Here is a 142,976-nt window from a genome sequence, read left to right as displayed (position 1 = left end):
ATTATTTGCCTTTTATTCCAAAGGCCTGAAGATCTTTGATCAACTGATAGAGTTAAATTCTTTTTAGAAAGAACTTTATATTCATCATCTTCATCTTCCATTGAAAAATTACTTCAAATTTTCTCTATAAAAAGCTGTAATAGAAATTTTAGATTGTAATAAACAACACAATTCTCTACCCATAAATGATTCTGCTCAAAAGAATAACAATTTAATAATTTAGAAATATACATCCAACAAAATTAAAAAAAAAAAAAGACAACCTAATCATGCCATTTAATTGATTTGGTACAGTTAATACTCATTTACAATATAACTTAACAACAAATGGTGCAAATATTTAATTAACTTGAGTTTAATTGCAATTAAAAGATTAAGAATATCCTAACTGAAAGGTTAGTATATTTTCACTTCTTTCTCACTTTTCAATAGGATAACAGCATAATTATTGTTTATACCAATAAATCATTTCATTTTTTTAAATGTAACTAAAAACTGCAAATTTTATTATCTAACTTGAATTCTGCTTATGTTAATTTAGAGCATTAAATATAATTATTTAAATAATCATTATTTTGGCGTAGATTTAAAATGGGAAAAAAAATTTCAGACAAAAAGAAAGAATGCTGCTTGGGCTCTAGAAAATTATGTGAAGTATATGGTGAAGATGTCTTAAGAGTATGGCAGTGTCAAAACAGGTTTTCAACATTTTTATCTGATGATTTTGATATATCAAATGTTACATGACCCAGTCAAACCACTTTGAAAAACAATTTTTCTATTTAGGATATTTCCAATAAATACCATCAGATGATGTCAACAAACAGAAGTGACCAGAACTAATCTATTGCAAAGAGCTTGTTTTTCACCATGATAATGCATGATCACATATAAACTTTATTACTAATCCACCAGATCATTCATCAGATCTGGCATCATTGAGTGGTAAAACTTTATACCATTAAAATGATGTAAAACTGAAAAAGATTTTACCAAAAAAGATAAATACTTAAACAAGTGAGGAGTCATGAAGTTGCCTGAAAGAGGGCAAAAAAAAGTGAATAAAACCAACAAAACCTTATTTTACAAAGTTGTTGTTTTAAACATAAAATTTTTTAACTTTTTTTGCCTTAACTTACATATAATAAAATAGAAAATAAAAAAATGCAAAGATTTGACCAACCGATATTTCGTAAAATCATTTTTTTAAGGAACTTAAATATGAAAATAATTGAATAAGCTATATGCATACAAAAACATTTGTAAAACTAGATATTTCATAAAATAAAACAAAAAAATTAACTAAATTTTCAAAAAATCAAGTAATTATTTTGTCCTTAAAAATATACTTTAATATAATAAATAGCTTAAATTCTTTTACAACTATGATGCAATAAGCCCAATTCAATTTTTACTTCAGGAAAAGTTATACAAAAAAACAGACATACAAAAAATGAGCCAATGAGTTAATTTAAGTTCTAAACAACACATTATAACAGCATTAAAAATATTAAGATCAATTTAAAAGTTTATAAAAAAATACAATAACTTTATTTTTTACAAAAATTAGGAATCTTAACTTCATTGTTTGCACAAACATCATAGCAATTGATTAAACTTTTTTTTTCCCAAGCGCAAGAAGCAGGTAGAAAAAAAAATTACGTAAACAAATTTTTATAAGAGCTTTTTTTTTATGAAATCTGCACTAGAACACAAAGCTATCTGTACACTTGAAATTCACTGGGATCTGTGTTATTGTTTAATATTCTTAGTAACTTAGCAACTAAGTTACTTAGAACACCAAAGAATATAACTCACATAATGAACTAAAAAGAGTTCCTAACTAGCATATATGTAATGTTTTTACTTCACTGAATAATAGATAATCAGTCCAATAATGACAGCAAGTATAATCAATATCAATACCAAGCAGCACAGTCTTTTTCTTGCACTTCTCTAAAAATAAATTTAAAAAAATACTAAAAGCAAAAATTTTGAGGCAGGTTCCAAATGTTTTTAAAAACATTAAAGATGGTTTATCTACCATACATTATAACTTCAATTAAGTAATTTAATGAAAAATTGGCTAAGCAAAGCAATTTTAACAGCTTTATAGCAGAAATTATATATATATAATTTCTGGTATAAAATTATATATATGTAATTTGTCAGTTTAAATGCCACAAAATGTCATTAAGCACTATAGTATAACTTCTTAAAATTGCTTAGGATAACATTTCTAGCTAACTTGCATATTATGAAAACAAACTCTTTGGTTTGATTAAGTAATTAATTTTTGCAAAAACAACCATTTTCAAAGAAAATAGAAAGACATGAAATAGTTCTGGTAATGAAAACCTGCAACTTTTAAATTAACACTTCCAATAATGTCAACACTCATACTTATTTTTTTCTGTGTAAATAAAAAGTTTTTCATGAGAAACAAAAACTTTGTTAAAGAATTTATTGTTCATTTTGTTTAATTACTTTTTACCATTTTTCAGGCATCTTCCTACTTTTATGTTCATCTTTTTAAACCAAAAATACTTTTAAGAACAATTTCATATCATAACTGGGTCATTTATTTACATCAAAAAATAATCTAAATGAAGACATTTTTTCTTTATTTTAAAAAATCTATTGCTGGTTTCCATATATTACTTCCCTTAAAATTATTTTTTTGCTGGCAAAAAGAGGTACCATCAAAATTGGAATTGGAAATGCATTGAAATGCAGCTGGTGACTGACATTTGTATAAATTGAGAAATCTCTCTAATTTAATACAATTTTCTGTCTAAAAAATGTCATCTATATAAATATTACCTCATACTACTAATTCTAAATTCAAACCGGTTAAGTAGAACTATTTCAGAGAACTATTTCAAGTCAGTAGTAGGAAAAGAATTTCAAGTAAAGAAAAAGTATGTTCCTGATTCTGGAAGGTAAAGCTGAACATATTTTGAGATTGGCAGCTACCTGAAGAAAACCAATTTTTTTAGTATCAAAAGGAGTACCAGAGTTGTATTTTTTTCAAAAATTTCAAAGGCTTTAATAGTGAAAGTGAAAGTAAAAAAAGTTTTTATGAAATTTTGTTGATTCTTTTGTTATTTAACTCAAGAAAACAATTGTATTTATACTTAAATGTATTTATACTTAAATGTATTTATACTTAAATGTATTTATACTTAAAATGTATTTATACTTAAAATGTTTCATGACATAATAATCATAGGGATGCAAGAACTCAAAAGTAGAAATCACAACTGAAGTTTAAAGGCATTTTTCATCACAAAAACCACGTAATACTTTAGGAGTTTGTGCAGCATTTTTTCAAATTTTATTTTGAAAAATTCATTAGATATCAACTAGTAGTGCATACTTGCTTTTTAAAAAAATACCTTTTTTAAAATAGCAAGTATGCACTACCAGTTGATATCTAATTAACTTGGTTTCTAAAATTAAGTTGGTCATAACTTATATGTTTACATATTAGAAAAACAACCATCTTTAAAGTTATTATACCTGATAAGCTTTAGCTCTGATTAGTTCAGCATTTCCTTGCTCAACATGGATAGCAGCATGTTCAATATTACTTTCAATTGAATCTATGAGTAAAAAACGTATTACTATTAAAGAAAAACGTATTATCATTCAAAGAAGGTATAAAAGATTAAAAACTGTTCAACTAATTCTCAAAAGTTTTGTAAAATAATAAGAAAGAAAGTTTAACTCGATTTTCGGAAAATCACATATAGGTACAAAGAATGTAGAATATATTACATTAAATAATCACTATTCTTGTTGTACATGCATTAACATATTGTTGTATTATATAGTTATATTCTTTTCAGAGTTAAAGTTATGATTAAAACTTTCAATAATTTTTCAGACTCAGACTTTTTTCTTAATCCTGTAATAACATTTTTTTCCAGAGCACCATTAGTTTGGTAAGAATGAATCTCAATCACTCAATTTAAAGAAATAATTCTATAAAAATAATAGCAACTGATTTACACACTTAAAAAGATTCAAAATCTCTGATGACAACTTACCTATAGCATTCCCTTGTTCATGTACTAGCAATGCTAAGTCGCGAAATATCTCATTAACATTAAGTATGTCCTCCTTTTTTTAAAGAGAAACAAATAAATAAAACATAACGGATAACATTAGCATATTACCAGTGAATACACATAAATTTCATACTGAAATAATAATCATCAGACTTCAAGTTTTGGGAAACAAACAAAACTTTTTTAATCAAATTATATACTATAACTAGATATAGGCTGGATGTAGACTAAATATAGGCTAGATATAGCCAGATATAAGCTAGGCATTAGGCCTGCAATTATAATTAAAATTTTTTAGATAAAAAAATATATTAGAAAAAAGTAATGTAAACTGTTAAAATTTTTGATGTTTGCATACATTTCGAATTGGACATCGAAGGTTAGAGTTCAACAATTGAGCAAGAAAAATGACAAATTAACTTTTTTTTTTTTATAAATATAAAGTAAAGTACACATATGAATCTAAAAACTTTAGTTAAAACATTAGGCATTAATTATCAAAATAAGATAAAATTAGTATAACTCCCAATTTATATAATAAAAATAAATCAATTAATACAGAGCTTAACATTTATAAAAAATATTTGTATGCTAGTTAGAGTAAACTTATTTATCAGAGAAAATATGTTAAGTTTTTATAGGATATTATCAGCCACTCATTATTATTTGTCCCTTATTTTAAAACATTTCTGATAGAAAATGTTTAAACTTTCACAAAATAATTTATCAATTAAAAAAATCTTTTTTATTAACAGCAAATTCAATGTAAAACATAATATATGAAAAATTCATTATTTGATAAACTTCATTTTGATCATTTGAAAACTATTTACCTTGCTTTAACTTATTTAAGGAGTAGTGATTATGCCTATCTCCCTTAATGAGGATATAATTGTACTCAAATCTGAAAAAGGTTTTATCTTGTTTTATAGTTCTTTTACCTGGTCCTTCTCTCCTAGGGCTGTGGCCATTTTTATGACAATTACATTTTTACTATGTACTCTTTCAGCCAAGCAGATAAATTTTTTTTTAAATCAACTACTAAATTTAAGAATTCATTCCTAACAGTACAAAAAGTTGCTTAAATTTTGGGAAAGAGAATAAACACAAAATAGAAAATCCATATTCTTTTTAAAACTTGTTAACTGAGGCTGGGGTAAATTTACTAAGGAACCTTGTGAAATTTTTCATGCAAATCTTAAACAAACCTGAGCAATCTTTAAGAGACTTAAGAAAAGGAACTTGTTCTTCGTTTTTACCTATACCTATATACCTATCTGTAAAACATCTATTTTAAACAGGCCTTTTTTTTTTTTTTTTTTTTCATTTAGAGGGATAAACTTATGATATAAATAAAATTTCATTTGAGTGACACAACTCTAAATCAGGCAGTTACTTTGAACATTTGGCAGTAATGCATTAATGTTACTTACTTCAATCTGGTTTAATCGACTTTCTTTTTCTTTTAGTTCCTCTAGATCTTGTTTTTGAATTAATAACTGTTGAGTCCTATGAGTTTCAAAATTTTATAAATCAAAAACATTTTTGAAACAAAAAACAAAAATTAAATCTTAAACAGTATTAAAGTTGATAAATCCATTTTTGAGAAGTCAGAATAAGTTCAAAATAAGAGTGACAAAACAAAGTAAGTTGAAGAGCATAATACTTGTCTCATTTATCTGCTTAATTTTACAATTTCACATCCTAATTAATAGTAACCAACAAAATTTTACATCCTATTTAACAGTAACTAACACAATCTTTCATATTCTAATACATCTTAATATGCATTCTGATAAGTCATACCAAATTAGAAATGTAATCAATTAAGTCAACAAATACAACAAATTCCAAATTCCAAAAATAAATGACAATAACCTGAAATACACACAATCAACAGTTCACTTTTTTTTTTAATGACAATAAAAAAGACAACATACTCAAAAACATTAAAATATTTAACATACTTCAACAAATCATGTATTTTTATATATAAAAAAAAAAAAAAAAACAAGAAAGAAAAATAAAATGTATACTCAGCTTTATTAAACCTATCAAAATTTTCAAAATAATGGTCAATATAGAAATTTTAATACCAAATCAAACAATTTTATAATTCTGACAGGCATATTCTTTCTAGTGACATCTTGTTTGTAGTTATTAACTCTTGCACATAAGGTTTCCCATGCTTATCATAAGTTAGTAGAACAAGCAGCCAAGTTGTAAATAAATCATAAATTTTAATTTCCTGAACACTTAACAAAATAAATGGGAAGTTTTTGTTGCTTTATCTGTACCAAATAATAAAGTTATCATTTTTAAGAATTTATTTACAATAACGCATCAGTCTCAAAAAATTATTAAAGTTGTTTCATTGATATTTGCATTCAAGAAAAATATAAAGGATTTTAACTCTTTTTCTATCTTTAAAGTCGATCCTGATACATGTAAAAATTGGTTTCATATTTAAGAAGCTTTACCTCCTTGTTTCATCATTTAGAAGTTTTTCCTTATCACTGTCATATAATTGACTAGGCTTTTCCTATAAACAAAAAACATGAAGACAAATAAAGAAAAAAAAAAAAAAATATATGTTTTTATAATGTTAATTAATGTTACAACTGAAATTAATGTTAGCACCATTTTTTTTTAAACTGAATAAATTAAAAAAAAAAAGAAAGAAATTCATTACAAAAAGCAGTAAAAACAATTCACTTTTACCTCATGATAAAATGTTTCCGATTTGGAAACTTCTTTTTGTATGTGAGCTTTCATTTTTAATGCTATGACCTAAAAAGATTACAATATATATAAAAGGTAAAAAATTTTAGAAGATGTTATTCCTTAAACCTGCTATGGAACCATGCATTTTCAAATAACACATTTCCACTTATATTGATGATATTTTTCAACTTTGTTTCAAAGTTATTTTCAATCTTCTGTGTTTGAGACTCCTAATCCCATAGTACATTTACTGACATTTGTTGAATATTTTTTGTATACTCATAAGTTTTGTAATATAATTCTCAAGAAACTATGACTAGAAGAACTGGGATGACTCATGATGAAACATTAGCATATTTGGATGTATCTAGTGATGTCAATGTGATAATGAAGGTAATTTGGAAGATAATTTGAAGTGACTCAAAAGTGATGCAGATCTTGATGTCACATCAGATTTAGACAGCAAATAAAGTGCTATTCAGTCTGACACTTGTGTGTCAACAGAATTGTGTTGAGAGTTATCAAAGACGAAGAAACTAAAAAGGAAGAAACAAATGCCTTCAACTATTGCCAAAATTGAGGTGTCGATAGTTATAATCAAATGTGCAACTTGTACAGCACTGCTAGAAAAATAAATCAGTGGCCAATGAGCATCTTTTATGGAATGATTAACAGCACTGCGGTGAATCTATGTGTTAATTTTATGAAAATGAGGTGAATTACACATCTAAGATGTTGGACAAATGCAGTAATTTTTTGAAGGAACTTGCAGTTGCACTGATCACTTGATGTTTGATTAGTGCAAATGCAAGATTGGATGTGCATCAATTAACGAAAGGTGTCAAGAAAATTATGCGGAAAAAAAAACACATGAATCATGGTTGAAAGTTTCTCACTATTAAAGTAAGTTTCTCTAAATTGACATTTTCAAATTTTTAATCTGTATTAATCAACTAAACATTTTCAGATTGTTTTCAGATTAGTGCATTAAAAAAGAGGAAAAAAAATCTAAAGTGTAATGAGTAAACCATTTTAAAATTTTAGTCAAACAAGTGAATGAACAAAATGCCAAAAAACTGAGGAAATGCATTCCATATTCAGCTCATCTAAGTTAAAAATTTTTTCTTTTAGGAGAGATACCTTATTGTTAGAGTTAAACACTCATACTTTTGTTCCATATTTAAAAAAACCACACCAAAAAAAAAAAATAATAATAACAATAATATATTCTTACATTTTGTATAGCATGATATCGTGATAGAGAATTTTCAAATTCCTTTCTGAGCTTATTTTGATGGTTTATATATTGACTCTAAAAAAAAACATGATTAAGGAACAGTTCAGTATGCTTATATACATATATATAAAATATATCAAAACATTTAATTTAACTTACAACTTGATTATTCTGCTGGGTTTGACTAACTATAGCCAACTCTGATATCTTTTTAAATAAATGCTTGATATCATTTGCTAGTTGATTTGTTTCTTGTGATATAGTATGTCTTGGAAATAAATTTTAAAAACTATATTAGAGAAAAGATAACCAATTACAAACAAAAATTTTTATGTATAGTTAAAAACAATTTTGCTCTTATATTGACTCAACTCTTTAAAATAGAGAAACCCTCCTGATATTTAACCCTCATTTTCTATCATTATGGAGAATCTCACATTTTTTGCTCGATAGTCCCACCATTAGATTCTTCTATTTTCTTTGAGATGGATTCAAGAGAAGACACTTTAGTAAGTAAAAGATAAAGTTAATACTTAGTAAAGTTAACTCTGTAATAACAACTTACATGTAAAATATATGTTTATTAGAGCTGCATATGGGAAAGGAAATGTGAAATCAAAAGGGAATGGGGACCGAATGATTAGGGGGGGGGGGGGCTTGATTACTGATATGAGAAAAAGAAATAAATGTTTTATCGGTTTCCAATCAAATGATTTAGTTTTTGTTTCTTTACCACTATTTTTTTTTTAATGTAAATTTAAAATTACCTTTATCCTTGATAAATTGTTGGTATTACAACTTTATACAGTACTTAAAAAAAAAATCATATTGATATTAATCATTTAGGCACACTAATAAAGTTGAAGCAAATATAAGTTAGTTCAACTAGATGAAATAAACACAGATTATGTTGCATGCAGTGTAATCCATCAATTATTTGTAAGAAAAAAAATATAATGCATGCATATTCTTGCAGAAATAAAAAAGTTAAGGTCATTAACTTCAAGTATGCAGCTAAGGTTGATTTGTTTCACAATAAAATCTATTTTATTTCCTATTAAGTTCATGAACACAGAACTAAACTATTTTCATGATAATAATCTATAGAACTCATGAAATACAAAACATGTATTCAATAGAATTGTGATAAATGTAGTTGTAATATTTTTATTTCTACAGACATATCAGTGTGCTTAACCATAGAAAAAAGACTAAATGCAATTGACAACAAAGTTCTCTTCCTGTTGTTGGTTTTCTTTACTTTTTAACCATTAGAACTGGCCTATTTAGAAAATCAGCAACACTGCATCTCTTCATTGGCTTGTATTAAGGTTTGTTAGCAACGGTCTGTGTAAAAAATAATGATGTCATTAAAGAATAAAACAAAAAACTGTTGTCATTAAAAGGCATTACATGAATTTGATGCACCATGTTGCTTCATATCCCAACAATTGCATGAAGAGATTAAGTTTTCTTCTTACCGTGCACAAATAAGGTAGTTAGAAATGATGCAACAACTAATTGCAGAGGACCAAGCGCTACATGCACAAACTCAAAGTAATATCCATATAAGTAGTAACAAACGGTTTTACAAGTGTTCAAAGACTAGTGTCGATGAAAAAACAATAACAACTTGACTTTTCAGATCTTTAGCTGTAAGTCATAATTTAAAATCATCTATTTCAAACCTTGTGATATTTTTCTAACAAAACAACAAAAAGTATAAACTTCTTTATGTATTACAAAAAAATTTGAAAAAAATGAATTTGTTGTAAAATAGTATTTAAAATTTAAATTATATTTGCCTAGCTAATAACTTTTGTTGGATAAATAGAAATTATAGTACAGGAGTGAATGAGATTTTTTTACAACTTTTATCGGAATGCAATTAGGACAAAATGTGCCATTCCTATGCAGCTCTAATTTATATGATGATATAATATTTGTAAAATCATACATAAAGGTTATAATGTACTCACCATTTTTGTTAATGAGAAATATTTTTCCACTTACGCTGTCACTCAGTTCATTAAATTTTTCTAAAAATCAAAAAACTCAGCTGTGAGTGTAGAAACATATTTACTGATCTCAAATCTTTTTCTCAAGGTTAAACTGCACCAATTTAACCTTAGGTGAGCAAATAAACTATAGATTTTTTAGATCTTAAATTTTTTCTCAAATAAAAAATTGAAAAGAAGATTCAAAATAGACATATCTAAATAATGTCTATCCCTTAATTTTTTGTTGTTGTTGTTATTGCTATTATATTAAAAATATCTGAAAGCAAAATCTTTAGGATTAAAGTTAATGTATAAGAAATTCCTATTAAAATAAATCAACACATTGTTGAGAAGTTACTTAAACTTTATGATGAATGGGTGGTGAAACTGTATGATGAAGAGGTACAGACAAAGAAAAAGAAAAAAAACCTTTGTAAACAATATGGTCTGTTTGAAATTGCTCATTTGGAACATATGAAAAATCAAGAGGATAAGAATTTCTTAATTCTTCAGCACCAAAAAAAAAAGATCAAGCCCTATGCTTGGTGTAGATCAGACACTAAAGCATAAGAAAGAAAAAGCACTGAAGTACACTGCAATTGAAACTGCCAGGAGAAAAAGGACTTATAAAGAAATAGAACAACACTTTGGTACTCATGGATTTTCTACATCTAAAACTGATAATTAGCATCAAGCAGTGAAGACAATGATAGTGGTGATAACAATAAAAGTTCACCTGCCATTATTCAGCAAGTATTAACAGTAGCAGCAAAGGTTCCAACAACATCAGGTAGATTGCCAAGTCACTGATGGGTTTAACTTCTTCTCCATATATAGCGCTTTTCAAAAGATATAGTGAATCATAAACAAAACTCAACAAGAGTACTTATACAACTGATAGAAATTAGTGTCTGATGATGGCCACTCTACCATTCTTGGATTTGTTGAACACTTCCTTTCTACACAAAAACAGCAGAGAAATAATTACCAAGAATTGCTGGAGTTAACAATGACCTTCTTAACAACATTCTGAAGAACAGAATATCATTTCATATAACAAGAGCTGTAAGTCATGCTAAAAGGATGATTAACACACTTTATGCATTCAAGATAAACCTGTTTCAAATTTACATTCAGTTATTGAATATAGAAAAAAACTGTTTAGGAAAATAATGCATATTCCTTACTTAGAGTATACATAAAAGCCTGGTTTCTGTCACTGCATGCAATTACAACATCAAATCATGATTTTCTAATCATGTGCTAACTGATTAACTATCAAGACATTGATTCACAAATAAGTAAAACTGCTGCAAAGAAATTTCCAACCAACTCTGGTACTTACTTACCAAAATTATTGCTCTTGTCTTATTTTATGAAAATGTTCCAGCATCAGTTAAGAAAAATATGGCTCAAATTTTGGTCAACAAAGACGAAGCAGAGAGTTTCCATCTATGTTAACTCCAGGTACAAAAATGCTCTTCAACAGATTTTCTATCAGTACAAATTTTCTTAACAAAGACCCATCAGTGTGGAAGGATGATCCTGGTTACAAAAGTGAAATTGGAAAACTTAAGACAAATTTATTGTGAGTGATGCTGAGGAAAGAAAAGTGAAACTCATTTAGAATTACAATAATATTGTCACCAAAGATAAAAATCAGAAACAATTAGTTTTACGGGTCATTGCACATTATAAAAAGTATTCAATGCTACTAAACTCTGGGTTATGAAACAGTAATGTTCAAGGGTCATTAGTTCAAATTATGCTTTGATTCTATGGACGTTGTTGTTGTACATTAAAACAACTTTGTCTCATAGCTTTTTGGTGTATTTAATAAGAACATGGTCAATATAGTTAAAAATATGTAGCTTTTGAGCAGAATTAATCATTATGCATACAGTGTTCCAACTTAAAGACATTTGAGGTTTGCCTATTCAGGCATTAATTGAGCTAATATTTTGCACAGCTCTTACTTAATTGATTAGAGCAGGATTAGGAATTGGGAGGTGCAACATTTTCAGTTTTAAAAATTTTAATACAGGTGAGGGCCACTATATTGAGGACTCATCTGAAGCTGAACTAATCTCAAACTTTTATGAACTGTTGATCATTTAGATAAGGTACATGAGGAAAGCTATTAACCACAGCTTAACCAATCAGATCAAGTTGCCTCATAATTATTACTTTTGATGATCCAATTAAAATGAAACTGAAGGAAACGAATTGCTTTTATTGTTTTTGAAATGTTTAATAACTCAGTCAAAAGTTATATTGTTTCATGATATGAATTTATTTCAGAATTGTCTGTCCTGGGGTCAAAAATCATCATATTTATTCTGTAAACAAGCATGAAGAAACCTTATATTATTCTAAAAAGTTTAAATCTTATTCCACATAATGAAATGAAATTTATACATATGATAGTCAATATCTAATTTGAAATTTCTGCAGGTAGTAATCAATATCTGTGGTGAATTAATGGTATGAAACTAAAGAAAAAGTTGATTGAGAAAAATTCAGTTTGCTAAATGAACTAAAATAATTTATATTTTTTTTCTTTAAGTCTGTATTGTTTTTACTTTTAAAAAAAATTTATTGCATATACATATATATTTTTGAATAGTTTTTGTATAACGGTTAGGTGTCTTTTTGTGGAATACAAACCATGATAACTTACAAAAAAAACTTGTTCTAATTTAACATTCTTTACAAATCATACTTTATCACTTCTAATTACTAAAATTCTATGGAACTATCATACTAGATATCTTTAAAAAAATTATTATGATGTCCATAAAAAAAACTTAAAGCTACAAAAAATGTTAGGGTATTTTAAATATTGCAAAATAGAGATAGAAAGAATTATATATCTGTTAACTTGATTTAAATGTTCTCCTTTTGATTCAGAAATCAACTTTTGAATTAAATAATAGAAGGGAAAACAAATTTAATTATAAATAACCCAAAGAATGCTAGCTTTATATTTGTATGTAGGTGTATGTATACATAAGTGAAAAGTACCATTTTGCCGAAATGGCTGTGATCGGTAAAAAGATGCACTTGTTGACCCATATGTTACTACAGGAGTACCAAAGTCCCCACGACTCATCTTTGTTATTAAGCTAATAATATAAAAATAAATGCACAATGTAGTCTATATGCAATATTCTAACAACCAGGACTTAAATATTCAAAAGGTTTATTTCTATAAGAGCTATGTAAAATTCATTAGATAACAACAGCAGAAACAATAGAAAAGTAATCAAAAGCAAGAAATTAGCAAAAAAAGAATAAAACAATATTCAGTTTATTTAATTATTAACACTGTGCTAAGTTTATTTTAAAAGCATAAAATGTATCGAGCAGTAATTTATTTGTAATTATGATTTAACAATAGACTAGTACATTTCGCAGTAAGTTTAGGATTTTTTTACAATGGAAAAAATTGTAAGGAAGATATGAGATAGAGACATGCATATAGCTTTAAAGATTTTTATTTTCCTTTTAATTGCAAAATGTGAAATCCATTTTGATATCGTGCATATTGCAATATTATCAAAATAAACAAGAGCTCACAAAAGGCTGGATGTCATTTTTAATCTGGACGAGAATTGTTACAGCATAAATGAATTATCGCCAAAAACTATCGCTCGATATCAATTTTAGTAATTATCATCTTATCTTCTCAAGTAAAATTGCAACTGTTATTTTTGAAGAAGAAGAGCAAAAATTAAAATGAGTTGTTTGAATAGTTGATTTAGAAAAAAAAAAAAAACACCGCTTTATGAACTTCTATTTATAATATGAATGGCATGGCAACAAATCATTTTATACTTCTGCGATTCAATTCATGTCATAATAATATAAAAAGATTTTGAACCAGCTCTTTTAAATTCATCATCTATAAATTATATATTAAAAACGTCTAAAAATATACGCCTTTTTCTAGGTTATTATTATTATTAACTTTTATCTTTTAACACAAAATTTATTGGACAATCTAGATCTGGAAACAGTCAAATAAAACTGCAAAAGATGTTAAAATTTATGTAGCAAGAGTTTTTTAATTTTTTATTTCTTTTTAACAACGACCCTAAAAAAATATTTTTTTAAAAAACCTTGTTATTTATATGAATTTGTTATCATACCTTTATTTTCTACTCTTAAAACCCATTAACTATTAAGCATCAGATAGCTAGGAAATTTAAGATGGTATTACTGGATGTAGGGTAAAAGATTTGTTATCTGCGATGTTTCCATTCTTAGAAACTTTGATCACTTATAACTTTTGAGTCATATGCTCTTTTTAAATGAAACATGTACTAATATGTACGGTAAAGCAGTGGCGGATTAATACTTTTCGGGGCCCGGGGCTATTTAAAAGTAGGAGGCCCCGTTCCACTAACAACGACAAAAATGAGTAAAACTAAGACTTTTTTGAAAACGCTATCACGGATATTTATTTATATACAAATTTTATATTTATTTTATTGAACTAAGTTGAGTGATTTTTTTCTGCTTTTCTTTCCCGCAAAATCTGCAATCACATCGCTGAAATCCAAAGTTTCTGATAATTTTGACTCAATAGTTAATCTTGCTATATTACTTAAACGACTATGGACCATTGTTGATCGGTGCATGTTCTTAACTCTTTTAAGAGTAGAGAATGATCTCTCAGCCTCGCAATTTGTTATGGGAATAGTTAGAAACAAGCGATATGCTATATAAACATTTGGAAATACATCAATAATATCGGTTTCAACAATCCAATTTAAAACATGCAGAGAAATCAATGTGTTTTCAGTCTCAGATTTATCTTTTTTATGCGAAAAAAAACCCCGGAGGCTGCAACTTTAATAATGTTACAAATTGTTCTATTTCAAATATGAAACTATCTTCTAAATCATTTGAGTGCACGTCTACAATTTTTTTCGCGCTAACTTGCAATTCCATGGTACTAATAGTTAACAGCTTCAATAGAAATCCAAATAACTTATTTACGTGGTTGTAACCATCACATCTTATGGTTAGTTGTGTCACAGGTTTGTCAATAATGACAAAAAATTTTTGTTGACAGTTATTTTATTTCTGTGCTTTTGTTTTCAGACAATTTAGTAAATTTAACTTTGGCTCTTTTAAGTTAATAAAAGATTTAATTTTCAGAGTTAATAAAAAATTATTTACTTTGAATCGGGGCCCCTAAAATTGTGGGGCCCGGGGCTATAGCCCCCCTAGCCCCCCTTGATCCGCCACTGCGGTAAAGAAAATACTATGCACATTACCATCCCATTTTAATTGAATCTTATTGATCTTATTTAAAAACGAAACAAACTAAATCCACTTTTTGTAACATGAAATCTGTTTTTTGCGGTAAAAAATAACCTGTTTTTTGCGTTATTTGAAAAAATGACCATAAAATTCTTCTGAGAAAAAACGCGATAAGTTTAAGAAACATCAAAATTAAATTGCTTTTATTGCATTTTAGCTTATAAAAATGAAAGAAATTCTAATTTTGTTTCTCAAAACATTACTACTTACTCGTTCGCTCTGGCATAGCATATTTTTTGGAGGTATCATAAACAGGATAAGGTTCCTTCAGAGACTTTTTGTAAAGCAACCTTTAGAGAAAGAATTTCATACTTTTTATATTTTCGAGATAAAAAGGCGGTTGTTAAATTCCTCTACCTCAAAACCGTCACGATTTTTCATGATTACAGTATAAATCACTCAAACTGCTTGAACTAATCAAAAAAGGTCTTCAAAAAGCCTTTTATGCAAAATTTAAACTTGGCCGTTAAAAATGCCGTAAAAAACAAATTTTTTTTTTTTTTTTTTTTTTTTTTTTTTACCGCAAAAAACGGATTCAATATTTACATAACTTTAAAGTTGTTTATTACCAATATATTTCCATTGAGGAATCAAAAAAAGTAAATAAAGAATAAAAAAAAGTAAAAGATAAGTTTGTTTTCTCAAATATTAATCGTCATCTTATAAGATAATATATCTATAAAGAGCAGAAAAAAATCTTGAACCATCGCAAATTTCGTTTTATCGAAGGAATGCTTCAAACAACAAAATTTAATTACAGTTAAATGACAAACGTTAAATTTTTGTTCAGAATAGTTTTATATACATATTTACACATTTTGCGAGCTAGTGAGAACTGGGTCAAGTACTCTAAAGCATTTTTCTCATAAAAAAGTGAATATGGAAAAAAATATTACCGGAAAAAAGAAATTTTTTACCCTAACAGTAAATGCTCTGCGAATGAAAGAATATGTTTCAAAACATTTTCCACATTCTCGAAAAACACTTTATCTAATTGCAAACGCTATCAAAATTGGTCTTCCGTGTAACTACAAACTAGAAAAGGTTGGAAAAGTTAAATAAGAAAAGAAAAATTTTTTGTCAAACTCCGTGTTCGCATCGGCCAAAAGCTGTCAGCATTGAACTATAATGTCTAAGACTTGCGTCTAAAAAAAGTTTGAAGAAACTGGAATTAGAATATTACAAGCTATAAACGTGCGCCAAATTACAACTTTTAATAGTTCCAACAAATACCAAGTAAATACCGAAGGTTTCATCTCAGACTTATAAACTTATGACGAAAAATATTTTACTTATTTAGACGTTGATATGCCGGGAAATACTGGACTTTATTTTTCTGTCAAATAAATCCATGAAATGTAAAGCGCAAATCGAAACAAAAAATTAATTATTGGTCAGCATTATCTGATTTTCAGTTCATTATAGGGATTTCCGCAGCATTCATTGGAAAAATGAAAACGTTAGTAGTTGCCAATGTTTATTATTGGAAAATGTTTACCGAAGTTGATTCGATCTGTAAATAAACATGATATTGATGGTAAATCTTTTGGATAAAGCTCGTCTAATGCAAAAATTTTTGTAGAATATTGGTCAGCGAGTATGTAATGGATATTGGTCAGCGAGTATGTAATGGATATTGGTCAGCGAGTATGTAATGGATATTGGGTATTAATCAAGAACAAATGATAAATAGAAACAAAAGAAAGTTTGTAAAAGTAGATTTGGTAATTAACAAAATTATACATTTCAATGAACTGATATAATTTTCAATAAGTTCATAAAAATTTCAAATCGCTTTTCTAGAATGAAATAATAAGAACTTATCTTGACTTTCGAGGGTCAACCTCAAAAAGAAAAACTTGTCTAATTCTAGTAAAATATTTTTAACAAAAGTATAAATCATTCTAAAATTTTAGTTTTTCCTAATAGCTAAAATTTCAATTTAACTCGAGATATTTAGGCAAGAATATAAGCTCTAATTTGAAAATAAATTTTAATCGAAACGTTTAACTCAAAACTCAAATTTAAAAATGTGGCAGTTTATGAAGTATTCAAACATTGAACCGCCCCTCGATCTCTGCGAGGAGTGCAGGTGGTTTATTGAGCACTTGGGTCTAAATATTAACCATACAGAATGTTTAATTTAGGTTGGTTTTTACGATGAATTCGAACATTTGTAAAAATTTTTGAAATTGTAAAATAGTTTTAAATCTTAATACCAACCCGTATTTGGAAATATTCTTGTGTAAAATGTTTAAAGCATGCAACCTTTTACGGGGCGGAAAGCATATCTTGATGCTTTTTATACCTGGTTTTATTTACAGTAACGTTTTTTTTCAATATCTGTGCTTCTATTTATTGTGTACTGAGACAATAAATTTATATATTTTATATTGCGATATTAAAAGATTTTTTTTTTTATCTTTTCAACATACTATTATACATCTTAAGACTTTTTTTAGTAATGATCTAAATAAAAATTAACATTAATTGTAATATTTAACATTAAGATAGCAAAAGCTACAAACCTGTATTTTTAGTAAAAAAAATAAAAAATTGTAATTCACAATATGCAGGCAATGACTACTCAAATAAGCTCATGCTTTCAAATTAAAGCTATGATTTGAACTGATTTTTATTGTTAGAAATGATTTTTATTTTATTTCACAAATCTATACCTTGATAATAAAGGTATAATAATTTGCTTTTACTACAACTGTAAAAATATTAACTACATTCAAGAAATGAAGCTATCTTCTTATAATAGTTACATTAAAAAAGTAAAGAACTTTAAAAGAATTTGCAAGTGTATACATTTGTGTATATGTATATATTAAGAACTCTATTAACTATAAAGATAAATTTTTAATTAGTTATAAATTTTTAAATAATACTCATGTTATAAGGATTTTGTGCTTTCAAAAACAAATAAATAAAAATGTAAGTTTGACTTAACATCTTAAATAATTTATTAATTATATTAGTTTGTCTTCTTTAACTTAAATTTTAACGTAAAAGTCATTTTAATGTTGAACACATAAACTTGTTTCAAGTTAGTAACAAGTTTAAATTTTAAATTTACAGCTTCATTTTAAATAATTTTTAGATTGATTTAAAATGGATTACACAGTTGAAACAGATACTCTCATAAGCAGTCAAAATCCAAATATATTCACTCGTGCACTTTCATTCACAAAGGAATTGGGGACTAATCTTGTTTTTAAAAGTGATCCAAATGTGTTTAAAAATGCTCATGTTACTTCAATGGAACAATATGATACCATGTATAAAGAATCCATCGAAAATCCTGAAAAATTCTGGACAAGTATTGCAGATAGTTTTTTCTGGCAAAGTAAATGGACTGGGAAATTTATGGAATACAACTTTGATTTGTCTAAAGGAAATATTTTTGTAAAATTTATGGAAGGAGGAAAAACAAATATTTGTTACAATGTCCTTGATAGAAATATCATTGAAAAGAAACTGGGTGACAAAGTTGCATTTTACTGGTAACTTGTATGTCTTGATAGAAACATTTACTATGTTTATTTATTGCATTATAGAGATCAGATTTTTATAAAATTTGTTTTAGTTTCAAATAAATTTGGAATTGTTTACTTTTTTTTTTTTTTTTTTAATTAAAAAATGAATAAAAAATTATTTATCAAGGGAAGGTAACGATGTCAAAGAATCTAAAAGTTTTACATATTCAGAATTGCTAAAAGAAGTTTGCAAGTTTGCAAACGTTTTAAGGGAAAAAGGTATAATAATATTTTGTAAAGCTCTTCTTTCCCTATTATTAAAATCAATAGGTTGTTTTAGCTCTTTAAACAATCTGATCTAATTTTTGCACAGGTATCAAAAAAGGAGATTGTGTGGCCTTGTATATGCCTATGATAATTGAGTTGGTTGTTGCAATGCTGGCATGTGCAAGAATTGGTGCTATCCATTCAATTGTGGTGAGTATAACTACTGAAAGACATTATCTAAGCTGATAACAATTAAAATATGTTTTTATGGATATTGAAGAAAAAATTTTTAAACTCCATAGAATTCTTACAAATAAGAGATTTGTTTTATTCCTGATATACACTATAAATTTGCTCTCAGCTTGGGTAAAACCCATTTGAAAATGTAAAATATATAGCATATAAATTTTTAGGCATTACAAAATAAGTTGTAATGTGATGCTTAATAAAATCTTTGAATGATTAAAAAGATTTCTAAGGCTATGAATTGCATGCCATCAATACTTCCTAATTGACATTTTATTTGTCAAGTAAGCCATAGACTTTTTGAGATTTTACTAAAGAAAATTTTCTTTTTTAAATTATATCTTTTTAGTTTGCTGGTTTTTCTGCTGACTCACTTGCTGATCGAATGATTGATGGTCAATGTTCTATACTAATAACAGCAGGTAAAATAAACTTGCGTACTTATTACAAAATAAAAAAAATTATAGCTTGTATGCATACTGATAAGTATGTAATTTTAGTAAATAGAATATGTAAAATTTAAAATCTAGGGAAAATGACTGAAATTTCAAGTTCACAAAAGGTATTGTCAAATTAAAAAGTTCCTTTGTTCTATTACAACAATACTGCACCTGTCTTTTTTTTTGTTGCTTACAATCATCTATTTTTTTTTTATTTTTTGATTACAATTATCTATTGTTGCATTTTCAACATTTTCAACATCAGTCACTAACAAAATAAAAATAAAAAATAAAGTAAATATCATGAAAACATGTTTCAAGAAAGAAAAAAAAAAAAAAAAAAAAAGAATTTAGCTCAGATAAATTGTGGCTTCTTGCTTAATCAAAGAGTTGGTGACACTTTATATTAAATCTTTTAAAAAACAAACTTTACTATGATCATTTTAGCAATAAGTGTGATAAAGTTGTCATAGTAGATTTGCCTATGCAAATCAATGTAATGGAACTTCAAAAGGTTTTCAAAAGAAGAATGAAGTTGTTAAGAAAATCCCATTAGATTTAAAAATTGATCACAACAAAAAAGTATCTGTAATTGTATGAAATTAGAATGAGTTTACTTTAATTAGTTGTGTTGATTTTTAAAAATCTTTAAATGCTTTTATATTATTTCTTGAATAAAAATAAGGTAGTTAGAAACTACAAACAAATGTATGAGTTATCAAATATTTTATAGGAAAGCATTTCTTTGAAACACAGGTAATCTTCTAAAGTACCAGTAATAATTATGGTGCAAATGTTTTAAATGCAAATGCTTTAAAAATTAACCTTTATAATTTAATACTGATTTGAAGGTTAATTCAAGTTTTGCATTAACAATCATATTATTGCAATCCCTTTGTTAAATGTCAGCACAAAAACCACCCAAAATTAGAAACATTCAGCGCAATTTCTGAAAATTTTGTTGAATCAACAAATATTTTTAACTTCAAATGTGTAATTTTGCTTACATGCACTTAGTTTTGTTTTAAGTGATTTTGCAGCTTTAAATTATTGTTTTTTAAATAAATCTTTCATCAAATATTTTGAGAAATGTACATGTTGATATAACATTTTTTTGAGAGGTTGATGAAATATATATATTTATTATATAAATGCTTCTACACACAAATCCACTTTAATTTTTTTCAAATAAAAGATGCTAGTTTGTAGAGAATAAGGAAATCTAAAAGTTGCTTTTTTACTAAACTTCAAAAAGAAATAAAATACATAAAAGTTGGCTGGCAATAGCTGAGTGGTAATTTTGAAAAGATAATTTTATCCCATTAATGATTAAATATGATTTTGGAAACATGGATGTTGCAGTTTAAAGAAAATGCAATTTTATACAGGCCAATTATATCACTTAGCAGAATGAATGATAGTTTACATTATTAAATGAATTAAATTACTAAATTTGATTATTATGTTGTTTTACAACCTAAAAATTAACCACTTCTTGATTGTAAGCATTTTGAGATTTAATTTCTCTATATTTTTTAATTACAACATCTTTAGTCTATGTATCTTTAAAATAGTTGAGGACAAAACAAAGTTGCTCATCAATCTTCACACATTTAACATTTCAATCAGCTCATACAGATTTTTCCAAACTAAAAAAAAAAATATAAAGACTACATAATTAAGGAGAGCCAAAGTTTAAACAACACATTCAAGTAAAATTTAAATAAAATTCAAGTAGAATTTAAATAAAATTCAAGTAAAATTTAAATAAAATTCAAGTAAATTTTAAATAAAATTCAAGTAAAATTTAAATAAAGAATTTTAAAAAGAAAGTTTCTCTCTTCTTTTTATTATGAGATTTTTTTGGTCAAAATTTGATATTGATATTCATCTGATTTAAAAGATCTGATTGCTAACACATTTGTATTTATAATGCATAAAGTATTTTGGCAAATGCTTTTTTTTTTTTTTTACACTTTCTGTTAATTTATCAACTTGGAATATTTGATACCTTCTTTAACAGTATTTAAAGTAAAATAATTTTACATACTCAGATGGTGGTTACCGAGGAACAAAAGAACTTGACCTAAAATCAGTTGCTGACACTGCTATTGCAGAATGTGCTGAAGCTGGACTTTTCATTTCAACATGTATTGTTGTTAACAATCTTCAGGAAAAAAACCTTAATGATGAATGCTCTGCAACAAAGAAATCCAAGGCAGGTTCTGTAAGTTCAATTTTTTAAAAACTAAGTTTAATTAAAACTCATTTTAACAGACTTTAGCATTTTAACTTTTAAATGCATCGCTTACTTTTAACTAAATTCTTTTTTATTTTTAATACTTTCTAAGTTTTAAAAATGCCACTTTAAAATATAATTTTTGGCTAAATGTAAAAAATTTTAATAACCAAATATAACCTAAGATTGTTTAATTTTAAACTTTTTTTTAGAAAAAGCAGGCATGAGTACTAACAAGTTCTTTCTAAATAAGTTTTAATACCATATATATGAACACACAAGACATTAACTGATGCAATTACAACTATCATATTATTTGCATTTCTTGATCAATTAGTTTGCCTTGAAAAGTTAAACATTTGGTGTAAACTATGATTTAGTTTAGCATATGATTGTTGTTTTTTTTTTACGTTTTCATCAAAATATTGCTTATATACTACTCTAGTTAAGTTGGAATCCAAAGATTGATGTTTGGTGGCATGACTTAATGAAAACTGTGAGCACCGAGTGTGCTTGTGAATGGATGGATGCTGAAGATCCTCTGTTTATATTATATACAAGTGGTTCAACGGGTAAACCAAAAGGAGTAGTGCATACTGTTGGAGGATATATGATTTATGCAGCTACTACATTTAAGTAAAAAGTTCCCCCTTTTTTTCTCCTAATTTTTACATCAGAATTTCATTCACTTTTTTCAAATAGTCTAATTTAATTTAGCAGTCAAACTTAAAAAGTCAGAAAATTTATTTTTTTCTATAAAAATAAATTGTTCAAACAATTTTTTCAAATTTAACAAACCGCATTCTCAATATTTTTATATTAAATTGTAAAATACGGAATCAATTCAAATAAAAATAGTGCTTGTAATGTCTTGTAATTTTTAAGGTACACATTTGATTACCATGATGAAGATATTTACTGGTGTACTGCAGACATAGGATGGATCACTGGGCATTCTTACATTGTTTATGGACCAATGGCTAATGGTGCAACAAGTGTTTTAGTATGTTTAACTGCTTATTGTTTTTTTTTTTCTCTACTTATTATTTTTTTATCAAACTAGTCCTTACTTACATAGATTTATATCTGTCTTTTATTTGTTTTGTTTTAAATTTTTATTTTAGTTTGAAGGACTCCCTATTTATCCAGATGCTGGTCGAGTGTGGGCTATTTGTGAGAAATATAAAGTCTCTAAGTTCTACACAGCACCAACTGCTATTCGAATGTTAATGAAATATGGAAGGCAGTTTGTGTACAAGTAATATCGCTTTTGTTTGTATGTGCTCCTTTTTTTTTTTTTGCAATACTTGAGATTTGTTATTGTATTTGTAACAAGTGAATTTTTTTCATAAATCATTTTGTTGAACTTTTATTAGATATGATCGATCAAGTTTAACTGTACTTGGTACAGTGGGTGAACCCATTAATCCAGAAGCATGGCTGTGGTATTATAAAGTGGTAGGTGAAGAAAGGTGTTGTATTGTGGATACATTCTGGCAAACAGAAACTGTAAGCTGCAGTTTGTTTATGATTTAAATTTAGCTGTAGTTTGTTTGTGATTTAAGTTTACAAATATTTTTGAACATTATTTTAAAAATCAAAAAAGATTAAAAAGTTGTTATATTTTGATATTAACTTATACTGTTGTCTGTTTTACTATATTGTTATCTGTTTTATTTATTATATCTATGTTTTTTTATTTTTATTATTTTAGTTTTAATTTTTATTGCTTGAGAGATTAAATTAGTAATTTACAGTGTGTATGTTTTTAGGGTGGTCATATGATTACAGGATTACCTGGAGTAACCCCTATGAAACCAGGATCTGCAGTAAGATTTCTATTTCATAGCTTAATTATCAATTGAAATTAGCTTTCCAATTCAGTATAATATTTTAAATACAAGTATCAATATTCCTCAATATTTGTAGGTAACTTTTTTAAAATGGTTACTGGAAAGAAAAAAAAGATTTTAAACAACTCACCAATTTACTTCTTATAACAGTGGTGCATAACATTATTATTATATAATATTATATTATTCAACCTAATCAAAATAAATGCAAAGAAACCATTTCTGTCTCAACTGGTACACTCTAACACTTTTTAAAGCCATCAATAACACAACTGGTACAGTCTAACGTTTTTTAAAGCCATCAATAACACAACTGGTACAGGTTGCAGGAGTAGTTTTGAAAGGGATACCTGTAAAGCAATAGAAGGAATACAATTTTTTACAGCATTTTAATTTTTAATTTATCATAAGAACATAATAAAAGTTTTGTTTTAATCTGTTCATTTTTTGTTTACTAGCTGATTAACTTTTATTTCGGCAATATTTTCAGCTTAGAAAAAAAAAAGAATTTGTGTAAAAAATAGATATTCATACAAAATTGGTAGAGAATTTCTGTGGCTTTTGAATAGTTAAAACTTCAGATTTTTTTCTCTAAGCTTTTATTTTCAAGTCCTTCCAAAGTAGAAAAATGTTTGTTTACATTGAGCATGTTCGGTTTAATTCACCAGATTTTTCCTAGATATGATTTTATGTTTCAAGATTTTTAACAAAGCATAATTGCAAATAATTATGCTAAAAAAACTTGCTTTTAAAGTCAAAAGCTTTAGCATTTATAAACCGATTTTGGTAATTACCGAGTTGGTAAATTAATAAAGAGAGCTTCAAAAGTTATAAAATTCACTTTTATGTTTAATATTGTCAATAAACTTCAACGTTTTGTACGTAGAGTTTACCGTTCTTTGGTGTTGTACCAGCCATTTTAGATGAGGATGGCAAGGAATTCGAAAAAACTGTTGTTGAACATGGCTTTTTAGTAAGATGAGTTTTATTGTTTTTTCTCTATTCAAAATTTTTCCCACGTTTAGGATGTATCCTTCCTAAACTGGATATGTATTCTCCCTAAACTGAATTTATATTCTCATTATCTCTCATATTTTAAAATATTTGCATCAATACTTTGAAGATTATATTTCAATAAAAAAAACGAAAAAAAAAAAACCAAAGTTATTGATTTCTCTGTTTAATCTTTTATTGAAGGTTTTTAAGCAACCCTGGCCTGGTATGATGCGCACATTATACAACGATCATGCTAGGTTCGAAAGTGCTTACTTTGAGCGTTTTAAAGGCTATTACTGTGCAGGAGATGGTAAGCTAATGCTATACTTTACTTTTTCTTACAGATTTTCAAAGGAATACTTCATAGTTGAGTAAGCTCTCAGATTGAGTTTTAAATAAAGTTTTAAAGAAATTGTAAAAAAAAAAGAAAATGTGATTGTTAGTTAAACTATTTTATATAATTACAAAAGATAAGATAAAAAATGAAAAAAAACTGGTCAAAATTTTAACTTTTAGGATGCAATAGAGATGAAGATGGTTACTATTGGATTACAGGTCGCATTGATGATTTAATGAATGTATCTGGTCATTTGTTAAGCACAGCTCAAATTGAGAGTGCATTGATTGAGCATTCTTCAGTTGCTGAGGCTGCAGTTGTTGGGTTTGCGCACAGTATTAAAGGGACAGGAATTTATTGCTTTGTAACCCCTAAAAATGTAATTTTGTAAATTTTTTGCTTCCGTAATTTATTTTTTAATTTATTTTATTTGAAATTTTCATTTTTTATAGTTTTTTAATTTAAAAACGCTTCAAATATTTACAACTTTTTTAAAAGGGAATTCGGTTTTGTGCCGCACTTGTCTCAGAGTTAAACGAGAAAGGTATGACTTTAACGAAAGAAACAATTGCATCATTAAACAATATTTTTATGCGTCAAAATCAATAAACTCTAGCAACCGCTGAGCACTAAGTTTTGTTATATTTACTTTAATTTAGTTCGCGCTCGCATTGGACCAATCGCCACTCCTGATGTTATCCAATGTGCTCCAGGTTTACCCAAGACACGTTCGGGGAAAATTATGCGACGTATATTGCGTAAGATTGCAGACGGCGTCCGGGACGTTGGAGATACAACAACCCTTGCTGATCCAAACGTAATTGAGGAACTTTTTAAAAATAAACCTAATTTATGAAGTTTTTCTTCAAAAGCTTTCCCCCTCTTAACATGTTTTGAATAGTTTTGAATAGGAAGGTTCAATTTTTAAAAAAGAAATTTGAACGAGAAATATCTCTTAAATTGTTTGTATTTTTCTATAGGTTTTCACATAACTCTTTTTAGGATTTTTTTTTTTAAACCATTTTTGGATTTATCAGTTTATTGACGTTGTAAATTATTTTTTTGAAGATTTCACCCCTGATATTTTGTTATCAGCCTCAGATATTTTGTTAAATTTTACATCATTAAAATGACGATGAATCCTAAAAGACGAGCACCTTTTTATTTTATAGGATGTTTTCAATTGTAATTGATAAAAATATTTATCGATTTTTTTACTAGTCGTTATTCATTTGTGCGACTTCCTTTGATTGCGTAAAGAGGCTAACGCTTGTCATGTCAAATTTTCCCTGATTATTTTAAATGTTACAATTGACGTCATATGTTCATTTCAATAGTCAATTAAAAAGTATGTTTACAAAACTTATCAAAAGATCTCAAAGTGACTACGTATACAGATACATTCTTTAAATCTCATAATCAATCTAACTTTTCTCTATCAAATGGTTTACGATATTGATATGGACGTTTTTTTTTCCCTAATGAATGGTGAACTACATTTTTACCCAAGAACTTGGGCTAAAAGATAGTTGACCACCTTTCATAAGAAAGATATACATTTAGCCGATGCGAATTAACGTTACAGTCTGGAATGAAACGTTATGAATTAGTAGAGATTTTTTAAATCAGGTTTTTGATGAAATTGATCACACTAATAGAGACAGCACAAAACATCACCTACCCGTCCGAAGCATTTTTTTGTTTTTGAATAAAAAGCTGGCGAGTGAGAACTTGCTTTCTATTTGTTTATACTTCTTTTGTCTAAGTCATATGTTTATACAACAAATATTGCGATCAAGTTACTTTATGATAAACTTTAGACTTTAGACTTTGGAAGTACAACTTGGGAGTCAAACCCACTTCGAAACCAATATTTTTATTATTACAATACACTATCCACGCACGTAAGCTAACCACAACAAGTAAATCAATCGAACAGAAAGCTGGTAACTAAGTTGAAAATCTTTAAATATAAGAAAAACCTTAACGCGAAAAAGTTTCATTAAATCTTTACAAAGCATTTCTACAGTTATTATCAAAAACATGAAGCTTCTAATCGTACTCGCAATTGTCGGAGCTATTTCTGCCAGAACAGGTATAGATTTCAAACTTTTATCTCTACTCACAATTTAAAAAGCAGCCTTAAAAAATTTCTTAAATATAGTTTTGAGCAAAATTAAATATAAATTTGAGCAAAATACTTGAAGCAAAATACTTTTAAAACTATGGGATTATAAGCAACAATTTGACAAAATTAACATTTTAGAAACACAAAAGTAAAAAGCATAATGAAAATTCTATAATATTCATAAATCTTGTTTAACAATAACAAACTTATCTTTCAGTTACAAGCAAAAATGAAGGAGCCCCAGGAGTTGTGGTATGTGAAACTGGAGAGTTTAACTCTCTTCGATGTTATTTTTAAAAAGTTTTTGAATATTACTGTTGCTTAGCGATGACAATATTTGTTATTTATAAATTGTTTATCTTTTAAAAAAAATGTTTCTCATGAACGAAATGGAACGAACCTTTAAACAGAACTATATTTATCTCTAGTGCATGAATACATTTTACGATTGTATAACATCAAACAATAAAGGTTGGACCGAAAAAGGTTCTTGCTTCATCAACTTAAAAGACTGCATATACAATCTTTGCCCAGCTGAATCAGTATGTAGAAGTTTATCATATACGCCATTAATCATATTTTTAATTAAAGATCTGCTCTAAATAAGATGAATTAAATGAATGAGAAGAACGAATGAGCATTGCTTTTGTGATTAAAAGCTTTAATTTAAAAAATTTTGAATATATTTTTAGTGCTTCAATAGTTCGAAGACGTGCTTGTGGAAAGTTCGCTCGTACAATGATTTAATGGGATGTTATGAGTCAACTAAGTCATGCTTGCCACAAAGTTGTAAAACTCTTTTTTAAGACATTTAATGGTGTAAACACTCCTGAAAAAGATAAATTTTAAATACATGGAGTTCTATTTTTTGTTATTGTATTTGTTACTCTAATTTCAGTCGGCTGCCAATAAGTAAAGAGGAAGAAATTGTTTGTTTTAAAATTTTTGATTTTGTGTGCAAAATATTTCTTTTGAGTTTCCTTTTATTCTATATGAGGAGTAAAATTTTTGGTCATCATAAAAAACTTTTAAAATTTACCAATTTAGCGAAAATACCAGATTGTAAATATTTAGATATTTCGCGAGGTTACAAAACCCCTACTAGGATTGTACCAAGAACTTTCTCCGATAAAGTAATTTAAAACCCAGCAAAGTTATTGATCGTAATTTATATTGATTGTAAAAATTCTGACAATTTATTTTGTCTTCATTGTCTTCAATATTTGGTTTAATTTTTCTTTTGTCCACATCCTGTTTATAACAAATAAAAAAGGGTCTTAAAAACCAAATTATTTCGATTAACTTTTCGCGAGGTTAGAATTATTTTGTTCTATCTCCAATTTTAAAAGTTGGGAGAAAATGAGTTATTAATTTTAGTTAGTAATAATAACTTTTAAAATACGCACTATTTTATAATTTTTTTTTCTAAATAATTTGCCTAAACATAAGTTATTAAAAGCATAAGTTATTATTTCTTTAAAAATAAAAGCTAAAACTTTAAACAATTTTTACTGTTTGAAAAAATCAAAAATTTTCTCCCAACATTTAAACTTGGAGATAGAACAAAATAATTCTAACCTCGCGTTTTTCAAAATAAGATTCATGAGATTTATGAGGTGCATTTTCTTGGGAGAGAGAATAAGAACGAAGGTGATTAAACATACTTATAAGTTTTTAAAGCAACGGACGTATAGTCAAAAAATTTTGTATGTTCATGCTCGAACAATTTGAAGTAACTGTTTCATGCAAATTTACAACCGTTTTAAAAATCTTTTATAAAGACTTCATTTGTGGATATACGGAGGTACTTACAGTGACTTACGAATGTAAACATGTCAGGCCTGAAAAAACTATGGTATGACATGTTTACATTCATACTGAACTTCGGTTTCTTGAAATAAAAAGTCTTGAAATGCATTTTTTAACAAGAATTAACAAGACTCTATCTTGTATTTTTCTTTATTCATCTTGAGATAATCTTGACATTTTCAAAAAAATCTTAAAACAGTGAAGATGCAAATAAAGTTGTTTTGATATTTCTTGAAAAAATTAAGGCAAGAAAAAAAAGGTCTTAAAAGCGTTTTTTTGCAAACACCGATGCTTTATTTAGACGAACTTAACGAATAATTAAAAATTATTTCATATACAAAAGATAATGAAATTACTTTATTTGAAAAAAAAAATTTATCACGAAGAAAACTTATCAATTAATTGATAAAAAGAAGAAAACTTATCAATTAATTGATAAGTTTTCTTCTTTTTCTTCGTTTTCTTTATTAATTATAACCTTCAAATAAGGTTATAGATAATAAGTTTTTGTCGTGATAAAATAAATTTGTTTCACCTTTAAAAGAAAATTAATTTTATAAAAAAACCTGCCATTTGATATTTTGAAAAGGTTAGACACACTAGGTTTTTTTAAGAACATTCTCAATTTTTAAAGTTTTTTTCTAAAAATCTTTAATTTTTAGTACCCCAATGTTCTTATTTACTCAAATTATTTATAAAATATTACTAAAGCGACCTTTTAATTATTTATTGTTACCGTCATTTTAAAAGAAAGTTCTAAAAAAAAATGGGGGAAAAGCTTTTTTTAAAGAGACAAGAAGAGATTATTAATTTCCTAAAAAAAAAAAAAGAATCTAAAAGTAATAGAGAAGTTTCAGAATTTAGTTAGAGTTTCAGAAAAATGTTTATGAAAAAACGTTAATTCCATCATGTGAATATTTTAAAATTAGATAAGATTCTGGAATTTTTCCAAGACGATGGAAAAACTGCTCATACTTCAAAGTACACCAAATTGAGCTTTGCAGAAAAGTATATTAAAACAATTATTTAGTCACTGTATTTATCTGATCTCAACCCAACAGAAAATATTTAGAGTAGATTTGATAAAGAATTACCAAAACAATTTCTAAGTAATATTGACAAAAAAAAAACGCGTATTGAGAGAGCTATAGTAAGAAGTTTCGGAAACAAATTCTAACAACTTGGTCATTTTTATGTCAAAAGGACATCGTGCTTGTTTTCTAGACAAAATACAAAATACTTAAAAGCTTATTATTTCAAAGACACAAACTTGATGCATCTAAAACTTGATGCATCTAAAATTTGAAAATATCCATTCTTTATAATCGATTACAGTTTCTTTCTTTTTCTTCTCTACGAAAAAGTGAATTTAATTTTGTAATTACTAAATAAACAAATTTAATAAATAAGATTAAAAAGTGAAATAAAAGAAATAAAATTTGATAAAAAATTAGTTTTCGATGTCCAAAAAATAAAATGGGTTTGAATAGGTCCAGGGCTTTTGGTGTTCAAGATTGGTAACTTCAGAGATAGTTCAAACTCTAATTTTTTCGTCCAGTGTAATAGTGTAGTATAATAGTGTAATAGTTTTTAATGCTATTTGCCTACACAAACACATTTAAAAAACTGTTAAAAATCTCACAATGCTAAAAAAGACTCAATCTGTTTAGTTTGTATTTCAAAAGGATCAGGAATGGCAGAAATTAAAGAAGGAGCTTTGACATTGAAAAAAATATGTAAGTTCTTATTTAAATTACTTGATCTAAGCAATAAACATTTTCCTAATAACAAGTTGTGGAAAAGCTTTAGAAAGACTTGAAAGTAAACCGTATGATTTCTCAAAAGTTAGCCTTCTTACCAAAAACAAACCAATCTTTGTTTGTATCATCTGTGAAAAGGCTTGAACTAAAATTGCTCCAGGATCAACATTTGAAAATAGAGGAAAAATCTGTGAAGAGTAAATCTCCCATAACCAAGGGGACGGACAACCAAGAAGGAAATGTTACTTTTAAAACTAAATAAAAAATATGTATTATAGCCATACATTTAATTTACTTTTTTGGTTACAATGTTTGGACAAAAAATAGTCATGTTAAAATTAAAATTAAAAAAAAACTTGTATCTTCCTCATATGAAAGAACTTTTTGATTTGTACAAGATTTGAGTGATTATTCGTTTTGCCCACATATGGCGGGTAAACGTGAATAGGGCAAAACGAATAATGATATTTAATCAAAGCAATCTTCTCAAAAATATGATCCTCGGTCGGAATATGAAGAACAAGTTTTATGGGTCCACTTTCTGCAAATACCACACTGAATCCAATCCTTGATAGGAGGGTCTTTAAACTCTTCGTTGCAGACAGTGCAAAAGAATTCTTGTTTTTCTTTATCTTTGTTTGTAGATGGGCACTTGTTTTTCTAATTCTTATATTTGGTGGATCCAGAGAGTCAAACAATACTTTCTTTTTACTTGTTGTTTTTTACTTTCTTTCTGCGCCATCTTTATTGGTGTGCTAGTTAAAATTTCTGCTTTTTGCTGTTTATTTGAGGACCGAATTTTTTTTTTCTTTATCTGAACCGGGACTGGACTGGTTTCTTCTAAAATTCTTGAATCTGGTTTGCAGTCCCCTTGATTTTCTTTATTAGCGTTATTTGTAAGACAAGAGTAGGCGACAGAGTTCGATGGTAGGCCTTTAAAAGAAACTGTATCCGGGGGCAAACAGCAATTGGCTGATATCGATATATTTGGCTCAACCACTGTTTGATTTTACTCTTCTTTTCTAGTGCTACTGAAGTTTGTTTCTGGTACCATGTTTGCAGTACTTCCTTGATAAACCTCAGATGGTGCAAAATGTTCATTCCCAATAATGTGACTATTGAATATGCCGTTTGCACAGAATCCGCTGATTGGGTTTGCTGGTGTGGTTCCTTTTAGATACGCTCCCGTAAAAAGTTTTGCAATGTCATACTGATTGATAATTCTGCCTGGATGTCATTTTTGCCCGTAAACTGCAACATCTAACGGTTGCAATTTCTATTACGTGTGTTTCTATTATGTGCATTGACAACAATATGAAATTGTTTTTCGTTACAAAATCAAGTGCTTCGTAACTTTTGTGTGATTCATGATTGTCTAGTATTAACAGTGCTTTATGTTCTTTAGTAGGGTGCACTTTTTGCACAAACATTTGCAGCCAATCTAAAAACTTGGTAGAGTTACTCCAACCACTGACGGTGGTCGTAGCTTCTGCACCAGGAGGACCACCGTCTAAGAGCCTTGGATTAAGTCTCTTTCTCTTAAAAATGAAAAACGGTGGGATAAATATTCCCGAGGTACAACATAAACAAACTACAGTCGTCAGGATTCCTTTCTCATTAATTGTTTTTTTTTAGACTGACAATACTTTAATTGGTTTTGTTGATGAAGTCCTTAATCCAGTTTCATCCATATTAAAGATCATATCTGCTGAAATATTGCGTTTTTCTATAACTTCTTCCAATAAACTATAAAATGTAGTAACAGTTTCTCGATTGAATCCTTTGACACGAGCTATGAATTTGATGTTAGGAAATCTCAATGGCGTAGCTTGAAATTCTTAAACCACCCTTTGCCAGCTATATTGACGTTTTGAAATAACCTCAAATTTAAATAAGTATAGCTTGTAAAACACAGGGTATATTATACTTGTTGCACGTCTGATAACATCTAATTTTACTAACAATATTAAAAGACGAATAGAAATTAATACAATAAAACTAACACATGTTACTTACGATGGTTTTATGACTAATTTCGAAGCAAAATCACTTGCGAGCACTTGTACACTTGAATATCAATTGGCACCGTCGTTTATGCACTGTCCGGCCACCCTTTGAGTGTAGCGCACCTTGCAAAACTACATTTGTAATTTTCAACCAATTCTGTGGTGAACTAGACCAAACATTCTTCATGCCCGACCTATCCTTTTTTCCCGTCCGTCCTCTATATTAATAAGAGAAGTAGGGATGGCAATCCCGGGATCCCGGGATCCCGAAATCCCGGGATTCCGTATAAATTGTTGATCCCGTAATCCCAGGATTTTTCACAAAAATTTCCCGGGATTTCGGGAATGTAATAAAAAAAGTAAAGATAAATAGGGATTAAGCTATTAAATTATTCGTACATCATAAAGTGTCTAGTAAATGCAGTCTTTGGTAAAATACTTGTTACATAGCTGTTTATTCTCTTTGCAATATTTTAATCAGTTTAATTTCGAATTTTCGGCTTCATTTTAATTACAAATCGTCGCACGAGAATTAGAGGGTTCTATCTGCTTTTTTTTTACATTATAAGAATTTATTGATAAAAGCTGTAATTAACAATTAGTAATAAAAACAAGTTTAAAATTATAGAAATAATATTATCAGTTTAATTATGAAACATAAATTACAAAAAAGATGTATAGTTTTAATTATAAAAAATGACAGGACTACAACATTTTAACTGAGAAAAATTGAAAGTTAAATTTTCACAACAACAACAAAAATTAGAACCCAATACTTCTTATGCGACGAAATGTATGAGTGATTCTAAAAAATTCTTCAACTATTCAAAGTGTTTTTTTTTCAATTTTACAGTAACAGATTCAGTTTGAATTATAGATCTGATAAAGAAACGTAAATTGAAATAGTTTAAGAACTTTAGAAATTTAAAAAAAATTAGAACTTAAGTAAATATTTTTAACCTATAACCTATAAGGGTAGAACGTGTAACTGGGTTTTTATGCTTAAAAAATCGAACGCGATTAAACGACGAAAAGATTGACGCTTTCAGTTTTTTAAAGTGGTACTTTCAAAAATAAATAAAATTCTTGTATATTCATTTATATTCATATTATTTTTAATTATTGTTTTTATTATATTGTGCTATCTTTTTAATGAATTGTTTTATAATTTCAATAACTTAGGTTCATTAGTAAATGAACTATTTTAGTTAACTAAAAAATGAAAAATGAATAATTTATTGTTAATATAATTATATTATCAATAAATCAATCATTTTTCAGCGTTTGATGATTACTTTGTTCTTCACATGCTTCACCGCAAATGATTGTTTCTGTTTTTTATCAAATCCCGGGATTTCCCGGGGATAAATTACTCAACCCCGAAATCCCGGGATTTAGAATGTCCGGGATTTTGCCATCCCTAAAGAGAAGTGTAAAAGTCACAGAGTCTTTATCGGACCAGGATTACCCCACCCTTGCAATCTCACAAAGGAAGGGAAAATTAAACAGAGAAACTGGAAAAAGTACCGAAATATTAAATCAAGAAAAGAAAATAAATATTAAATCAGCAGTAAAAGAGCGAACCTTTTTTTTTTTTATTTCAAACCTAAAATTCAGAAATTTATATAAAAAATCCGAAATAAAAAAAACTGCTAGGATGTAAATTTCTTTTCAAATTTAGATAAACGAGGTGCAGAACTTCAATGCTCAAAAGTAATGAAAAGAAATTTTCGAAGGAGGGAAGTCAACCAAGATTTCAGCTCAAGGGTAATGAGCGAATGCTATTGAAAAATATAAAAGCTTTACTAAATCTTTTTTTTCCAGTTAAAATAAATCCTCGTTTAGGAGATAGAAAAATTTAGTAAACAGTGAGTCAAAGTTTTTGGTGTATTTAGAAGCTGGAAAAGAAGAGACTTATTTAAAAGTTATTTAAGAGGCAAATTGGATGAAGAAGATGGTTTTTTAAATGATTATTTTGACGTAACGGAAACGAACTTTGAAAAGGATTCTAAACAATTAGTTTACTGTAAAAATGTTAAAGGATTTATTTAGACAGTGATAAAGGAAAGGAAATTATTAAAGGATTCTAAAAGTGGGGATTGATATTGAATTTATTTAAACATAAAAGTATATTAAATTATCGTAGAAGAAACGACTGAGTATAAACTCAATAAGAAATAAATAAAAAAACAAAAAAAACAAATAAGGAATAGGCAATCAAAAATACAAAAACGGAGGCAAAAGCAAGTTTTTTATTATTCGCTTAACTGAAAATGTGGCTCAATCTGATTGTTTTGAAGCGAAATGATTTACAAAGGTTTGTGCTTTTGATATGAAGTTGAAAGTGCACCATTAGCACATCCTTGCGCACTAGTGTAACATTTCGCGAGGTTTTCGTAACTATTTAAAAATATTCGTGTTGGAAGATTTCTAAAATCATCGAAACTTGAAAAAGATGAACATATCAATTCTATTGCTAATTTCCTTAAATGTTTGAAACCTGTTAAAGTTGGACGTATTGGATTGGTTACCTGGATATAAATCAACTATTAACGAGTACAAAAAGACCTTGCTCAAAGTTGGTTTAAAAGTATTCCCTAAAGTGCATACTCTTTTCAAGCGTAAATGTGATTTTTTGTCAAATTTCTATCAAACTATAGGATTAGTTTTTTGGTCGAAGCAGGTATTTAAATCTAAAAACTTTAAGATTTTAAACAGTTTTCCAAGAGTAGATACAAAGTTTCTAGTAGCTTTAAAGATTTTCCACAAAGCCTGTTTAAAGCCATGGTTACATAAAACTTCCGACATAACTGATTCAAAACATTAACGCTTTAAAATAAAATAAAAATATTTAACAACATTTATGTTATCTTTTAGAAACTATAACCGATTGCAAATGTCCGTATATACATTCACGTATATACATACACGTAAATGTCCGTATATATATACACGTCCGTATATACTCATATCGTCCGTATATATTCATATCGTCCGTATATATTCGAATGACAGATTTTTTTTTAAAAAAAGAGCTTAAATCTTACATTTCTTTTATTTTTTATTTTTGTAATAAAATCGTAAATATTTTTTATTTTTGTAATATGGGTAAATCGTGGTGATAAAAACGTGAATAGATAGTTAAATTTAAAAGTGCCGAAAAAAGTGGGTTTTTACGGTTTCTTTCCCTAAATATTCAACTTTAAATAAACCACGCACAGAACCTCCACAGCTATCGAGACAAATGTTAACATGTTAAGGTTATTGGCGCTAAAAAACATAGAAATTTAGCAATTATTTGCTATTTCGTTTCAAAACGTTTTGTTAGTTTTGCTAGAGTAAAGTTCGACAATAATTTTGATTTTGTTATTTTTATTATATTTAATCACTTTAAATAAAAAATGGCTTGAAAAACATGAATTATTAGTAAAAACATGATTTAATTATAATCATATTGTATCAAAAAAAAAAAAAGTGAGACAAGTTGAATAAAAATTTAAAGTCTCTATATCAACGGTATGAAAACGGTATATTTTAAAAAAGAAGAAATTGGAAATGTGGTCGACTTGAAACGATCAGATCGACAGCGAATTACCTCTGCTCCTGAAGATAGAAGAAATGCCGCCACTAGTAAAAGAAATAGAATATTAACTAACCCAGAAATTAAAAATACATACTAATTGTTCCCAAGAAGATTCAATATCTGTGACAACAGTAAAAGGGTAATCGATGGAAGCAGAGCTTGGTGGAAGAGTAGCGGCAAGGAAACTACTTCTTCGGCTCTAAAACATTTTGGTTCGAAGAGAAGAATTTTATATTTGAAGAAAAATATAATTTTTTTTCTTCTAATTGCATTTAGGATAAGGGGGACCCGATTTTTCTGATTAACTCTGTTCCAGGTTTCGTTTGTCGTAATTTTTTTGTAAATCTTACTAGACACCAATATAAATTTTAAAAAACTTTAAGTTTGCACTTAAAACTTTAAAGTTAAAACTTTAAGTCTTCTGTTAGTTACCAATATTTGAATATCGAAAATCCTGGATCTACCTGTTTAATTATACTTTGTGTATTTGAACGTCGACAAAATATTTTCAAAACCAAGGTTATAATTGCTCATGCTTTAAAAAATGCAAACTGTTTCTAGTGGACAATTTTTTTCAAATAAATTATTTGCACTACAATGTGTACATAATATCACTGCAAACATTCGACGTCAATTGTTAAACAACAAACCGTTAACAGCACACTGAAGACAGTTCTGTAAAGTATTCGCCCCTCAACAATGTCGAAACTATTTCTCTCCAGTTCAGTTTGAAGTTTTTTGCTAAATAGTTATTTAGTAAATCTTTAGTAACCTGCAAAATTGATGTTTGTATTATCTGCACACGAAGCAGCGATTTTGTTAAATTTTTGCAACACTTTGGCTTTTTTTCAACATAGCACACTGACTAAGGTTTCACAAGATAAGAAAATAAAGCTAATAACTTTGTTTTTTAAAACTGCACCATCATTCGGTAAAAGGTACGAAAAAAAAAAAAAAAAGCTACGTCACTCGAATTTTTTGAAATCAGGTTGTTTCTGAAACCAACAAAAATACCTCATTGTCTATCCCGTCTACAATCCGTTGAGCGTTGAGTTAAACAACTGAAGCTTCAAGCATACACTCAGATTAACTGAGACGGTTTAACAAAAACTAAAGTGCTTTACAGGAAATTAATGTCTAGAAGTAATAGTAAACAAGGTCTTAAAAGTTATGACGGCAATCATTTATAAGAGAAAATAGATTTACTCATAACATTTAAAAGTTTTTCCTAAATTACACCTCTTTTTGAAGTTTCTACATTATTTGAAGATTAGTTTCGAAAGTCTGGTGCGAGTGTTTCACGACTGATAATCGTAAAATCAATCAGCATTACTGAAATTTATTCAACAAAATTACTGATTGCTTGGCCATTCATTAATAAGTTCATCCGGGTGTTTAATATCTTTTACTCGATACCCTGCAACTACCAAACGTCCACACAGCAATTGCATTACAGAAATGTGTGATAATCTCGTGATAATAGACCAGTTGGTTTTTCTTCAAACGTAAAAAATTTATCCATCTCTTTTAGTTGTTTCAAAAATAATTGCAAGCTATTCATCTTGCAAAGGTCGGTTTTTTTTTTAAAAAAAAAAGTTTTTATATATCTATATATATCTATATCTATCTATCTATCTATCTATCTATCTATCTATCTATCTATCTATCTATCTATCTATCTATCTATCTATCTATCTATCTATCTATCTATATGTATATATATATATATATATATATATATATATATATATATATATATATATATATATATATATATATATATATATATATATATATATACATATAGATAGATAGATAGATAGATAGATGGTTATCTTTTAAACTAAAAACTTAACTAAGATATTGAAAGTCTTTTTTAAGGAAACATAGTTAGACGTTCTATTTGTTTGTTTATCAATCCTAATGTTTTCAGTGAAAATAAACTCACTAAAGGTATGGTAATAATTTAGTCGAGTGGGCTGTTGTGATTTTGAAATGTTTAGTTAAAGGACGTGAGGCTATACATTAAATATTTGGTTTTGTATTGTTGACAGTTGTAATCACCAGAATTGATGATGTAAATATTCTTCTTTACTTCAGAAGAGCCTTGGTTATTTGTGAAACCAATTTTTTTTGAATAGCTAATAAATAAAAAAATCCCAAACGTAAAGCTTTGCATCTTTCGATCTTGTTTTCTCTTTCTATTATTGCTGCCGTTTCTAGGCAGCAAACGTTTGAAATTTATGGCATTGAGACATTAATAGACGAAAGATGAAGCGCTCATTAAAAATAAAGAAATAATTTTCTGATATCAATATTTCTTTAAAGAAACGTGAACTCTAAACTAAATGAATTCGTCAACAAGTGTTTCCAATTTTTGGAGTTGGTGAAAGAATTTGTTCAAAGTTATTTTTTATAACTTCTTTAAAAATATCTTCAACTTTCAGAGGTAAATTTTTTTTAATCTTAAATTTTTTCTGAAATTTTCTATATTTATATGATAACTAAAATGGATGTCTTTTTAATTATTAAAGAATGTATATAATGTATTATTTAAAATATTGACTCTTAATTTACAGTTAATTACTCACATTTCATTTCTCTTTGATTTGTTTTATGAAATCTTTTGAACTTCTATCTTAACAAAATGTTTGAAGATTTATTTATATACTTAAATACATATTTATAGGTAGAAGATTATGCTTTAACTTAAATGAGGTGGATTTTTTTATGACTATGGTTTAATTAATTTTTTTTTTTTATTCGCTTTTAAACTATTTTTTTATTTTGTAGAGAAACAAGACTTTGTATTTTAAAAAAACAGTTTGTGTGAACTTTTTTTCCAAATTTTTACGTTGCATAAATGCTTAAACCTAATGCATTTTAGACTCGCCTAATTCTCACAAAATTTAAAAGAAAAAACTTCATCACGAAAAAGGTGAAAGAAGAAGTCATTGAGTAAAGCGCACGAAGTTTTAGTACGAAAAGAAAAAGAGGTTTTTGTAGAATTTTAAATAGAATGCTAAAATCGTCGAAAAAAAATTTTTTTAATGAAAATAAACTTGATGGTAAAAATAAAGAAAAAACTGAAAATTTTTTACCAAGCGTGTTAGTTCATAAAGAAAACTCAAAAAAACCTCATGATACAGGAGAAATTTATCATTTTTTGAGCTTAGATAGTTCAATGCGAAAATTGAAAGAAAAAAAAAGTAACGATGTTTCTTGTTTACCTATGATAAGTAAATGGTCTTCGTCATTGATTTGTTCTTCACATATCGACAATGGCATAACGAAGAAAACACACGATACGCTAAAACTGCCATCTATTGAAGATATTAACAGTTCGAGTGGAAATCCCAGAAAATCTCGTTTGCAAAAGAATTTGTAAAAGAAAATATATTTATACATGTAAAATATATACGGATGCATACATACGTACATACATACATACATGCATACATACATACATACATACATACATACATACATACATACATACATACATACATACATACATACATACATACATACATACATACATACATACATACATACATACATACATACATACATACATACATACATACATACATACATACATACATACATACATACATACATACATACATACATACATACATACATACATACATACATACATACATACATACATACATACATACATACATACATACATACATACATACATACATACATACATACATACATACATACATACATACATACATACATACATACATACATACATACATACATACATACATACATACATACATACATACATACATACATACATACATACATACATACATACAAAATTTTACTTGTCAATTGAAATTATGTTAATATGTTAATTTGTACCTTGTACAAATTTATTAAAGTAGAAATTTGCAATAGAAGTTATAAATATATAATCAATTGCTTTCGACAGAGATTTATCAGGTCCTTAGTTAAACTCTAAGACGTTTTTGGGTTTTCTTGTCGCAAATCAGCAGCATTGATAGGTACATAAAGAAAGATCCATTATGGATTTTGAATCAGAAGCTTTAGCCAAAGTGGTTATGACGCTATTGATAAAAAATCAGTTGGTTGCAATGCAATGTTATTATTGCTAATTGGTATCTTGGGACGAGCTTAAAAAAATGTCTGACTGATGATAAATATGGAATACCTAAGCTCCCGTTTGACCGAAATACGTATTATTTCTTTCATAATTAAATTTCACGTTGAGTAAGTGGTTTAATAGAAATACAAGAGATCTAACTGTCTAGACATACGCGATGTTTATTTGACTGAGAATAAACAGCTCTACGTATTTATTAAAATGAGTGCAATCAAATAAGAGCATGAAGTTTAATAAGTGAGTTCCTTAATTCTTTGAAAAAATTCATTAAAAATTATTTACTTTTTAATAACTTAAAATGAAAAGAAAAAGAGTTTATAATAAAAACTTCAAAAACGTAAACATCAATAAAGTAACTAAGGAACTTGTGCGCAAAGTAACAGAATATCGATCACAGAATATAAAGGCTGCAGGGGAAGATCTACAGTTGTTTACTTTTTTAACTTTAGAGAAAAATCGAATTTTTTGTTAGAAGACTTCATATTTGTTAGAAGACTTCATTAGTCTTTAACATTAAACATTTCAAAACACCCTATAGTGCCCTGATAACGAGGATTTTTTGCTTGTATATTGTCAGAAGTAAAGGGTAAATGCAAAAATTGTGACATTTGCGGTTTTTTGCCTGCACAGTTGTTGTCTTTTGAACTTAATGATAAGTGCAAGTTATCCTCACATTTTTTTTTGCAAGTTATCTTTCACATTTTTTTTTGCAAGTAAGTTATATAAATCATTATTCAAGTTGACAGATTTGTTTTCGCTCTTTAAAGAAAAAGCAAAATTACTTTTACTTTTTCTTTAAAGAGCACAAACAAATCAATTGCAAATCTATTAAAAGCTTGACAAAAAAAAATATCGTTGCAAGTTAACAAAAAGTTACATAAATTTCACCACACAAAAGTATTTAACATATGTAATCAACCAATAAGCACAGTTCAGTGTTTTCAAAAAAAAATTGTGCGCAGGATCGAGATAATAGTGATGCATTGTCTCAATTTTTCAAATACATCAGCAAGAAGTCTTTATTTTTGTGCAACATTAAACAGACTAATATTAAGAAAAACAGACTGATATTGAGCAAATTGTTCAATACACACAAAAGTTCTTGAATCTCAGTTTGTAGTAGAGGATATTATTCGAGCAAGGTATAACTCAATAAAAAGTGATAAAATTGCAACAAACATGTGTTAAAATCATATATTGTGTTTCTTTATCTGTTAGCAAATAGGTCTGCCATTAGTATCTGCTTTGAGCTATTGAAATCTGTTTAATCAATCGCTGAAATAACATACTCGAATCATACTTGTCAATATGATAATTTTGATCGACATACACTAGCTCCATGTTATGCATATACTGCATGATTATGTATACTTTCCTCCTCAGCATTAAATAAATGCGGTTTCTGCTCATTGAATGTTGCTGCCGATAAAAAAAAAAAAAGATTACAAACAGTCAATTTTTTTTTTGTAAGATGGGGTCCAGGCTTGTCTTGCAAAAAAAATGTGACAACTTGCAGACGCAGAAGGTGAGCGAACGCAGAGACATTATTGATCAAAGTACCAATATCCGATTACACCACCAGAAGTGGGACTGCTAGCGACAACATATATTCGAGTACATTTTGGTCCTTGTTTGGTGTATGATAATTAGTAACCCGTAGTGCATTTCTTAAAAAACTTAACAATATTTCATCTGGTTGGCTTCTTTTTGTTGTCCTGTTCTGACCAGTCGTGCATTAAGTTTATTAATAGCAAAGACACGCTTTCGATTATACTCAGCCTGAGCTTTTTGTAACTGTTCGAGTGCATCATTATGTCCTTTCACTTATCCAAAAGAACATCCATCGATGCAGTCACAGCCTATAAATGACAACTCAGTGTTCACGGCCATATCTACCTTTTTCGTAATCAGATTGATACAGTTAACACCTTCCCACTCAAAGGCAAAACTTCCTTTGATCTTATCATCAAAGAGAAATAATTAAAAAAAAAAAAAAATAGCTGTTCGCTAAACATGAATACTATCGAAAGAATTAGAAAGCACCTCAATATCGAAAGAATTAGAAAGCACCTCAATATCGAAAGAATTAGAAAGCACCTCATTAAGAAACCATGAGCAGCATTCGTTATATACCCAGGCCAGAAAAACGTGTTACTGGTATAGATGCTGCTCAAACTGCTGTTCAATTTGTACTTTCACCGCGATTTATTAGAGGCGTTGTTTAATAAAGTATATATAGAAAAAAATGCTCGGTGAATTTACTTTGAGAGATTTACTAGAAAGGAAGTTTATGCCTGCTGTCATCTTGGGAGGGAACGCTAAAAGTCTTCTTGGAAGTGCTTTAAAACATAATGAAATTTCATGTATGACTCCTGATAAAGTCATTACATTGTACTCTACATTTTGGATTTATTGCTCGAATGGGTTGATTTATAGGAAAGAAATCTAACAGATAGCAACTCAAACATATGCAGGTCTAGTCAAAAAAGTATTTCCGGTGAGAGACCACATCGCATTTCAGGGTGATCTAAACAACAATCCAGTGTTGCAAAAATTATTGTCTATCATTGCGGGAGAGACTAAACACAAATTCAAATGAGCTATTGGATCATTGAGAGTGGTGATGAGCAATCTTCAGCATATTGATGTAACACGTCCGGTTAGGGAACAAACACTTTTATGCAAACAAAGAAGCTGACTCAATTGAAAGCGTTCACAGGATAACGTGATTGAAACTTAGTCGATAAAGATATTCAAAAACTAAAAGACTTAACATCGGCACGTGCACAGCGAGTTAAGGATGCGCAGGCTGTTTAAAGCTGGAAAGGTTTCGCCTGCTATTTGAAAAACTCGGCAGGAGGCTCTCATTGGCGAACGGGACCGACAAAAGAAATTAATCTTAGCCTAGCTTTTAGTCTAGAAATTAATCTTAGTTTAGAGCAACCAACGAAACCTTAAGGCTAGTAATCAGTGGAACCACAGGTGCACAAGTAAGTATAGGCAGCTGTTGAAACCATAGTGCGCGAGAAAGTTCGTTGAGACAAAGCCGAGTTCGAAAGACACGGCAAGTCGTGCTGACTCGCCAGGAACTCGTCAGTACTATGCCCAATTGTCAACGCACACTGAGATACAAGCGCAACCTTTAGTATTTTTTCCAAGCATAAAATGTAGCGTGGCATTTCAAGATGATTGAACCATTTAAGTTCGTCTCCTAGTGAGATTCTTTTAATTATCATCGATTGGCGCTTTTTGCACTTCCGAATCAACAAGGAATAAGAATTCATGGTAAATGTGTTTTAATGATTTAAACTTGTCCGCTGGAATTAGGGGTGGAAATAGTAATTGCCCCCATGGCACCAGGAAATCATAAATTGCTACTTCGATTATCTTTTAAAATCTCAAAATTTCAATACACCCAACATTTGATCATATTTATATCTAAAACCATGACACTCATTTAATTCACACACAAAAAAAGGGAAACTTTTGATAACTAAATGATTCTCGTCTGTATGTTCATCAAGAATACAAGATTTAGTTTTAGGGAGCACAATTGAGGTAGGATTTGAGTTAGGGTTAGGGTTAGGGTTAGGGTTAGGGCAGCCTATACAGAGATCTATAAAACAAAAAACAACAGCGATTTTTAGGAACCAACCTAATAAAGCATTTCAAAGATTTACGAAACCTTGAGTTCGCAATTCTAACTTTCTTTTTTACAGTTTTTTTTACAAGCTTCCATTTTTGAAAGTAATACAGAAGTTGTTACTCATTTTTGCACTTTTAAGAGCGAAAAATTTTGGACTTAAATATATTTTTCTTAAATTTACTGCAATTCGTGTTTAAACACGAATTGCAGTAAATTTAAATCAAAAACGTTTTTGAACAACTGAGATCAATTGCAATCTCAATTAACTTGTCAAATTTAACAATGTCAAATTTGCTAAAAAAAATTTTGGGCTCATAAACTTTGTGGTGTTTTAAACTCTTTAGTATACTTTTTTTTTTGAGAACATAAATATGTATATAACGTTTTTGACAAAATCACCAAAAATGTTTTTAATGTCGCGCTTTGTGACTATTGTTCCAGTGGTTCTTTGTATGAGTATTTACGAACTCTATGCCTACACATTCAGCGGTTGTTTTGAAGTTGAATACAAAAGAACGGTGCTGTGAAAAAACAACTTATGGTTAAAAAAAATAATATCCGGTTGCGACTATAATTGCAACTATTATATGTTTGATGATTATCTGAACAAAAGGAAGCTTAAGCGGCTGGGCTTATACGCGTCAACACTTTTTATAAAGTCAGCAATTTCAAGAGGAGTTAATTTCTTTGAGAACTTAACAGTTTTAGTCTCTTCTTAGAAGTAACTCTTAACTCTTTTCCTCGTACAACTCCATCACGACTGGTGACTAACTTTTTAATTTTTTCAATTCTTTATTAAGCACGTTTTGTTTTCATTTTTATTCAACACAATGCCGCCTTTTACCAATCGATTGCGTTTGCTTGGATATTGTATAAATTACGTTGTCTCAGTTCGTTTAAATAGCTATAGTAAAATCTGTTCCAAGCACTTTCAAATAGCTTTTTAATAGCTGTTTTCGAGAAATTTCAGTGACCAAAGATTTAATGGAATGGTGTTAATGACTCACACAAATCATCATCAATAATATAAACTAACCGTCGTTGATTGATTTCACACTCAATATCATTAATACTATTGCTAACTCATTATATATAATTAGGGCATAGTATATGGTATATGGATCAAATTGTTTAATTGTTAAAATAATTAAAATAAAAAAACCCAGTCAAGAGCAAATTTCGCTTTCATTACTTTAACAACGATACTAAAATTGAAAAATATTTATAGTTGCTGACGTAATAAGCTCAATGTAACAACCAAACTTCTGTATACAAGCTCATTCAATCTAGTTTATGTTATAGTATTCAAATCTAATTTATATACATAGAATGTGCATTAATTATACAAACGTACAATGAAAGATATACTTTACCTAAGGTAGATTGAATTAGTTTATTGGACTTTATTTCGTTATAATTTATTTTCAAACAGTTATGGAACTTATTAAATAAATTTCGCCCTAAATTCTATCAGGCGCAATAACAAGAAGAAACTTTAATAAAATACGGGTTAATTAGGAGGAATGAGATATAGCACTGTGAAGCAGACATCGCAAAACTCTGAATATTAAGCCCTTATATATTTAGAATTACAACTTCATTATATATCATACGGAAAGGGAGCTTTCATGCATTTCATCGGCAGACTCTGTACCTTATTAGAATATTTTTGTTTTCCTGTACACTGTACGCACCTTGTCCAACCACTTGACGTCGGATTTTTGGTCCATTAAAAATATATTATGATCAAGAGATTCAGACATAGCTAAGACAACATCCAGTAGAGTTTTGACACTTTTTCAAGTAGCTGGTCTTTTTAACAATGTATATTTAAAAAATACTACGTCAACCAATACAGTGCATGCTTCTGCCAAAACTGCAATACATCAATCCAAATATTTTTGAAGATTGGTTGTTTGCGCCATCGTTAATAACAGAAAAAGGTGATCAGACTAAGAACGAAGATGAAATACAAGAGTAACCAACACATTTGGAAATAAGTCCTCTCTCATCAGAAGCTTCCATCTGCATTGGACTAAGAGTTGCAAAAGTTTTCTCCTATACCCTTAGCAACCCTAAAACTAAATTGAAAAGGGCACGAAAACGTGGAGCTGGACCTCTGAATACCAAACCGGATATCTAAGAATTAAAAGATAAGGCAAAAAAAAAAAAATTGCAAGAGAAGAGGAAAAGTTTGTTAGAAAAAAAAAAAAGAAAGATGACTGTTGAAGAAAAATATTGCAGTAAGGAGATTAAACAAGTAATAATGAAGTTGATTTTGAGTCTGATGCAGCATGTTTGTATTGTGATAAACTTTATTCGCTATCTTGCTCTAAAGAACCATGGGTTTGATGTCAAAAATGCAGGTCCTCGTGTCATTTTTTATGTCCAGGTATAGATAGAAGAAGAAAAAAAATTCTATGTGAACTATGCTTATACACCAAATTTGTATTTTAAATTTTGTTTTTCTGATAAGTTGTATTTGTATTAATAAAAAACAAGCATAATTCTTGTTTGTCTAATTTATTTAAATTATGCCATCATAGGAGCATTTAGTTGCCTATGATGGGATGCTTTTATTATTATTATTTTTTAATGGTGTAAACTTAAAAAAAAATAAAATAGTAAAGATTTTTAGGTTCAATATTATTCTGCATGTTGGAGGGAATATAACCATGTCAAAAATTACTTTTTAAGTTTTCAGGTAATGACTAAGTGAAACGTTTCCCTACATTTTTGACCCTAAGTTTGAAATGAAAATGACGTTTTATGTTAGTGGATTTTCAAAAAATAAATTTTGTATTAAATGCGCTGGTATACTACAAAGGTCTGGGAACTACAAATTTTTGGTTGCTACATTAAGCCAATATCAGAATGGTAAAATTTCAGAAGAGAAAAATTTCAGAAGGGAAGAAAACAAAATTTAAATTAAATTCAAGTGAAAACAGTTTCTGTTTATAAAAATTTCTGTTTTAACTCAACTTTAACAAGATCTACAAAAAAATCTGTTTCAGTTTAAAAATTTCACAACCTCCATTTTTAAGAAAGTTTTACGCTATAAGCAGTTAAACGTAAACATTTGACTTTATTTTATGAAATTTTATTGATAACATAAAAAGATAAATACTTTAGTTATTATTAATGTACTAACCTAGAAGCATATTCACATTTGTTTTACTTGCCAAAGAAACCTTACCTACCAAACAAGGCATCAAAACAATTGTGACAAACTCTCATTTTAAGCCATTTTTCTATAAGGTTTTTCACACCACTTTAGGTGTTATGAATGATATTAGCAACAAAATTTCTTTAAACAAAAATAAAAAACGATTTAATAAAATTACAGTTAAATTTAATAATTTTAATAACTAAATCAAGTTAATGTTTATCTTTACAGATAAACATAATTTTCAGGTGTGTCTTTACAGATACATATGAAATCAGTAACCTTACGTAGTGTTGATATGATAGATGTTATCCAATATACAACAAGATCGAAAGTTTATCGCATCATTAATTTGTTATTTTAGCTAAAAATATTAAAAAAAAACTATATAGTGAGTTGAAAAAAAAAGAATATTTTTTAAAAAATTTTAAGCTTATTTATTCATTTTAACCTTACTTATTTAACATAAACAAGTAACATAAGAAAATAAAGATGGTAATGTAAACCGTATTAAAAAATAGAAAACAAGAATTGGAAAACCTCCTTAAGTTTCAGTTTTTAGAAGTTTTAGTATTTAATCGACCATCCATACCTTTTATGATTTCTTATAAAATCTCAGAAGCATACTATTTAAAAACCTTGTTAACAAATCAACTGGAAACACATTCAAACTTTTGAGAAGATTTTTAAACACTGAATCTCATTTTTTGGTTTGTGATTTTCAGTTTTCTGTCCAATATTAGACAAAGGTTTTCGATTAAGTTTAAATCAGGAGACTGTACTGGTTAAGGCATATCAATCGGACAAAAAGCATCATGAGTCCAAATTGAAGATATCTCTTCAGTTTTGACTCTAAATGATTTTTGTTCAACCATGTAGTATACTTGGATTTTAGATTTACGGATAACAAACATTGGTAGTCTTGCCAGTAAATCTGAGTTTACTATCCCCCCCCCCCCCCCAGAACATTTCTCCATGATAGATGGTACGTTTTGTCTGGAAGACACTGGTAAAATAGCCCAAACTTATCAGCATCGAAAATGGTTTCAATTTTGTGATTCGTGAGCAATGTTGGGAGTGTAGTTTTATTATATAGAACGGTCATATCATTCGTCACGGAGGTAGTTTTAAAGCTGATGCCATTCCTAAAAAAAAAGAACTTAAAAATCGAATTTTGCTCAAGCCAGTGCGTAATACTCAGGGGACCGAGACTAATGTTCGAGATATCAAGTTTTCGAGATTTCGAGATTTCGAGAGTCCTAAACCGAAACCGAAAAAGTCCTAAACCGAAACCACTGATCTCTATAACAAGTTATCTTAAGCTTGGTTTCCAATAGTTGTAGAAATGTTGTACAAAAATCGTGCAACGTTCGTTTGGTTTGTTGTGCGTTAAATTGTTGTGCAACGCAATGTTTTCATTACTTTGAATAAGCGCAAAAAACTTTCAAAAAAAACAGTGTAAACAAACAAAAAATGGCCGTCATAAAAAAAAATCTCACTCTAAATTATCTTCTTTTTGTTACACTTTTAATTTTAAGACGCCGAAAAAGCGTAAAGAAAAGAAAGCATATGTTTTGGGTCAGAGAACTATTTAAAAATCGCGTTAAGCAAGGTGCGTTTAGTTCTTTGGTGCAAGAAATGATGCTATTTGATAGGGAATTTTTTTATCGATACTTAAGAATGTCTCCTGACAGACTTGAACACCTTTTGTCATTAATTGGATCTTCATTAACGAAAAAGTATTGTCCCAGTAGAGAGTCTATATGTCCATCGCAAAGATTAATTATTACAACTCGATACCTGGCTACAGGAGAATCACAACAAACTCAGTCCTTTTATTTTCGAGTTGGCAGAGCTACAGTTTGTAATATAATCGAAGAAACTTGTTGTGCTATATGGGAAGTTCTCAAAAGAATATTTCTAAGAGCCCCAAATGACATAAAAGAATGGCAAAACATCATTAAAGAGTTTAATCAGAATTGGAATTTTCCACAATGTATAGGAGCTATTGATGGAAAGCATGTACGCATTGAGGCTCCAACAAAATTGGGTTCTTCTTTTTACAACTACAAAGGATTTTACAGCATGATTTTATTGGCCATTTGTGATGCTAAATATTGTTTTACAATGGTTGACATTGGGGCTTATGGAAGGGATAATGATGCTGCCATTTTAAATGCAAGCACATTTGGTAGAGCATTTAATGAGGGAAATTTTCATTTACCAGAAATTTCTGAAACTGATCCTAAAGTTCCACCAGTCCTTGTTGGAGATGATATATTTGCACTTAAACCATGGTTAATAAAACCATACCCAGGTAAAAACCTTACTATTCAGCAAAGAGTTTTTAATTATCGCTTATCAAGAGCACGGAGAACAATTGAAAATAGTTTTGGAATTTTAGCTGCTAGATGGAGAATTTACAAATCTCTAATTAAAGCAAAACCATCAAAAGTGGAAAATATAATAAAGGCTACTGTCTGTCTTCACAACTATTTGCGTTTAACAGATGGAGCACATTATATCCCTACTGGTTTTGTTGATAGTGAAAGTACTTCAGGAATTGTTATTCAAGGAGATTGGAGAAAAGAATTACAAGCTCAAGGATGTTTGCTTAATTTCTCAAAATCAAAAAGTAATAGATCTGTTTTTGATGCAATTGCAATAAGAAACACTTTTAAAGATTATTTTAATTCATGTAAAGGAAGCCTTTCGTGGCAATTGGACTATGTTCAATCATGTGGCCACAATCCAGTTAATAACTAGAGTATATGTAATATACTTTAATAAACTTTCTTTTGAATGACAATTTGATATATTTAACAAAGCAATACTTTTTTATTTTTATAAATTTTAGATATGCCCCAATAGTTACTTAAAAGTTAATAAAAGACTTATGTTATACCTCGGTTAGTTGGTTAAACAAAATAGTAAGCTAGACTCTAATATTTACATTTTTTATTCACATTAATAGGTTAAACAGAGATGCTAGATTGTTTCATCTTTATCTGGAAACTCTAATTTGAGAAGAAGTGCTTGTATTTGAACTTTAGCCAAGGCTTTGGAATAGTTGTTTAATCGCTTTAGCTGTGGAATTAATGATTTCATAAATAAATAATCTTCATCCTTCTCTTCTTCAGTCGGATTTTCAATACTAGAGTTGATCTTTTCTAATGTTTTCACTAAAGTTTTGTCAAGTAAATCATCAGAATCTAATTTTTTTCTTTTTCTTTTAGTTTTGTTATTAGTATGAATTGTCGATTCACTTGACTCTACTTGCACACAAGAATTTATATAATCGTTTTTTTCAGTCACATCTTCAGATAAATGCTCCTTGTTCAATGGATGATGAATATTTTCAACTTGCTCACAAGCCACCTCAACGTTTTCCTCCAAATTCGTTGTTTCTAATCTGGAATCAGAGGTTGAACAAATATTCGATGTTGTTTCACGATGTTCTATAAAAGTATTTAGCCAATCGAGCTGAAGAAACTGAGGTGGAACTGAATTCCTTCCAGAACCTGATGGGATATTTCTATTTGATTTCAGCCACCTTCCATAACTACTTCGAATGCTTTTATATTTTTCTTCCGCTTGATTAGCAGATAAGTTATACAGACGACCAATTTCTTCCCATGCATTTTTCTTTTTCCATTTGTCTTTAAATTCCTTATCAAACTTGTCATACAAAATTGGAAACTTTTGAACTTCGTTCATAAAATCTGCATTAGAGATTTTTTCTAACACACAAGATGGAGCCGTCGCCATGCTTTGTAAATTATGGTGTTGTGAATAACGTCTTCAAGATGCAATTAGCGTGTGTGTAGGTGTTAATGTATGTAGGTGCTAATGTGTGTAGGTGTTAATGTATGTAGTTGTTAATGCATGTAGTTGTTAATGCATGTATGGTTTTAATGTATTCAATGTGTTAATATAAGGCGGTTGTACTACAGAGTAAAAGGGGAGTGGAGTTTGTAAATTGTATGATTCGCAGCCAGATGGGAAAAATATCGTCAAGTTCATAAAGAAAGCAATGAGTCATTAGTGTCTTAGGGAAGGTTAAAATAATTCCTCACAATGGCGATATTTTGTAAACTTTATTGTTGTACAACAGTTATTGCGTGATTTCCATTAAAAAAATAAGCTGCGCGTTTTGCACAAAAAACAAAATACTGTTGCAGAATTAGATTTTTTTCAAAACTCACAACTGCAGTTGTACAACATAAAATTTGTTGTACAACCGACGTTAAGTTGTGCAACTAACACTAGAAAATGTTTCCATTATAAAACAAAGTTGTTGTACAACTGTTGTACGACATTCCTACAACTATTGGAAACCAAGCTATCCCCTTCGTACACGGGCACATGGAATGTGTTTAAAAAAATTTTTTTTTAAATAAAAATAATGTAGTAGGCCTCCTTATGGGGTATGTAAAGTTTTGTTAAAATATTTCATCAATTATTCAAAATAGGGCATGTGTACATTTGTACACAGCGTGTATCAATCTTGCTGTAAAGGTTTTTGTAGACAATATTATATCAAAAGAAATCCTTACAAAAAAACTCAAAAAGCTGAAACAAATCAATAGTTCATTTTTTAACCTTTCTTTTAAAGATATAAAAATATTTATGTCATGTCACAACATTACCAAATCAATACAAAAAAAGAACAAAATGTTTTTCAGTTTTTTACCAACGAATTATTTCATGTGAAATAATTGAAAACAGTTTTTATCACCAGTGCAACAAAGAAATAGATTACACTTGATGCATTTGACTCTGCTGCGACCATTGCATCCTTCAAATTTGCAGCGCTGACCCTGTTCCTTGATGCAGACAGGGAAATGGTCAAACCGGTCATAGCGGATCTCCACGGCTGGTCTTTCTGCCGGTCTTGCCCGCTTTGGAGGAGGTGTAACCACAGAAGATGTTGATGTTGACAAATCACCTGAATCTGTGATTGGTGCTGTTGCAGTAATTCTTGGCCTTCCAACTGGTCGGCAAGCAATTGGTGTTGTCAAGTGGGCTTTCACTAGTGTGGCAGCAATCTCATTTCTGAAATTGAGGAGATCCAAACTTTGACTTTTTGGAGTACCATTTTGTATTTCAATGTCTTGATACTCAAGCCATGAATTGACAAGGGCAAAATCCACGAAGTGAAAAATCATGCGTACAGGCCACTTCTTAGTTTTCGCCTTTATCCTATACAAAGCAATGAGGAAGTCCATTTTGTCCACTCCCCCCATGTTTTCATTGTAGACTTTTACACATTTGGGTCTGTCCACTTGAATATATTCCTTTTTGCTTTCACTCCACCTTCTTACTGTGCCCATTTCTTCGATTCCAACAAAGCTGGAGGCAAGAGTGACAGCTCCATTGTCCATCCACCTGACCACACATATGTCACCTTCTGCTGAGACTTTGCAGTCGGTTAATCCACGTCCACCCTTCTTCATTTCTTTTTCAGATTTTAACGGACACCCCATTAATCTGTTGGATTTAACAACACCTAGGGACTGAATCCCTAACATTTTCAGCTGTCTAATTAGGATCATGCCAGTAAAGTAATTATCAAAACAGAGCTTGTAGTTTTTATGTTTTGGAATAGTTTCTGACAATCTTAGGACAATAGAAGCACCAAGTCCCAGGTGTTTGTACTCTTCTGATATGCCTGTACCTGCACCCTGATATAGTTCAAAATCAACTGCCCTACCAGAGGTGCCACAGACAACAAAGTTTTTTACCCCTACTGGATTCGGCTTTCCTTTGATGTACTGTTTAGCAGGTACTCTACCTGTGAAAGGGATCATCTGCTCATCCACAGAGTTGTACTCTTCTCTTGGTAACTTGAGACAGCGAGAACGTACTGTGTTTATCAGAGGCTGAACTTTCCAGAATTTATTTGTTCCTTGTTCTGGATTAGGATCGGCATTGATATGAATGCTGTTTCGCAGCTTTAAATAGCGGTTTATAGGCATTACATCTGCGACTGCATTTACTCTAGTTGCTCTTTGCCAGTACATCCTTATTCTGGGAAAACCTAAATTTGCCATTACTATTGTGATACCAAAAAATTTCTGAATTTCAGCTGTTGTAGTATTTAGAGTTTTACCAGTTTGGCGTAGATGATAAATGTTTGTTTGTTCAGCAAATGTTTCAAATATTTCTGGTTTAAAGTAATTAAAAAAATATGAGGATGGTGAAAGTAAGCCATCTCCCAAGTTCAAATTGTCCAGCCATTCTGAGCTGCTTTCAAATGCTCCTTGAAGAGACTGCCACTTAATCTGAGTCTTTTTTTCTCTTTTGTTCCCACTGTTCACAGATGTGGCGGGCTGATCATCTTCATCTGGTCTTTCAATTTGATCCTCAATTTTATCAGTCAGCATATCAGCAGCAGAAGGGTTAAAGGTCTCATCCCCAGAGTCATCAGAATCTGATAATTCAAGTTCTGAGTCATCAAGATGCTGCAACATATCTTCAACTGTAAACCGCCTTCGTGGATTATCTGAAAATATATTTAACATATTATACCTATTTATCTTTGATTATAAAATCAATTTGATAAAACTTAGTAACAAAATAAATATGACAGGCTTAAAACAAATGTTTGATTATACAAACACAAGGCAGGGCCATTAGCTTCAGTAGGTAGACTTAAATAAAATATTTCATTTTTAATGATTCTAATACAACCTTTTGATATTAAATAAACAGCTAAACTATTAAACAAAACACATTTTGTATCTGAGATTTAAAGAAATATATATACACACATGCAATTATTAACTCACGATAATCACACAAAAAGAAATTCAATGTTGAGTTTCACCTTACTAGTTTTACTATTCTCTCTTCTCGTTGCAATTAACACACAGTGTGTACAAATGTACACAGTATTATACAAAAAATTTTTCAGCAAAGAATAGTCACCTGTTATATTTTAAACTTATGTGTATGCAATTAAAAACATATTATTAAATACATCTGATACAAAATTTGACTTGAGATAATTTATAATTCTCAAACTATAATAAAGAAAAAACTTACCACGAAGTATTTTTTTGCCGTCAACGTCATGTTGAAATATCTAGATACAGAAATCTTACTTAAAGAAGACAAGCTACACGAAGGTAGGACTGGTGTGCACTATTGTATGCATCGTGTTTCAATTATTATTTTGCTTAAGCTTCATAGTAAAAAATAAACATGACGAAGTGTGTACGTTTGTACACATTGTGTACGAAGGGGCTATAGAGATTAGTGACCGAAACCGAAACTGCCTTTTTAAAAAAACAGAAATAAGATAGTGTTCCAAATAGGTCCGCTTCAGACCTATTTGGGAGCACTATCTTACTACTGTTTCAGTTGATAAATAAATGCAGCTAAGGTTTAATACACCAGAGTTGTTCTCCAAAGGTTTACCCGAATTGCGAATCGGTTAAACCATATTTATTGCAATATACAAATCGGAAACAATTTCCAAATGTTATTAATTTCCAAATGCTAATTAGAAATGCTTAAATTAATTTGATAACGAGTCATATACTTATTTCAAGTTATGCGGTAATTCAACTAACAAGACTTTTTCATTTTGAAAAAATGAATAAGTGTTACTTCGGTCATACAAACTGTCTTTTGCTTAGCAGACATTTGAGATTGTTAGCTGACAAAACAGTACGTGACTGGAGAAGAGTCTTAGGTGAGCTTGGTGTCTCTGATGAAAAGATAGCTTTAAATGATCAAGATTGTGAAACTCGAAATATTACAGATTCCCGTGAAATTGCATATCAAGGCTACCTTTTATGGCAGAGAGAAATTTCTAAAGAGGCATCATTTTGTAAGCTATTTCAAGCATTAGAAAGAGCAGGAAGAAAGGATTTAGTTGATGAGTTTTCTCTAGAAAATGGTAAATATAAACATGGTTTTTCCCCTCTACTTTAAATGATATATGTGTAAATTTATAAGCACATGCAGTAGCATGTGCTTATAAATTTAAAATGAACAATAAATTATAAAATGAACAATAAATTGTGAACAATGAATTAAAATGAACAATAAATTATGCAATTTAAAATGAACAATAAATTATAATTGCATAAACTTAAAACATATCTTTTAAAGTTGTTGCAGTCCTTGTGGCTGTTCACATTTTTTTATATTTTGAATGCCACAATTTTTTCTTAACCTTTGTGTTTTAAAATGCTAGTATTTTGTTTATGTTATTGATACTTTATTTTCAAACTTAGGTTTTTCAATTTTTTCTTAGTTATTCAATGGTTAGTGCGAGTCTAAAGGATATATTATATCTTTTTGTTTTATGTAACAGTTCTTTGCCTTTCCTGTAAAATCAGGATTTGTGGACTTGTTGCCTTTCTGCAGTAATTCATATATATATATATATATATATATATATATATATATATATATATATATATATATATATATATATATATATATATATATATATATATATATATATATGTTTATGTATATGTATATATTGTTACAAGCTAAAAATCAAAGAGCATTTCATATAAATCTGCAATATTATTCAAACAGGTAAAAATCTTTTAAAAGTCATAACCTGATGTAAATAATCTTAACATTGAGAATATTGTTTAAGAATGTAATGGAGCAGCCACTGTGAATGGAAAATTTAATGGTTTGCTGGCTATAATTCTAAAACAAAATAAAAACATGCTTTCATATTTATTATAATGTATATCACCATGTATAACACAAACTTTAAAATCAAGCAAATATTTTCTTTCCTTTTTAACATAATTCATAAGATCTACACATTCATTCCTTACCAAAGTGAAAATACTTACAGTTGGCTTATCCAAATTATTGGTTACCAAAAAAGTTGTTAGATAACAAATGTATCTTGTAAGTTAGCTCTAATTTTTTTTTTTTAGCTGTTTTTCTAACCTTTTCTGATCTTTTGTTAAACCTCTTAACTTTTGATTAGTTTTATGCAGCATTGTTTTGATTATATGATCCAAAAACAACATTTTAATCAGCTTACTTGATGAATTTATACATTTTGAACACTTTTTTTATTTAACAAATTGATTTCAATATTAACAAAAAGATTTCAATAATGCTATATCTTTAACTTTAAACATGTTAAATTTCTGAGGCAATAAAGCTGCATTTAACAAAACTCAGTTTTATAGTAACATTTAGTAATATATAGTAATAGTTTTATAATATAGTTATAATCTTGCTAACCTTCTAACCTGCATACGTGTGGAGCTCCCTATTCAAATGGGAGTGGGAAATGTAACTTATCATCTAGGAATCTATATTCGCAAATTAATTAAAATCTGGACATATAAGCATTTTTATACAAGCATTCTGTTAATCTGAATTGTATTCTAATTCTTTTTCCACTTTTTTCACTTTGTTTTATGAATAAAGAGGTTGTCTAAGATATAAGCTATTTTACAAGCTTTTATGGTGGTGCAAATGACCCTTTTTTGGATATCCTTATTCATAAAACTGTTGTATACTGGGACATGAGACACATGAGTTATTCCATATAAAATCATAAAGAAAAACATATTTGTTAGCCTTATGTCACAGAATTGGTTTATTTTTACTTTATTTGTGGTCTATAGTAAATATGATTTACATATTTAAATCTGAATCAGATATACTTTGTGACCTAATATTGTTATTGGTGGAGAAAATGGCATATAACTTTGGAATTAAAATAAATTCAGATTCATTCATTTGGAATTAAAATAAGTTCAGATTCATTCATTTGGAGCTAAAATCTCTAGTAATCCTACCCACCAAAATCTATCATAAAAACATGTAATATATTTCCATTTTTTAAATGATTAACAAAATCTCTATTACTTTTGTTTTTTGGGATAATATTGAATACTTGAGTAATTGTATCAATGATTATTATTTTATAATTTATTGTTTTTAAACTAATAGGAATAAAATATATACATCCTTGTGCCAGGAACTATTCTACCATTTAAATATCTTTTTTCTAACTGTGCTTGAGTTTGATAGATTTTCTCTATTGAAATTTACTTAAAACAACTTCCATTTATCTTTTATCGCATTTATCATAAGTTGATCAAGTTTTTAAAAGTTTTATATTCTGCTACACAGCAATCAGAAATGTACTTCATGCATCATAGGTCAGGTAGATTTTTGTTTATGATTTTTTAAATATTTTCTCAAGTATCTAGTTTGTGTTTTTGCAATATAAGATAAGTTGTAAGATTGTCAATGCTGTTGCATAACAAATCAAATAGCTCATTGAGTGGCAATGTTTGAACACAAGTGTTGTACAGTCAGTACTCTGCCATTATTTGAATACTATATCTTCTAGCTTATTGTCTATAAACTCTTGCATTTTGCATCGGTGCAGCATACATTCAGCATTTTCAAGGTAACAAACAGCTAAAGCCATAAAATCCTTATAACTTTTATTGCACCTGATTGGTTCAATCAGAAATTTTTCATTTTGGTAATGTACTAAAAAACTGTAAGAACCTGATCCATTAGTTGTAATGCACCACTTATGTTTAAGATTGGAAAACTTTGACATTATGATATTTTTTTTTTAAATACAAAATGTAATTCATGAAAGCTTGAAATTTGAACTAAAGATTTTTTTATTTGTGTTTTTAAAACATATTTCAGAAATGTTTTAATAAAAATCCAAGGAGGTAGCTGGCTAGCAAAGTGATCCCTTGACAGCTCCCTGTTCCCATGAAACTTTTCACTAAGTAATTGAAAAAGTTTTGTTTTTACAAAATGTCTTTAAAGCAGAGGATCCAAAATCGAGAAAAAACAGAGTCAAGAAAAATTGAGAAAAAATCAGAGTTTTGATAAAACTTTGTTACAAATTAAAAAATTAAACTATCTAGTTGATAATTAAATTACATTGTTTTATTTACTTTTTTTAATTTTGTATATTTAGATTCATAATTCATAATAAATTTTTAAAAAATTTATATTTTTATATTTCTTAATACTTAAATATTTTTCTTATCACAATCTTTTAACAAACAAGTTTTATCTAATAAATGGCTTTCTAACCGGCATCGGTTAGGAAGAAGGCGTGAACTTTCAGTTAAATGCCCTTCCGCTGTGCTCTGTAATAAAGACTTCTTGGGGTACCTATAGTAAGATCTTTATAAATAATATTTTAAAAAGATGAAAACATGGATGGCTAGTTCAAATTTCAAAACTGCTTCTGATTTCACACCAGTTACTTTGTATTCTTTTAACTGATCGATGAAGGTCTTAACTTTTTTTTGGCTTTTTAGCTGTTGATTGATGTTGATTGAATTTCGACCAAGAAAGATGTCGATTGTGATGGTTTTTCTAGTTTGCTTTTAGCGCGATCATCTGATTTTGTTTGGAGACTATTTTCTTTTGTTGCAAATAGTTGATCAAATAATTTTGCAGCATAAACTTGAATATCTTTTTTGGAAGCGTAAAAAAAAGTGTGGTTTTTTTTTTAAAAAAATTGGGATTGTGCAAATAACAACTCAATGATACCATATAATGTTTTTACGATTTTTGTATCTGGAGATTAATGCCTCTGCAAAATTAGAACTGATGTCAGTTTCTACAACCTTCAATTTCCTTACTAACGTTTCCATAATGATGTCACACTCCAAAATTGTTGTACTTGGTTTTTCCAAGCAAACTACAGCGTCAGCAATGACTTCCAATAAGTCAGACAGCGATTTTAAGAAATCCAAGTCAATTTCATCTAACATGTTTAAGCAGTTTAGTTCTTCAAGTGTTTTTTTTTTACAGCTTCTAAGCAATCCAAAAATCTTTTGATCATCTGAAAAACACTGTACCATCTAGTATGGTTGTTGAGCAACAGTCCTTTGTCATGCAAAGATCTGTAAATTTTGTGTATTATTCTTTTAAGAACTTCATATCTATGAATATTTTAAAAACTTAATTAGTATTCGAAGTTTCTGTAGACTTTTTTCGATATTTTCTTCATACTCAATCTCATTCTCCGAAAAGTCAAACAGAAGCTCTCCTTCAGTCTCTCCATCAGTTTCCGTTTCTCTTTCAATATCCGACTCAGTTTCTTTATTCAGAATTTTGCGACAATCTTTTTTAGCGTATATCAAGTCACAAACACTCAAATGAATTGAATGATTCTGGCAGATTTGATGTGGAAACTTAAATATGATACTCAATTTCACCATCCAGCTACAGCCATCCGTAGTTTTTTCCAGCTACAGCCACCTGTAACATCTTCATCATCTATACTGAATTCTTTTAATTTTTGCATTATCAAAAAGTTAAATGTTTTGGCAGAACTAGAAGACGGCAACTTCACCATTTCTAAACAATATGTTCGGTCATGATGAACATTTAAATTGTAGTATCTTCTACCTCAATTGTTACACCATTCGTCACCTGTTAGTCAAAATGTTTCTTCTTTTGCTTTTAAGTATGTTTTATTATATGGTTTTGAATAGAACAAGCTTTTTTTTTGAGGTTTTTTCCACCACCACTACCTGTCCCACTGTGCATTACTAATTACTTTGTGATGTAAATTAGTGTTGATATTGAACAAAGAGAACACTTATATTTTGAAAACAACATGAACTATTGTAAAAGCAGCGTAGAAATGAAATAAGACTTTAATTATTTTATGAGTAAAAATTGATATTTTCTAAAAACCTTGTCGAAGTTCCGTCGAGGTTTCTCGATTTCTCTCGAACTCCGAAAAACCGAGAAAAATCCGACAAGATGGAGTTCCGAATGGATCCATTGCTTTAAAGACATTGAAATGTCTTAAAAGCCCAAAATGCTCAAAAAAATTTTAAATGCTGAAAACATTTCTAAGGCCATACTTTGATCAAGTAGTAGAGACAAAGCATAAATTATTTAAAGAGTTAATATGACTTTTTTTCTACTGAAAAGCAGTCAAATTTATTCTTTAAACAATTTATAAGTCAATATTTTTGAATAAAATAAGATAAAGAAGGCATTTCTTGAGACTATCAAGTCCTGAAGTACTATTTTTAAGTTACTTGTGAAAATCTATTGGGGTTCTAAATTTTTAAAAAGTACTTCAAGCCACTATCAATATATTTAATGTAAAATTTGCTTTGTTGGCTCTTCACACTATCAGCTGAATCAGTATTTTGTATTTTTAGTTCAAATTTTTGCAATTGTTATTTATTTATTATGGAGTGCAAATGAGGCAGAAATGAACCAATTCTGTAACATAAGGATGAAATGGTCTGGAAGATTTTTTATGGAATGACCCACATAGTTTCACCCTATTGATGTTGTTGATAATTTTTTCCCATAATGCCTCAAATGCATCAGTGGAGCCCTGCCCTTACCTCAGCTGAACTTGTACATGTTCTTGAATATATATATATATTTATGTGTGTGTGTGTATATATATATATGTGTGTGTGTGTGTGTGTGTGTGTGTGTGTGTGTGTGTGTGTGTGTGTGTGTGTGTGTGTGTGTGTGTGTGTGTGTGTGTGTGTGTATATATGTGTATGTATGTATGTATGTATGTATGTATGTATGTATGTATGTATGTATGTATGTATGTATGTATGTATGTATGTATGTATGTATGTATGTATGTACTTTTTTTTAGATGTTTTTTTTTCTCTTTTATAGATGCTAATGACTTGAATCCAATTTTCCTACAATCAACTGCTAAGCTTTTTGGACGAGCAGTAGATCTAAAAAGATTGGTTAATTTTTGTGTTTGTTCCTCAAGTAAATTATTAGTGATAAATGGTCTACCAGGTGTAGGTAAATCTGTTTTGCTCAGGAATGGAATTAAAGAAGCTCATGAAAAGCAATCCGACATTTTTTTTGTTGTGCCTATGTTTCCATCTAGCTGTGCTGAGACAACATGGGGACTTGAAGATATTGCAGTTGCTACTTTAGAAGAAATTAATCCAGGGAAGTGTGTTATTAAACATCGTGTTGCAACTTTGCATAAAAAACTTAATGTAATTACTCAACCAACCATTTTAGTACTAGAAATAGCTCAGTTGAATTTCAAGCCTGAGGGAGAATTACAGTTCTGGTCTTTTATTTATGAGGTTTTGAGTGCAGACAATAACTTTTTAAAAATTATTGTTACCACATGTAAAAGTCCAGATCTTAGCCAAATGAATCATGTAAAAGTTGATCATATTTCATTAAAGGGCTTAAAAAAATTTGAAGCTATTAAACTTCTTCAAGATATTAGTCCTACTTTATCAAATAATCAGTGTAATAAAATTGTCAAAAAATGCAGTGGAAATCCATTTATTTTATTGAAATTTGCTGCACATATTAAAAATTTTCAGGATCATGAAAAAGAACTGTCAGAGTTTCTTAATACACTTTGCAGTGATGATGTTAATTATTCTTTAAAGCTCTTTATGAGAAGGACAAATTTGCAAAGAGATATGCGTCTGATATTTGATGACCTTGAAGATGATGAAAAAATCACCCTTGTTAAGTTATGCTGTTTCAGCGAAAAAATAAAAATACATTCTGTCACTCGTTTATTTGGTGAGGTTGTTGCAGAAACTGTCAGGCATTTATATTCTAACCATTGTCTACTAGAAAGAAGTAAGTGTGGGAGATATTATCGTCTGTGTGAAATAACAAGGTCATTTATACAAGAATATACTCAAAACTCAGAAGTTTTGAAAAATACTTTTCTTGAAGCGAAATCTGTTTACATAGTTGATAAGTTAAAGCTACTACTTCAGTATGATGAGTTTTTCTTCTCTCCATTTCAATCGACAAATATGGAAAGTAATTTAGTTAAAAGTTATCAGAATCGATGTAAAATCTGTGTCACAAGTAAATGCAGGTGCATCCTGCCTAATATCCTTCAAGGTTCTTTTCAAAGAAAGAAGCGTTTGATTATTCGTGCTATAAAACTTGGCTTAAATCATATTGATGAAGTATTCTCAAAGACACTTCTTGTATGTTTTCAAACACTGCATTTTTTGAGAAACTATTTAGCAAATGAGGAGTTGTGCATGATTTATGATTTAGTTTTAAAAAAGGTAAATGAACGAGGTGACAAATTTCAATGTGCTGCAGCTATGGCAAGTACAGTTCTTGTTAAAGTCTATCATAGTATGTGTCATGAGAACGTGCAGAATATTTCTATTTTGACTGAATCAATTATAGTTTTAGAGAAATTTAAGTTAAAACTTCCAACTCATTATCTAGAGTTACTTGCAATCTATTATTTAAATCGAGGTTATTTGCAGGGCTATTACAATGATCGGTTTAAAGCAGGTTTAAAAGATATAGATAAAGGAAGAATAATCCTTACAGGTTTACCTTCCACACCAAAAATTGCTATTGAAGAGTTATCTGTTTTTGGCTTTGAAGCTGGTGAGGTTATTATAGTTAAGAGTTATTAAAATTATCCTAAAGTTTGTTTTATATGTATTTGACATGTCTAAATTTTGTTTATTTTTTTGTTTTGTTTTATTTTTTATTATTTCTATTGTATTGTATTTTAAATAGCAATTTATTATCGTAACAATATGTTCCAAAAGTCTTACAATCAGCGAGAGATACAAGTTGATGGCTACAGGAAGTATTTAGGGATCCATCCTTTTACTGCTAAAACTTTACAATATCATGGACAATGTCTTTTAAAATTAAAACATTATGACCACGCAATTACTTGTTGCCTTATTTCTTATCAAATGTATTTAAAAGTTGATGGAAAAGGATTTACTACAATGAGGGTTCTTTCTATATATGGAAAAGTAATGCTAAGTAAAGGGGCTGTACAAGAAGGTATTAAAAAACTTAAATTAGCTATTCAACACGGAGAAGAACTTTTTGGAGAACATGATTGTGTTGCTTCCTGTTATGAGGAACTTGCAGAAGCAAAAGAGTCTATTGATCCTAAGGATAGTGAAATTTCTTCCTTAAAGGCTAAAGCATCAGAGATTCGTACGCAGTTTAACAGAAAAATTAGTAATAGTAAGCACAAATTTAGTAGGTTAGATTCTTTTAATGAAGAAAAAAATGGTTTGAAAAAACCTTTCAAATGTTTTAAAAAGCTGGACTACTCTTTCTGTTATATAGCTATCTTGATGGTTATTGCAGTAGTTTTTCGGTTTATGCTTGAATCAATCAGTGTTTCTTGTAATAGTGAACTTTAAGTGAACAAACTTTTACTTATCCTAAAATTTGATATAAGAATGTTTAACATTTAAGCAAAAGTATATATTAATTGCTTTTAATATATACCTTTGCATAAGTCTTTACTTTGAAACAAATTTTATGGAATAAATTTTTAATTTAAGAGAAAATAAGTAAACTTCATTGAGTAAGTAACAAAGGTTAAATGATTAATTTTAGTGTATAATTAACATCTATTTAGGGTGAGTATTTTTTAATTCACTTAATAAAGGTGAATGGTTTGTTTTAGTAAACAAAGTTAACCAGTTTTTAACTGGTTCCAAACATTATAATTATGATAATAAATGATTTTCGATGAACCATTCTTGACAAGAATCTTTGTCTTGCTGGTCAACATTTTTTGAAACATGCTATTGTGATATCAGAGATTTGGTAACGCAACATTTTATGCTTACAAAAGATTTTATAGAATATTTACATTTAAGTAAAACTTACACTTAGCTTATCATCTTAGTTAGAATTTTTTTTAGACAGTGATATTAATATTTTTTTAAATCACTCTAAAATTTGTAATGTTTATGATTTAAGTTAAATTTTCAATTTTTATGGTTTTAATTTATTATTGAATTAGTTTTTATATGATTTTGATATTATTGTATGTTAAATTATTTATAAAAGTGACTAAAATGTTATTTTTAGAATGTCCTTATTTTTAGAATTTGATTTATATTAAGTTCTCTTAACTGGATTCTTTTTATTAACTTTAAGCAGTTTGCTTTTTATTAACATCTCTTTGAGCAGTTTGCTTTTTATTAACATATCTTTAAGCAGTTTGCTTTTTGATAAATAAAAAAAATATAAATCAGTTAAAAGTTTTCAGTTCAAAAACATTTTAATCTTCAAAATTAATTTCTTTTTTTTTTTCAAACCATAACAAGTACTTTAAAAGTTTTTAACTCAACAACAGTACACCACTATTTGAAATGGCAGATTGAGATTGGTTGTTATCACTTTTGTCTTTTATAGTAAATGATAGTGTACCATTTTATAGTAAATGATAGTGCACCATTTTAAACAACTACTTGGTAATTCAGCAAATCAGGCAAATCCTAATACAATAAAGTTTTTACCAACTGTAATTAAATTTCAAATATTTCTGTTTTAGAAAAACTTGTATCTTTTCAGGAAAATTTTAGTGATGAGAATCAAAAGCAATATTAAGTGAAAAGACTGCAGTATAGCAGTGTAGAAAAAATCCATTTAAAAGATTCAAGTTTATTATATGTCTTTGAAAAACTAGAGCAATTAAATATCATACATCATCAAGATGGATGCAAACAATAAAGAGTTTCAAATATCTTCTGAGGTAAAAATTACTTAACAAAAGGGAAAGTAATAAATTTTTTTTTTCTTTTTTTTAAGTTTAATTTATCTTTTATTTCATACATTTTACATGTTATTTAGACATTTTACATGTTGTTTAGACATTTTGGCACTTAGTTCTACTAAAATTGCTATTGTACTATCATATATTATATTGTTAATTGTAATTATATTTAAACAAAAAAATTAATATATGTAAATATTTTCTTACACTGATAAATCAATAATAGCTTTTTTAAAAAATTCCTATTGCTATTTTATTGTTTTATCTTGTGAATTCAGTTCAATACTTTTTAAAAATCTCATTAAAAATTGATATTTCTTAAAACATTAAGGAAATGGAGAAGATAAAAGTAGCAATGAAAGACAAGGCATTTCGTGATTTGCTAATTGAGTATGCTAATGAAATTTCTGATCCAGCCAATAAAAAGGTAAGAGTTTTTTTATTCTTAAATATTTTAACTTGATTGTGAACTTTTTCTTTTGATTTGAGATAAATTCCCTGGTCAACATTTTCTAGAAATACGAAGAAGAAATTATTGCAATGGAACGACAAAGAGGCGAAGAAGTAAAACTATTAAAACCACAGGTGACATGTTCTATTCTTTTTATGTTAGAATTACATTCTATACTATTATGTTAGAAGACAACAAGATTGTCTTAACAACTTCTGCTTTTATGATTTATGTTAGTGACAAAAACTTCTAAAAAAACTTCACAGTTACCATGCTCAAATTATGTTTGTTAAAAAAGTCGTTCTTACAAAATTAATCTAAAGTCCAAGCCACAATTCAAATGATGGAATTACATTAGTTATACAATTGCTAAAAAGATGATTCATAATTCCAATATTTTATTTACATTAAAAATAATTTAGAAAAAAAAAGATTATTTCTCCAAATTTTTGGCTGCCTTATCTGACAAAGTTTTAATATCATACATTTCAAGTGCAAAATTGAAAGCACAATGTAATTGATTTTAGATTTATAATATTTGTTGTTTTAGTGTGAAAAGACTTTGAAATACAGAACAAGTTATATTGCATGTTAATAAGGTGTGCTATTAGGATATGCAATCAATAACAGTGTCAAAAAAATATAATTACTTTCTAATCAAAACTCTGTTTTCACATAATATGCATGATTCTTCAGCTCCTTTGTTGTTAAGGATAATTGATTTGAAACTGCTCTTGACTCTTTTTGTGGCACGCTAATGACAAGTATACTGTCATATTATTCATAACATATGCGTTGTCTGAGGCAACAAGGAATGTAATTGCTTAAAGATTTATCTTAGGTACCTCAATTTATTACAAGCACAATAATTGTTAATTTAATTTATTGTAAATTTAAAAGTACTTGATGAAATAATTTATGTTAATTGATTGTTTATAGTCTGGGTTTGTTGTGAAAACTACTCGTCTAAAAGATAAGGTAAAGACTTTCATAAACATTTGTACTAGCCCAGAAGTTGGTGAGTACTCTACAGAAAAAGGAATTCAAAATGGTTTATCTGGTTTACATGTGAAACTGCCACACAGCCTTGTACCATGTCGAGAGGATTGCGATAAAGGTTTAAACTTATTAGAATAGTTGTGCTTTGTTAATAGGTTGAAAAAAGTTTATGATCACAATGATAACAAGTAGAAAGAGTTTTTGAAAAAAGTTTATGATCTAGATAAAAAGGAGAATTCTTTCAAGTTAAGCACAGCTCACGTGTTTAAAATATGATAAAGTTTTTTTGTTGAGTTTCTATTTCATACCAACAGCATGGTAATTAGACAAAAAAGTGGTAAAAAGACAAGACAGAGAAATCAAAAAATGCCAATGTGAAGCTTCTAGTTGCAAGTCTTGGGTTTGTCAATCATTTTTTATCCAAAAAATAAAAAAATTGATGAAAAGTTTTTTTTTTTGTATGAAAAAATGCAGTGGACCTGCTTCTGACCATGAAAAAACTAATTTAATTAACTAATAGTTTTTTTTTTGTATATTTAATTTCTGATAAGAATAGCTTTCATTTTATTTTTAATTAATTTAGCATGATTTTCTAAATATTTTAATTGTTATCAAAGTTTAGTTTTTTTTCTCCCAACTACAGGAAAAGTAAACAGTTTTGTGATTCATAAAAATCAATTTTTTTTTTTATTTTCAAATTATTTTTTTTGACATTTTTTTTTCATTTCTATATTTGAAAATATTTCTCCATAAAATAAAAATAAAAAAGACCAAAAAATATTTTTTCTTTTTAGAAATAACTGAATTTGAAGCTGAACTGTTATTTCTTACCTCAGTTTACTTTACAACATTTTCTTGTATAGTTATTTTCTTTAATATTTTCTTTGACTCATATTTTTAAATTAAATTTTGTAGTAACTCATATTAAAAAAAAATTAAAAGCTTTTCTGCTGATAAAAGTTTCTCAGAAAAAAGATGTTTCTTCAGTTACTCTAAGTGACGATACTTTCATCTAAAGTAGAAATTTACTCAAAAATGACTGTAAAGTTAAATTTTGTTCTGAATTTATATTCAGTCAGGCTTCATCATGTATCCATGCTTTTAATGCTTTAACAAAATTATGAAAGGCGAATATTAGGATTTGATAGAACCTTAAAATGATCACATTGTTGAATATTTCACTATTTTTAAATTTTTTTTTTTCTAGTTTAAAAATGTAACCTTAGATAAAAGTATTCTGTTTTTTATTTACGCTTAAATTGTTCAGAGAAATGTATCGTAAGCTAAGGCCGAGTGAAATAAAAATTCCTTTAAATCTTTAGAGTTTGGATGCTTTTGGATATTTTGGATGTGTCTGCATCTTTACATTTTTTAGTAAAAATGTACTGTTTTTTAAAAAAAAATCTTCAGCTAGTAAAGAAGTTATCCAGCAAAAGTTTTAGTTTTATTGACAACTTGAAAAAAAAATTGTTTTTTAACCTGTGTAATTTTTTAAACATTAGTTTAAGAGAATTTATTTTCTTTTTACTTATTATCTTGTTAGCTGGAAAACTATGCATTGTCTATGATGTGTGTTTCAATCCAAAATCTTATGAAAGAGCACTTCAGGTAAATTTTTCATAATGTTTTTTATTAATACTATTAGAAAGATTATAAATCAACATATTTGCATTACATTTTTAAATTGTAAGTTGTTTTTTTTTTTCATATCTGATTCTTCTTCATTAAGCTAAAATCGAGTGTTGTTGTTTTTGAATTCATTGCTTTAAAAAAATTTTATTGGGTTAAAGACATTAAAATAAAAATGGAGTTAGTACTTTTAAATAATTTACAAACCACATTTTTGTAGAAATCATTTTTATTTCTGGGTTCAATGTATAGTACAGTGTGACAATACAAAACAGTTTTTTTTTGTCAACAAGTCAAGTTACTGAAAATGTTTATTGAAACCCAAACTAGTTCATCACTCCAGTGGAACTACTAGATATAAGCTTAATACTGCTATTCAATGTTTTTATTACAAAATATCAGTAAAAAGAAAAAGTATTGTTTTACAGTGTAACTGGTAATTGTTTTTTCTTCATTATTAGTTTGATTTTGAGAAATCTCTTCCACTTAACACTTACAGGGATAAAAAATATAAACAGGCATAAAAAATTAAGAACAATACTTTTTCTCATTCTCATAAACAATGTTGTTTGTTTGTAGGACAACTCGTTTCGCTCTATGTTAATTGACACTTCTTTTGATGCTATAGAGAAACATGCTGGAGTTAGTTTTGATAGAAAGAGTGAGTGTTTTATTTTGATAATAATCTTTTTATACTGTCCTTTTTAGGTTTTCTTTACATGAATTTTTCCATGGTGGACCAACTAGGACTGACTAATTTAAAATGCATATAACTTTTGTATTTTTAAAAGTTTATATATATATATATATATATATATATATATATATATATATATATATATATATATATATATATATATATATATATATTTGTGTAGATTATAAAGGTTATAAAACTTTATACTCAATTCAAGAATGTGTCAAAATTGATAAATTTTTTTTTTAATCTAAACAATCTATTTTTACAACACAAAAAAAAACCGTCAAAATTTTAATATTGTCACAGCTCCCACTGCTCCCAAGAAATAGCCTGGTTTGAGGAGAGTGCAGTATGTGATGTGTTGCAAATAAATGTTAATTAATCTGGTTGTAATGAATAAGTTTTGAAGGCTGTAAGTGTCAATGATTATCCATTTGTATCTACTCATTGATGTATTAATGTTCTAGGGATACTCAATTGAGCATCTCTAGAATATTGCTGCAAGGCATTTCCTACAGTAAGATTTTTAAAAATGAAATAAATTGTACTTTCATTTAAAAAAAACAATACAAAAGTTGGCCCACCCTGTATAACCTGTATATGTTGTGTATACACACACACAATCACACACACGAGCGCACACTACTACTTAAATTCAGCTGTTATTACAGCATACAATAATTTTGAATCAATTCTATTTTTCTTTTTGCAGATTTGCTTTGAGCTATTAACAGATTAATACATGCTATAAAAATTGTTTAACAAATATGCATATTTTTGTAAAACAATTTTTTATGCTAATTTCTTTTGGTTTTTGTGTTTGAAAATTAAAAAAATAATTGGATTGATTTACCCTGCAATCTGCTAAGATTTTCAATACATTTTTCAATGTCTTTTATTTTAATTTAAATTAGCTCTTTTTAAATACACCCGTAGATTTATAATTATTGGTAACAAAGCTGCTATCCACACTTTGTTAATTTTGTTAATTAGTATTGTTATTTATTAAGCAATAAATATCCCCAGTTGAAGTAATGATAATAATAATTGTAATCTGTAAAATATATACTTTTTTTGTAAAGTTTGTAGTTTTTTAAAAACTTTTTAAAAATGTTTTTTAATTTGTTTGCAGATAAAAGATTTCCAAAAATGAAGTACAAAGGCACTCCTCAACCTTCTATTCTTCGCTCTGCCACTTTCAAACAGGTAAATATATTTTTCTTTTTTAATTATTGAAATAGATAAAAGAATTATATGTTCGATAATTTTATTTTTAGGATGAAAATAAACCAAATGATGAAAATAAACCAAACGATGAAAATATGTCAAACATAGATCCAACATGCATTATGGATAAGAACCATTCAGAAAATGTTACAAAAGGTTCTGAAGCAAAGTTAAATGGAATTAATCATTCTGCTAAGAGTAATGCTGAATTACCTATTACTCCAAAGTATAATATAATCCACCGAGGCTACTTTGATATACAAGATTTCACTAATACAACGCAAGTTGATTTACTTTTTGTGGTCTTAAAAAGTATAACATTTGATCTCAAAAGTTAAAATAATCTTTTTTTTTTTTTAATGTTATAAAAATTTTTTTAGTTATATTTTTTTAGCATACATAAAACTGGGTACCCAAAAGAACTGGTTGTGGAAATATATCTCCCTCTAGCTGTAAAATTTTACATTCCCAATAATAAATATATAATTATTCTGTGACTGATTTATATTTTCTCAGTAAAAAATTAATTGATTATTTTTAATTTTTTAATATATATATATACTTTTGAATCTTTAATGCCATTTTTATTTACAGGAAACAGCATCTGGCATTGATTTAGATATTTTTGAGAAACAACTTGTGTTAAATTCCATCAATCCGTTGTACCATTTGGATGTATCTTTCATATCAGATTTCTGAAATCTTTTTTTGAATTATTATTATTATTAAATACTATAATTTTTACATTTTCTTTTATATCGTGTAAAAAAAACAATCACCTGCTAGGTGTAATCAAAGTTTTTAAATCAGTAAAGAATAATCTTGCATTCTGTTTCTCAAACACTATCTGATTTTGTTAATCTTTTTAAAATGATACTGGAATTTTTGTCACCATCTGGCTGGTCATCAAATTTGTCCTTCAAAAAATTGTGACTCACTGACCACAGGATGTTCTTATATTAGAAAAATATGTAATTTACATAATAAATAGCAATTTATTATTGAATTGTTTAAACTCTAAAATAAATTTCAATCTTTAAATTTCATCCTTAACATTTAGATTACTCTTCCTTACAAAATAGATGAAAATATAGGTCATGCACAATTTGATAAAGCCAAGCGCAATCTTGTTGTGACTTTGTCTGTAATCCCTGAGCCAAATTCTCTTATAGATTTAAATGCCAATAGATCATTTGTTACTGAAATTACTGAAGAAAATCAAACTAATCTGAATGATGAAACGAAATTAAATGAATGTTTTTTGAATTCCCAAGAAGCAAAGAAGGATGATGCTAATAGTGGTGAAGAAGTACTTCAAACTGCACACCTCAAAATTATGAATGAGGATTCAGAAGATCTTAAATTTGATTTATCTACAATAGACAGTAAGAATTTAAAAAAATTTTAGCTAATAAATAGTTATGCTTCTTACAAAAGTATTGACTTCAAAGTATAAACTTGTTTTTACCTAAAATTTAAACCCTTAACATACATCTCCGATTTTTTTATTTTTTTATCTCAATATGTAAGTTGTCACTTTTTTTTTTGGATTAATTGTAATCTTATATTGTTTCTAACAGAAATGATTTTCTACAAAATTTTGTGTTTTTAGTAAAGTGAAAAAGTATCTTTCAGATAAGAAAATGTTAAGCTATTTTTTCATGGATTTTTTTTATCGTTTAGATTTACAAGAATGTTCTCTTTTGCCTCCACATTGTTACTATCAGACATTAGAAACAGTTGTGATAGCCATCAGTTTGGAAGACATCAAAGTAGAAAATCTATCTATAGGTTTCACTGAACATAAGGTATGAGTTTTTATATTGAGAATATCTTAGTAAAGTTTTTTATTTCTATAATTTAACTTTAAATGTAATTTTTAAAGACATTATAATAAATTATCTTTTGTAAAATATTTGTTTTATTGACATCTTTCTGTATTCTTCCTTTCTTGCTATTTTTTTAATTTTTTGGGGGGGTTTATTTCAATACTTTTATTTTGCAGGCTTGTGTAAGCTTTCCTCAAAATCCAGATGAGGGCAATTCATTAGATTGGAGTATGGTTATTCAGTCTGAAGATAAAGATTTATTTGACAAGGATGAATGTGGCTTTGATATTTCTCCAGCAGGATTACAATTGTGTTTACGTAAAGCAGTTAAATCGATTGGTTTGTGGGACAGAATTTTCATAGGACCATCAGAAAACAAGCTAAAAGTAATAATTTGTATTTTCAAATGCTAAAAATAAAAAACTACAACCCAAGTAGTAAAAAATATTTACCTTAGTAGAAAAATTTATTGAAAGCATAGCAAATATGTTGGGTTGAAAGTATGTTGAGTTGAAAATAAGATGGGTTGAAAATAAGATGGGTTGAAAATAAGATGGGTTGAAAATAAAATGGGTTGAAAATATGTTGGGTTGGAAATATGTTGAGTTGAAAAGATGTTGGATTAAAGTTGTTGATTCTATGTAAGAAACAGGCACCAAAATTATAACATCATTTTGGGTCCTTTTATTCATTGTCATTGTTGTTGCTGTTGTTGCTGTTGTTAATTATTATTACTGCTGTTGTTTTTATTACTATTGAAGTGCATTCCCCTTTTTAACAATCAATTCTCAATATGTTAATTTATGAAGAATAGGTTTTATAATGTAATAAAAAAAATTTTTTTTTATAATGTGGAGAAAATAATTAAAATTTTTTTTATAATGTGGAGAAAATAATTAAATTTTTTTTGTATGTTAAGTGTAAAAATAAAAAGTTGAATTTTGTTGGTTTAGATGGAAGTTTTTTTGTCTGAAAATATTGCTGGTACACTCACTAACTTAAATAAACCAGTAAGTCATTGTGTTTATAGAATAATGTGCAGCATTAAAATTAGGAGTTTCAGATTATGGCTCAATAATGATTTTTTGATATTTCTCTTGATATTTAAAAAGTACAAATCAAGCTTTTTGATATTCATCCATCTTTCAAATTTCTGTAATATTTTTTTGTATATTAACCATAGCCATCATTTCTTTTAGCATTTACAATGGTCTTGTGTTAAAGCTTTCTTTTAGATGCAATAAAAGTTTATCCAGAAAAAAAAGTGAAAGAAAATAGGTTTCAAGTTTAAAATCAGATCTTTCCATTAACTCTGGTCTAATGAGACTGTAACAAAAAAAAAAAAGCTGTAACAAAAATTCTGTAATTGAAATCAAGTAAAAACTTACAAAGTAATGGAAGAAAATTTTGTGAACAAATTTATTTCAATAAAGTTTATTTCCTAAAATAAAAAAAAAACCTGGAAATTCTGTTAAACAAAGGAAACAACATTTGGCAAAAAATGTTCTTATGAACAGAAATGTTTTCCATTTTATAATATTGAAGCATATTTGAGTTTAATGATTTTTTACCATTAAAGATTTCAACTGGTCTAAGAAAAAGTATATTTTATTGTCTTGAAAATGAAAAAAATAAATGCAACAATGACTTAACATTTAGAGCGATATTTGCAGAATGGTTCTGTATTCCATAATCTCTACGCGATAATCTATATGTGATAATCTGTATGTGATATTCCATATCTCTCTGAATTTTAGATCTACATAGAACAATCTTTCACTAGCATGAGTATTTCACGCAACCTTATTTTAAAGGTTTAACATTTCATGCTATATTAGATCAATTAGCTCATTTGTCATCCTCCTACCTAACTTTAAATGATAAATATATGTGGCCTAATTCACTTTTTTATATTTCTTTATTGAAGTTGATTAAATGTTGATTTATAATAGTGATGAATTTTTAGAGCATTTTTATTTTTATTTAGCCTTATTCTATTTAGTCTAATTTATTTCAACTTTATTGCTTTTAAAATAATTGAAAAATATCCCTATAGTAAATATCTTATATTGCATCATAAATGTTAAATTTATTTTTAAGAATGCTTTAAACTCAAATAAATTCAATGGAAAGAGTTGTTTTCAGCAATTAGAAAAGAGTTCACTGGAACAGTTAGAAAACCGTTTGGAATTATTGCTATTAGGCCAGGACATAGTTCCTGATGATGTTGATCTTTTTGATGATGATATCGATGATAATGAAATGGCTCCAGTTGTTAATGGTAAAGAGATGGCTTCAGATGATAATGATACTGAGAAGGCCCTAGATGAGGTAAAAAAATCTACTTTTATCTTTTTAAATTATCTTACAGAATTTATAAGGAATGTCAATGGTTACTAAATAAATGTTAATAAATATTAAGTCACCTGTTCAACACATATTGCAAGATTTGCAAAATCAACAACATGATTTGACCAGTTACTGGCTATTTTCAAGATAAACTTGCAAAGTAAAACTACTGCTACATACACATATAATGGTAAATAACAGTAAATAATGAGTTGCATTAATTGTGATAGTAAAGACAAGATAACATTGTGTGAGTAAGAAAGTATTAATTTGTGAGTGAGAGATAGTATTAGTGGGTGAGAGGTTGTATTTTTAAGTGAGAGACAAAAGTTAGTAAACTTAAAGAGAGACCATTTAATAATTGAAAATATTTTATTTAAATATTGTTTTTCCCACCCCAATATGAAGATCTTCTTTGGTTTTAAGTACGTATGTACGTATAAATTCTGCCGAATTTTAAGTACGTGTGTACGTATGTACGTATAAATTCTGCCGAATTTATATTAGGGAGAGAGTCCTCGGTAACAGTTTAAACGCTTAAACTTTTTATGAAGCTATTGATAAATATGTGAACCTTTTTATGATATAAGATGTTCCTCTGTTTTTTTTTTTATTAAATATCTTGTAGATTGAACAATCCAGATAACTTTGCGATTAGCCCAAATGAATTCTGAAATCCCAATTGAGTTGAGTTCATGAAGTATTTCTTTCTTTGGAGAAATAATTTTAAATTTTAAAGAAATTTAAAACAGTTTTTTGATGCTTAAAGCTTTAAAATTTGTTTACGAATTTTTGTCAGAATTTCTTCTTTAAGAAATCTCTCGAAAAATCTTCAACTCCAGATTTACAGTTGTAATCATTGATATTTTTAAGTAAAATTTAAACAAGTTTTTAGTAAGTTAAACTAATTCTTAAGACTATTTTTTTAAGGTATTTGTCAACTCTGATAGCCTATCTATACCAGTAAAGACAACAAAGAAAGACTTCAAATCTCGTTCAGGTTAGCCATAGTTCAGTTTAGTTTTAGTTTTAAACGACTTCGCCTAAAAACAAAAGCGTAAAGTGTTACAATGCGAGCAGTGGCGTAGCTAGCATAACTGGCTCCCACCCGCCCCCCGCTACGAGATGCATGTAATGATGTATGCTTTTATAAAAAAAGGAGAACTTTATTGTAAATTTCAAGCGACATGTTCATAATATATTTTTAGAAATTTTTCGGAAAATCTTGTTTGTCTTAAGGACCGTTCCGCGCCCCTTGCGAGTGGCACCTGGGTCATGAGAAACCCGTTGTCCCATCCCCTTCGCTACGCCACTGAATGTGAGTTTTTTACATCTTACATTTTCAATTTATTCCCCTTTTAGCATCAGATTATTCTGAGACTGGTGACAGTGACGATCTCACCATCAACCTCATGGATCTTCAAGATGATGTTATAGACTCACCAAGTTCTTCCCCGTGTTCCCCTTATCAGCTTTGTACGAAGAATTCTCACAAACGTCAATTGGACGATTATTCAGCAGACGAAGAAGCTCTTCAAAGAAAAGCTTTGTTGAAATCGATATTGAAGCGCTCTAAAAGCGATGATACTGAATATGACTCTGTAAAGTTATCAAACAATCGGACGCGAGCGATTACAATGTCAGACGACCTCTTGCTAAGCTCTCAAGACGATGTCTTCAAAAGGCGAAGGTATAAATCAGTAACGTTCTCAGAAGAACCGATCGTGTTCGAGTTTGATAAGTTGTCAAAACGTCAGTGGAAAAAAAAACTTAAACTCGATAAGCAGCGCGACACAAATCAAACAAAACCCAACGATTTAGTTACCAGTGCAACTGTGTCTTTTCCAGCAAACGAAAACAAAAAACAAAGCAAAAAATCTAAGAAAGCAGAGAAGTCGCGCGCACGCAATAGCTCCGAGAGTCGATCGGAAGATGAAGCTGAAGCTGACGGAATTCACAAAAAAAGTAAAAAGAAAAAGAAGAGCAGAATAAAAAATTTGCACATTGAAAATATAAGGCCCAACCCTAAAACCGATAAGAAAGAGATTTCTTTAGACAATCAACTTATATTCGACTTGGAGTGATGTTGTATAAAGTAGTTTTGATGGTTTACTTTCAGTTTTGTTTGAAAGTATTAATGAATTTTTAAATGATTTTTCGCAATGTTTCCCATTTCTACTGTGATATTCTTATGTTTGTGAAAATTCTGGTTAGTGGATGCAATCTTGAATTTACGTTTTTTTTTTATTAAAACTCGGCAATTGGCAAATTGAGTTAAATGAAAGAATAGTAAAATTGAAATAACAGCACAAAAGTTGAAATAATGTATTTACGCAAGGTCTAAAGATCTACGCAAAAAAAAAGTCATTAGGAATATTCATATAACTTAAAATGCGAAAATTTTAAAGGTTTGAAAACACAAAAATTCTTTTCTGCTCCGTGTCACTTCTATTTTGAACTTCCATCCTATCCTGGGTCCATTTTCATTTAGTCTGCTATATATTGTTAAAAAAAAAAAAAAAAAAAGCACCAACAATTATTGTGAAATGTAAATAGAAAACACTCCGAATTTTTTAACAATTAAATCTCAGCTTAAAAACAGATAATATTTCTTGGCTTGGTTTCGTCTTTTTTTTTAAAGAAAAAAAGGGAGCATACCTTTTCGATTTTAAAAGCTTACAATGAAAGGAATGTTCTCCGAGTCAAAGAAATAAACATGTTGTTTAAAAATTCTTACAAGAACTTGGATTACTTCTCCTTTCCTTTTTATTTTTTTCTATTTTTGTCTCGTTTTTCTGCTGAGTTAAAACCAAATTTTAGATGGATCATGTAAACGTATAGTTACAGCAAACACGTTTTAACTGAAATTACAGTGTGGTACTTTAAGATTAAGCGAATAATACCTTTTTGGACTTTAATCAAAAAGATTTTAAATTACAAAGTTGAAAGTCTAAAAACTTCTTAAAACTACGGATTAATCTTGATGAAAAACTAAAAAACGTTTTCTGAAAACTTTAAAAATAATTTTCATTGAAAATGATAAATCGCTTGGGAGAAATTTAAGTGTAAATGCTTTTCATTCTCTTAAATTTTCGTATGAATATAAATAAACAACAGGTTATTTGAACTATTGGTTGCAATTTTTGTTCAAGTAAAAAGCGGTTTAGAACAGAGGTATGGTCAAGCATTCATATAAACGACCGGCACAACTTCATTTTGATCTGTTCGAGCTATTAACGTTTTTGTTGCTCAATCATGCGTTGAGAAGGTGAGTTGAACATGGCGGAGGTTCAACATTTACGGTGAAAAGACAATTAAGCAAGACGTTTTTCGATTTCATAAAAATGCAAAAAAATGAACAGAGAAATTGATGATAGGATTTAGAGATAAAATTTTAAAAAGTAAAAAAAAAAAAAAATGAATTCCATTTGTTTTTTGCTGTGCATAACAGGTATGTAAAATGTGATTTGAGATGTAAAATTTTAAAATATTTCCCCTTGTGCTGAATAAATATATATAATATTTATACAAAATTGTTTGCAGCCTTAAATGTTTGAAGATTCTGGTTAATATAGCTAATTTTAGCGAAGCTGACGCAGTTGACGCCGTTGACGATGTTAATCTAGTTGTTTTACAGAGTGTTTCACGTCCATTTTTAATTTTTTTTTTTTCAACTTAGTTGTCCTTCTGGAATGTTTTTCACACGTCAAAGGAAATGGTGCTATAAAAGCAAGAAAAATGAAATCTTTTGATCTTCATAAATTCAAAAGTTTTAAAAAGCTTTCAATAAAACCTTTCCCAGTGTTACAAACACGTTCTGCCAGTGGTTCACATAGCAATCAACATTTACAAGACCATCTAAATTCTCATAAACAAACAAGTGTCGGGCGGATCGCTCAAAGCCATACGACTCTGGATAAAACTGTATTAAAAAAAACCGCTGGAGAGAAAACTAAACAAAATTTTAATGTAAGTAAATACAAAGATGATATTGAGAGTGGTCTAGGAGATTCCGTTGAAGAAAGTGGAGATAATGAAGATGATGCGGAAAACGCTGATCAAAAAGCTCCTCAAAGTAATCTTCTGGATCATTATTCAGATGCAACCAAAAATGAGTTCTTAACTAAATTTAATAACGCGGTTGAAACTTCAAAAGTTTTTGGAAATAAAGACATCACGAGCCATTTAATTGAAAATAAGGCTGCACAACGAAGAGGTTTACTCTCAAATGTCCCTTACAACACAAACCTCACAATAGAAAATTCTGTGCATAGTTACGCAATTCTCAAATCCAAAACAAATTATCCACAAAAAAATTTAATTCAACAACGTGGCATATTGAGTGATGCATTTCGCAATGCCAATTTTTCGATACAAAACTCTGTGCACACTTACACAGTTAAGAAATCGAAAACAAAACCCAAAAAGGAAAAACTTGTTCGTCTTGATCCTGTCGATGTTGTCGGCGTAAAAAGAGATAACGATCCAATTGAAAGACACAGGAATTTTTTATTAAAAGGAAAAAGTGCCAGTGATGTGGCAGGTACGTACATTTTGTAAAATTAAAAAAAAACAAACCCTGGTTCATGCAATGCACCTCCTAAACCCTTAATAAAGTTTTTGGTATTTTTTCAACCAAAAGCAAGGAATGTATTTTTGTTTTTTCAAATAGCTGAAATTGAGATGAATGATAAAGCTCTTATCCCTTTATTGTCAAATGCTTCACCCAAAGAATTACGAATGGATGCTGAAACTGCAATTGATGAAACACAAAGCCATTCATCAAGAGCAAAGTTTGGATTGCCTTTTGAAGGAAGACTTGAAACAAATTCTGGCAAGCGAGGTCTATAATTTGAATGAATTTTTCCAACAATTTCTTACTTGAATTACTTAAACGCATTTTTATTACCACGAGAAAAATGTATATTAATAAACTTTTTTGAGGATTAAATTTTATATTTCAGATGACTACGGGCATCATGATGACAATTACCATGATGACCATGAACGTGCTGATGATAATGGTCGAGAAAATACCCATTATAACAGCAGAGAAGGTCGCTACTACCCAGATAGCGATGAAGAATACCACAGAAAGGACGATAGAGAAAACTTTCATGATGAACCTTACGCAAGAGATAGAGGTGATGACCATGAAGACGACAAGCATCCCAAGGAATATGTTTCTAAAGATCATGAATACCATGAGCCTAGAAGTGCAAACAAATATAAATACGATGACAACCAAGAAGAAGAAGAAGAACATTTTCATAGCGATCCCTCATACCATCATGACGACAACGATCGCGATTATCATGATGATGATCGAGATCACTCAAAAAATTATGACGACGATAATTATGATGAAAGAAGACGAGATCGTGATGAACACAACCGTGATTACAAAGAAAAAGAATATCACGATGCTTCTGATAAATTGTACCACGAAGATAAGCCAAAAAGTGCTTACCACGACGATAAGTGTACCGACAGAGAAAAACGACACGCGATATGTAAAAACAGTGGTAGGTAGAGTGCTCGTATTAATGCTAACTTGTTAGAAATAGCTCAGAACTTCAACTGACATCATGGCATTTCTAAAGGAGCTTACCTCAATGGCTTTGAATAAAATTTTTTTCCCTTTTGAACAGTAAACATGCGCTGACGAGATGCAGTGCTTGTTTTTTGAAATATTGCTTTTTTAAAACGGAATTCTTTTTCGTTTCAAATTCACACAAATTTGATAAAAGTTTAAATTTAAAAAGAAAATTTGTGTGTCCAATAACTTTTTAGATCTACAAGATATTCGTTCTTTTTATGCACAAAAATCTTCAGGCAACGAAGCAGCTTTATTAACTTACTTTTCTCATGCTTTTACTAACAATCGTCAAAAACTTTTGTTAATCAGCTGGATATTGTAAAACGGTTTTTTTTGTTTGTTTATTTGTTAGTTTGTTTTTTGTTTGTTTGTTTTTTCTACAAAAAAACTTTCCTCTTAGAATTTAGAGTTGTATTTTATAGGCAGCGACTCTTTAGACGTAACAACGACGTCACCAGACGAACCAGTATTACAGTTCCAACGTGACTCATCATACTCGATGAGCCCTGATATTATTCCACAAAACCCTGCACCAATAACATTACCGCATAACGTTGTTCAAATAGGTGTTGATTCAAGCTTAAGTTCAGTCATGAATACTGACGGAGTTCATGATAGGTTAAGAGATGACGGCTTGACTGGAAAACGACGTCAAAAAGACGATGACATTCTATCACCAGTTACGTCTCCTTTAATAAGCCAAAGCAGTGATGTTAATCTTATTGATTTCAATACCCATAGTCCTACAGGACCAGTAAATTCGCTTATTGGTGTTTCAGAAACGATAAATCCATCTTTTGATAGGTACACTTCATTTTTCGATTCGTTGTTAATATATGTGATAATTTAATTGGTTCATAAAGTGTAAGCTGATTGTAGTTTGGTACTATTTGAAATTTTATAGAAAATTAAATTCTTTTCATGAAGACGAAGGACAAAAAGGTGCTTTTAGTAACGATCCCTATCAGGAAAGAGACTCAGCATTCACTGACACCAAGAGTAAAGATAATTTGTTAGAAAATCTTTCTAACACAGGTAAATGTGTATTTAATTTTATTTGAAACTCGTTGTTTATTTAAAAGGTGGAGATTACTTTATAAAATTATGTACTAATAAAAGTTGACTAACAAAAAAGTGACCCGACAAACTTGACAACGTTTTTTTTTTTTTTTTTTGCTGAAGTTTTACAGAATATTGTGTGCAAAGAAGGTTATAAAATTATTTAATGAGATTTTGATTTTTAACCAATTAAATAAACTTACTAATATTTTCAAATCTAGTTAACTTAACTTTTAATCACTAACATTTTTGTTAGGCCGAGATGAAAGAAAGTTTCATAATAAACAAATGCAGTTGGAAGCATTTTTAACGGTGCAGCACCCTAAACCTAAGTTCATTGAATTTCACCAAATACCTTCCAAAGATAAACTGAGTACTCTTGGATCGCGCCGAACAACAGATAATTCTTTTAAAGATGACAATGTTTTCAATGAAGATGTAGGACATTTGCAAAATGAAGAAAGTTATCCGTACGGTCGAATCGACAGCAGAGGGTATCAAAGCTTCCACAACAACAAGTATTTTGACAGCAGGTCCAGAGAGTACAGTGAGAAAAAAAATTGGTTTAACGCAGGAGATCGTCGTAATCAACTAAACATAAAAGGGAGCCCTTTAAAAAGTTTTAATACTATAAGTCATGTTCACCAAGCCAACAATCTTTATGATTCAAACTCTTACCCGTCCACAAAACATAATTCACAAATGATAGCTAAAAATCAGCTCACCCACTTATCATTTCATCCTATTGTTAAACCAGAACATTTGACAGCAACACCACAAGTTTACATTAAAGACACTCAAACACTTAGGCAAAGGATGAGTAACGGCCAAGAAATTGAACTGAGTAACAGAGATTACGCTGACTATTACCATGAACATTTAGGCGAATACCTTAAGCAAGCTAACTATGACTACAAAATACTAGGGTTACAGATGAGTGATTTTGGGTTAGAACCGTTACTTTCCAGAAGAAAATTTCAAAATAGCAACAACCGAACCTTGCTGACCAAAACGGAAATACTTCAACAGTTACACGACAACTCTTCTAGTTCCTTGATAACCGATCTAGATAACACAACGGATTTATCAGATTTTGACAACGATACAGTTTCTCAGACAAGCAGCAAAAATGTTTCCACAAAGTTGTTAAACGGTAAAGTTGAAACTATGAATGATAATGTTGAAATTATTAACGACAAGGTTGAAATTGGTAATAAAAGTAGAAAAATTGTTGAGGAAGACAACGAAAAAACCTCGCCAACGAATACCAGCAACAACAAAAACAAACTTCTAAAAACAGTGAACGAAAAAACGAACTTAAAACAAAAAAGCGAAAACATAAACATTAAGTCTAATTCAACTGACTCGAGAAAAAAAGAAAAACACGGCGTCCGAAAAGCTACAATACCTAAAAAAAAAACCTAAAAGCATTAAAATAAAAAAAACACCACAAATTCAGATGAACAAAGTCTTTTTAAAAAAAGATTATATAAAATTTAGAGTAGTTATCAAGCTCATCACACTTCCAGGATTGTAAGTTTTGAGGATTCACAAATGTTTTCAATCCTAAGAGACGAGCAATAAAAAGCCAGCATCATCTATCGTGAGATTAACGCTTGAGTAGTGGGAGGATCACTTTCTATGCAATGAAACTCTTTTGAAGCAAAACAATAAATTGTTAATCAAAACAGGTTCACATTCATAATTTTGTATAAAGACACAACAGTATCGATTTTTAAGTTATCTATAAACAACTTTCATATTCCAAGATTCTGGCATGAAGAAACCAGTTCAAAGTTTCAATTGCTATTGAGGTTACCTTTTTTATATACTAACGTTTAATAGCTCTAATATACATTAACACAAAAGTGCAAAGTTTTATTATTCGCTGGCACACTATACTAATCTTAGTCTTTGAATACAAACGCTCGACGCTAATATACATTAACACAAAAATGCAGAAGTTTTGTTCGCTGTCACACCATACTAATCTTAGCTTTCTTATAACATATCTCAGTAATACAAAGTTGTTAACTGTAGACATAATACAGAAATTATTCTTTTTAAATGTTAAATTTTGATTATAATATAAAAAATGCATTAATTTTCCTAGCGTGGCCCTAAACCCGTGATTTCGTTTAAAATAAAAAGTTCTTCAACAGCTCCAAGTGCTTTCATTTTCACTTTTAAGAATTTTCAACAGCTTTGATGAACTTTCTCGACCCAGTTTCCTTCCTTTATTTCTCAAATAGTTAACTGGTTTAGACATTCTCGAGACGTAAACCAACTTCAACTCACTTTTTTTCGTCATTAATAACTCAGTCAGATACTTAAAAACAGGGGTGGTAAAGTAAAAAATATTTTGAAAACACATTTACTTGTATTAGATTGCGTCAATGTAAACCAATAGCTAGGAGATGAAGAAAAAAAAGACATTTCAGAATGAATAGTTAATAAAACTGCATACGAGAAATTGGAACGATGTCCTATTTTTCTTCATACTTGACTGTTGTGTACGGTCATCAATCAATTGTGTACGGCCATCAATCAGGCCCCAAAAATATTTTCTGTTTAGTACTTTTTTAGGCCTGATTAGTGGCCGTAATCTTTCTTTGCGAAACAGCATTGGTTATGTTTTTGATTGGTTAATTACAGTATTGTGAAAAAGTTAAGAACCATTAAATAAAAAAAAATATTTTTTTTCAAATAAATTTAATTAATTTTTATTCTATAGATAATAAAATAGTCTTTTTTTTTCAAACATTAAATATAGCATGAGAAAAAAGAAAAAAAATTTTTTTTTTTTAAAATTAGTTAATAGAACCTATAAAAAATAAGGATTAAATATTATGTGTGAATTTTTTTTATACTTTTTTTTGTGAAAAAGTTAAGAACCACAAAGAATTTTTTGTGCTAAATGCGGCGGAAACGTCTTTTTAAATTTATTTTTCCCTTTTTTTTTAAATATTCTATTAATGACCTGAGTTACTACCAAAGAACCAATAAAAACATTTGAAAAAAATTAATTTTTTTAAAATACTTTTAAAAAAATTATTTAATTTCAAACAAAAAAAATTCTTTCCTTTTGAAAAAATGAGCAGAAAAGCTATTACCTATGAAGATCGTGTAAAAGTGGTGCATTTTCATCAGGAAGGTAAATCCGCTCGCGAAATTGGAAGAATAATAAAGCGATCACATAGTTCGGTGCTAACAATCATCAAAAGATTCAAAGAGACGAAATCTTACGTTGATCGCCATTGTTCTGGAAGACCGCGTTTGACGACACCCAATGGTGATCGCCTTTTAATCAGGTTGGCAAAGAAAAATCGAACCATGCCGTCGCATGAATTAAGAAGGAAATGGAAGCTTTCAAATGGACGTCAAGCCTCGGCATCACTTGTGCGTAGGAAACTATTAGCTAACAATATGTTATAGAAAAAGGCTGTTCTAAAACCGCGACTTACCAAACGACATATAAAAAAGCGAAAAGAATTTTTCCAAAGCGTAAAAGAATGGTCTAAACAAAAATGGAGGACAGTAATGGTCAGTGATGAGATGAATATCGAGGTTGATAACCGAAAAAACCGAATTATGATTCGCAGGCAGCCTTCAGAAAAATATAATCACGATTGTATCGTTCAAAGAACAAAACAAGGTAGCGGGTCGGTTGGAATATGGTGCTGCATGACATATTATGGTCTCGGTATGTTTAAATTATTTGATGGTCGACTCAACTCTACTTATTATGTCGATATTTTAAATAACAACTTGTTACCGTCAATTGATGCACTTGAGCAAAGCGTTCCGTTCATTTTTCAGCAAGACAATGCACCATGTCATAGGGCTAAAATTGTCTCTGAATGGTTCGAAAGTAAAAATATTGAGCGTCTAACTTGGCCACCAAATAGCCCAGATCTAAATTGCATTGAAAATCTTTGGAGTTGGCTTGATAAAGAGATTGCCAAGAAAGCACCAAGGAGCCTTGAGGAGTTGCGCAATATTTTACCATCAATACTTGGAAATAATCCCAAACATATTTTAGAGAATTTAATAGACTCAATGCCAAATCGTATAAATGAGTGCTTAAAAATTCATGGTAGAATTACCCGGTATTAGGTAAAAATTATCGTTTTTTGTTCTGTAGTTCTTAACTTTTTCACAATTTTTTTAAAATAAAAATTACCTATAAAACTTTAAATACATTTTTTACATTTGTTTAAAAGTTTTTATCACTATTATTATTTTTTATTTTGTTTGTCTATTTTCTAAAATTTATAATTATTTTTTTTTTACCAGAAAAATATATTCGGTTAAAAAAAAATTTAAAAATAAAAATAAATTATGATTTGTTTTTTTTGTGGTTCTTAACTTTTTCACAATACTGTATAAGATAAAAAATCATTTTCAATATGTAACTCTGAATAATTGCTGTAATGAACGTTACAGTCTCCAACAATGGTGCTTTCTTCGAGTCATTTAATAGCTTTGAAGTTTGCCCTTCTACTGCCGTTATTTTTACGATTTCATTTTAAATCTCGCGAGATTAATGCAGTCACAAGAAAAAACCTTTTTACAATCATAAACTTAAGATTAAGATGACCCTGTACTTTATTTTAGTTCTTATATCGCAAAGGCCCGACCAATATAAGAGCACCGATCAACTGGAACAACAAATTGAGAGAACGACGGAGATGAAATCGGATTATAAAAAGAAAGAGCAGGTAAATTTCCCACCAGAAAACCGACTTCGCCAGAGCATAACTTTGAACGTCCTACCAGCTCACCCTTACATACACCCTCCAAACCCTTTTCCTCTCTTGTTTAATGTTGAGACCGTTACAAAATATCTCCCGAATGTAAAAGTCTCATTTATGAAAAGGCTGTAATTTTTAATTAAAATCTATTTACCAACGATCATCCTTAAAACCGATAATTTAAAACCGAAACCAAATAGTGTTAAAAGATCTATTCGAGTATATATAGAATACGTTTGTACATCATTTATAAATAAATATAATAAAAGTAAATAAGGTTTGTAGACTTTCTGCTTATATACAAAATAAATTTTATTTCTAACAAAGAAATTCTAAATTGAAACACGTTACAAAAAAACAACTATAAAACTAGGTGATCTTTATGTAACAGACCAATTCAAGAGAAACTTGATTGCGTATTTAGCGCTTCATGTTTATTAGTTTTAAAAGCTATAAGACGAATTTTTTATGTTGCATCTTTATATAGAAAATCCGCACCACAGTTTTTTTTTAATTCGACAGCTGATAAACTCTATTTTTTTGCGTTAAAGTTTAGAAAAGTGCGAATATAGCTAAACAAAAAGAACTCTATAAGATCATTAAAATAATCGCTAAAATGCAAGTGAAACTGAAAAATAATATTCAAAAAAAGAAATATAAAAATTAGTAAACTCTTTGTAAACTACATTCTAACTATAAAAATAAAGAAACTCAAATTAGAATCACCAAACTCAGGCTTAAAAGGGCACATATAATATAAATATAGTAGCTAATTCTAATAAACAGCAAAAGACTTTTTTTACAGAAATTATTCAGATAAAAAAAACCTCCTTTTTTTTTTTAGTTAATTACGGACAGGCCTATTAACAGAAGATTCACGATCAAAATTTAAGTATCTTATTAATAAATTGCTCAAAGGAAGAGAATCCACAGACTCTTTTTCATTCATGCTTTGCAAAATTACTATTCGACATAATGCTTGCAAAGTAAAAGGTTGTACATCTAAGGAAGAAATGTTATATATATATATATATATATATATATATATATATATATATATATATATATATATATATATATATATATATATATATATGTATATATATATATACATACATATATATATATAGGTTAACACATACACAGACACACAATATATACATGCTTGGATTAAAAAGTTTTGAATTTTTTGTACCATAAAAGGTTGAACTTTTGCCTAAAAACAGTGAAATGAGCCCTAATTTTTCTTAATTAAAAAAAGGTCACCCCAAAATTGATATATGGAATAATAATAATACTTCTAACATGACTGCTTTATTATTCTTTCTTGGTAATACTTTCTGAAACTTTTTATGATTTAAAAGGAGGAAAAAAAGACGTTCTAGACCTTTCTTGAACTTCTAACAGCTATTTACACTTTTTGTAACATTTTAGTACTTTATAAAACATTGAAGAACTGTTTTATTACTAAAGTTAACTGTCAGTGGTTATCCACTGAAGGAAAACAACCACCAACAAATGAAAAGTGAAGTGTAGTACTCAACAGGTAATGACGAAAAAGAGACAAAAGTTGAAATGCCCTTAACATCAAAATAAACATTAATATCATGTATCTAGTGGTAGCAAGTCTGTAGATTGTGAATACGAAGATGTGAGAAAAACAGAAAATACAAGTAAAATTAAGACCAACTTGTTGACAACCGCAGTATCAACAAATAAAGCTGCTTAAATCTGCAAGCAAATGGCCTCAAGATCACTGTGTAACATGATTTTTGATACTAGCAAGTTATTGTTATTTCTAATTCCATTTTAACGTAAGAAAACACCTCTTTTTCTTTGTACAAATTTTACTTTTCTATTGTACAAGTTTTAATTTTCTATTGTACAAGTTTTATTTTTCTATTGTACAATTTTTTTTTTCTCTGGTTAAGACATTTTAACAATGTTAAAAATGGACAGTTGTTCTAGATTTGCAAGTGTTTAATGTAATATCTTCTTTACAATTCCTCAAAAGTAGTCGCCTATCATGCTTTCATTGTAAGATCCCTAATATACGAATTAAAGTTCCATATCCCTGATGCTCATCTTGATAACTTCAAAGTGAATATGCTCACATATTCTCTTTGAAGTTATCAAGATGAGCATCAAACAGACATCTTACAACCCATTTGGCCATAGCTTTTAACCAAGGTCTTAACTAGCTCCACATAATTGCCAGCCTTGTTGTTCTTAAGAAAGCCTTGTACCAAAACAATACAACTTTCCCAGGCTTTCTTCTCATTCCTTGTAAGCTTCTTGGAAAATTCTGAACACTCTAAAATTCTAACTTGTTGTCCAATGAAACAACAGATCTTACCTTTGCCTCTGATAGCTTTGCAAAGAAGTTTTGAAGATATTTTAAAGCTGCAGAGTCTTTGTTAAGACCTGTAACAAACTACTTCATCAGCCTTAAACTGATGTGCAATATTGAAAACAAAACCTTTTGAGGACCCACCAATTATTGATATTGGAAATGTCTCTTCCCACTGAGAGCTCAGTCCTTTCAGGTCAATCTTCCTTCTTGTAATGTGCTGTCTCTACTATCCCAAAAACAGAGATAGTATGAAAACTTGATTACTTTCTATTGTTATTTTGTACTGTTTTCAACTGTTTTCCCTATTTTACTAAGCACATTTGCTAAGTATCTTAGCTTACCTGAAAATGAATAGCAGCTTGCATTATATTATGAAAAAGCCAAGTTTTAAAATCGTTGTTAATGTGATAATTTAATTGGTCCTCCTGACCATAAAAGCATAAATTCAGGACTGAAGTTGTGTACATTCATGTTGTTTAGTTACAGAGAATTGAAGAATTATAATTTTAACCCAGGAACAAGAAAAAAGTAAATTTTTATTACATATTGTATTTTAACTCCAAGTCAAGAAGCAATTTACAAGCCAACATTCAGAAAGGCTGCTAAACTTAAGGCTGAAATGATTGAGAAGTTACACACGGAACACTGATCTTACATTTTGATGGCAACCACATTGAGGAAAAGTTGTGGTATTTAAGAATGAGGATGTATTGTGTTTAAAAGATGGCAATCTAAAAGTATTGCTGTAGGAATTGTAAAAATTCTTTATGAATACAACTTGTGAAATTCAATCAAGATGATTATTGCTGATACAACCAGTATTAACACTGAGAAAGAAAAATGGAGTAGTTGCCCAACTGCACAGAATGTACAAAAAAAAAAAGACTTCAAGAATCGACATATTGCACCTTTACAAAAAAGCATTTCAGTCATTGAGGAATCACTGGAAGCAAGAACCAACTGTAATCGAGATACCAAGAAGCAATCAGTGTGCTGAACATGCAATCAAAGTGATGCAAGAGCTTTATACTGTCTGGAAAAACAAGAAAAAGTTGCAACTTTTGTAGAGTATATTGTACATGGATTAGAATATTTTTGAGCTCTGTTAATGTTGTTTGATGCATGTTGCATAATAAAACATATACAAAATTTATTTCTTATTTTCGGAGTGACTTTTTCTAAAAAGATATTGAAATGACATTTCATCTCATTTTTCATATGCAAAAGTTCATCAAACCAAGCTACAGGAAAATTAGGTTATAAACATATAATAAAATTAATACACAAACACACACACCAGACCACTTAAAAAAAATTTTTTTTTTTTAACTGCATAATTCACTCCTCCTATCTTATTTCTTTTGACAAATTATGAATATATACAAAATTTTAGATTGTTTGATGATGCTTTGACAAACTGATTTACTGATAGAATCTTTATTTTTCCACACTAAAATCATGAAAAAATGTTTGTAATGCAGTATGATTTAACAAAAAGAGAAGATTAAGTACATGGTAACTGAAAGGTACAATTACATTACAATATTAATAACATATTTTGTAAAACTGTTAAGTTACATTTTAAATTTGATGTCAATTTATTTAAAGTTAAATAAAAACTAGGCACTGGAAATCCTGCTCAATGGTGGGGAACAGGATTTCCACTTAGTTATTTGGGTAGGGCGGGGGTCAAAACATCATCAAATGATCTAAAATTTTGTACACATTCATATTTTGCCAAAAGAAACAAGATAGGAGGTGTGCATTATGTAATTTAGAAAAAATAACTTTTTTCCAATGGTCTAATGCACATACATGCATACATACATACATACATACATACATACATACATACATACATACATACATACATACATACATACATACATACATACATACATACATACAGCGGAGAAAATAGAATTAGCCTCACCTTTATTTTTTGTTCTAATTTAACAAAAATCGCAGGTAAAGAATTATGAAATCTACTTTATTTCTTATTACTTCCACTACAACTAAAAAGTTTATAAATTGGTATGGTTAATTAATTCCAAATGGAAAAAAAATTAAAAGTATTTAATTTGTGGAGAAAATTGAATTAGCCTCATTAACGTTATATACAAAAAATAAAGAAAATATTTTGTTTTTACGCTCATTTAGTATTTAGTATAGCTTCCTGAATTTTTAATGACTTCAAATATGCGGTTTGACATATTAGTCACAAGATTTTGGATAGTTTCTATAGATATTTCATTCCAAGCTTCTCTGATACAAGTTTTCAGCTCCAAGGTGCATTCAAATTGCTTACCATTTTCATAAACCTTTCTAGAAAGTATTCCCCATAGATTTTCAATTGAGTTAAGATCTGGACTATGTGCGGGCCATTCCATTACGTGAATATTTTTTTCTCTAAACCAAGCTTTTGTAAGCTTTGAATTATGGATAGTAGCATTATCTTGTTGGAAAGTGAAAGTTTCACCCATCAATTCCTTACCATGTTCAAGTAAACTTATTTCTAATAAGTCAATGTAGTCCTGTGAATTCATTTTTGTTGAAATCCATGCCAGTGGAAGTTTTCCAGCAAAGGAAAAAGCCCCCCAAACCATAACATTTCCACCCCCAAAGTTACGACTCATCCGAGTTTCTTTCTCTTTTCGAAGATTGTGCCAGTAATATTGATAGCCATTAGGACCATCTAGATTGAACTTTTTTTCATCACTAAAGAGAACTTGATGCCACTCTTCTTGCCAAGTCATGTGTTCTTTCGCAAATTGTAATCTAACTTTTTTATGACGAGCAGTAAGTTTTGGTTTTGATTTACGCTTTTTCCAAACTGTGTTTGGATCTTCATGTAAGATTTGTCTCACACATGGAACAGATACAGGTAATTGTAAATCAGCACGAATTTGAGATGCAGTCATGTGCTGAGCAGCAGCACGACGTACAATAACTCGTTTAGTACGATTATCAATTTTACGTTTGCCACCACTTCCCTTATAGGCTCCATAATTAACGCCAATCTTGAAGTAATTGTTAACCACTTTTGGAGATCTTTTAATTTTCTTTGCAATTTCCCGATTAGATAAGCCTGTATCTTTGTATGCTTTGATTACTGCTAATTCTTCATTCGTTAAACGCTTACCACGTCCCATTTCAAATAAAGGTATCAAAAACCAAATGTTAAAAACTTTATGAGCACTGATTTCACAGTCTTTGTTTAACTTACAAATAATAATAAAAAACTAACTCACAAATGCGTATCACCAGATCAAAATATACAAGTAAACTGAAAATAATTATTGATGAGGCTAATTCTATTTGTTACCGCAAATATCAAGTATTATACATTTTATGGTTTTATCAAATGTACCGCAATTTAATTATGCTATATTATAATCTAAAAAGTTTTTGTTTGTAACAGTAATTATATGTGTGTGGATACAAAAGTTGTACTGCACAAACTTGTTTACAGATTTACAAAATATTGGATCAGCACATGGTGAGGCTAATTCTATTTTCTCCACTGTACATACATAATACATAATACATAATACATAATACATAATATGTATGTATGTATGTATGTATGTATGTATGTATGTATGTATGTATGTATGTATGTATGTATGTATGTATGTATGTATGTATGTATGTATGTATGTATGTATGTATGTATGTATAATATAAATATATATAAATGTTAATATGTATACAAAGAAGTGGGCAGCTGAATTTTAATATGGCTGTATATGTCTAATTGAACACATTAATGTGGCCTGTATTGATTGTTGCAAGATGAAACTTTTAATTATTTTAAAACATTAACAACATTGTTATTGCAATAAGATTTTAACATTTATATAAAATCTAAAAAAAATAACAATAAGTATAGGTCAGAACTGAAATCAAAACATACGAATTTGAAATTCTTTTTGACTTATACTCTTCTCTATAAGATTTGAAAAATGAACTTGCAAAATTAAAGTTTCTTTCCATTCACCATCTAATAATTCTGATTTTACCAGCTAAATAAAAAAAAAAAAACCTTTTAATTTTAATTTACTTACATGTAATTGTATATGATGCATATATAACATATATGATTAATACATAACATATACGTGTGTGTGCTTGTCACACTAGATCAAACAACAAGTATTTTGGCAGTCAAATGAGACCTTTTTTATATCAAAGTATTGTCTTTATAGTAAAAACAACATTATAAACTATTCTTTAAACAATCTTTTATACTTTTGTCTTTAATGTCTCTATTGTCTTTAAGTTCTACAGAAATGGTAAAAATTTGTTTCAATTTCATTATACAGCAACTTTTGATTCCATAAAAAGAACTATTTATTAAATTTCACAAAAAAATGTCCCAAAATACTAATTAGAAATTAATGTGTCACAATACTAATTAAAAATTAATGTCTCATAATACTAGCTGTCTCAGGAATCAAAATAAGCAAGCAACTTGTTCAGCATACTATTCAGAAGCAAATAAAATAGTAAAATAATAAGCCCAATTAGCAAAGACTATTGCAAGATTGGAAAAGTCTTTATATCTAACAGTTAACATCAAAAGAATTACCTAGTTTGAACCTCAAGATTTACAAAAAATAAATTACATGTTTTCTGTATCACTTTTAATGGCCATTGAAAGTTAGAGAACAAATTTAAACACCATTTCAGCTTTCACTGTGTCTCTGCTTCAGCCTTCTTAAATGATATCATCTTCTCCAGACTTGTTTGCCTTGGATTATTTTGTATGAAAACTGAGCAGTGTGAAAGGTTTGATTTTGAAGCATTTTAAACAACTTTTAATCAAAATGCTAAAAGACATTGTGTGTGAAAGCTTTCCAAAGGTAAAACGACATTTAATTAAAGAATGAGCACAAAAATCTAAGTTAAATATTTAAGATCTACATAGCACCAAAAATTTTAAAGCAAGTTTTTCATGCTATATAGATTTTATTTGAAAACATTAAATCATTTATAAATCATACCAATAATTTAGAAAGAGCATTTAGCAATCATAATTTATGACAATAAATCTTTTACCTATAACCTTTATGCAAAATTTTTACATCTAAGATTGATTCAAAACAATCTTTTGTTTGACTTGTGTTTAATTTTGTTGAATTCATTTGGAAAATAAACTATTAATCTAATAAAATTGTCAACATTTTGATTGAAATTTGAACTCCTCTAAATCTTAGTATAAATCTCCAGCACATAGTTTAACATAATATTTTAACTGTGAACAGATCTCACGTTAAATTCTTTGGTTCTTTCAACAAAATCTGTCTTTATATAGAATTATATAGAGACTCTTCAATAATAGTGCAAAAAACCTTGTGCTTACTTTGGTCCAGAATGTGTATACATAAATATATAAATTCATTTACATATATAAATGTTTAGTACTATGAATGAAAGAAAGAAATTGGTACATAAAATTTTTTCAGATTTTCTTAAGTGTATACATACATATAGTAATCAGTCTGGACTGTACTCATAATCTATGAGAAAAACTGTCACTAACAAAAAATACTAGAACAAAGTGACAACCACTTAGAAAAAAATAACAGTAAACAAAAATTACAAATAAACTTCTTACATATTCTTGGAATGGGTAAACCAATACACCTTTTTCTTTTAGTAAGCTTTTAATTTTCTGCAAAGAAACTTCACTAGGAACTCTTGCGCCACAATAAATTCTATCATATTTTCTACTGTTATTCAAACATAATACATTTCCCAACACAAACTGAGGTTCAGAGAAGTTAATACCATTAAAACCTTTGCTATACTGCATAAATTCATTTACCCTATGCACCGCATATTCTATAACATCTTTGTGTATATCAACTCCATGATTTATGCCATAAGGGCCTAGCATAACACCAACTATAGTTGACAAATAGCCTGTTCCAGATCCAATGTTTAAAAAAGACAAACCTACATAATAAAATAGAAACATTTTCAGATTATTTCTTAAATTTCTTAGAATAATATAAAACATAAATTTACACACACACATGCACGCATGCACACACACACAAACACATACAAATCAGGAACTGGTTTCTTTTATTGTGAATTTAGGTGTTAGTATGACCTGTGGAAAATTTCAGATTCATAGTTGCACAGTAAGGCTGGTTTTTTAATTATTACTTTACTAACTTTGCACATTTTCTTATAACTTACAGCAAACTTCAAGTTGTGTAAAATTAAAACATTGCAAGCAATTTTATTTCTTTATTTCTGATAATTACAAAATATTTTATTGGGTTCAAAGTATCACAGCTCTTTTGTTCTTTACAATTAGATTTAACTTTTGTTATCTTTTCAATAGGGGTGGGAGTTAAGGTTAGTTTTAGTCTAACTAAAATTAGTTGACTAACTTTTTAGTCTAATTAAAATTAGTCATTTAACATTTTAGTCTAAAATTACTCAACTAACTTTTTAGCCTAATTAAATTAATTGACTAAAACAAGATTTAGTGCTAAAAAAAACTGAATAACCTATACCATGAAATTATATGAACATAATATGAATTATGACAAATAAATCAATTTAAAGAAATTCATCAAAATTTATTGTTTTTAAGAAATTTAAAGTACGTAATATAATTTGTGACAATTAGATAATAAAAACTTTTTGCTTGTACCTAGTTTTGCCCCAAATTTTCTTTTATTGAATTAAATAAAAATTGGTTTGTTAGCAGAACAACTCTGTCAAAAACAGCTGATATTTTATACCGAGAACATAATTTGTTATTAGCATTTTAATAATGATTTTTAAAAGAAAAACAAAATTGAGAGTTGAACAAGATATATATTCAATTATACAATCTAGAAATAATAAAAAAAAACTAATTGCCTAACTGTTTCAATTATTGTTGTCACTAAATATCTGTGTTTTTATGAGTGTAGAAAAAAATAAATTAGGTATTATCACCTCAAAAAATCATTAGAGGTATTATATAAAGGAAATCCAAAAATGCTTCTGCATATAATACACCTTTCAAAAACATGGCACCATTTTTAAAAAAATTGATTTCACATGTGTTTTATAATTTGTAATTCACTTTAATTAGAAATTGAAAAAAATCCAGATCTGAACCGCTTTTCATTGAAATTTAAAACAAGTACTTAATAATAAGAGGGGACTAATTAGATAAGTTTTATTACTATTATAAAATTCCAAGTGTATATGTCGCAAACCTTTCTCCAAAAAATTGAAAAACTATGAAAACCGAACCTTGAAATAGGTGCCCTGAAGATAAAAATTGCAATTTAAATGATTTATTTTAATCTATTCTATGTCAAACGTGGTAAGTTTCAATTTGTCAAATAAAAACCAACTCTTTGGTCCTACAAATTAAGATTTTTTTCCTGCCCTCAACTGTAGTTTCAGTCACTATATTTGAATCAAAATAAAAGACAATTATTTTTGACAAAATTTTTAAACTCTGTTTTGATCTTTTGAGCATCTTTAATAATTTTTTACTTTTACAGACTACTCTGTGATAATGAGATATCATCAACATGACCATTTAAGATAGTAGCCAGTGTTGGTACTGTTGCAGTTGAAGAGATTAATGATAAGATAAATAATCTTCATCCATTCATCTTCTTCTTATTCAGGTCAATATGTTCAAAATAATTATCAGCATTAATGCAGCTTATATTCTCCATTTCCTCTTATTTATTCTGGACCTCCTCTTTACTCATATTCCCTTTCTCATTTAAAGCTTATTATATCTTGCTAAGAACTTAGTAATTTTACAAGAAGTTATTTGCACTCTTGATCCTGTTTGATCTTTGAAAATAACTAGATCTTCTCATCATGTTTTCATATCCTTGCTGCAGCATAGTAAATTTCAGGATTTATCCTTACAGCAAATTTCTAAGAAAACCTTTTAGAGGTATGAATATACACATATGATAAGAAAACCTTTTAGAGGTATGAATATACACATATGATAGAGTAAAATGATGCAAAATATCAAAATTTTCTAGCTTTGTCTGAGAGAAATTCAATTTTTAACATAAAAAAAAAACACCATGAGTTATTTAATAAATATATATTTTCTATTAACATAAATGCTTTCTAAATAATGTTAGCAAAAAGGAAAAATATAAAAATAATTATGCTTTCCACTGAACAACACCAACATTAGGTGTACTTTTTTATTATATTTTTTTATAATATTTTACAGCTCAAAGATTTCTTCAATGACTTCACAGATGTTATCTATTGGAGTCAAAAATGAATGGATCCATAATCTGGATGGGATTTATTTCTTTTGTATCTTCTCTGATGATCTTTTTCTGTATCTTTTTCAGTGATCTTTAAGTATTTAAAGAATTGTTTCTGCTGCCTGTTTGTCCAAAGCATGAATTAACTCACTTTTAAAGAGTCTGACAGTTATAACAAAGCCTATAGCTTGAAATGCGCAGAATGCTTTAACTATTCTTTGAAGCAGCAGAATTTTTTTTTAATGTGATTAAATCCCACACAAAGGTTGGCAACTTTAGGATTACATAACATTTTGAACCTAACATTGTTTGTGTTGATCAAATCTGGCAATGCCTTAATGTTCTTGTAGGATTCTGGAATTTTTTCTGAAAATTCAATCAATTTTTGGTGCTTGACTCCAGGTCTAGAGCTGTTGAAGTCTTGAGTAATTTTGGGATTTTCTGTTGAGAGCTGGATGTTATATTGATTTGCTTTGACGTGTTAACAACACCAAGACTTATTTTTTAAAAATGATCATTTCCAAGCTTGATGGGATGTTTTGTCAAGTGATCTCTCTCATAAAGAACATGATTGAATAGTTGTTCCTAAATTCTTGCAATTAACAATGCCTGTGTTTTCAGCTCCTGTCTTGTTCTTTAAAAATGCTGACAGTATGAAAAACTCAGAGAGTTTCTTTCATTCTGCCATTTATTTTTGTGAAAATTACAACTTAACCAGTTTGGATCTTATTGACTTGCTCAAACTAGATCTCAATTTTCTCATTATGGTGTTATAAAAGCTAGCATTGAGCTGAACAAAGAAATTTATGCTTTTGACTGTCCTAAGCAAATCAATGAGTAACTTTATTTACAAACTTAATCATTTTGATATTGTTACTTTTATAAGTTGATATTAAAACATACTTAAAAAGGTTTTTTTAATGAAAAAGACATTAATGTTACCTGGAGTTACTGGAGTTAAATGTTTGCCATCTGTTGCTATGCTGAGTCATATGGTAATATTAGGTGATCCTTCTTTTGTGGCAATGGCTGATGATGTAACTTGTTCAGTTCTAATTGGATCATTTAAAACCAATGTTTGCAAATTTTGATAATGAATATGTATTATTTGTTTCTTTTTGTTTGTCCTTGACTGGATGCTTTTATTAAGCCTTGGTTTTCCAATCTTGGAAATCAAACATTCATAATTCAGAGAATCTCGAGTAGATGGCTTGATATGAATTGAATTGAAATTAAACAGCTTAGACAATAAAACTTTTGTATCACCTTGATATAATTGTTCAATCAACATTAAGCAGTTATTAAAAATTTTACTTGGAACTCTTTCATTACTAAAAGTTTCTATTCTCTTTGAATAATAGATGCAAGTTCATTTTAACATTTTTGTTAATAGAAAGCAATTTTTCATAGAAAACAGTTTTTGCAGCAATTTTCATGATTTTTGCCTTTGTTAAGCATTTTTTAATTGTAACTTTCAAAAAATTTTATTTATTATATATTGATAATTACTTTTTCATTACTTCTTAAAAATTCTTATTTCTTTGAGTCTTTCTTTATACTTTTTAATTTTATAAAATTCGATACTTCCAAATTTTTTTTACTACACCAACTATTTTATTTAAAAATCTGTTTACAAACCAAATGTAATCAGTTAATTTCTTTTCAAACTTTATTTTGTAAAGTTAGACATTAACATTATGCATTAGGCATTCTGTGTTGGTTTATCTGGTTAATCCAATTTTTCAAATTTAGGAAATTTAAAAAAAGTGAAAGGGAAGATGAAATTTAATCATTTTATTATTTGTAAACTAAAACAATTATAGAGCAAATAAATAGCTACAAAACATTCAATGAATGATGATTTTAGATTGCTCTTGCTTGATTTCTACTATTTATAACAATTGGCATTAAATGAAACTAAGAATGAAAATAGATTTAACTCAGATTACACTTACTTTTAATGGTATTTTTCATTATAATGTTAAAAATTGAACAATTCTCTCAGAACAAAAACCTAAAATTTTGCATACTTGCTCTACCTCTAATGTGTTAATCATACCTCCAAAGGGCTTTCTTGGGAACTGCCATTAACATTAAACCTGATTTTTACAGACCATGGCTATCTTTCAGAATTTGCTAATCACATTCTTTATGAGCAATATCAAATAACTTATCTTCTTTTATTCAGCTTCTAAAGCCACTACTTTTGCCCTAAACAAATAATTTTATAAATCTAAATGGCTCTAATAACCTCTCTGATGCAACAAAAACATTAATACCATATTAAGAGCTTAAATGGTACATTCAACCTATATTCATTATAAAAATGATAATTAGGTACCTAATTGTTTGATTTTGGATGAGGAAAGAAATCTCTACTTTCAATCTAATTTTCTTTACTTAGTTAAGAATGCAAGAATACTTTTAATTCAAGCATCCAATGTCTTTTGTACAGCTCACTTAAAACTTATTATCTAGGGAACAAGAACTCACAGCATTGAGTGTGATAATGGTTTTGCTTTTGTTTCATTAGACGCCTGTAATGGTAGCACTTAAAATTGAGGACATCATGGATTCCAAATACTACACTGAATTGATGAAAACTCATAATTACCACATGTTTAAGCAAAAAGGTATCAAAGATGGTTTTTCCAGCAGGTTAATAACCCTAAGCAAACTTCAAAGGTTCCAAACAATTGGTCCACATCTGATAAAGTCTGTATTTTGGACTGGCCAAGCCAAGATCCTGACCTAAATTGCACTGAGAATTTTTGGGAGAGCTTGATTATCAAATTAGAGAAGAAAATACTAACAAAAAAGAATAGTTTACAGCTTTAAACCAAAAATGGAAACATATACCTATAGTTAAACTAATTGAGCTTGTCAACTCAATACATAAAAGATGTGCTACTGCAATTGCCTTAAAAGACTATGCTAGCAAATATTGATTAATGTAATTATAAGTTTCACAAACTTTGATAGTTATCTTCTTTTTTCAATTTTTTTCTTTAAATATAATTAAAAGTAAGAATACTTTATACCTGAGCAAATAATTTTTTAAAGAATATATTTACATTTAATGTATGTATGTATGTATGTATGTATGTATGTATGTATGTATGTATGTATGTATGTATGTATGTATGTATGTATGTATGTATGTATGTATGTATATATGTATGTATGTATGTATGTATGTATGTATGTATGTATGCATGTATGCATGTATGCATGTATGCGTGATGCGTGTATGCGTATATATACATAAATATATATATATATATATATATATATATATATATATATATATATATATATATATATATATATATATACACATGTATATACTACCTGACTTTATTTCTAGATTTTCCATGACCTCACAGTATATTGTTGCTGCAGACATGTGTAAATTTCCATACTTATAAGCAAAATCAATATATGCATCATCTAAGAAACCTGGGTAGAAATCACCCCTATCCACTTGTCGAAATGCATTTTCAACTTCTCTGGTTTTGATGTAATTTGCTTCAATAAGATTGTCAACTAAGTGGTCATTACTTTCTCCAGGAGGAACTATGCCACCCATTTATAAGGTAAACTAATCTAATAACAAATTGCATCTACAACTTTTATCATAAAACAGATAAAACAATTAAAACAAAACAACAATTTTATTTTTTAAGTAATAAAAGATTAAATCCAATTTGATGAAAAATATAGAGCACTATATACTTTTGTTTATAACTTTATAAGGAACTTATGCTACCTAACAGAAAATAGTCTAAGTCGAGGAATCAAGGCAGCAATCATTCAGAAACCTGAAATTTAAAAAAATATCAAAATATTCGAGTAAATTTATTGAACTATAAACATCGCATTCTAGTAAAACGCGGAATAGAAAATTCTACAAGATTGAGTTGCATTTTTCGAATTTAATTTTCCTAATGTAAGCACGGTCGTTTGTAAGAGGAAAGTTATTATACGCATGCGCAGTAGAGTTTAAAATAATTTAAAATTTTTAAAATGGCTACGGATGCAAAACTTATCATTGACAACGAGTAACTTGTTTAATTTTAGATAATTAAATAGGCTTTTAACTATTTTTTAAATGAAATTATTGTGAAAATAACTTTCACCTGTACTAAGAAATGTTTTAAATAAAATACAAAACCTCTGAATGTGAATAAAATCTACTTTCAGCTAAAGCTACTTTTACTGTTTTTGTTTATAATCTTTAAACCTTTTTTAAAAAAAATTTGAGCGTATAAATTTTTAAATTTTTATTTATTCAGCAAGATGAACCTTTTATCTTTTTTGCATTTTTTGCTTATATGAGGATTCAATTTTTTTTGCAGGGTTAATATAAAATCTTAATCGTTAACTTTTTGTAAACTGTTGCTATGGTACTCTTTTCCGATGTGACTCTGTCTCTCTCTCTCTCTCTCTCTCTCTCTCTATATATATATATATATATATATATATATATATATATATATATATATATATATATATATATATATATATATATATATATATATATATATATATAGTAACATCGGAAAAGAGTACCATAGCAACAGGTTACAAAAGTTTAATGATTAAGATTTTCTTTTAACCCTGCAAAAAAAATGGAATCCTCATATAAGCAAAAAATACAAAAAAGATAAAAGGTTCATGTTGCTGAATAAATTTAAATTAAAAAATTTCTACGCTCAAAAATATTTTAAAAAAGGTTTAAAAATTGTAAACAAAAACACTAAAGTTGCTTTAGCTGAAAGTAGATATTATTCACATTCAGAGGTCTTGTGTTTTATTTTAAAAATTTTTTCGTACAGCTGCAAGTTATTTTCAAAATAATTTCATGAAAAAATAGTTAAAAGCCTATTTAATTATCTAAAATTAAACAAGTTACTCGTTGTCAATGATAAGTTTTGCATCCGTAGCCATTTTAAAAATTTTAAATTATTTTTAACTCTACTGCGCTTGCGTATAATAACTTTCCATTTATTTCTAAAGTCTAAACGACCGTGTAAGAAAGAAAGAACTTTATTCCCATTTTTACAGCGTTTGAAATAGTTAATAGAATTAATAGAGGAACTTTTTTTCTTTTTTTTGGGGGGGGGGGGGGGGAGGGGGAAGGGGGAAGGGAAGCGGGAGGGGTAATTATAATATTAATTTTCTACGAACTCTTTTGGTATCATGCTTTCGGGCAAATGGCGAAATTGTGCGAGTTAAGGTCACAATGGAAAAACCGGAAAAAGGTCGGTTATTTGTTATGAAAAACATAAAAAAGATCGTTTATTCGTAGCAAGAAGTATTGAGTTGTAAGAAGTATTGAGTTGTAAGAAGTATTGAGTTGTAAGAAGTATTGTAAGAAGTATTGAGTTGATATCTCAAGGCGATGATTAGAAAAAAAGTTTTAGATTTCAATTCAATGCAAAAAAAGTTCATGACTATGTTGTGCCAAAATAAACATAAAATTTCTAAAACTATTTATGAAAACTATTTATGAAAATGGTAACTACTTTATATTTTGTGGAGTATGATTCTTTTTCGAACCACTTTCATTCCCCACGGTGCAGAATTAACAAATTTTTGAACCGTTTCAGTTGAAACCTTTTCCTAATCGCTTCTGAAAATCGAATTAAGTTTACTCAGGTCATTAACATTTTGAATCCAAACGATCCCAAAGATGTTCAATCGGATTAAGGTTTTGAGATTAAGTTAGCCATTTAGTCCCATATCGTTACAGAACCTCCCTAATACTTAATTGTAACCGTAAAATTTTTTGATTATAGTTCTGTGCCTGAGATGCGCCACATTTCGACTCAACATTTTAAAGGAAAAACTTCAATTTTGCTTTTATCTGACCAAAAAAACTTTATTTCAGAATAATTGTGGTTTGTTTGCATGAATTTTAGTTAAATTCAATCGCTTAATTTTATTGCCTTTTAGTAAGTATCATAGTTGAATGAAGTACGTTGAGTTTTTGATTACTGAGCCTTAATTAAAATCTTTTTCTTCCCAAGCGTTTGATAATTAAATAAGTTGTTGTTTGTGGTCCGGAAAAAGCTCTGACACATTTGTTCTCACTGCTGTTTTTTGATGTAATATTTTGATGGTTTTTTCTTCTTCGAAAAAAAACCTATTAAAATATTACATCAAAAAACAGCAGTGAGAACAAATATGTTAAATGCGTTTCTTTCCTACATTTGAGTTGACTTGTTTTGAGTGCAAACGCATTACAAGCAAAAATTTTTTTATTTATTTACGATAGTTTGTAAAAAAATTATTTTTCAACAAAAAAATGATAATAATAAGGTTAAAAATGAATTTTAAAATAAAAAGCCTAAAAATAGGTAATGCTAAAAATGTCTAAAATAAGACTGAAAGTAGTCCACTGGTTCGTGTTGTTGACGAAGCAATTTCTTTTTTGCGTGTACCTATGTGTTCTTAACAAACTAAGTGTGCACAGTTGGGTCCTAAAGATTATTTGGTGAACGGTGACATCATTAATACTATTTAAATATTGTGGTATACCAGCGTAAAATGACCAATGATGGGAGTTTCACAAAAATCCATTGTTTTGATTAATGGTAGCTGCATATCTAGGTGTCTATCACGTACCTTTACAAAATAATAGCGTGATGAAAGTCCATTTTTAGACTCAAACCCAAAAACTCTGTCGTCGTTGAATACGATATTTTCTGTGGAAATGTTTTTTGTCAATTTTCATGATGATTTTTGAACTATGGCCTGCAGCTTGACTAAAATTACCTACATTTAAACCCTACCTTAATCCATCCCGATTTTAACTATGTCTTTCAATGAGAATAGTATGTTGCTAATTGTATAACTAGTATTGCTTGCAACTAACTGGTGAATATCTACATTTTGCAAAACAGAACGATCGTAATTGAATTCTGAAAGTAAGGAAAAATATTGTGGTATTCTTTGCAAGTATTACTTAGTTAATAGTTGTAATTCTCTTCGACAAAACTGGGCATTTTAAAGTGATCTGCCTTAGTAAAGAATAAGTCTCTGAAAAAAAATGAGTTTGAAAAAAAAAATTTATTTCATTTTTCCAGATTATCAAAGTTATGTTTTATAAATTCGTAACACATTTTTATCTTTAAAAATATAATAATTCTATGAAAAACAAAAATATAATTCTACCCTTTTATTATTCATCCAAATATCAACATTTGTCGAATATGAATTAAACCCGGAAAATAAAATATTGTTTTGAAAACTTTCTTTTGTCATCGTCAAACGACTAATGGAAAACGTCCTTAAGTAAATAAAAATATTCGCTGATGGCGTCATCTTGTTTTTAAAAGTATAAACAAACATTTAAAAACAAAACGGTTTTTAGCTTTGCTAAATATGAAAGGCGAAGGAATAAGCTTACTAAACCATGAATAAACTGTTTCTAAATGAAGAGCTTCGTAAACCAAAAAGCAAGAGAAACAAAAAAGCTATACTATTAACTTGCACGCTTTTCGTTATCGCCGTAGTTTTTTTTTGCTGTGGCGTAATTTTTATATTCATCCAAAACAAATGTTCAAGAAACGACGAAAATACTCAACCCGGTTTCATAAAAAATATTGAGGAATATTGCGAACCTTCCCCAGAATTCGTTCGAATCAAGCTCGACGATATTTTAAAGAAAAGTCAAAAACTTGTTTTCAGATATGCGCCTCAAGAAGAATTATTTGCAGGAATAGGGAAAACACAAGATGAAATTTATGAAATTGCAAGAAGGTAAGGACAAAGCTGTGGCATGGCTAGAAAAATGGGAGCTGGGTGTATGTATTAGAAAAAAAAGTTAACGAGTTGTTCAGGAGTTTTTACACTCTGTTTCTGATGTTTACTCCTGTCTAGCAACACTTCTGATTTAAACATCTTTGAAGTTTGCTCCTGTCTAACAATGCCACTTCAACGAAAATCAGTAGAAAAACTTTTAAAAAACCATTAAAAAACAGATTAAATAAATTTGTTTTCAGAGATTAAAAATCTAATCTCATTAGTGGAGTTCTGAAGTTTTAAAAAATTTATAAAAACGTTATAAAAACTTATAAAAACTTTATAAAAACTTTTTTAAAACTTTGTAAAAACTTTATAAAAACTTTTTAAAAACTTTAGGAAAACTTTATGAAAACCTTATGAAAACTTTATAAAAACTTTATAAAAACTAGTTTTTATAAAGCAGTTCTAAAGAGTGAGATTCTTAAATTTCAAACAAATACATTATATCATAAAAAGCCTAATGATATATTTATAATCATTTTACATCAGGATCTGAAAATCCATATTTCGTCAGTTTAAAGGTAATTTGGCATTTTGAAGAAAACAAGGTTTTACATGTAAATAACTCTGAAAAAAAGGAAACATTGTACACAATGAAAATTATTTCTCATAAGAATGCTTTTGACATTATTATAGGCACTCACAAGTTTTTCATATTATATAACATCAAAAAATAATCACTTAGTGACCTTTCAACTCAATTTTCATCAGTACCAATAATTTTTTTTTTTTGGTCATTAAGCCACATCACGTGATAATGCTTTTTTTTTTTTTTTTTTTTTTGATTCATAAAATATGTAAAAGAATTTAGCTATTTTTAACTTTAAAACTATCTTTTGATTATTTCATTAACCTTTTAATCATTTGACAGTTATTATATGAAAGTTTATCTCTCTGTTAGATTTAAACCCTACAATCCTAATCCTTTGCACCTAAAACAAATTACAGACCAGATTGAAGAACTTTTGAGAGAGATTGCACTCTTAAAACCTGATAAGGAAAAGATGAAACCGAAAGAGGTTCAGATTCTCTCAGAGGTAAGACTAATTTTCAATGAAGATCAAAACTTTCCTTTAAAAAAAAATCTCGAAAACTTGCATCTTTTATTTTATTCAAATGCAAAAATTTTCTCAGAAAGAAAAATTTTCTTTAGAAACTTTTTTAAGTGACGTCAAACTGACACTTCAGCAGGATTGGTTGATGCTATGGGCATAAATTACAGGGGTAAAAAAAGCAATAAAACACTTTTTGATGTGGGGCTTCAGAAAAGCTTTAGACCTCCTACCATTTAAAGGCCGTATATTATTTCATTCTTCAAATTTTTTATAATATTCCAAAAAAATTTCTATAACTTGAACACACGTGAAGCTACCAATAATAGGACACTTTTTCTAATACCTCATCAGTATACCTCATCCAATACGCACTTAGTTGATGTAAATGAAATAAAATTTTAAAAGAAAAAAAAAATCCTGAATTAAAATTTATTCAACTGATTTTTGTACATATTGATCACTACGTTTTGCTAGGTTAATGGTTGATTTTGTAGGCAACCACTTATTTTACTCCTTGATGCTTATCATTTTTTAATATAACAGATAAATTTAAAGAAATAGACAGAAAATTTTAATTACAGTTTCAAAAATAATAATGAAGTGAAACCATAAATACATATAAAATGACTTTTTTCTTATTTGCAACTTTATTTTTCCTTGGAAGCAGATTAAGTTTATGTAATTAAGCTGCTGTGCATTGTCGAATGGAACATGATTCAAGTGTTTACAAAGTCTTTCAAATATAGTTACTTCTGGTGACTTTGACACTTCAGTTTTGAAGGCGTTAAATTCATGTGTTATGAAATATCCTAACATGATGTGAACAACCAGACCAGAAAACATTAATCAGTGGACAATCAGTTGTTGTTGAATATGGATGCAGGCAACCATTAGATGACCATTGTTTGTTTAACCAGTATAAGAGACAGCATTTATACTGGTTCTTGAGCTTTGCCAACTCGTTTGTATCTAAAGTTCTTTAGCTTCCATAACAATTTGCTTACTAAACCACAAAATCTTTGCTTCAATTACGTCAAACTTTTATTAAAAAGTAAATATTAGACACTGTGTAGGTCATAAAGATCATATAAAATGCAGCGTGATATGCTGACATTATCTACAACATTAGATTTTGGATTAGCAGGTTTGAGCTGTATATATTGGCTTGTCATCCTCATTTAGTGATGTTATTGTCTTTTAATTAAGATTTTTATTTTCTTTATGCAAGTATTTTGTTGTTTTTTTGTTGCTTTAAAGTCTTTTAAAGCAACAAAAAATGAAAAGGATTGTAACAGCCAATAGAAAGACTGTTTGAACAGAGATAATTTGAAGAGAGAAGAATTCTCAGAGGGAGGGGCTTCATGGGAATGTAGACAGAAGAAAACTTCTGGTATCAGCATATCAGAAAAAATGTCTGTAAAAAGATGCTGTTTATTCCAAAAATTTGTAAATATTTTTGTATTTTAATTTAATCTAGAAGGAGTAAATATGAAAAATCTCAATCAAGTTATAAATAAAACTATTTATAAATTGAGGATAACACTAGAAGACAGTTACTGCAGACTATTTTTAAATTCTGAACTATAAGAGATTTCTTTAAATACTTCTTCTTTAGTTGTTATTTTCTCCAAGAATTGTAGATAAAAGATATGAAGGAATCACGAAGGAGAGTTGGCTACTCTTTATACTTTAAGGACATATCAAATCTGTTTGAGGATGTTATTCAGCAAGTAATTTTTCAGTTCTGGATTCATTCTGCTGGTTAGCAATGGCTACGTGGAAAGAAACATGTTTTGAGTGAAAAAAATTGTTCAAAGTTCCTAGAATGAGGATCAAAGATAATTCTTTTGGAAGTCTTTGATCCTCATTGATTCTCACTATCTGTATTCCCTGACTAAAGCAAGGATTTACTTGTAAATATAGTTTAACAGGTCAAAATAATATAAAATTAGGCCAATATTACATGTAGTGCTTTCCATGGACCAAAAGAGCTGATATATTTAGCCTAGTTAAAGATGATTGAACAGGATAACACTTTTAATTTATGAAAACTCTGGATTTACAACTGTATTCTCTGTCACCCTTATGCACAGTGTATACTAATTATTTTTGTTTACATCGTTTAACAAACAATTTTTGTTAAAATGACTTTGTGATATTATTGTTTAGGTTCGCTTTTTTCTTGAACAGTTTTTTGGACAAATATACGACATAGATTTTTATGGTGGAGACTGGATGTTAGGGCCGAACTATTTTTGTTTCAACATGATTTGTTCACTGGAGTTTGAAATTGAATTATTTACGTACTTGTTCAAACCACGTTCAACAGAGGACATAGAATTTATCATAAGCACTTTTAACGAATACAAAAACACAATTGACCAATACATGTAAGTAAACTTTTTTTTTAAAAAAAAAAATGAAATAACGTAATTTTTGCATTTAAGTTATTAGATGTAAATCAACTATTAGACAACAAGAAATCCATGGTAAATATTCAGGTGTTTACATAGAAATTGAGCCCAAAATCTATTACACAATTTTATCTTAGTTTTGAAATATATCGTTGAAAACAAACTTTTAAGTTTTCTATGAAAATTAAGCATGAAGAGTGGCTCTTAGTCCAAAGAGAAGTTAAAATGTTATGAAAAAGTTATTACTTTAAAGAGAGATTTACTGGAAAAAGAAAATTTACTGTTTCATTGGATAGCTTGATGTAATCTCACGCTTATAAAATTAGCAATAACCAATATTTATTTAAATTTTAATCTTTATTTCAGTTTAAACATGGTATCGGGAATTACTGCAGGTATGGTGAGGACCCAAATTTCTTGTTTAGCAGGTGCAGACGCATTTAAACAAAAATACACAAAAATCATTTTGCAAGGAAAAAAAAGTGAGTTAAGACATGTTCGTTGTAGGTTTTTCAAGAGTATACAGAGTTCCAAAGTATTTTGAAAATTTTTAACCTTGAACTGATTCAATCTAAATGCTAAATTGGATTCTTTAATCAAAAATGCATTAAGGAAGTAAAAATCAGTTTCTAGCAAAATTTCCTAAAAAAAATTTACAGTTCAACAACAAATTTTTCAACTTCTCTAAAAATAAATTTACAGTTCAACAACGAATTTTACAACTTCTCTAAAAACTTGACAGGATGCCACTTAATTGCTTTTAAATTGCCTTTAATATTTTCAACTTTTAAAACAAATCATATACTTTAAAAAATGCTAGATTTTTTACTTTCTTTAGGAGGAACTCAAAGCTCTCTGTTCGCTAGTCATGTATATTCTGATCTATTTTATTCGCAACTTAAAGATGAAACAATAGCTGTATGGGAAAAAAATCATCATGAATCAGTGCGCAATTCAGTTGTAAAAGCCTTAGAGAATGGTTTTAGCCAGTCGATTATCAGATTGTACGAGTACCTGACACTAAATCACAGCAGGTACTGTCCCCCAGATGATGAAGCTAGTGGTTTGTCGAGTCTTCCTTTAGAATATGTTTATTTTGATGGCGTGAAAAATGTAAATCATCCAACGACAAAGGTATTACCTAATACAAATATAAACCTTGATGGAAAAGAGTTATACAAAAGAATCGTTCCACGGTTTACTACAATGGAAATTTCACCGGAAGAGATATTTGAAGAAGGAAAAAGACAGCTAAATCTCTTTTATCCTCAGGTTTTTTTTTTTTTTTTACTTTGTGTTAATATATTTCTTCAACAATAGCAACAACACTACTTTTACTCTTCACTATAAAAACAACAAATAAACAACAGAAAACATGCCTTTTAACAGAAACAAAGGGGATGACTGCGTAACCACAACAACAATGACCGCGAAACCACATCTACATTTCTTTGATGTTATAATTTTGATGGTATTTAACAATTAGATTAAGAAAATTTCTCAAGAATACACCAAACAAACGGATGAAGAAAAAGCAATTAAGGATATTCGAGTTTTAATTGAAAGCAGTGAGCAATGGCATGGCGTTCAAAGCTTTCCAGAGAATGAGAGCAACAACGAAGCTTTTAAAAATTGCGTAGATGACGATTCGTCAAAAAATAACTGTCCTGTGCGATGGAAAAGCCTTAGAAATTGGTCCAATGTAAGATTATTTATAAATAAAGATATTAAGATGACTAAACAAAGTTTATATGCTTTAAACAAGCATATGTTTGAAGCTGTTTTTCAAAATTTCATATTTTGAAAAACAGCTTCAAACATATGCTTTTCAAAAATGAAAAGTTACTTTAGAAAAGTAAATAAGGCTTTAAGTAAATGACAGTTTATTTTCTTTTCCCAACTTTTTAGCACATACTTTTATTTTCCCAACTAGCACATTAATAGCATACTTGCGATGATTCATGCAAAATTAACATCAGTGTTTCATTTTACGGGGCCAATGACATCTTCTCCAAACTGTCCTATTAAAATAACCCCTCATTACAATCCATCAAACGGGGCGATGTATTTTCAACAAAGTGACGAAAGCTGTTCTGTTCCTGCTGAATTTGGTTTACCATTCTTTCTGGAGAAATACGGACCAAAGTTTCAAGAGTGGTCAGTCGTGGGACATGAGGGTAGACCTGGACATCACTTTCAGTACCAAGGTAATACTCGTCGTTTTGAAATGTGTGAAAAACGCACTTTTTTAAAAAAAACTCATAGACAATATAAGTTGCTAAACGAGACAGTTAAACTGTATTTAACTAAAAAATGATTGTACTAATATTTCTTTAGTTTTATTCTTCAAATATGCTTTTTGAATCTCTTCAGGCTCAGAAGAGTTGTTTGAGAACATTTGCTCAGGGGGCTTAATGAATTATTTCCAAGCTAAAAGACAATTTACCGGTTTTATTGAAGGATGGGCACTATACGCGGAAAACCCTGTACTTTCAGATGATGTGGACTTGTATGAAAAAAATATTCTTCAAAAGTTAGGCATGTATAAATGGCAGGTATTCAATATTTAATTTTATTATAAGATAACGCAATAAATTTTAATGAAAATAGTGTGATTACATAGTGTTTTTTAACGAGAAAGATCGTCTTCTTCTTTTAATCGGAAGATTTGGCGCGCTGTTAGATTAGTGGTTGATACTGGTTTACACTATCGAGGGGAGAACCGTACATGGGCCTTAAAGCAATTTGATAAATTCGCTTGGGATAATACAGATTTTGGAAGGAAAGAAGTAACAAGATACATGTCATGCCCTGGCCAAGCAACTTCTTACATGATTGGTAGATTGGTTATATTAAAAGCGAGACGAAAGGCAGAACAAGAGCTAGGATTAATGTTCAGCTTAAAGGACTTCCATTATCAAGTAACAAAAATTTCTATTCCTATTTAAAATTATAGGGCGTAGGGATGAAAGAAAATCGTTTGTAATTTGATTCTTTTTACGTGCCCTCCATAAACTTAACACTTTATTTAGTTTAAGATGTTTGTTTTAGATACTTTCTATCGGTCAAGCACCACTGGATTACGTCACTGATCATATCGATCGTTACATTAAATGCGTGAAAGAACCTAACCTTCCTTATTGTGAATATATCCTAACACCGGCAAGTAGCATCCCAGTAAAATCCGATATGTACAAGATAAACAAGAACTTTATTATTCAACCTAAGCGATATTATATGTAAAAATATTTTCAAAAAAAGGTTTTGCTAGCAAAGATTTAGTTTTAATTTCCACAGTTGTCCCTTAAACAATTGACGACACTTCGAATAATTGAGGCGAAAGTGAAAAGGGAAAAAATTATATATTTGGAAATAAATTTCCAATAATTGATCCTAGAAACTACGCAAATCCACATCAATCAATAGCTGAGGAAACACCAAGCGATAATTCATAACAAAAAGTAAAACTGCTTCTTGGTTTGGTCTAAATTGTGCCCCAAAAATCCTGTCCATTATTCTATGCAAAGTTTTTAGCTGGAATAGTGCAATCAATCGGCTAACATGTTAAAAGAGCAAAAAATATCAGTTGATCAAGCAACTGATGTTATAATGAAAGAGCAAAAAACACCAGTTATGACTTAATGATAAAAAAAAAGAAATCGAGAAAATATGACAGAAAATCTTTGGAAAAAGATGCAGAAAGTACACGTATATTAACATCTTCTCGATACGGTATTTATGAAGTATAGCTTTTCTTGTGAACTGTTGTGCGTGGACTATTAAGTAGTTCTCAGATCGAGGGACTGTGGAAAAAGTGGGAAGTAATAAAATAATACTGATTTTCTTAACATATTACAGGGCCTTAGAAAATTGTATTTTTGAAAGAATTCATAAAATCGGCCAAATATTAAAGGCTTTTTGGTACAGCTCAACATGTTGGAAACAAAATATGAGTTTAAAAATAAACGTTTTTTCTTTTAAACTAAATAAATTCTCTAGAAGAACTTTTATCTGGTTGACATTTGTCATACAAAATATATGGAAAAGAATAAGAACCAGGTCTCATAAATAAATTGAACATTTATACTCTTAAAATGTTTTTAATCACAGTTAGAAAAGTCTTAGTTCATTTGCTTTTATGTTAAAAAAAAAAACAAACTAAGAGTTATTTTAACTTTGGGAACTATTTTAAAACAAATATCTAAAAGTACTAGGTTTACATTTTTAATCGACAAACTAAAAATAACACGATCACCATGACGATAACAAAGGGTAGTATCAAATTAGGAAGGAACGTATCACAAAGGGAAATCGCACTACCGAGTTTTGGTGCTTATTTTGATTCTCATTCCAGACTAGCTAAAAAGCAAAAAGTCTCATATCATAAATAAAAATTATGTCGAATAAACAGAGAAAAAAGAACTCTGCATGCCACTGAAGATCTGTTGCTTGTTTAATAGTTGCCTAATATGAATAGTGCGGTTAAGTAATGCAATACGTTCTTACTTTAAAATATTGAAGCGAAAAAGAGTTCGAAAAAATATCGATCCTGATTAATTGAACACGTTTGTTATAGAATTTAAACTAGTATATTAAATGCTGCTTTTGGTTGAATACTTGCTTAAATAGATGAAGCTTAGTCAACTCAGTAATAAGATTTAAAATTGCAACAAAAATGATATGAAATACAACAAATAGGAATTTTGTCACCAATATATTGGTTATCGTTACTTTTAGTCAATCGTAATAAGGTTTTACAGAGTACGGATAGAATTAATTTTATTTAACAAAATTTAGATAAACACTTAAAAAGCAAAACAAACTTTGAGAAAAAGAGAAAAATGAAATTAAAAGGTTTTTTGTACAGGATACTGCACACCCAGAAGTTATTTGAAAATTTTAACACTAAATGTTTGAAAAACTAACAAATTTAAGTATATTTATCACAAAACAATTATAGCAGCCTAAAAAGATTTTAACCTAAGCCAAACTGATTAAATAACTAAAAAATTGCAAAGTTTTTTTCTTTTGCACTTAAAGCTAAATATATGCAGAATCTAAATCTATACAGCGTTGTTTTATACACGCTCCTCAGTGTCGCTGATTGAGACCATCGTTATTTTTTCATTATCTTAGAACCACTTTTCTTTCTTTTTTTTTTTTTTAATTTATTCTTTGTATGTTCTTTTAAAAACAAAACAAAAAATCCGTTTTAAAAAAAGTTCGAAATATTATAAAGGAAAGAATGAATGAAAACAGTGAACCCCTATTAAATCTACTGTGATACAGACAAAGTTGTAGTTACTTTACCTACAATACACAATAACAATTACCTACAATAACACACGGAAGACCTCTGAAGAGATGGAAATTGTAGATGAGTTATCTCTTATATTTTCTCAAACTGACATTCACAGCTGATACTCTCAATAGCTCTTTATTTTCTCTAAATAAATAAATATATGCATATATATATATATATATATATATATATATATATATATATATATATATATATATATATATATATATATATATATATATATATATATATATATATATATGTGCGTGTGTGTGTGTGTGTGTATATATATATATATATACGGTTTTCTTTAAAAATCTGAGCTATTTAATTATTTATTCATTACTAAAATCAAACTCTCTGTGATTCTTACTTTTATGTGCCATGCTTGTTTTACGGACTCAGAGAGCGAATATAACAAAGGTAAACGCTTCTGTTAACTTTTTTGTGAAGAAGCGATGAGTTCAAAAAAAATGATTTTTTTTTTTTTGTCGAACATGTGTTTTACATAATATAAAACGTTCTAAGATAAACAAAATATGTTCACCGATGACAAGTCGTCTTAATTTCATGAAATCATAAACAAACATTTAAGTCAGCGTGAACTGCTTTTTCTTCGAACGTAATACATTTTTATAAATGAATGAAGTTGTTTCCAGCTAAAACGTACTCCGTAATTTTAGCTGCGTCTCGAGGATTTAAGTAAAAAGGAAGGTCATAAACAAGTCATGGAGGATTTAAATATGAACGAATATTTTCTTAACAAAAAACTTCGTGAACCTAAAAGTAAAAAGAAAATAAAGTTGTCAGTGTACATGCTGTTCCTGGCATCCGTAATTTTTGTTTGCTGTGGCGTAATTTTTATATCCAGCAAAAACGTGTGTTCGAGAGTCGTTGAAAATGTACCTCAATCCGGTTTCATTAGAAATATTGATGAATATTGTGAACCTTCTCCAGAATTCGTTCGAATCAAGCTCAATGATATCTTATTGAAGTGTCAAAAACTTTTGTTCAAAAACTCGCCTCATGAAGAACTGTATGCAGGGATGTGGAAAAGTGAAGATGAAATTTATGAAATTTCCAAAAGGTGAAAAATGAAATAAGATTAATTTCAATTAAAGATCTCAGAATTTTTTTTTTATAAACTTTTAATTCCTAAAAAACAAGCTAGAAAGTTAATCTCAATAAAAATTAAAATGTTTAAACATTATATTCATAAAAAATGCACAGAAATTTCACTGTTAGATTTAAGCCCTACGATCCTAATCCTCTCCTTCTAAAGAATATTGCAGACCAGATTGATGATCTTTTAAAAGAGATTGCACTCTTAAAACCTGACAAAGAAAAGATGAAGCCAAAAGAAGTTCAAGTTCTTTCCGAGGTGAGTTTTTTTTTTAAATTTATAAAAAACATGTAGATTTTACAATTTAGTTTCTATACAGACATGCTGGAGCACACAACACGATTTTAAACAGGCACGTTGGAGCACACAACACCTTTCTATACAGTTACGTTGGAGTTGAAAATGCTTTCATAACGTTACTGATACGGAGTAAGGAAAATTTGACGTAGCTCATTCACAAAAGAAACAAATATGTAAATATAATTCAAAAAATTTAGATATTATTATTGAATAAGTTATTAATTATTAATGAAATGATATTACTAAAATAATATTATTTCATTCCATATTAATTTAATAAATATTTGGAATGCAACTAAACTTAATTGCTTGCGTTAATCGACACTTTATCAATCTTTACAAGTTGAAGCTAAGGTGACAAAAAAAAACTTTGAAAAATGGCTGAGTTAAAAAAAAAAAGTTCGATGATAAGGTGAAGCGCTTTTTTTTGTTTCCGAATACTCGACAAACGACAATCGAGAAATCGAACTTTTGTTATATCGAAACGAAATTTTTGTAAAAAATCTCGTGTATTTCTACGGTCAAATTCCATTCGTTTAAGTCAAACATTTGGTTAATAACATTGATATCCTGATGGTCGTATTAATATTGTTATTAATACTATTTTTGACATTGTAAATATTACACAAAATTGTAAATAACAATAATATATTGTAAATACAATAATTGTAATAATAATATAAATGAATAACAAATAGAAGAGAAATTAAAGAACGTCTTTAAACGAATTTCTCTGTAATTAAAACATGTTAATTAACCTTATTATTGAAAATTTTATTCGTTTGATACTATGTATGTATGTATGTATGTATGTATGTATGTATGTATGTATGTATGTATGTATGTATGTATGTATGTATGTATGTATGTATGTATGTATGTATGTATGTATGTATGTATGTATGTATGTATGTATGTATGTATGTATGTATGTATGTATGTATGTATGTATGTATGTATGTATGTATGTATGTATGCATGTATGTATGTATGTATGTATGTATGTATGTATGTATGTATGTATGTATGTATGTATGTATGTATGTATGTATGTATGTATGTATGTATGTATGTATGTATGTATGTATGTATGTATGTATGTATGTATGTATGTATGTATGTATGTATGTATGTATGTATGTATGTATGTATGTATGTATGTATGTATGTATGTATGTATGTATGTATGTATGTATGTATGTATGTATGTATGTATGTATGTATGTATGTATGTATGTATGTATGTATGTATGTATGTATGTATGTATGTATGTATGTATGTATGTATGTATGTATGTATGTATGTATGTATGTATGTATGTATGTATGTATGTATGTATGTATGTATGTATGTATGTATGTATGTATGTATGTATGTATGTATGTATGTATGTATGTATGTATGTTTGTATGTTTGTGTGCATGAATGTATATATATTGTTTTTGCACAAAGTATAGTATTTTGTTTAATTGAGTATTGATGAACCATTATTTGTACAGCTATATTTTATATTTTAAGGTCCGTGTATTTCTTCAGCAATTTTTTGGTCATATATACGATTCAGATTTTTATGGTGGAGAATGGATGTTTGGACCAAATTATTTTTGTATGAACAAAATTTGTTCGCTTGACTATGAAGTTCAGTTATTTAAAAGCTTGTTTAAACCGCGCACAACAGAGGACATCGAGTTCGCAATGAACACTTTCAACGAATACAAAAATACTATTAATCAATACATGTAAGTAAATGACTTGGGCCCGAATGCAAAAATTAAACTTTAAGACTTGAAATTTCATGTTTGATTCTTACATTTGGGCTTTTAAACAATGCCTCGTTGTTAACCATTCAAAAAAATTATGACGTCTCCACTTTTTTGTCATATTTTAAATAATTATGAAAAATCAAGTATTCAATGTAATTCAGCTAAAGTTCGGCGTTAAAAATTTCTAACATTTTGAGAGGTCGACACACACACAAAATAATATTATATATATTTGCATGTTACTTGAAATATTGCTGAGCCAATAAAATCAAGCAAACTTTATGCCGTCAGAGTCAGAAAGTATTAAACTTTTTCGTCGTCAGACAATTAAAAATGCGTCATCCGAAAAAATGAAAGACCATTGTGTCATCATAAAAGTCGAGGTGTCATCGAAGAAACAAAAACCCAAAAAATTTTTAGGTAGAAAGAATTGCTACTCGATATAGTTGTTAAATTTTTGAGATTCGTTTTTCTGATTTTGAATACAAAGTTAATACAACTTCTTCAATAATTAAATTCATGACTTGAAAAAATAATTTCATCTGCAACGGTAACAAATTAAATCTTTACGTCAATAAAAGCTTTTCAAACGCCAGTCGCTTGAATTCTGTGATTTTACGTTTCAACAGCGAAAGTTTACGAAATAAAATGCAATGAATTAAAAACAACGAGAGTTGGAGACAAAAACATTAACGAATGTTAGTTGTATGTTTTATATTTAACAATATTGCGTATACCTGTTTTTGTATTTTTTTAGTTCCAACTTGGAAATGGGGGTAAATGCAGGCATGGTGAAGAGCAAACTTGCTTGCTCAGCAGGCGCAGACGCATTTAAACAAAACTACCAGAGAATTATTATTCAAGGAAAAACAAGTATGTTTATTTATACGATCAAATGAGGGTTGCAAATCCTTAGAAATGTAAAACAAAATATTTAATAAATTTAGAATAATATTTATAACGGGTGGTCACAAAGTCTTTAGGTTTATTTTAAGAGAGCATCAGTATTCGTTTATTTTTAATGCAAATTAAATTCTGAAAAAAGTGAAATTCTTTTATTTATGTTTGAAGTGAATATTTATGTAGGAAGTGAAATTCTTTTATTTATGTTTGTTGATGGTATTGTGAGAGTGGTGTTTTTATATGTATGGCTTTATCAATGAATTAGTAGTATATAAAGAGTTAAGGTTAAGGAAGGTATGGGTATGAGGGTTATGTGGAGGTTGGGATTGATGTTAAGGGTTTAGGGATAGTTTGTTCAGGAAATGTAAAGGTTTGGGGATAGGTTGGTCAGGACTAGGTAAGGTTTAATTCTTAAAGGGTTAATGTTGTGTTTACCATCCTCAGTATATTATATGCAATATATCTCAACAAACGTTCTATTAGTAATGGTTAGCACTCTTACTGATTTTATTCATTACGTTTATAAAAAACAAATAATACTCTCTCACTCTATTTGTAGTGTTCAATACTGTTTCTATCAATTACTCCTGTTTTTTATTCCTCTTTTTAATACGAATATATCTTCTTCTTCTTCTTTTTTACTTGCAACGGCCAAAACTTCCGTTTATTTTAATCAATATTTCTTTTGACTTCTGCTTAGCTCTTTGCTTCTGCTGTTTATCAAAAATTACTTCTTTTTTTCTTTTGTTCGCTTACAAAGCTTCTTGCTGATCTAAAAACATTTGTATTTAAAACTCTCTTTTTACTTCTCTGTCAAACTCCGTCTTCCTTCTGTCTCTCAAAACTCTGTTTTCTGCTGCTCCCTAAAACTCCGTCTTCTTCTATCTTTCTGAAACTCTATTTTTTGAGCTTTTATAATTTTTGCTTGTTTTTGGTTGCGATATCTGTTCGTCATTTATTTATATGGCGGGTTGAATAAGTCTCCGTGTGTACGTCTTTTCCCAGTCGTTTTTTTAAATTTTTCTTCCTTCCACTTTATCGTTCATTTACATTATTTACATTTACATGGGTTGATGAGTTTTCGTGTTTACGTCTATTTATTTTAATTCTCCCTCCTCACAGTATTAATAAAGTTTTTATTAAGACATTTTAATTCAATAAAATCCTTTCTTACCGTACTCAATTAAAACGTGTAAAATGTGTAACATTCGATTTTGCAAAGCTTTTTAGGTCATTTGAGACTGTTGGACCCTTTTTCCTTTCCAGCTTTTCTCAAACACTTTTTTTTTAATGTAGACAAGTCTTAAACAGGTCAAGTTTCTGACAGATTTGAGAAATTATTATCTTTGTCAACATGATCTATTAAAGTCATGAGATTCTAAACATATTTTCACTAATCTTCATACTCTTCTTCTCAAAAAAACAGAAGTTTTTTATTTGTGATCTACAGAACAAAAAAAAAAGTTAGGACTGTTCAGTGACATGGGGACAATTTAATAAATTCTGAACTTAGAATTTTAATTAGTTTTTACTTATGTACCTAGTGTTTTTGTTCAGATTAAGCCAGTAATATCTCCTTAGCAGTTCAACATAGGTGGGAGCCTGTTGGAGGTAAAGTTCTGCAAAGGAAACCATAGCTAGTATCTCCTCTTCCTTGTGGCCTTTGACGAGTTCTCGATATCTGTTTCTGAAGGTTTACTCTAATTTATCTTTGAAGGAATATAGTAAAACAGGGTAGAATGAAATAGAGGGAAGAATGAAATAGAGGGAAGAATGAAATAGAGGGAAGAATGAAATAGAGGGTAGAATGAAATAGAGGGTAGAATGAAATAGATGGTAAAATGAAATAGAGGTAGAATGAAATAGTTATGACTATGCTTATTCTTTTGTTATTGAATTAACTTTTGAATAAACTTTTTGCAAATATTTTTTGATCATGTTGTAGAGAATTTTTTTCTTAATAAGATGATATCAAATTTTAATTTTTTTTAAAAAAAAGTTTTTTTATAATTTTTTAAGTTTTCGAATGCGTAATGATATTTTTTATTTTTTTTGAAAAATGGACATAAAACTCTCGGAAATTAAATTTGATATCATTGAACTTAATAAGTAAAACATTTTACGCTGGTCAAGAATCTTTTTTCAAAATTAAATTTGTTATTCTGGGAAAAAAGTTATGAGTTAAAAAAACTGAAACAGAGAACTGTGGGGTTGAATGAAATACGCGAATTGATCACTTGTTAAATGCGGCTTTTATTAATTAAATCTCAAGTAACCAATCAATCTCTATAAATTTTTCGTTTAAATTTTAAATTGATTATTATTAAATCTATTCTAATATAAAATATGCCTCGAAACAACTTGCACTCAAAGAAAAAAGAAAAGCCATACACCGAAGAGCAAGTTACGTTTGCTATTTCATTACTCAGAGCCGCTCGAAAAAATCCACTATACAGTTGGAAACTTCATCAATGCTGCTGGCAATCGTCTTGCTCCAAAAAATCAAAAAAATGTCTGTACAGAGATTGGTGCTTAAGTGGTCTAGACAAATGTTTCACCTTCAACACGTTGACACAAAAAAACGAAAAAATGTAGACGTACCAAGGTTCGAAAGGGAGTGTCTCAATAAATCTGAAATACTCGAGAGATTGAAAGATGGTGAGAGCAAAAAAGCAGCAAATCAAGCTAAAAAACTACGCAAGCTTAGCTTTAATGACGAGCAGCAAATAAAACAACAGCGACTCCAACACCAATAACAGCTACAAACCAAGTTGAGTGTAAAAAGTGCCGTAAAGTTTCAGGCGAAGCTTTAACAAGTCAAAATATGGAATGGTACCAGTGTGAAAATTCAAAATGCAAGGTTTGGCTTGGTCAAATATGAATACCAAAGTGATATATAATAGGCGCTGAGTTTTATTGCACAAAAAAGTGCCGCACAAGTGACAATTCAGCTCAACCTCTACTACCTCTCTACGACTCAACATCATCACAAGAATAAAGTTTTTTTTTATTTGGTTGTTTTTTTAGTTGTTATTATTGGTTGTTTTTTAAATTCTTATTATTGGTTGCTTTTTGTTTTTTTTTATTTAAGTGTTATTTAATTACACATAGATTTGCGTATTTCATTCTCCCCGAATGTGAGGGTAGAATGAAAAAACTTTTTTTTTCAATTAAATAAAGTTTCTTAAAAAACTAAAAACGTTTTTTACTTGATTTGTATTTATTTAAATACAGCTCAAATTTCTCTACAACTTTAAAAAAAAAAAAAAAATTAAAAATCTTTTTCCCTTAAAAAAAAGTTAATTAAAATTCTTAACTATTTCATTTGACCCCATTTTACTCTTTTCTACATTTTACTCTTCTTACATTCCTTTTTTTAATAAAAAAAAATTTGATCATTTTTAAAGCCTAAAATAAGTTTTAGATTACACGAAGCTGAATACCTTTTCTTCCAATGTTTTCAAAAAACATTTGTTTTGTTCGGTTGTTTTCCTTTTTTTTTAATATTTAAAATTCTATTTAATTAAGATAAAATAAACTGCTCCCTTTATTTTATTCTACGTGGTTTCTACATCGTTTGTCGTTCATAAAAATAGTTTGATAACAGTTGAACCAGTTATGCTGTAATTGTTTTAAGTAATAATATATTTAAAAGTTTATAAATATTTTGACCTGACTTTGCAAAATACATCTGTTAAAAGAATGTTTCAACGGTTCCATTTTTATTATACGCGAGTTGTTTGACATAAAAAAAGTTGAGCTATTTGACATAACAAAATTTTTTGTGTCAAACAGTTAACGGTGGTTAATGGTGGTTAATGATGCGTGTCTTTCACTAAAATGTATTTAAGTTAAGCTCGGTTTCCAATAGTTGTAGGAATGTCGTACAACAGTTGCACAACAACTTTGTTTTATAATGGAAACATTTTCTAGTGTAAGTTGCACAACTTAACGTCGGTTGTACAACAAATTTTATGTTGTACAACTGCGGTTGTGAGGTTTAAAAAAAATCTATTTATGCAACAGTTTTTTGTTTTTTGTGCAAAACGCGCAGTTATTTTTTAATGGAAACCACACAATAACTGTTGTATAACAATAAAGTTTACAAAATATCGCCATTGTGAGGAATTATTTTAACCTTCCCTGAGACACTAATGAGTCATTGCTTTCTTTATGAACTTGACAATATTTTTCCCATCTGACTGTGAATCATACAAACTCCACTCCCCTTTTGCACAGTAATACAACCGCCTCATTTTAACACATTGAATACATTAAGACAAATTTGAAAATCCGATTAATGACAAAAGGTGTTCAAGTCTGTCAGGAGACATTCTTGAGTATCGTTTAAAAAAATTCCCTATCAAATAGCATCATTTTTTGCACCAAAGAACTAAACGCACCTTGCTTAACGAGTTTTTTAAATAGTTCTCTGACCCAAAACACATGCTTTCTTTTCTTTACACTTTTTTGGCGTCTTAAAATTAAAAGTGTAACAAAAAGTCGATAATTTAGAGTGATATTTTTTTTTATGACGGCCATTTTTTGTTTGTTTACACTGTTTTTTTTGAAAGACTTTTGCGCTAATTGAATCTAATGGAAACATTGCGTTGCACAACAATTTACCGCACAACAAATCAAACGAATGTTGCACGATTGTTGTACGATATTTCTACAACTATTGGAAACCAAGCTTTATCAAATGCAAAAAATTACGCGAAGGTATCACAACTCCTCTAGTTTACTGATAAAAATAATTTGACACAAAACACTCAGATTCACTGTTATAAATATGCGTCTTACAAACCAGCTCTGGATTATGTACATCTTCATCTTTCAATTAAATTTAACGAATTTTAAGTAAATTTTAAGTAATTTTAAGTAATTTTAAGTAAATTCTAACTAAGTTTACATAAATTACCCTCCACTTGAAATCGAGACTTAATTTTTTGTTTATTTTCATCGCAAAAATGAGAAAAAATGTAATATTCCGGATTGTTACTATCAATGTAAGTTACTTTACTGAAATACCCAAAGGTGGAGCAATAAATTTGTTTTCTGAAAATAAGTTTTTTTTTTATTTGTACTAAAATGAGCGAATAATTAGATTGATAACAAATGTTGTGTGCTGTGAGCATCGTTTAATACTTATAATTATTTCGCAATTTGACCCAGTTATCTATTTATCTATTTTCTTCTTTTTTGTTTTTTTATATCGTTAGTTTCTTTTTTTTATACCGTTGCTTTAAAAAATAAGAAAAAATGAAATCTTTTTTCCTTTGCTTCTATTTTTATTATAGAAAAAAGTTCTAATAATTTTTAAAATTAACTTAACTAATGTTAAGCATTTTTTACATAAATGAAAAATATGAAAAATAAAAATATTATAACATTTTAAAGAAAGTTCTAAATCTTCGTGCACACCTGTTTATAAATGTAGGTTTAAAATAATAAACCTCGTATGCAACTCTCTCTCTCTCTCTCTCTCTCTCTCTCTCACACACACACACACACACATGAGATTTGTTATCATAAACATAAAAGCGCTAGATTCAAGATTAAGTTTTTGTCATTTTTTTTAGAGGGAACTCAAGACACATATTTTGAAGGTATTTCTGACTCGTTTTATTCACAACTTAAAAATGAAACAATTGCCCTTTGGGAAAAAGTACATCATGAGTCAGTGAATGTTTCAGTCGAGCGAGCCTTGAAGAGTGGTTTTGATGAGTCCATTATCAGACTATACCAGTATCTAACGAAAAATTACAGCAGGCACTGTCCTCCTGACGATGAAGCTAGTGGTTTATCAAAGCTTCCTTTAGAATATGTTTACTTTGATGGTATAAAGAATGTAAATCGACCGACAACGAAGATGTTACCTCATACAAATAAAATCCTTGACGGAAGGTTTTTGTATAGAAGAGTTGTTCCGCGATTCACTACAATAGATATTTCGCCAGAAGAAATATTTGAAGAAGGAAAACGACAAGTGGATCTCTTTTATCCGCAGGTTTTTTAAAATTTTGTTTTGAATCTTTATTTTTTCATAATTTCCACAGCAATAACTACAATAGCTCCAACCACCTGAGAAACAGTAATATAAGTATCTTTAATAACACCAACAACCGTCACAACTGTAACAACATAAGTTATAACAATTGTTGCCGTTCAGACGTTACAGACGTTTTCGACAACGACAGACGTTATACTCGACAACGTTTTGACGAATCCTAACTTTATCCATAGACTTGACCAAACAAAAAAGTTACGTAAATATAAAGGTAAAATTTTTTAAAAAATAACAAAAGCAGCTCTTTTTTTTTATATACAGATAGTGAATATTTCTCTTCAATACACCAAAGAAGCAGACGAAGAGAAAGCTACTACAGAAATCCGAAACGTGCTAGAAGCCAATGAGCAATGGCACGGGCCACTTAAATTCCCAGAAAACGAAAGCAACAAGGAAGCGTTTGAGAAATGCATAGATGATGAATCCTCAAAAAAATATTGTCCAGTACGATGGAAAAGTGTACAAAGTTGGTTCGATGTAAATTTTTTATTTGATATTTTTTATAAGTATACTTAAATATTTGTTTGTTAATGCGAGGATGGTATTCATTACGTTTGTTAGTTGGTATTCGTGTATGGTTTGTTTAAAGGTAAACTCGTAGACCTATAATTTTTTAGATTAATCAAAGATTTAAAAATTAGTTTGTAATCAGGAAAATAACTATGTCCTAACTTCTAACTTGAAGTATATATAACATTTACATGTACTGCTGAATCTTGCTTGTCTTATAAAACACTCTATAAATGTTCCAAATCTTTAAGTCAAATATATTCTTTAACACTTTAAAAGTAATAGGAACACGACATTTAAATCTAATAAAAAATCTTCTTATAACGTCTTTGGAACTATCCTCTACAAAAGTTCTTAACAGTATTTTAAGTCTAGCTAAAATTAGTCTCTATCTTTCTCTTAAAACTCCTCATCTTTCTTCTCTTACAACAAAAAAAACTCGTTTTTCTCCTAAAATTCGCATAAAAATTTCTGTAAATAAATGCTCAGCTCTACTTTTTTATATGTTTGCAGATGTTTCTTAAATCATATGGTGTCCTAGCACTGACAATGATTTTTATTGCACATGTTCGTTTTGTGTTTTGATTTCGACATTCCTATTCAGATTTATATAAATGCTTGTCTCAGGTTTTGACTCGCTAGTAAAAATATCAAAATATTTTTAATAGTTTTGGTGATTAAAAATTTTATGTAGGGGGTAAATTTTATGTAGGGGGGTAAATTATAAACAGTTTATAATTTCTTTCATTTCCCTTCCTCACACATACTTCAGAAAATAATTTCGTGCTTAAATATTACTTAAGTCTTTAAATGTAATTTTAACATTAAAATAATAATAACTTGCTTTTGCTAACCACCACTGTTTATTATTTTTTTTTTTTAATAAAAGAAGCAAAGAAATTTAAATTTTGTAATAACAATTTATGAGACAATAAAACTAACATACCTAGTTCAATCGGATAAATTTCTTCCATCTAGTTAAAATGAAGGCAGTATCCAAGGTTGAAAATACTTACTTATTTTCATTTCTTGGGTATGTAGGACATAAATAGCATTCTGGCGATGATACATTCAAAGTTATATTCAGCTTTTCATTTTACCGGGCCTATGAACTCTTCGCCGAATTGTCCCATTAGAATGGCTTGTCATTATAACCCATCCAGCGGAGCAAAATCTTTTTATCGGAGTGATTCTAAATGTTCAGCACCAACAACATTTGTCCTTCCTTTTTTTTTGGAAAAATATGGACCAAAGTTTCAAGAATGGTCAGTGGCAGGACATGAAGGGAGACCTGGTCATCAGTTTCAATTTCAAGGTAGTCAAAATTTGTCTTGAAAATTTAATTTTTGTAAATTCTTTTTCTTTAAAAATTTTTTATATTCAAACAATTAAAAAAAAAAAAGAAAGTAAAAGAAAAAAAAGAAATATTTTAATACTTAACTCTTTAATTACTTCAGGTTCAGAAGAATTGTTTAAAGATCTTTGCCCGAAAGACTTATCCAGTTACATACACAGTAAAGTGTATTTCAGCGGTTTTGTTGAAGGGTGGGGGCTATATGCAGAAAACCCTGTTCTTTCGGATGACGTGGGATTATATAAAGATAACCTTCTCCAAGAGTTAGGCATGTACAAAGGTCAGGTATTCAACTTTAGCTTTCTTTTTGACATCACTTTATTAATTCTTTATAACAAAAATAAACTTGAATAGTGTTTAATCAGATAACAACAATATTTTCATTTAATTTTTTGGAAGATTTGGCGTGCTCTTAGATTACTAGTTGACACTGGTCTGCACTATAGAGGAAAAAACCGTACTTGGGCTTTAAACCAATTTGATAAATTCGCTTTGGATAATTCAGACTTTGGAAGGAAAGAAGTAACAAGATACATGTCATGTCCTGGTCAAGCGACTTCTTACATGATTGGTAGATTGGTTATATTAAAAGCGAGACGAAAGGCGGAACAAGAGCTGGGACTAAGGTTCAGCTTAAAGGATTTCCATTACCAAGTAACAAAACTTCTAAACCTTTATTTAAATATTTGAAAATATAATCTTAAAATATTCCAATTAAAGTATTCAAAACCATACCATTGTGTTCTATTTGAGAAACTACTTTCAGATACTTTCCATTGGTCAAGCCCCACTGGATTACATCACAGATCATATTGATCGTTACATTAAATGCGTAAAAGAACCAACACTTTTGTATTGTGAATACATTCTCACGCCTAAAAGAAGTATACCGAAAACATCCGATAAACACGTGTTCTACAAGAACTTTTTAAATCCACCAATTCAATATTATTCATAAAGTAGTTTCTTTTGGAAAAATGTTCAAACAATATACTTAAGCAATATATTATTTCTTTCTGGTTTCTTCTTTACATTCCTCTCTTCTTTACGGATCTTCTTAATGTTAAAGCCATTTTTATATACCTATTTTAAATTTCAGGGTTACGTAATTTATTCCTAATAGAAAATTTGGTTTTTATAAATTCAAGTAATTTATTTAAAGTCTTGTTTTTTGTCTATTTGATGTCAAAAAAGAAAGAAATTTAGTTTATGATGATTTTTTTTTTTTTTTTTCAATGGTTATTCTTAATGGAAACTCTGTTTTCTTTTTCACGAAGTAAATAAAGAATCATTAGGGTGAAGGCGGGTAAATTCGGCAGGGAGATTTCGGGATCCCTTCAAAATAAAAGCGAAAAATGAGAAATAGTACGGTTATTGAAATTATATTAGAATCTTGAAGCAAGATGTGCAAAATTGCGAATAACTTCTGTTTAAATTATATATATACAGCTATTCACGAAAGTTTAAACGATTACAGAGTTTTAAGATCTAATCTTCAGTTTTTCTTGAATAAAAATCTAACGGAAATAGATTTCAAAATAGTTTTTTTTCTAATTTGGTATAAATGTTATTAATTATTTGGTCTAGGAATTAATTCGTGCGGGTTGACAAGGGATTACGAAACTAGCTTAATGTCTCAGCGTTTCGTTTAGCCACGCATGCGTGCGAAGATCACTGTTATTGCGCATCATTTTCATTATAAATCATTTGATTTAAGCGTAAACAACGCTATTTTTAATTTAACTGATAATGTCGATTTTTGTTCCTGATAAAGCGTTTTTGCGGGGGATTCTTCTTCATTACTTTAACATGAAGAAAAGTGCTACCGAAAGTCATCGTATTTTGGTTGAAGTTTATGGTGACCATGCTCTAACTGAGCGAACGTGTCAGAAGTGGTTTGCACGGTTTAAAAGTGGTGATTTTTGTTTGGAAGACCAAGAGCGACCAGGACAGCCGAAAAAATTTGAAGATGCAGAATTGGCAGCATTGCTCGATCAGGATTCTTGTCAAACGCAAGAGGACCTTGCAAAATCGTTAGGAGTTGAACAATCAACAGTTTCCAGACGCCTCAAAGCTATGGGTATGATTCAAAAAATGTCTCATTGGGTTCCACATGAATTGAAAGACAGAGACGTGGAAAGAAGAAAGACCATTTGTGAATTGCTACTTAAAAGACAGAAAAGAAAAGGATTTTTGCATCGAATCGTTACTGGTGATGAGAAATGGATTTATTACGAGAATCCTAAACGAAAAAAGGCCTGGGTAAAGCCAGGTGAACCAGGTCCATCACAACCCAAACGGAATATTCACTGTGCAAAGGTTATGCTGTGTAAATGGTGGGATATGAAAGGTGTGGTGTACCATGAGCTTCTGACACCTGGTGAAACTATTAATGGAGAACGTTATCGACGACAATTAATGCATTTGAAGCAAGCTCTGGTCATAAAACGACCAGATTGGGGTAACAGACATGATAAACTCATTTTTCAGCATGATAACGCTCGACCACATGTCGCAAAACCTGTCAAAAACTATTTGGAAAATGTCGGATGGGAAGTGTTACCCCACCCGCCGTATTCTCCGGACATTGCTCCTTCTGACTACTACTTGTTCGATTGCATGAATAACGATTTGATTGGACAGCGCTTCACTTCTTCAGAAAATATCGAAAAATGGGTCTCTGATTGGATCACTTCTAAGGATGAAGCATTTTTTCGACACGGAATTCGTAAATTGCCGGAAATTATGGGCAAAAGTAGTGACTAGCGATGGACACTATTTTCATTAATGTATTCATCCATTTAGTTTTTGAAATAAACCTTAAATTTTCAATTAAAAACCGCACGAATTAATTCCTAGACCAAATAATAAAATTAAAAAAAGTAGGTTACGACTCATCACTGTTTACTCAGAAATTTCATGAAAAGGTAGGTGATACAAATTAAGAGGTGTCAAAAAAGTTTAAACGATTTTATTTAGGATCAATTATTTGCTAATTAATTGATAAATCCGGGGCGAAAATTTTTTTTATTTTTGAATAAAGTCAAAATGAGTCAATTACAATCAAAATATTTATCGCAACATCATCAGGCAGCTTTTAAATTTTAAAAAATCAACTTGAAATATTGTAAATTTCAAATTATTTTCAATTGCGTGCAAATGGGTTGCAAAGCAGTTTCTAGTGAGATCAAGTGGCAAGTTATTGGTATGGCGAGGACAATAAATCACACAAACGTTCAAATAGGATAAATACTTTACGTTTCTGAATCTTGCGTTCGAAAAACCATCAAAACCTGGGAACTTACCAAGGGCATCTCCGACATGCAGCGTACTGGGAGACCATCCAAACTCAGCAACTGTGACAAAAGTGGTATATTCAGAATGAGCAGAGAAAAGCCCAGACTCAGCTACAAAAAGCTTGCACAAATCTTCAACGACTCAAAAAATAATCCAAAAGTTAGCAGAGAGCTCGTGAGACGAACATTGTTGGACAAAGGTAATGGAACGTAAACAGCTGCTAGAAAACCTATTCTTTCAATCACGGATAAACGTAAACGACGAGTCTGGTCCAAAGAAAGGCTGGACTGGTCTGTAGAACAGTGGGCAAATGTTATTTGGAGTGATGAAGCTAATTTTTAAGTCGTAAACCGCAAGGGAAGAATGTGAAAAGATTTGCAACTGAGAAATATTCAGACAGGTTTTTGCAACATCGTCGACAAGGCGGTGGAGGTTCGGTTGGCATCTGGGGATGTTTTTCTCACTAAGGTATGGGCTTCTGTGAGCTGTACAAAGGCCGAATTAATTAATACAACTACAAGAACACATTGGAAACGTGTTTAAATCCATCAATCAGACACTTGTATGACAAAAGCAAGCAATTCATCTTTCAATAAGATGGGGCTTTAGCTCTCACAGCTTACTCAATCAAAGAATATTTTTGAAAAAAAAGTTCAATGTGATGCCCTGGTGCCCTAGATCACCAGATCTCAACCCAACTGAAAATATTTGGTCTTGGATCAACAATCACTGACATACTATGAAGTTCAATCAACTCAGCATTTGAAACAACTTTTGAATGAGTACTGGCTGAAGGTACCTCGCGTGATGTGGATGAAATTAGTTGAATCAATGCATAAACGAGTTTATCTTTGCTATAAAAACAAAGGAGGACACTTAAAATATTAATTTTGCTTTTTTTTAAAATTTTTTGTTCGAATGTAGCAATTCGTTTAAACTTTTGTGCTTCTTATTTTTCCTACATGATTTTTTGTAATTGTTTTTTTCTAACTAAATATTAAAATTTTTATAACATGTTCATATTCATTTTAAAGCTAATTACTTTTTCTTTAATAAATAAAAAAAATTGATTCGATATCATTTTACAGTTTTTTTTTAATAAACAAAAACCAAACATACTTGATAAAATTTCTGCAATCGTTTAAACTTTCGTGAATAGCTGTATATATATATATATATATATATATATATATATATATATATATATATATATATATATATATATATATATATATATATATATATATATATATATATATATATATCGTTATTTAAAGGATAATTGGAGAAGATGGCCCAAATGCTGAAGATAGCGGCTTGAAACATGTGTTGCTCTTTGTGGGGTTCATGCCACAGTATAGGTAAATCTACGGAGCATTGATTTGCATGATTTATCTGCATTATGGAAGTAATAACAATCTAAAAATAACAAAAGATCTTAATAAGCTAAAATTAAACTATTTTAGCTTATAAACAAAAATAAAAAACGGGCTTGTATTGCAGTATTGTTTTTTGTGTATGATATATGGGGTGAAAATAGCAACCTTTTTATTTCATCAAAATAGTGTGAGAATTATGATATCACATTATTATACTAGTTTTAATGAGAAACCTTGTAAGGTCTAATTTGCTATATAACCAGTAATTTTTTCAAATAAGTTTTAGTTTATAGAGACTAAAATGGAATATGGGTGAGTTTTACTTTATACAAGAGACAGATATTACACTACGTTCAGATCGTACAATGTTAACAAACCCATGGATTCAAAACGAGGTTTTACATGTTGTTTTTCTTTATTTTAAAAGTTTATCAGCCTTATAGGATATTGAACAATGAAAAACATCAATATAACTATTTAATAGCAATAAAATGCATAAATTTGAGTGTATTATCGGCTGCGCGTATGACGAAAGAGTTCTGATTCGCAAATTGTTTCTCTGGCACTAGCAAATGGATTCGTTTTCATGTGGCTATTATTTTTTACAATCAGTTTGAATCAATTTGAACAATCTTTGATCGTTCACCAAAATGCATAGTTTCAACAGTTCTTTGGTTTTATATTTATAAACTAATCGACGTATATACTTTTGACATTTTACACATTTTATTTTTTATGTAAAAACACGATGATATTTGCTACCTGCCATTTTGTCATCTTTCAGCTATAACTTTATTATAAGATTCTACCGAACTTTTGCATCGCTTCATGTAGCATAAAATACTATCTATAAAACTATTACATTTTCATTAATTAGAACCCAAACTCAAAATAAAGACTTTATATGGTGGAATTCCAGTACTGTTTTACAATTAAACGGTGTTAAGATAGTTTTGAAGTGTTTTGCATCATACAAATAACAGTTTAAACAGAACCATAGAAGTGAGAGCAAAAAAAGAATGCATTTCACATTTATTAGCAAGTAGCATATCTTTTAAATGCTTTTAAAATCGTTTTATAATTATCTTTAAAGACTTTGTTTCCTGGTAAACCTTTTTCTTTTAGAGTTCCCATAATTTTGGAGGACTGTACACTTCTAGAGTTGTGAAATAAAATAACATATCTTTAATTACTTCTTCTTTTAAAGATCAACGTTTCTATATATATATATATATATATATGTATATACAGTAGCGTCCAAAAGTAATTGGACAAACACCTTTTTGGTTATATTTTCTCATCGAGTCAACATTTTTAAATGAAATTTTGCATAAGCATGTCAAATTATACTACAATTATGAAAAAGAAAACAAAAATTCCCTTTTGGGAGTAATTACTTAAAATTTTGCTAAAAGAATGGAAATGATTGGCTCAAAAGTAATTGGACAAACTAAATATGTCGTTTAAAAATAAAACTTTCTCAACAAAGGATAAATTTTCAGCATTTTTTATGAAGATTTCTGTTAAATAATATATATAATATTACATAGTGTTATATTCTGCTACATAATGTATATAATCTGAGCATAATCCTAGTACTTCGTTGGAAAACCTTTTGCCGCAACGACAGCATTACATCTACGTGGCATTGAATCAACCAAATTAATTAAAACATCAATTGGTATTTCCTCCCAAGTGCGCTTAATCAACTCAAACAAATCATGCTGATTAGATGGTTTCCGAACACTAATTTTTCTCTCAATATGTTCCCAAAGATGTTCGATTGGGTTCAGGTCCGGAGATTGTGACGGCCATTCCAAGATACGAACTTTCTTTTGAGCTAAAAAATCCATGACTAGCTTGGAAGTGTGTTTTGGATCATTATCGTGTTGGAAAGTCCAACCACGCAACATTTTGTTATTTGCATGTGGCAGCATTATATCTTTGATTATTCCTTTACACATGTTTTGGTCTATAATGCCTTTAACTCGATAGATTGGACCTACTCCATCACGGCTAAAACATGACCAAACCATAATTGAACCACCACCATGCTTTACTGTAGGAACTTGGTACTTAACATCATTTCGAAGACCTTTTGGACGTCGAACATATTTAATACCATCAGAACCAAACATATTAAACTTTGACTCATCACTCCATAGTATTTTTGACCATTGGTTTGCTGTCCAACTTAGATGTTCTTTAGCGAATTTTAACCGTGCTCTACGATTTTTTGCAGAAATAAAAGGTTTTTTAACAGGACGACGGCCAAAAAGGTTGTTTTGTCTTAAGCGACGCTTTACTATTGCATAAGAGCAAGAAATTTGATGGGACTGAGTAAGTTCTCTATGAATTTCTTTAGCACTCTTGCGCGGATCTGCCTTTGACGATCTTACTACAACATTATCTTGGCGAAAAGTTGTTGATTTCGGGCGTCCTGACTTTGTTGATACTTGGAAGTGACTCCGTTGTTGAAAAACTTTTAATGTAAAACCAACTGTTGATCGTGGAATATTCATATCTATTGAAATTTGTCGCACAGTCTTACCGTTATTAAATGCTTGTACAAGCAACTTTTTCACTGCCTCGCTTAAATATTTATTATGTCCCATTACAAATTATTGATCATTGAATGTTTTTATAAAAATCTGCCTTCAGAAAAAGAAGTTAAAATAGTCTAAGTTATATCAACATTGTTAGAGTTTAGTTTGTCCAATTACTTTTGAGCCAATCATTTCCATTCTTTTAGCAAAATTTTGAGTAATTACTCCCAAAAGGGAATTTTTGTTTTGTTTTTCATAATTGTAGTATAATTTGACACGCTTACACGAAATTTCATTTTAAAATCTTTACTTAATGAGAAAATATAACAAAAAAGGTGTTTGTCCAATTACTTTTGGACGCTACTGTATATATATATATACATATATATATATATATATATATATATATATATATATATATATATATATATATATATATATATATATATATATATATATATATATACATATATATATATATATATATATATATATAAATATATATATATATATATATATATGTATATTTATATACATATATATATATACATATATATATGTATATATATATATATATTTGTATATATATATGTATATATATGAATATACATATTATATATATACATATATATATATATACATATATGTATATATATATATGTATATATATACATATATATGTATATATATGTATATATATACACACAAAGATAGATAGTGGTGAACACAGAAAGAACACACCCAGCGTAGCGACACCTTGCGTATTATTTATTATGGTTAACATATCTTTCTTTATTAATGAAACTTTAAAAAAAAAGATATAAACTCCATTTAACTAAATATAAATGATCTTTTAATGAAGTATAACTATAGTTATTAAAAAGTTTACAAAAAACAACGAAAAGTTGTGATCATAGAATTAGCACATCAAACAAAAAATTACTGCAAAAAGTCTACATCAAAACATTAACACTAACATTTTTATTTGGTGGGTAGCCTTTATTCTTTATTATTTCAGCTTATCTTGATGACATACTGTTATCAAACCTTTGACATCGTTCGACAGTAGTTCTCCAAACCTTTACATTACCTCCACCATGTTTCACCGTCTTTAGGTGTATACAATCGGTTGTTTTTATTCTTTATAGAACGCCTAACATATACTTTCCCATCAGACTGGAAGCGATTGAACTTGGGTTCATCAGTCCTAAAAACATTTTTGCAAAAGAAAGCATTTTTATTAAGGAACATTTTTGCAAACTTAAATCGCTCTAGTCGATTTCGTTTTGAAAAAAGGAGTCTCTTCTTTTCTATACAACCTTGAAGGTTTCTTGTAAACGATAATAAATGGTTGGGGCTGACACAACTACGTGATACGTGATACTTCCGTTTCGGTTTTGATTTCATTAAAAGTTAAAAGAATCTTTTTAGACATTCTCATGATTTGATAATCCATATTGTTTGAGGTTTTTCTTGCTAATGGCAATAGAATTTTTTCATCAGTGGTATTGTATTTTTCAACATTTTTCAACCAATTTTTTAGAACACCCTAGTTGACGTGACATTTAAAAAATGCTAAGCCCATTCGATAAAATATTTAATAATTTTCTTTTCTACAGAGCAATGTTTATTTCGCTTCGTTTCGTTCGGTACAAGAAAATGAAATGCCCATTACAAATAATATTTACAATCCCTTGTTTCAGTATTCTCTCAAGAATGTTATTTGAAAAACTCATTTTTAAAAATAATTGCGATTCTTTGCTAACATATACTATTTCATTGAACACGTCTACACAACGAAATTTGGCAATTAAAGTTTTTATCACATTGTCATATTTACGTCCAAATAGTGGTGTAAGTTCCAGCTTGTAAGTTATTATAAGAAACGCCATTAAAGTTATATACGCAGAAACACGCTATAAAATGCAAATATAAGAAAAAATTATGGGATGTACAATTCTTATGATCACCACTGTATGTATGTATGTATGTATGTATGTATGTATGTATGTATGTATGTATGTATGTATGTATGTATGTATGTATGTATGTATGTATGTATGTATGTATGTATGTATGTATGTATTTGAGGCAATAAAGTATACTTATGGGTAGATTTTCACATCGTTCAGATTATAACAAAACAGCGTGTTACATTTACATCACAAGTAAAAATTAGACGAAGTTAAATATCTGGGACTAACTAAAAACAAGAAAATATTTATCCCATAATCCCATATAATTCCAATAAATTATATACAAACAGTTGTTCTTTAGGCACTTTAGTCATTAACCATGAAAATGTCAGTAGATCCATCCACTTATGAATTGGATAATTTACGGACCAATTCAATATCAAAAAAGAACAGATGATTGTGTATTAATGATAGATACTTAGATGAGAACAGTAAACAATTTGAATTCCCTGGCATCGCCAACAGTAAACTGATTTCCAAATTATTGATTAATACTCGAACTCAAATTCGTAGTAAGACTTATCAAACACATGACTCCGAACATAACCATCTTCCCCACCACTGCTGTAACTACAAAAGAAATTTAAAAGTCATAAATTATAAATTTGAAGATCTGAGGCAGAGTGGCTCAAAAGTTGTTAACCAATTTTTCAAACCTATAATTGTGTTTTTAGAAAAAAGTTTAAAATTTTAAACTGATCTAAAGAATGACAAACTATTTCCTGCTGAAATATTGGAGACAACATGATATATATACAAACTATTAGTTATAATATAATTAAAAATATAATTAATTATATATACAAATAATCTCACAAAGTTTTATAAAAATCTGAGATGATGCATCTAAAAACTTTAACAGATTTCAAATGCATTCCATTTGAAATCTGTTAAAATGAAATATAAAAAAGCATTAACCACTCTGTAAATGAACAATTTTTTTTAGCTTGAGAAGCATTTAGGTAAAAAGAAAGTGATAAAAATTAGCTTTAAAATACCTTTTTCCGTTGGGATGAAAAGCTAAACTGTTAATAGGACCAAAATGACCTTTGACACGTCCAATCTCTTCTTCAAATATCATATGAAAAAATCTTGCATCAAATTTTCCAATTCTTGTAGATGTAGTGGTAACTTCCATTGCTTCTTGACCACCACCAAGCACAACCTGAAAACATTTGCAACTTTTTTTTATTCTTTATATATTTAGGTACAAATTGATCTGTCAAAAAACTCCTTTTATTAAAGTGTAATTTTACAATATTTTTAAATATACTTGATTTTGATTTTATACAACTTTGTTTAATAAATTGGTTTAAATAAAAAAAAAACACATTTGAAATGAGTTTAAAAATAAATTTAAAGAAATACTATTTGAATTTTAAAGGTTAAACAAATTACATTTATTGAATTTTAAAGATAAAAAGAAATTAAACCTGGTCACGAATGGGAGAGACAGCTGCAGAGTTAACAGGCCTATCTGTTTTGTATGTCTTAAGAATTTGCATGGTTTCAGTATCAAATAGCTTCGATGTGTTGTCCTTGGATGCAGTTATGAACATCATTTCATTAGAACTCTTTTGGAGATCACTTACTTTGTCAGTATGGGCACGCATGGATTTTAAAAGAGCTCCAGTCTAATCAAAGAAATACCCAATTTCAATTAAGTAAAAATTTTACCAAATTTTTCAAAAATATTAATTTTATATTAATAATAATGCACATAAAAAAATCCGCACTTGAGCACACCATTTTGAGATGACTCCATTTTCATGGCCAGTTATAATAAATTCATCTAAGGGTCCCCAAACTGCTGATGTAACTTTTGAATCTGGTACAGGAATAACAAGATAAGGTGTTGGTGTACCTAAAAAAAAGTAAATTAAGAATACCTCAATATTTATATAGACACTTTTGTTTGATAGAAAAAAAAAATGACCAAAACTTTTTCTCAAGTGTGACACATGTGCATACTTTTATAACTTATATAATAAAAGCAATACCTTGTGAAATCGAATCTCTAACATCATATAATTTTAATTCACATATCTGACCCATAGTTTTGTCTGTAGAGTAAAACACCTTTTTACCACTGTAGGAAAAACCACATGCCCTAACAGCTGATCCAGTGTCATATGTTACAAGCTCTTTACCAGTTTCAATATCCCATATGCGAGCAGAGTTATCACCAGAACCTGTGATAAGATACTTGGAATCCCCTATCAATATTATTTATTAAGAAAAACTTTAGAGGGCTTCATTCACATTGTTTGAGCATGCAATAGGTTTAAATATCTATGCTACTATCCAATGAGTTCATTAATAACTAAATTTTTTATTAGACAGCTGTAGAAATTTTGAAAATAAATTAACATATATATACAACTTAATTTACATCAACTAGAAAAGATACAGCTTGGATCAAGACAGTAAACTGCACCACCATGTCCATCATAAGTTCCCAAGCGTTCACCATTGATGGAAAACCATACTGTTGGTCTCTTATCTTTAGCTGAAGAGAACAAAAGATCTCCTTCACGGTTATATTTTATTTGTGTTATTGATCGTTCATGGCCATGTAGAAGTAATGGTTTCTAAATGAACATATATATATACAAAAAATAAACTCTATATTTCAGCATCTAACTTTTAAGATACTATTGTTTATAATATAAGTCAATTGCCCTATGTACTCCTTTTCAGCTAAAAAAAACCAGGAACTTATTTTAAGATCTGATAACTTGAGGGATTCTAGTACTTCTATATCATTTTTAATGTTTGATATATGAAATTTAAAATATTTTTTTCTACAATTGGCTTATTATAAATTAGCATCTCTTAAGCTATCAAGATGTTTAAGAAAGATTAATGTTATTTAAATGTTGATCAGAATATATTTTCTCATTTCAGTAAATAATTTAAGTTTTAATGTTTATTGATACACCCCTTGGTAAAATTTTATTTTTTACAGGTATTTCTCGCTTCTTGTGTAAATTATCATTAGAAATACAAAAGCTTTTTAACTTTCTGATTAATATGTTAATTTTAAATGATATTGTTTAACTGCTACTTTATTTGTAACAGCATTTGTAATAAGTTTTAAAAGTATTTATAAGTTTTACTTTGCAAAACTATTTTTAATAAAAAAAACTCTCGTTTTTTTTTTAATTTAATACATTATCAAAATGTCTCATAAAAAATTTTTATAATAGTTTCGATAAACATTTTAGTGAAGAGCATAGAAATATAATAACTAATTCTAATACTTTTGCGCTAAAGTACTAACAAACAAGAACTCATACCATTTTAAAACTGCAATGGGAAGATGTGTTTTGCTTAACAGTCAGCACGCCATTTTAAAATATACACATGCACTTAAAGAAATCTAAAAAAAACCAAACTGGCTTTAACACTGTGGTTCCTACGCTATTTCTATTAACTTCGAACTTAAAATTATTATGTGAGGGATAGAATGTACCAAAAACTGCATTACTTTTAAACTAAAGACTGATTTATTTTTTAATTCCAAATTTAAAACTTTTTACTCCAAAAAAGTTTAACTTGACACATAAACTCATAATAAATATATAATGTGCTTATATTCTGTATTTTATTGAATGTAGAACTTAACTTTATTTGAAAATATTATTTAGATTCAACTGAACACAAATATATAAAGACTACAGGAAATGATCTACAATTTTCTTCTTTTTTTACTTTTGAGAAAAATAGAACATTGTATTTTGAATATTTCAGTGGTTTTTAATGTTAAACATTTTTAAATACCTTGATTTCGTGCCAAATAATGGTGTTTTTACATACTGTCAGAAGAAAATACATGATAAAAAAAGACGCATATTCAAAAATTTTATATGTCAGTTCAAAAACACAAGTCAATTATTTTTTTTTTATTTAAATTAAGTATATATATTAGTATATTTCTTACAAAAGTAAAAAAATTACCTCTTTTACTCGCCTTATATTTCAATAAGGCGAGTAAAAGAAGTAATTTTTTTACTTTTGTAAGAAATATAACCCGTAATATTTATTGATTTTATATTATCATCTATTAACTATTGATTGCTGCTGCTTAATTCTATTGGTTGTTGTAACTTTTAGATATGATTTGCTGTTAAATGTTATTAATTGAAATTATCGTGTCACTCTTTCTCCTTGTGGCATTCTTTTTTTTTTTTTTTTTTGTGAAATTCATTGGAGCGAAGTTTGACAATAACTATTAAAGTTAGCTTTCATAAACCTGTTATCATCATCTCACTGCCGTTTGTGTTGAAAATTTTAAATTGGTTTTTGTATAAGTACAATATTGCGGGCCGATTTCGCCACAAAACAACGATATAAGCTCTTAGTTTATATAAAGTTATGTACAGTATTTGTGCATTTTGAACAATTTTTTTTCATAAAATCATGGCCATGTTGAGGAGATAAGTTGATTTTTAATGACATAGAACTAATATGTTTACTTTCATACAGCAGTCACCGTCTACAACTTCAAAATAAAAATTGTCATAGACTTTATCCAAACAACTTTTTGACGGATCATCAGTCTCTTTACCTCGTGATCGATTCTATCTCGTTTTTAACAGTATATGGGAAGAGATGGCTATGAAAAGAGGATTTATTGTAGATGCATTTGCTTATTGTAGCCTGTAAATCCATCTCCGTAATACTCTTAAAGAACAAGAGTATAAAAATAGAAGCATTTAAAATAATTTAAAAAAAGCGTTTAAAATCATTAGTCAACTCCCCAACCAAGTTCATCGAATGTTAATAACTACAACAGCAAAAAAGTAACTCGTTGTGTGTGTGTGTGTTGTGGTATGGTTAGATTCATCAGAATATTTCCTTTTATGGATGGATTTGTGTCTGCTTTTGTATCAACATGTGTGCAAAATGCTTTTAATTTAGTTAAATAGCACATTTATCTAACTCTGTTTTCACTGGCGAAACTGCCACATAAATAGCGAAATCGCCCCATTTAAGTGTATAAAACAAACTTTGATTTATGAAATAAACCCGGTCTACCCTACTTATAAATAAAAGATAAATGAAATCTTTAAATAAAACCAAAAGGTGACACAACTAAACGCAGTTTTGCTCTTAATTTTGATTTAACACTCTTGTCGAAATTAAACACATAAAACGATGGCATCTTACCTCATCTGTAATAATTACAAGTTAAACACAAATGAAACAAGTTTTATTGCTTGGCTGTTAATTCTTCCATAATTTAGATTAATTTGGAATAAATTCCCTGCAAAACTACTATTTTCTTGTCTTAATCGCATAGACATTGACAGTCCAAACAACTTTTCTTATCAGATAGCACGTGAATTTATATATCTATTTAAATATATTTTAATTGTACATTAACAATATATTTATTTAAATAAATTGTTAACGTACTATTATATACCCCTTTATAAATTTTATTCCTCTTTTTCTGTAGTTTCGCGATAAGAAGACTTAAAGCAACTAAATGTTGAGAGAACTTTGAAAAATCTACAACGAGCTTTACATGCTATTTACTCTGGCTTCTCAATAAGAAGAGCTTCAAAAATGACTCAGCTAAAACGCCTTTTAAAAAAGGTAGACCAGGTATGGACTGTGTTGAAAGCTATATGAAGAGATAAAAATGGAGCGCATAGAAAGCTAAAAGAACCATGGTTGCACGAAAAGCAGCTACAGCCAATCCTTTTGCGATTTATTACTTTTATTACATTATAGATCAAGTTGTGAAAGAGAAAAGTTAGGCTCTAAATAAGCTTTGAGTTGTGCAGAAACTTTTGTTCAAAAAATGAACTTTTTGTAAACAAAAATATTATTTCTGAAAAAAATTTTAATATCCTCCAGTTTTACCCTCCTCGTCATGCGCTTGTTTAATCAGATTTGGGGACAAAAACTAGCGCAATGAATTTGCAATGATTGCTCCAAACGGGCGGTTTTTAATTCAAAACATTTACAGAATATGATAGAGTATACAAAAATCTACCAAAAATATTTAAACTAAGTTTCATAATATTTTCTCAATCCTACGTAAGACGAAAATTTTTGAAAATACACCGTTCGTTAACCCGCATCGACCGTTCGTTTTTTAAATGAAATGAAAAAGCTTAAATGCGTTAAACAAATTGCTAAAAATCTGAACCGAAAATCTCAAAATGAAAAAAGTTAAACTTCATTAAAACAGGAAGCTATAAAGACGCTTGTTTAAGCTAAATAATTCCATGATCTACACAATAAAGGTGATTTTACAGTAGGATCTTACAGTAGGAAGTAGTTAACAGTAATACAGCAGTAGATACAGTAGGAAACAGTTAGAATCTTATTATTTAATAAGAAAGTGGGATTTTGTAGCTGTGCTATTTCCGAAAAATTTAAACTCACACGTGATTATACTCACATGAAACTTTCAAAAACTGGTCAAAACTAAAGCAGGTAATAAATACTGGGATTGTTAAACCAAAGAGGTCAGAGCCGCTGAGAATTTTCGCTTGGTCAAAATAGTATGACTTGCCATTAATTTATTTGGCATGATTAGAGTTTTAATCAAGCAGTACAGCTATTCAATTAAGAGAACCACGTACATAAATGAATATATTAAGTCACAATTGTAGCCTTTTGTTAACATTATTCAGATAAAAATTACGTATTTGGGTCCGACCTAGCTTCATCACATTATTTAAAAGACACGATTAATTACTTCAATGCTGAAAACAATTCTGTAACTAATGAAAGCAATCCAGCGTATTGTCGTAAACGAAGATTTTTGAGGTTATTTAAAGAGTTGACTAGAAAGAAAGAAAGAAAGAAAGAAAGAAAGAAAGAAAGAAAGAAAGAAAGAAAGAAAGAAAGAAAGAAAGAAAGAAAGAAGAGTTTTGTTACTTTTTATTGCGATTTAACAAATTTGTTTCCTTTTTTTTTTTTGAAAAAATAAACATATCAACTATTTTATTTAGGATTTCCATAAGCCTCATTTTTCAGTGGAAACAAGTCTCTCAACAGACATTTAATGAAAATGTTTTGCGCGATTTAAACAAATTAAATATTTAAAATATATTTCAATCGTTTGAAAGTTCCGGCCATCTAAAGATAAATTTTATCTTTAAATAGCCGGGAAAACGTCATAGCAATATCACAAAAAATGTTTAATATGAATTTGTCAATGTTCAACGATTTCTATCAATCCTATCAAAATCTTTTTTAAAAAAATTTTCTATTATGAAATGATATCATTTGAAAACTAAAACCCAAAACAAGAATAAAATCGATAACAACAATAAAAACAATGACAACAAAGTGAAAGTAACAATAAAAAAAATAACAATAATAATAAAAATTAGAAAATGTAAAAAAGTAAACTAAGCAGAGAGTATGATTTAAACATCTATCCATTTTCCATTTTTGCAAATCTGACTAGGAAATAGATTTCCGTTATACAACTGATTCAAAATAGCTTTTGGATATTTCGGACACCAGGTTTCTATATTCATAAACATGCATTTCGTTAGAGGAAATACATCTTCAACTTTGTAAGTTTTTTCCCATTCTGAGGGGTCATAGATCAAGTCCTCTTTTATGGTGTAATCGTAAATATCCAAGTGAAAGTCACCTTTGATAAGTCTACCAAGAGGTTCTTGAAAGGAACAATGATCAGAATATACTTTAACTTGTTCCCCGTTGCATTTAAACCTGCGCCTTTGAGCATAAGGTTTTGTCCAGTCTTCCTGTAGGATCAAATGAAATTTGTTGTCGCTTTCATGAAAGTTCCTTTGACCTTTAATGCTGTCTATAAACGTATTTGATGTGTTGGATACTAGTATATCTAAATCTCTGTCATACGGAATAAGATCTTGATTGCGCCAGGCTCCAAGTAAAGACCCGGCTGTCAAAAAATATGAAATATTATACTTGTTCGCTAACTTCACCCACCTTTCAAAAATTACCAGCAAATGTTGTCTATTGCGTAGTGTATCGCAAGAATTGTCGCCGTAGTTAGAGAAATTGAGATTTTTTGAAGTATTAAGCCGTGGCTCAGCTGCGATATTATATTTTTTAGATCTATTGAAATATTGGTTTGTAAAAAAATCACTTTTTAAAACTGAAGTTATTGCTTTAGTCGGAAACTTTGAGTAAAAAAGAAAACAACATACGATCAAAACTGCACTTCCAAACAAGTAACGAAGCTGTGTTAACATTTAAAACGAAGAACGTGCATTAAACGAGAAAATCTGTTTGTAAGTTAATCGTAATATTTTTAATGCATCGTAATATTTTTTTAAAATATTTAACTGAATGTAAAGTCGACTAAACAAAAAAATGAGCACGTTTTTAAGTGTGCATGATTTGTTTTTCTCTACATCAAGTAATTGCAGCAATTGTAATATGATATTTGATTTTGATAAAAGCGATAAGCATCAGAAACAATCCATTGTTGGATCAATTTGATAGTTAGTTGACTCGGCTTTCAAAAGGAAATAAGTCAGTTACTTTGTAAAAATCCATTAGTGACGGCGTAAATTAATTAAATTTTTCGCTTCAACGTCCCCAAAATTTGATACTCCTGCGAAGTTAATGTACTAATTTACATTTTGATTGTCTTATGTTCGTGAACAATTTTTTAATATTTTTAACCATGTTGATGTATTTTTTATAAATTATTTAAATGCTATGCATATGTTCATTTAGAAAACCTTATTTTATAAAATACTCCAACATAATAAAAACTATTTTTAAAATAACTACGTTACTACGTTAAAAGGGCTTTTGATGTTTTTATGCGTTTTTTTGATTATTTTTTAAGTAATTTTTAAGCTATTCTAAGTATCAGCGTTTGGTTTTTCGGTTTTCAACGAGTAATAACGAAAGAAGTACAAACCTCTATATTAGTCATTTGAAATAAATCAAATTAAATTTTTTTTTTATATCTTTAAG

The 142,976-nt window shown here is 28.9% G+C and overlaps 13 protein-coding genes and 2 long non-coding RNA genes across 46 annotated transcripts in view; 8 read left to right on the top strand and 7 right to left on the bottom strand.

Annotated features, from left to right (window-relative positions):
- Window positions 1-192, bottom strand: part of LOC145185977 (voltage-gated purine nucleotide uniporter SLC17A9-like) — a 7,177-nt gene extending 6,985 nt beyond the window's left edge. Inside the window, exon 1 of the mRNA XM_090078614.1 lies at window positions 1-192. This exon is cut by the window's left edge and continues 115 nt beyond it. Within this exon, the coding sequence (XP_089934740.1) occupies window positions 1-101 (101 nt within the window). The 5' untranslated portion in view covers window positions 102-192.
- A 981-nt stretch (window positions 193-1,173) lies between these two features.
- LOC149892297 (syntaxin-7-like) lies at window positions 1,174-13,783 on the bottom strand. 2 transcript variants are annotated; one of them, XM_090078616.1, is made up of 13 exons: window positions 13,614-13,743; window positions 13,059-13,159; window positions 10,771-10,993; window positions 10,014-10,073; window positions 8,472-8,538; window positions 8,194-8,302; window positions 8,032-8,109; window positions 6,795-6,863; window positions 6,554-6,615; window positions 5,507-5,582; window positions 4,053-4,125; window positions 3,523-3,605; window positions 1,174-1,956 (listed from the first exon to the last, which is right to left on the bottom strand). In XM_090078616.1, exons 3-13 carry the CDS (start codon window positions 10,775-10,777, stop codon window positions 1,864-1,866), a joined length of 777 nt encoding a protein of 258 aa, XP_089934742.1. In that variant the 5' UTR covers window positions 10,778-10,993; window positions 13,059-13,159; window positions 13,614-13,743; the 3' UTR covers window positions 1,174-1,863. The 2 variants fall into 2 exon arrangements, with proteins under 2 accessions (XP_089934742.1, XP_089934741.1); XM_090078615.1 differs by lacking the exon at window positions 10,771-10,993 and having other exon boundaries at window positions 13,614-13,783.
- A 3,166-nt stretch (window positions 13,784-16,949) lies between these two features.
- Window positions 16,950-26,442, top strand: LOC145181431 (acetyl-coenzyme A synthetase, cytoplasmic-like). 5 transcript variants are annotated; one of them, XM_090078991.1, is made up of 16 exons: window positions 16,950-17,089; window positions 18,472-18,874; window positions 19,035-19,126; window positions 19,221-19,324; window positions 19,710-19,782; window positions 21,855-22,027; window positions 22,485-22,675; window positions 22,925-23,042; window positions 23,164-23,297; window positions 23,416-23,548; window positions 23,812-23,868; window positions 24,779-24,865; window positions 25,090-25,198; window positions 25,405-25,604; window positions 25,724-25,769; window positions 25,885-26,442. In XM_090078991.1, the coding sequence occupies exons 2-16, from the start codon at window positions 18,483-18,485 to the stop codon at window positions 26,079-26,081; spliced, it is 2,106 nt and encodes a 701-aa protein (XP_089935117.1). In that variant the 5' UTR covers window positions 16,950-17,089; window positions 18,472-18,482; the 3' UTR covers window positions 26,082-26,442. The 5 variants fall into 5 exon arrangements, with proteins under 5 accessions (XP_089935117.1, XP_089935116.1, XP_089935119.1 ...); XM_090078990.1 differs by lacking the exon at window positions 16,950-17,089 and adding an exon at window positions 17,590-17,688; XM_090078992.1 differs by lacking the exon at window positions 16,950-17,089 and having other exon boundaries at window positions 18,414-18,874; window positions 21,855-22,018.
- LOC149892296 (uncharacterized) lies at window positions 23,416-27,096 on the bottom strand. The gene is made up of 2 exons (XR_016449867.1): window positions 26,907-27,096; window positions 23,416-24,242 (listed from the first exon to the last, which is right to left on the bottom strand). It is a non-coding gene; the product is annotated as an uncharacterized LOC149892296 (long non-coding RNA).
- Window positions 27,079-28,211, top strand: LOC149892295 (uncharacterized). The gene is made up of 4 exons (XM_090078994.1): window positions 27,079-27,320; window positions 27,571-27,605; window positions 27,782-27,895; window positions 28,046-28,211. The coding sequence occupies exons 1-4, from the start codon at window positions 27,269-27,271 to the stop codon at window positions 28,157-28,159; spliced, it is 315 nt and encodes a 104-aa protein (XP_089935120.1). The 5' UTR covers window positions 27,079-27,268; the 3' UTR covers window positions 28,160-28,211.
- Window positions 28,212-38,342: 10,131 nt separating this feature from the next.
- On the top strand, window positions 38,343-40,090 carry LOC149892294 (uncharacterized). Its single transcript, XR_016449418.1, has 3 exons — window positions 38,343-38,960; window positions 39,201-39,229; window positions 39,399-40,090. It is a non-coding gene; the product is annotated as an uncharacterized LOC149892294 (long non-coding RNA).
- A 10,246-nt stretch (window positions 40,091-50,336) lies between these two features.
- On the bottom strand, window positions 50,337-51,366 carry LOC145190410 (uncharacterized). The gene has a single exon (XM_090078548.1). The coding sequence runs from the start codon at window positions 51,233-51,235 to the stop codon at window positions 50,456-50,458; it is 780 nt and encodes a 259-aa protein (XP_089934674.1). The 5' UTR covers window positions 51,236-51,366; the 3' UTR covers window positions 50,337-50,455.
- A 3,429-nt stretch (window positions 51,367-54,795) lies between these two features.
- On the top strand, window positions 54,796-63,766 carry LOC145186774 (uncharacterized). The gene is made up of 3 exons (XM_080063025.2): window positions 54,796-55,373; window positions 61,121-62,854; window positions 62,990-63,766. Exons 1-3 carry the CDS (start codon window positions 55,067-55,069, stop codon window positions 63,637-63,639), a joined length of 2,691 nt encoding a protein of 896 aa, XP_079919151.2. The 5' UTR covers window positions 54,796-55,066; the 3' UTR covers window positions 63,640-63,766.
- Window positions 63,767-63,952: 186 nt separating this feature from the next.
- LOC145190451 (protein kintoun-like) lies at window positions 63,953-76,420 on the top strand. 8 transcript variants are annotated; one of them, XR_016449771.1, is made up of 17 exons: window positions 63,953-64,985; window positions 65,338-65,433; window positions 65,523-65,591; window positions 66,397-66,574; window positions 68,000-68,064; window positions 68,665-68,746; window positions 69,918-69,991; window positions 70,063-70,292; window positions 70,407-70,464; window positions 70,607-70,687; window positions 71,073-71,397; window positions 71,696-71,820; window positions 72,018-72,227; window positions 72,795-72,851; window positions 73,942-74,172; window positions 74,819-75,190; window positions 75,553-76,420. XR_016449771.1 is itself a non-coding variant. In XM_090078543.1 (17 exons), the coding sequence occupies exons 1-17, from the start codon at window positions 64,947-64,949 to the stop codon at window positions 76,272-76,274; spliced, it is 2,667 nt and encodes an 888-aa protein (XP_089934669.1). In that variant the 5' UTR covers window positions 63,953-64,946; the 3' UTR covers window positions 76,275-76,420. The 8 variants fall into 8 exon arrangements, 7 of the variants coding, with proteins under 7 accessions (XP_089934669.1, XP_089934667.1, XP_089934668.1 ...); XM_090078543.1 differs by having other exon boundaries at window positions 73,987-74,172; window positions 75,121-75,190; XM_090078541.1 differs by having other exon boundaries at window positions 75,121-75,190.
- A 977-nt stretch (window positions 76,421-77,397) lies between these two features.
- Window positions 77,398-85,798, top strand: LOC149892293 (uncharacterized). Of its 3 annotated transcripts, none has more exons than XR_016449967.1 (7): window positions 77,398-77,641; window positions 77,870-78,733; window positions 78,863-79,033; window positions 79,155-79,715; window positions 80,212-80,593; window positions 80,717-80,824; window positions 81,105-82,973. XR_016449967.1 is itself a non-coding variant. In XM_090079379.1 (7 exons), exons 1-7 carry the CDS (start codon window positions 77,608-77,610, stop codon window positions 85,732-85,734), a joined length of 2,412 nt encoding a protein of 803 aa, XP_089935505.1. In that variant the 5' UTR covers window positions 77,398-77,607; the 3' UTR covers window positions 85,735-85,798. The 3 variants fall into 3 exon arrangements, 2 of the variants coding, with proteins under 2 accessions (XP_089935505.1, XP_089935504.1); XM_090079379.1 differs by lacking the exon at window positions 81,105-82,973 and adding an exon at window positions 85,466-85,798 and having other exon boundaries at window positions 80,694-80,824; XM_090079378.1 differs by having other exon boundaries at window positions 80,694-80,824.
- Window position 85,799: 1 nt separating this feature from the next.
- On the bottom strand, window positions 85,800-113,309 carry LOC145192696 (protein-L-isoaspartate O-methyltransferase domain-containing protein 1-like). Of its 12 annotated transcripts, XM_090079392.1 has the most exons (8): window positions 113,179-113,309; window positions 112,837-112,949; window positions 99,574-99,828; window positions 98,564-98,973; window positions 97,165-98,433; window positions 93,576-93,916; window positions 91,872-91,980; window positions 85,800-86,604 (listed from the first exon to the last, which is right to left on the bottom strand). In XM_090079392.1, exons 6-8 carry the CDS (start codon window positions 93,855-93,857, stop codon window positions 86,447-86,449), a joined length of 549 nt encoding a protein of 182 aa, XP_089935518.1. In that variant the 5' UTR covers window positions 93,858-93,916; window positions 97,165-98,433; window positions 98,564-98,973; window positions 99,574-99,828; window positions 112,837-112,949; window positions 113,179-113,309; the 3' UTR covers window positions 85,800-86,446. The 12 variants fall into 12 exon arrangements, with proteins under 12 accessions (XP_089935518.1, XP_089935521.1, XP_089935512.1 ...); XM_090079395.1 differs by lacking the exons at window positions 112,837-112,949; window positions 113,179-113,309 and having other exon boundaries at window positions 97,165-97,432; window positions 98,282-98,433; window positions 98,837-98,973; window positions 99,574-99,799; XM_090079386.1 differs by lacking the exons at window positions 97,165-98,433; window positions 98,564-98,973.
- LOC145197049 (uncharacterized) lies at window positions 103,519-110,778 on the top strand. 3 transcript variants are annotated; one of them, XM_090079383.1, is made up of 10 exons: window positions 103,560-103,989; window positions 104,936-105,071; window positions 107,259-107,479; window positions 107,870-107,985; window positions 108,342-108,775; window positions 108,990-109,205; window positions 109,437-109,710; window positions 109,877-110,058; window positions 110,170-110,424; window positions 110,555-110,778. In XM_090079383.1, the coding sequence occupies exons 1-10, from the start codon at window positions 103,643-103,645 to the stop codon at window positions 110,744-110,746; spliced, it is 2,373 nt and encodes a 790-aa protein (XP_089935509.1). In that variant the 5' UTR covers window positions 103,560-103,642; the 3' UTR covers window positions 110,747-110,778. The 3 variants fall into 3 exon arrangements, 2 of the variants coding, with proteins under 2 accessions (XP_089935510.1, XP_089935509.1); XR_016449970.1 differs by having other exon boundaries at window positions 103,571-103,989; window positions 108,893-109,205; XM_090079384.1 differs by lacking the exon at window positions 107,870-107,985 and having other exon boundaries at window positions 103,519-103,989.
- Window positions 113,310-113,381: 72 nt separating the features above from the next.
- LOC145197011 (uncharacterized) lies at window positions 113,382-126,045 on the top strand. Of its 5 annotated transcripts, none has more exons than XR_016449968.1 (10): window positions 113,382-113,892; window positions 114,051-114,186; window positions 115,748-115,968; window positions 116,750-116,865; window positions 122,478-122,905; window positions 123,227-123,442; window positions 124,517-124,790; window positions 124,933-125,109; window positions 125,246-125,483; window positions 125,596-126,045. XR_016449968.1 is itself a non-coding variant. In XM_090079380.1 (10 exons), the coding sequence occupies exons 1-10, from the start codon at window positions 113,534-113,536 to the stop codon at window positions 125,785-125,787; spliced, it is 2,379 nt and encodes a 792-aa protein (XP_089935506.1). In that variant the 5' UTR covers window positions 113,382-113,533; the 3' UTR covers window positions 125,788-126,045. The 5 variants fall into 5 exon arrangements, 3 of the variants coding, with proteins under 3 accessions (XP_089935506.1, XP_089935508.1, XP_089935507.1); XR_016449969.1 differs by having other exon boundaries at window positions 114,051-114,401; window positions 124,933-125,114; XM_090079380.1 differs by having other exon boundaries at window positions 124,933-125,114; window positions 125,229-125,483.
- An 8,226-nt stretch (window positions 126,046-134,271) lies between these two features.
- LOC145184706 (eukaryotic translation initiation factor 3 subunit I-like) lies at window positions 134,272-137,443 on the bottom strand. Its single transcript, XM_090079126.1, has 7 exons — window positions 137,327-137,443; window positions 136,438-136,618; window positions 136,028-136,243; window positions 135,764-135,891; window positions 135,461-135,661; window positions 135,026-135,192; window positions 134,272-134,597 (listed from the first exon to the last, which is right to left on the bottom strand). The coding sequence occupies exons 1-7, from the start codon at window positions 137,327-137,329 to the stop codon at window positions 134,516-134,518; spliced, it is 978 nt and encodes a 325-aa protein (XP_089935252.1). The 5' UTR covers window positions 137,330-137,443; the 3' UTR covers window positions 134,272-134,515.
- A 3,630-nt stretch (window positions 137,444-141,073) lies between these two features.
- Window positions 141,074-142,756, bottom strand: LOC145194777 (uncharacterized). The gene has a single exon (XM_080072446.2). The coding sequence runs from the start codon at window positions 142,238-142,240 to the stop codon at window positions 141,422-141,424; it is 819 nt and encodes a 272-aa protein (XP_079928572.2). The 5' UTR covers window positions 142,241-142,756; the 3' UTR covers window positions 141,074-141,421.
- Between the last annotated feature and the right edge of the window lie 220 nt (window positions 142,757-142,976).

Source organism: Hydra viridissima, unplaced genomic scaffold, assembly GCF_058129835.1.
Source record: "Hydra viridissima isolate aposymbiotic clone 2 unplaced genomic scaffold, HvirCarnegie_v1 scaffold_2, whole genome shotgun sequence".
In the NCBI taxonomy this organism is placed as follows: Eukaryota; Metazoa; Cnidaria; class Hydrozoa; order Anthoathecata; family Hydridae; genus Hydra; species Hydra viridissima.
Note: the sequence above shows the minus strand (reverse complement) of the source record. Positions and strands in the feature narration are given on the sequence as shown.

Bases quoted from the DNA above. Each gene is read 5' to 3' on its own strand.
- LOC149892297 (XM_090078615.1), bottom strand. The intron at 6,864-8,031 runs GTAAGAATATAT...TAATCTTTTTAG, and splicing joins GATATCATGCTATACAAAAT to GTCATAGCATTAAAAATGAA. The intron at 6,616-6,794 runs GTAAAAGTGAAT...TTTTGTTTATAG, and splicing joins CGGAAACATTTTATCATGAG to GAAAAGCCTAGTCAATTATA.
- LOC145181431 (XM_090078991.1), top strand. From the start codon at position 18,483: ATGGATTACACAGTTGAAACAGATACTCTCATAAGCAGTCAAAATCCA. The intron at 22,028-22,484 runs GTAAGTTCAATT...ATACTACTCTAG, and splicing joins AGAAATCCAAGGCAGGTTCT to TTAAGTTGGAATCCAAAGAT. The intron at 25,770-25,884 runs GTATGACTTTAA...ACTTTAATTTAG, and splicing joins CTCAGAGTTAAACGAGAAAG to TTCGCGCTCGCATTGGACCA.
- LOC149892295 (XM_090078994.1), top strand. From the start codon at position 27,269: ATGAAGCTTCTAATCGTACTCGCAATTGTCGGAGCTATTTCTGCCAGA. The intron at 27,606-27,781 runs GTATGTGAAACT...ATTTATCTCTAG, and splicing joins AAGGAGCCCCAGGAGTTGTG to TGCATGAATACATTTTACGA. The intron at 27,896-28,045 runs GTATGTAGAAGT...ATATATTTTTAG, and splicing joins ATCTTTGCCCAGCTGAATCA to TGCTTCAATAGTTCGAAGAC.
- LOC145190410 (XM_090078548.1), bottom strand. From the start codon at position 51,235: ATGGCGACGGCTCCATCTTGTGTGTTAGAAAAAATCTCTAATGCAGAT.
- LOC145186774 (XM_080063025.2), top strand. From the start codon at position 55,067: ATGAATAAGTGTTACTTCGGTCATACAAACTGTCTTTTGCTTAGCAGA. The intron at 55,374-61,120 runs GTAAATATAAAC...TCTCTTTTATAG, and splicing joins TGAGTTTTCTCTAGAAAATG to ATGCTAATGACTTGAATCCA. The intron at 62,855-62,989 runs GTGAGGTTATTA...TATTTTAAATAG, and splicing joins TGTTTTTGGCTTTGAAGCTG to CAATTTATTATCGTAACAAT.
- LOC145190451 (XM_090078541.1), top strand. From the start codon at position 64,947: ATGGATGCAAACAATAAAGAGTTTCAAATATCTTCTGAG. The intron at 65,592-66,396 runs GTGACATGTTCT...GATTGTTTATAG, and splicing joins TAAAACTATTAAAACCACAG to TCTGGGTTTGTTGTGAAAAC. The intron at 68,747-69,917 runs GTGAGTGTTTTA...ATTTGTTTGCAG, and splicing joins AGTTAGTTTTGATAGAAAGA to ATAAAAGATTTCCAAAAATG.
- LOC149892293 (XM_090079378.1), top strand. From the start codon at position 77,608: ATGAATTCCATTTGTTTTTTGCTGTGCATAACAG. The intron at 78,734-78,862 runs GTACGTACATTT...TTTTTCAAATAG, and splicing joins AAGTGCCAGTGATGTGGCAG to CTGAAATTGAGATGAATGAT. The intron at 80,825-81,104 runs GTAAATGTGTAT...CATTTTTGTTAG, and splicing joins AGAAAATCTTTCTAACACAG to GCCGAGATGAAAGAAAGTTT.
- LOC145192696 (XM_090079386.1), bottom strand. From the start codon at position 99,811: ATGGGTGGCATAGTTCCTCCTGGAGAAAGTAATGACCACTTAGTTGAC. The intron at 93,917-99,573 runs GTAGTATATACA...TTTATTATGTAG, and splicing joins AAATCTAGAAATAAAGTCAG to GTTTGTCTTTTTTAAACATT. The intron at 91,981-93,575 runs GTAAGAAGTTTA...TTTTTTATTTAG, and splicing joins TTTACCCATTCCAAGAATAT to CTGGTAAAATCAGAATTATT.
- LOC145197049 (XM_090079383.1), top strand. From the start codon at position 103,643: ATGAATAAACTGTTTCTAAATGAAGAGCTTCGTAAACCAAAAAGCAAG. The intron at 110,059-110,169 runs GTATTCAATATT...TTTAATCGGAAG, and splicing joins TAGGCATGTATAAATGGCAG to ATTTGGCGCGCTGTTAGATT. The intron at 110,425-110,554 runs GTAACAAAAATT...TGTTTGTTTTAG, and splicing joins TAAAGGACTTCCATTATCAA to ATACTTTCTATCGGTCAAGC.
- LOC145197011 (XM_090079380.1), top strand. From the start codon at position 113,534: ATGGAGGATTTAAATATGAACGAATATTTTCTTAACAAAAAACTTCGT. The intron at 122,906-123,226 runs GTTTTTTAAAAT...TTTTATATACAG, and splicing joins TGGATCTCTTTTATCCGCAG to ATAGTGAATATTTCTCTTCA. The intron at 125,484-125,595 runs GTAACAAAACTT...AACTACTTTCAG, and splicing joins TAAAGGATTTCCATTACCAA to ATACTTTCCATTGGTCAAGC.
- LOC145184706 (XM_090079126.1), bottom strand. The intron at 136,244-136,437 runs GTATCTTTTCTA...TAATATTGATAG, and splicing joins TTACTGTCTTGATCCAAGCT to GGGATTCCAAGTATCTTATC. The intron at 135,662-135,763 runs GTGCGGATTTTT...TTCTTTGATTAG, and splicing joins TCTCAAAATGGTGTGCTCAA to ACTGGAGCTCTTTTAAAATC.
- LOC145194777 (XM_080072446.2), bottom strand. From the start codon at position 142,240: ATGTTAACACAGCTTCGTTACTTGTTTGGAAGTGCAGTTTTGATCGTA.